Here is a 104,046-nt window from a genome sequence, read left to right as displayed (position 1 = left end):
TTGAAACAATGTTGCAGATGTTACACTGTTAAAGGTACTTCTCCAAAATTTCTTAGATGTCCTTGTTAGACTTGATAGCAAGAGCAAATTTGTGTTCAAAGATTCTTTTAAATTATTATTCAATTATAATAAAAAACTAAAAACAAAAGAACACGCTGTACCTCAAACTCACAAGCGCAGCCTTCTGAATCCATTTTTATCCTGAGCTAATTGAATTATTGCTTAACCAGTCCCATGCCTGGTTTACTATGTTGATGCTGAGAACGGGGAACAGATATTTGTAAAAGGCTGACGTGTTAGATTCACTATTCACTATCTGTTTTTCTCACATTATAAAAGCGTCTGGAACATCCGTATGGAAACAACATCCCCGTAGATCAGATCAGTTTTTGACCAGGAAGGTGAAGGCGGGATTTGAACCCTTCAGCTTAAAACTTTCCTTTTTGCTAAAGCATATCGTTAGGGCTGATCAGGTGACCCTGAACCCACCCTTAGTTATGCTGCAATAGGCCTAGGCTGCTGGAGGCTTCCCATGATCCACTGAGTGTATCTTCTTCATCACATCGGTATACCACTTTGCCTTTAATTATTAGTTATTAATCTCTTGCTCTCCTTCACAGTGTGCCTTCTGTTATGTCTCTACTATTGTAGGATCGTTGCCTTAGAATATAAAGTGGCTTGAGGTGACTGTTATACATAAAACTGAACTGAATTCATCAGGATCTGTGCAGCAATGTGACTGAAAATGTCTTTGGATCTTTACTCTACCACTTTCCCTTGTTTGAAGGCTGAGGTATGGTTTAATGCTGACAAAGAGACAAACCGCTGTGCATGCAACAATTCCAGAGAGCAACAACCAGTCATTGAGTTTTGCCAGGAAACTTTCTGTAGTTGTGTTTGAGTAAAGCAAGATGTGTGTTTCCGCTGTCTCCATCTGGGTTACATAAACATGTCTGTATTTTCATTTCCTTTTCATCCTGAAGATATTTTAACCCAAATTAAATATCCAGCCTTTCATGGATATTGAGTCTTCTTTTTCTGGTGTCCAGTCCTGACAGATATTGGAACGCTTGCTCCTGAGGACGTGGACGCAGCAGCCTGAAGCCTGTTTTTCATTCTTTCAATACTTGTGTAGAATAAATACTGTAATGTTACCTCAGTGGAGATAATGCTGATATTCCTGTAGATTCATGCACTGTGGGACTGAATTCCTTACAAACGGATCACCTGGCGTTCCTTTTCTTTGTTTCTACAGCTTATGTGTGCTGTTTATCTGCTGCTATAGTTTTGTAACAGTTTTGAGCCATACAACTTTAGGCTTTACAAATCTAATATTAAAATAATTTAATATAATTTAAGGGAAATGCATCTTTCTTAAACCATAGGTTCCAGTGACAAAAACATTAGCGTCCGCTGTTCACTCACTGCGTGGGAACAAAACTTCTTTTTACAGCGAAAAAAACCCCTAAACACAAGCACCGAGTACGCTGCCACGGAATGGGAAATTCACAGAGAAACTTGCGGATTCTTCCACTGACCGCTGCGGCACACCTGCACCTGCATCAGTAATTAGTTACTGATTACTTTTTTCACTTAACTTGACCAACACTGCATGTGGAACATTTATTCTCCCTAACATTGATCAGGAGGAAGCTGGCATCATCTTTCCAGATTACTGGGTTTTCCACTCATTAGTGTCTCACAGGTGAGCTGCAGCTTAGCCAGTCTGACTGCCTTGCACGTCAGTCCCAATTTCCTTGTTGCTTGTCATTTTTATAAAGGTATGAAAATACACTCAACCCTCATTCATAAGTCAGCATATCTGAGATGTTGGAACACATCCAGGACAAATTTTAGTACACTGAACTGTGATTGGTGAAAGCCTGTGGATTGACTGAATGCCACTGGAGGTCTTTTAAAAAATGATTGTTTTCCCTTTTTTGTGAGCTCATGTAGTCACACAGAAATACGCACACAGGTATCGAGATACAATAACAGCCCCGTACCTTCTGAGCAGCTCCTGCATCCGCAGGAAGACACTGATGTTTGCAGAGAGGTAGCTGTTTGAGATGAAGGTGACATTTGCCCTGGAGGTAGTCAGTAATGACTACTTTTTGAAACTATGCTGATTATGCTTGTATACTTATAGTTAAGGAGGGTGAATGCTAGACTCTTACTTGTAATAGAGTATTATCTTGGTGCATTAAAAATAATTTTACTTTTTAAGAAAGGAATTACGAACACAGAAAATCAGAAAAATCACAAAATTAGAAAAAGTCAGATTTTGATCCACCATGCAACACCAACAGTAAAGCATCTGAATGGCAGCAGTTTCACTATCATTAAGCATTAAATGAATATGAAGTCGTTTATTTGTGCTTGTGTAAAATATTCAAGTAGCAGGTTGCTCTTTATTTAAACTTTACCGTCCTGTGTCCTATGTAACTGTAGGTACTTGAGTGAGTGAGTAATTTCAAACTGAATTTCTGCTATTACTGCAGCTCACACACAGAGACTTCGACACCCTGGCCTTCACTTTGGGGTAGAAAAGTAATTTTCAAAGAAAAATTAGATGTAGGAGAGAAATAGATCTGTTGCCTTTTTTGAATTAAACTGTGAGAAATAAATGTAAATATAAATGAATAAAATCCAGATTATCCTATAATTATAAAACTGAAAGCTTTTTGGTAATTGAAGGATATTTTATTTATCAATTTAATTTTTGGTTTTACTATGGACCCACAATATTTTTTTTTTTTGGTTTTTTTGTTTTGTTTTGTTTGTTTGTTTGTTTGTTTGTTTGTTTGTTTGTTTTGGGTGGTGTAAAATAAATTCAGAGTATTGGAAAAACAGGAACTTTTCTGTCCTTCAGTTGTTTATCTATCACTAAAATACTTTGGTGCAGGATGAATGGCCAGGGGAGAGATCCTTGTTAGTAGAAAAAGATGCAAAACGTATTAATATACAGTTAAAAGTCCATCATTTATGTCCTCCTTTACATTGTCCAAAGCAGTTCAGCAGTCCGGATTGGAGTCGTTGTCGGCCGATTTTGGATCCCGGACCTTACTTTGACAGCTCTGATTCGTTCATGTTGACAACGTAATCCCGCTCTGACTCGGCTTACTTCAAGTTTGACCTTAACGTCTTCCCGTAGTCACGTATACTTTGCACTCTGGGATGCAGAATTTAACTAGCCGTAAATTGAGCAGAAATTCTACACGCAGTCCAGAGCACAGCGCTCCCGCCCCTGACACCCAACCGGCCAATAAGCGGAGTGGACGTTCTCACTTGTTTTGTAGTGACGCACGGTTCGCGGACTTCGTTCGGAAGTTTCTGTGTGTGAAAGCAAAACATCCATGCGTCCGTCTGTTTTCTTCCGGGTCTCGGTTGTGCTGGATCCTGTACCAGTGGTCAGAAGTCGAGAGGCTGTGTAAACCCTGAGGTGTTAGGAAAGCAGACATATTTTAATAATGCTGCACAGGTAGAGCTAGACTGAAAAGATCACATGACTCCCTTACTTTTCAAGTTCCAAACACGACATCCTCTAGTCCTGTAGTAATAATAATATTAATAATAATAATAATAAAGTTTCACTTTCCTTTTCAATTTGCACTGATGGTCGTGTAGGTGGAGTTACGTGAAGCGATCTTAAATTACGGTGGCCCCTAGAGACAAAGCACGTACAAACTCCAAAACACTTGCAAACTCCAAAACACTTGCAAAATCCAAAACACTTGCAAACCCCAAAACACTTGCAAAATCCAAAACACTTGCAAACTCCAAAACACTTGCAAACTCCAAAACACTTGCAAAATCCAAAACACTTGCAAAATCCAAAACACTTGCAAACTCCAAAACACTTGCAAAATCCAAAACACTTGCAAACCCCAAAACACTTGCAAAATCCAAAACACTTGCAAACTCCAAAACACTTGCAAAATCCAAAACACTTGCAAACTCCAAAACACTTGCAAAATCCAAAACACTTGCAAAATCCAAAACACTTGCAAACTCCAAAACACTTGCAAACCCCAAAACACTTGCAAAATCCAAAACACTTGCAAACTCCAAAACACTTGCAAAATCCAAAACACTTGCAAACTCCAAAACACTTGCAAACTCCAAAACACTTGCAAACTCCAAAACACTTGCAAACCCCAAAACACTTGCAAAATCCAAAACACTTGCAAACTCCAAAACACTTGCAAAATCCAAAACACTTGCAAACTCCAAAACACTTGCAAACTCCAAAACACTTGCAAAATCCAAAACACTTGCAAACTCCAAAACACTTGCAAAATCCAAAACACTTGCAAACTCCAAAACACTTGCAAAATCCAAAACACTTGCAAACTCCAAAACACTTGCAAACTCCAAAACACTTGCAAACTCCAAAACACTTGCAAAATCCAAAACACTTGCAAAATCCAAAACACTTGCAAACTCCAAAACACTTGCAAACCCCAAAACACTTGCAAAATCCAAAACACTTGCAAACTCCAAAACACTTGCAAAATCCAAAACACTTGCAAACTCCAAAACACTTGCAAACTCCAACACACTTGCAAACTCCAAAACACTTGCAAACTCCAAAACACTTGCAAACCCCAAAACACTTGCAAAATCCAAAACACTTGCAAACTCCAAAACACTTGCAAAATCCAAAACACTTGCAAACTCCAAAACACTTGCAAACTCCAAAACACTTGCAAAATCCAAAACACTTGCAAACTCCAAAACACTTGCAAAATCCAAAACACTTGCAAACTCCAAAACACTTGCAAAATCCAAAACACTTGCAAACTCCAAAACACTTGCAAACTCCAAAACACTTGCAAACTCCAAAACACTTGCAAACTCCAAAACACTTGCAAAATCCAAAACACTTGCAAACCCCAAAACACTTGCAAAATCCAAAACACTTGCAAACTCCAAAACACTTGCAAACTCCAAAACACTTGCAAACTCCAAAACACTTGCAAACTCCAAAACACTTGCAAAATCCAAAACACTTGCAAACTCCAAAACACTTGCAAACTCCAAAACACTTGCAAAATCCAAAACACTTGCAAACTCCAAAACACTTGCAAAATCCAAAACACTTGCAAACTCCAAAACACTTGCAAAATCCAAAACACTTGCAAACTCCAAAACACTTGCAAACTCCAAAACACTTGCAAAATCCAAAACACTTGCAAACCCCAAAACACTTGCAAAATCCAAAACACTTGCAAACTCCAAAACACTTGCAAAATCCAAAACACTTGCAAACTCCAAAACACTTGCAAACTCCAAAACACTTGCAAAATCCAAAACACTTGCAAACTCCAAAACACTTGCAAAATCCAAAACACTTGCAAACTCCAAAACACTTGCAAAATCCAAAACACTTGCAAAATCCAAAACACTTGCAAACTCCAAAACACTTGCAAAATCCAAAACACTTGCAAACTCCAAAACACTTGCAAAATCCAAAACACTTGCAAACTCCAAAACACTTGCAAACCCCAAAACACAACGGAAGTGCTCCAGGACGCTAGGGGCAGTGTTGAGCTCGATTTGCAAAATAAACGGCAAGTTTGTCTGTATGGGACGGTCTAGTCTCCGTCGCGCTTCCCAGGTTGCCTAGCAACCATGATACTAACCGCTGGAAACGTGTCATACAACTTTGTTTGACAGAAATGAAGGAGAACATATTTTGTTCATTTGTTTGTTTGTTTCTACAAGAGCTTTGTGTGATTTGATAAGTATCTGAGGCTGAGACCACAGGACAGTAAAACATGATTTTTGGGCTTCTGTACTGAATAGTCATTTAAGTTAGTAAATAACAATTAGCTAATGTTGTTCATGAGACTAAAGTCATATCACTTTGGTAATGTAAATATAATATGGCCAATATTATAGTTATTATATTAATCATTATTAGCTATTACAGCAGTGAACATGAACTCTGTGTCAAATACCTTTGACAGTGCATATATAGGTGTATCATATATAAGAGACAAATGTTGTTCCTTCAGTATGTTGGCATTACTAAATTTGGCTCATTGCTTACATATATTTATAAAAAGAAAACATACAAGCTGTGATAACTGTTTCTGATAAAATGAAGAGTAGACTGATATATTGAATATTCCTTTATTGGGTGAGAAAATCAGACCATGTCATAACTGCTTTAAGTCATACAGAATAGATATCAGAGCCTTAAACAGGCTGACTTCTGCTAAATGGGTCAAACTGGGCAGAAAGTATACAAACACATAACATCCTTAAAGAATATGATGTAACACTATAGATCAACTTACCTCAGAATATATAAAGCATATAAACAATTACAGTAATATGATGCAACAAACACAGCAGTACTACTAATCCAAAATACTCAAAGCTTCATAGAACTGAAACAAACATTTATTTTTAGCTCCATTCTGCTGCTGATACATACTTTAGGTTTCTGAATATTAAACTTGTTGCTGCCTTTCATAGTGTGTAACTTGAAGGCCTTCAAAATTATTTGAACATTACCTAATAAGACTGATTCAGGACAGACAATTAGTTATGTTAAACTTTCCTAGCAGTCCTTCAAAAACAGGGAACAGTCTGTCTATTCTCTCCATCTGTCAGCTGCTGCTGGCTCTTCCTCCTCCTCTTCCTCACACACTGCTGAGTTTGTCCTGGTGGATCATCAGGGGTGCAAAGCCTCACAGATGATGTGCAGCAGTGGGTCCCTCAGTCTGTCCTCACTCTGGACACTTGCAGTTGTCACACATGGAAATCAAATGTGTGATAAGCTGCAGGATTCAAACACAAGTGTAACTTATAAATGAATGTTCATACTTTTATTCCACAATCAGAGAGAAAGAAAAAGAGAGAGAGTGCAGGACGGACAGACAGGTGACAGTCTCAGGTGTATACACTGCTACAAAACAGCACAAGAGAAGGAGGATTGTGTTTTTGTGTTACAAAACAAGAAGAGTTCCCAGATGGTACAGTGGACACATGTGTACCATCTGTACCACCGGGCGATCGTGTACGACGGGCGATCGTGGCTCAAGAGTTGGGCGTTCACCTTGTAATCGGAAGGTTGCCGGTTCGAGCCCCGGCTTGGACAGTCTTGGTCGTTGTGTCCTTGGGCAAGACACTTCACCCGTTGCCTACTGGTGGTGGTCAGAGGGCCCGGTGGCGCCAGTGTCCGGCAGCCTCGCCTCTGTCAGTGCGCCCCAGGGTGGCTGTGGCTACAATGTAGCTTGCCATCACGTGTGTGTGAATGGGTGGATGACTGGATATGTAAAGCGCTTTGGGGTCCTTAGGGACTAGTAAAGCGCTATATAAATACAGGCCATTTACCATTTACCATGTGTGATTCCTGTGATTAAAGCATCTTTCTTTCAGCTTAACGAGTGAACCGTCAGCTCTTTCAAACACACGTTAAAGTCCGTTTGGCTCGACACCACCGAACAAAGGCAGCAATATAACATAGATAACATTAACAGTGCAGTGAATCCTGCTTGTGCCGTGATATTCAGGACTGCAAACCGAGCAGCATCACTGACTTTCAGCTTGTTGTGTTTGTGGATATATGACTGACTTTAATTATCCATAAAATCATCACATTCTCTGTAAGATTAAAGTCAACTATTGAACGGCGTATATTTTAAAGTAAAGGCTTTAAAACCAAGTTAGTACAAACATCGCTAATGTCACATAACTTTCCCGACATGTGGCCAACAGTAATGTTTTAATGTTCTTCATTATAAAAACATTTGCGCATAAATAAGTGACATAATATTCAGTACTTACTTCTGAAAGTTTACTCTTCGGCGGCTCCACTTCCGCCGTTTTTTTTGGCAAAATTATCCACACCACCCACGCGGTATGAAATCTGGGATATGTTGGGCCATGAAGGCTACACCGACCCATCCTTAAAATTCTGGGAAATTAAGGACGCATTTGAGGGCCGCATTTCGAGCAGCCTTTGAATTGGGACAGCCTTCGTCGTGTCGCTGTGACGTAATCGGCCTTAAAATGCGGCCTTTAAGGCTGCAGACATTGACCCTGGGATACAGCCCAAAATCCGGTCATTGGTACTTCCTGGCTTGTGTAGTTACTAGGTAACAAAAGCTCAACACTGCCCCTAGCGTCCTGGAGCACTTCCGTTGTGTTTTGGAATTTGCATGTGTTTTGGGGTTTGCAAGTGTTTTGGAGTTTGCAAGTGTTTTGGAGTTTGCATGTGTTTTGGAGTTTGCATGTGTTTTGGAGTTTGCAAGTGTTTTGGAGTTTGCATGTGTTTTGGAGTTTGCAAGTGTTTTGGAGTTTGCATGTGTTTTGGAGTTTGCAAGTGTTTTGGAGTTTGCAAGTGTTTTGGAGTTTGCATGTGTTTTGGAGTTTGCAAGTGTTTTGGAGTTTGCATGTGTTTTGGAGTTTGTACGTGCTTTGTCTCTAGGGGCCACCGTATTAAATAACTTAAACGGCTAAATTCCAGCCTGAACAGTTATTGGTTGAGCTTTACATAACTTCCACTTACTACACGGACCGAATGAAGTGGAGCGTACAGCGTGCAGAGATGCGCCCGGCTGAGCTATCCCCAGTATGACCATGGAGGTGACAAGCACGGGCGGCAGGCACAACCCGCTGGCAACTGCCAGCTTTTTTTCAAGAGTTTTTTTGTGGTAAGTGTGATTTCACGGCGTGATCTAACTCTGACCGAGCGGTGAGGTAATCAGTTAAGAACAACAAACTGCTGATTTCATGCATACATGTTTGTATATCGTTTTAATTGTGGTTTTTCTGAGTTAACTAGAACTATGAACCCGTTTACAAGGGGATTTAATCTGTGCCAGGATGCATTTTTAATTGAAAAAAATAGTTTCTCATAACTTGATCACGCATTGAAAAATCAATAGGATTAGCCCATCCCAGCAATGCTGTGCCCCACGGACCACATGAGGCAAGCAAGAAATACTTCAGAATTTATTCAAAAGCCGGTGTTTACATGCTTCAGACCATAATAGTGGAAACTGAGACTGATTACTTTAATTCAAAGTGGGTAGAATCACTTCCATACACTGAAAAAACAAAACAAAACAAAAAACTCCTGGGTTATTTTATTAGGTCATAAAAAATACTAAATCCACAGAAAGTATGTGCAGCTTTTCGCTGTGTGTATTATTTCTGTGCATTTATTTGTGGAATAGATTTTGAACAGCAGAGTTGAGTCAGGTAGCTCTGGACTTGTTTGAGTTTTTCAACCATAACTCATGAATGGGAAAAGCAATTGTAGGCTTTAATGTAGCCCTCATGGTTTAAACTGGCTTAATACATAGTATGAGTACCACACAAACAAATACTACATAGATATGTGGTTGGTCTTTTGATGTCTATATTGAAAGCATTGAGTAACTGAGTAATAACTCACCTTCAGAATGTTCAAAGTGCACTTCTTTCTAGATACCAAGGGAGGCTTCACTACACATGACCAGAGAATTATTAAACTGGGAGAAGCAGAAAACTTTGCTATGTTGTTTCTGATACGTCTGCTTTTCCCCTCTGCTAACCTGACATACACTGAATGTCATACACTGAGACACCAGGCTATGCAAACAGGTGCTTATTAACAGGTGCTTTTACTGCCAGAAAAACACAGAGTTAAATTAAGATGAACTGTCCCATTATACTGTTTTTTTATTCTCTTAAAGTTAAAGTTGGGTGTTTTTTTATTGTTAGTATTTTTTTGAAAAACGTGGTGGATATGGGATGGTGTGTGTGTGAGTGTGTGTGTCCAGGGAAGGCGGACTTTGACGGGCATGCTAATGTGTGTGATTTAAGCCAAGTTGATCTGTAAAGCTAATTTTTTAAAACCCAGACATCAGTAAAATATCATAAGTACAAAAAGCCGAGCAAACTTTTTTTGCTTTTTATCGTGGGGTATCGTGTGTAGAATTCTGAGGTGGAAAATGAATCGAATCCTTCTTTTGGAATAAGGCCGAAATATGGAAAAATGAGGGACAGGTGAAGCGCCATGAATACTTTCTGTCTTTCTATTTCAGCTGGTTAACCCCTTTGCTGCAGCTTGGCCAAAAGCGAAGACTTGAGGAAAATGATATGTATAGCATCCTTAAAGAGGATCAGTCTGAAGCCCTGGGAGAGGAGCTACAGAGGTACTACACTGCTGTGTTGCATTATTGGATCACTAACAAAAGTCAAATCTGAGAGACTGAGAAGATGATGGCTCAGACATAGGTCCTTACAATTTTCTATGACCAGTTTGAGAAGAGATTTATTTTTGAGTCAATGAGTAATGTGGTTATGCATACTACCCAAATAACCCATTTCACAACATGTGATTTAGTCAAATATTGCCTTGAATAACATTAAAAAATTCTTCTACCCAGGAAAGTTATGGGTTAAGACCCTATGGTTTTGTTGTCACTTCCTTTACATGTAGCTGGATGGTTGGCCTAGCACCAGAGGTTTTTGAGCTCTTGATCACTTTTAGTACTATTTATGAACTGGTCTTTTAAGCAGTCCAGAAGAAGAAGCGTTGTTATCTATTTATGATGCAAAAAAAGTCATTTCTGGCCAGTCTACCACAGTAGAATAATACCCCAAAATATTTTTCTGGAGTCTGCCATCTATTGATGATATTTCTGTTTGTATTCACCTCTTCAGGGGTTCATTTCCCCTGGTGAATTGTACAAATATGATCTGTAGACAAGCAGGTAGCTGTTGGTGCTTTGCCAGGAGAGACTGCATGCTTGTTCAGTAGCTGTGTGTTTCTTTGAATTGCCAGGGAGTGCTGCCGTAGTGTGAGTCACACCTGATGTGTTATTCTGACAGGTCAATCTACTTATTCCTGTTTGATGTATTAACTCCTTTCACAACAGGCCAAACCCAACCTTAGGCCTCCCTGAAACATGCCGATGCTCCCAACAGGCATCCTGTCACTAAAAATAACACTAAAAGTTCAACAGAAAGAGCTGTAATAAAGCTCATTACTTTTAAATAATTCAGTTCCATTTTATCACAACAACAGCCAACTTAAAGCACCTTGTATTGTAAGGTAAGACCCCATAATACTACAGAGAAAACCTTAACAAGTCAGTGACCCCCTTTGAGCAAGCAGTTGGTGATGGTAGGAAGTCCACACTTAAATTTTGCTTTTATTTTTAACTTAGTTTTAATAGTTTTTAATAGTAATTGTTATAAAATTGTTAAAGAAGTAGCTTCTTTTTTGCCACACGTGTAAATGTTCCCAGCTCTCTCAGTCAGAAATGCTAACCAGCTCTCTGTGCCATTCATTTGATGAAGATGTAAGTGGCAGTGTCACTGGTGGATCATTGAATTGCTGTTTGCCATTCCATTAACCTGATACTTCTTGTAACAAATGAGTATGTTGCCACTGTGCGGCCGTATGGTTCTCATTTGGAAGGTTTATTTGCTAATGATTTTTTTAAAATGTTGGTGTGACTATATCCTAAATAGTTACATTGCCATTTGTTGTTCTAGATTGGTCTAAAGATCAATGTTGTGTCTAGATTGACATAAAATGTTGTTTGCTTAACTTCAACTTATAGTGTGTACTTCTGTTTGTACCAGAGAAGTTGTACCTTTCACAGTTACCTCATAGGTTAGCCTAATCTAATAATCTCCATGTTTATCTTGCAGATTTTGGGACCGTGAAGTTAGACATGCTACAAAGGAACTCCTGAAGCCAAAACTCACCAGAGTCCTTATAAAGTGCTATGGAAGGTCCTATGCAATGGCTGGGATATTTGTTTTTTTCCTGGTATGTCGACTGGTCATGTGGAGGTGTCAGATGAGTTATTTGTAATGAAATAATAAGCATGCTAATGTACTCAGAGACCTTTCTTGTAACAAAAATTGGCTCAAATATCTAGCAGCCATTTGAACCCACTTCCTAAAGTCTGGGAAAGGATGAATGTAAGCTTGCATTCATTGTCTTTGTCATAAAGGAGACAATCAAAGTGATCCAGCCACTTCTTCTGGGGAAGATAATCCTTTTCTTTGAGAATGGTGACCCCGATGATCAGAGAAGTCTTGGCATGGCGTATGTTTACGCTGCTGCGATGTCCATCTCCACGCTTGGACTGACTATCCTCCAACATCTCTACTTCTATCATGTCCTAAGAACAGGCATGAGGATTAGAGTGGCTATGTGTCACATGATCTACAGGAAGGTCAGTGAAAAATCTGTACAAATGAAGAGTTGTCAGCTTATCTCTGTCAGAAATATGTTCCGATGGATCCATCTATACTTGTCGGTGTTGTGAAAATTGTTTTTTGAGCAGTTAAGTAAAATTCCTCTCATCAGGCTCTCAGACTCAGTGCTAAATCCATGGGACAAACAACCACTGGGCAAATAGTGAACCTCCTTTCAAATGATGTTAATCGTTTCGATGAGGTAAGAGAATCATGTACTCAAACACATGATGAGATTATTTAATTGTATTTGATGACATTTTTAAACCAAGTTGTGCCCTTAACATCAAGATCTTCACACAGATTTGTAAAAAATTGTAAGGTTTGGACAAGTTGTCCAGCATGTTTTCTGCACGTCAACAATCATGCTCTCTATAGATTACACTTAATCTGCACTACCTGTGGGTGGGACCTCTCCAAGCAGTGGTGATCATTGTTTTCCTTTGGTATGAGATCGGTGCCTCGTGCCTGGCAGGTGTAGCAGCCATCGCACTCATGATGCCGATACAAACCTGGTTTGGAAAACTCTTTGGCATCTTCAGGTATGGACGAAGAATACAGAAGCTGGACATTATTGTTTCTGACGATAACGTTCTTTTATTATGCGCATTGTCTGCCTGTTTTTATACAATTTTGATTAGATGTTTTTTTTAGCCTCTAATGGACACAGTGTAAATGGTGCTTATATTTGCAGGAGCAAAACAGCAGTCCTTACTGACAACAGAATCCGTATCATGAACGAAGTGGTGTCTGGTATCAGGATAATCAAGATGTATGCCTGGGAGAAACCGTTCTCAGCTCTGGTGACTGAAGTCAGAAGGTAAGAACTACAGGTTTTATGAAGAATCAGCTAAGTTTTTTAGAGGAATTTCTTCTTCTTATAATGTGCTCCCATAATAATTATGAGTATAAACAGTGAATCAAAAACTGTCAAAATAAATATTTTAATAAACTGACTCGTCATCCTGCAGTTTTATGATTTGGAACGACCAATATGATTAATGCTTCGACACATGTGGAAATGAAATGAACTGAAAATATCAGACATGTCTTTAGCTGTCTTTTAAAATAGTGAACAGGACCGATAAACTTCAGGGGCATAAAGAAAGATCATACCACAGATCAGGCTTGCTCCATCAGCCCAGGAACTTTTCTCATTTGCCAAACGAATGAGAAATGTAGGGTTCACATAATGTGTGGTTTGTCTGGAGGCGGAGATCCATGTTGAACCACTGTGCTCTTCTGGAACAGCGGAGAACTGGTCCTATACATGTAAAAATCAAAGGAACACTTTTTGATGAGATTATAGCATCAAGTCAGTTAAACTTATGGGAATAATACAAACTGCTAAGTACCATTTTGAGCTGCTGCAGTGATATTTCAACAAAATATATATTTTTCAGCTCTATAGGTTGATAATTTTCATTTCGATGAAACAATCTGACATCCTTTCATTCCTTACACAATACACAGTCCATAGTGTAGTCAGCATTGATATCCAGCATGATTTTTCCTATATTTTTTTAGTTAGAGTATACAGTTGAAAACATCCTTTGGTGTGCCTAATGTTTTATGTGTGCTTATGAGTCTCCTCATCAACAAGAACAAAGAGCTTGAGCATATAAAGTTAGGCATGTCTGGGAAAATGTAAAGAGATTTCATTAATAGCATGATCTGTATTGGATTTTCTTATCTCTGCAGAGCTCATCAATTTCTTTAAATCACTGCAATCACAGTTTTTTCTGGTAACCTCTTAGGGCCCATGGGAGTTCATATGGATTAGCTACAAGAAGAATTAATCAGAATTAACAACAAGGAGAATTCCTTATTGCTTTGATGTACTGCTCTTAAAGAACAGCTTAGATTTGTATTAATTCATTAATCCTCAACTTTCTCAGCATTGATGTCTGGTTAATGATAATCCTTTATGTTTGCTCTGCACTTTATATGTTAACTGTCACTTATTGTTCCCATCAACACCTTCTGAGATTCTTTGAAAGAAACCCACTCAAAATCAGTCCTTGTGACATCAAGCAGTAATCCATTGTAGCCTTCAAAACTTTCCATCCATCTTCAGCTTAAATGTACTTAGAATAACCACAGAGGAAATTTGTCACTACTAGTGACCAGCATTGAATGGGAGGCTCTGCCTTCTTCATTCTGATTTTAAATACTTACCACGTGTAAGTCAGAAGTCTCTATTGGGGTGATATGGTATAAAGAGGTTTGCTTTACAGAAGCCAGTATTTTAATATTGGCCATGTACAGACAGAGAGTGAGGAAGTCGGTGAAGCTTGAACTTTTGGTGTGGATTATACAACAGCTCAACATTATTTTTCTGTGTGAAAACTTGGGTTGCATTGTAGTCATGATTAATTCAGGGTTACAGTTTCAGGAAGAAAAATGTTTTACAGTCAACCTTCAAGTCTCAATGAGTCTTTGATAATAAAGACTTCTTAAGATATCCACAGTTACAAAACTACTAAATATGTAGTAAATATGAAGTAATGTGTACATTTGGATTCTAACACAGGGTTGATTTATGGTGAAATGGTTTGTCTATTTTTATATTTTAAATGGATTTTAAGTTGTTTTTTTTTTTTAATGATTTGTAGAGAAGAGACAAAACCCTTCATCTTGATCAAAACACAAAACAAAGAACGTTACGTTCTTTCCGTCAAGCGCAAGGCCTCAGGCTTCGGGGCCTCTGCAGATGCTGAATCATTACATTCTTGTGAGAGGCCCCGCACTGAATGTCCTTAGAGGCCGTACCAAAGCTTTCGACAAACAATTTTTTTTAAAGCTGTTTTGCTAATGTTCTAAAGTAAGGTCAAATCTATAATTAACTGTCATTTTCTGCTGAGTCAAGCTAAATGTATTCCCAGTATTAGCATTCCATCATTACCAAACGATATGTTGACGCTATGCTGGACTGAGCCTTTGGTCAAGCAAACTAACACATGATCTTGGTGTTGCATGAGATACATGCAACACCAAGATATATTGCCAAAAGTTCTTGCTCGTTTGCCTTCACACGCATATGAAATTGAGTGACATCCCATTGTTAATCCATAAGGTTTATTATGATTTAGGAGTATATTTATGGGAATTTTTAACCATTTTTCCAGAAGTGAGGTCAGACACTGATATTGGATGAGAAAGTCTGGCTCACAGCCTCCGCTCTAATTATTCCCAAAGATGTTCTGTCAGGTTTAAGTCAGGACTCTGTGCAAGCCAGTCAAGTTATTTCACATTAGACTCATTGATACATGTTTATTTGGATGTTGTTTTCTGCACTGTTGCACAATGATGTTGGAACAGGAAGAGGCCGTCCTCAAACTGTTCCCACAAGGTTGGGAGCATGAAATTGTCCAAAATGTCTTGTTATGCATCAAGAGTTAGTTTCACTGGAACTAAGATGAGCCCAACTCCTGAAAAACAACTCCAGATCTCACCGCTCCACCAAATTTTACACTTGGCACAATGTAGTCAGGCAAGTACTGACAGACTCGATACACGTACACTACCGGTCAAAGGTTTTAGAACACCCCAATTTTTCCATTTTATAATTGAAAGTTATGCAGTTTAATGTTGCATTGCACTCTGAAGTGAAAGCATAGTACAAATAAGCAATTCAAGTAAAACAATTATCATGGAATCAATTTATAGACCAAAATGTATTCTATAATTCCACCTTTGGCAGCTGAACACACCCGTGGCATTCTTTCTACAACAGAGATCAAATATTCTTCAGAAAGTTCTTCCCATATCGGTTGCAGAGGTTCCCATAAATGTGTGGCACTTTTAGGTTGCTCTGCTTTCACTCTTCTGTCCAGTTCATCCCAAACCAGCTCGATGGGGTTTAAGTCTGGAGACTGGAGACCACTCCATGTTTTCCAGCTTACCATCTTGTTCTTTGTTCCTGAGGTAGTTCTGGCATAGCTCGGACTTTTGTTTTGGGTCATTATGTTGCAATAGGATGAAACCCTGACCAACTAGAGGGTATTGCATGGCGCTGCAGAATGCTGTGTTAGCCATTTTGGTTCAGGGTGCCTCTCACTCTGTACAAGTCACCGAGCTGGAATCCAGCAAAACAGCCCCAGACCATCACACTTCCTCCTCCATGTTTGACAGTTGATGCCACACACTGTAGAGCCATCCTTTCGTGTACGAAGATCCTGCGTGATGAACCGGTGATTTCAAATTTTGATTCATTGCTCTATAATACCTTCTTCCAGTCTTCAGTAGTGCAGTGGCGATGTTTCATGACCCAGGCAAGCCTCTTTGTCTTATTCTGACGTCTTAGCGATGGCTTTCTTCCTGCAGCTTGTCCTGTCAAACCTGCAGCTCGAAGTCTTCTCTTCACAGTTGAAACTGAGACTTACTATGACCATTATTAAGCTGTGTTTAAAGCTGTTGCCCTGTTAGCCACCGATCACGGAAGCTGTTAACTCTCAGAAACCTTTTTCTCACCACAAACTACTTTTTGCAGTACAGTGCTGTTCAGCTGATGCTCACGAGGGCATGGTACCACAGTGTGTTCCAACACTGCTTTCATGCAGGCAGAGGGGGTTGTAAGTAATCCAGAAAAGCTGGAACACCTGTAAGAATTAGTAGCACCAGCTTTCAAGACCTGATCAACCTCCATTGCTGCACAACAGCTTTAAATTGTTAACCCATTTTGTGTTCCCTGAAAAATACCTTTTTGTATAATTTTGAAATGTACATTATTTTTCATTTTTTTCGAGAGTAAAAAAGGGTTATATAAGAATCAGTCCATTTACCATCCAGTGACCCTGTTCGGTGATTTTACGTTGCCTACTGTACCACTTCCTGGCAAAAAAGCAGAAAACTCAGAACCACTGTACTGCCAGATAAAAAAAAGTTTAATGCAATTTGTAGAAGCACAGCGAGGATAAACTTGACCTACGTGTATCGACTAGAGAAACTTCACGAGGGTCTAACATTCAAACTGGGAAGCTTAAATACAAACTTAAAAAGACAATAACAACCACCTGTGTGAGAGGAAATAAAAAAAACAAAACAAGAAGCATCACTGTAAATATATCAAGAATCACATATTATACGTGATAAACCTTGTTAACTCAATCTTTGTAGGCTAATAAATATAAGACCACAAAATACAAAAAATGCACAGAAAATATGTGATAAAGACATGAAAACTGTGGGAAGGAAAAACACAGGAAGGAAGCTCTGGGAGAACCAGGTTCAGGGAGGGGCAGCCATCTGGTGCAATTGGTTGGGGGTTAGGGGAGGAAGACAGGATAAAGACATGGTGTGGAAGAGAACCAGAGATTAATAATAACTAATGATTAACTCTAGAGTGGTGTATAAACAGAGGGTGAAAAGAGGTTAGTGAAGAAGAAACACAAGCATAAATTAGGTAGGTTTCAGGGCCAGGGTCACCTGATCCAGCCATAACTATGAACTTTATCAAAAAGCAAAACTTTAATGCTAATCTTGAAATCCAAACTGGGGGCTGGTTCAACAGAAAAGGGCCCTGAAAGCTGAAGTCGCTCTATCTACTACAATAACCAAGGAACCACAAGTAAGCCTGCAGTCTGAGAGCAAAGTGCTCTATTGGGGTGATATTTAAGATAAGATGAGGCCTGATAGTTCAAGGTCTTGTATGTTAGTATGTCTTTGCACTCTTCATGGTCTGATGAAGAAAATAATTATTTAGACGTAAGTATTTCAGTTGTAGTCATTTGAGCATTCTTTTTTTTGACAGTGGTGTGACACTCTAAATAAAGTCTTCTGATTTTACATATTAAGCCTCCCTATGTTCTTCTTTACTCCTAGGAAAGAAATTCATCAGATATTAAAAAGCTCCTACCTGCGAGGACTCAACATGGCTTCATTCTTTGCCAGCAGCAAGATGACAGTGTTTGTCACCTTCACTGTCTACGCCCTCCTGGGCAACACCATCACTGCCAGCAGTGTGTTTGTCACTGCATCCCTGTATGGTACAATTAAGCTCACAGTGACCCTGTTCTTTCCTCTGGCCATTGAGAAATTGTCAGAGACTGTTGTGAGCATTCGCAGGATTAAGGTAATTCTGTTCTTTCATAAATTGGAATACAAGTAACAAAACCGTAGCTGATATCTGTCATTAGTACCATAATGACCGATTTACTACTTTTCTATTGTCTAAAAAGTTCAGAGAACTTTACATAACAAAAATCGTGTTGACTTAATGTTACGGTCTTCCCTGAGCCTGGTTCTGATGGAGGTTTCTTCCTGTTAAAATGGATTTTTTCCTTCCCACTCTCACCATGTGCTTGCTCATCTGAGTAATCTGATTGTTGGGACTTTCTCTGCATTGTTGTATTGTCTCTTTAGGTTACAATATAAAGCATGTTGAGGCAACTGTTGTTGTGATGCTTGTTTGGTGCTGTTGAACTAAAATAGAATTGAAATTCATGATGTTTTCCATCATGGAGAATCCATCTGTCAAATAGATCCTAAAGTGATGTCCAGATTGATTGCAGATATTGTAACTGTCCTGCAAAAAAATGGATAAAAGATTGGTGGTGACATCAGAACTCTTTTTAATCTTAAATGTAGTTGTTTCTAAATTTGTGGATAGGTAAAGCAAGAGAACTGTGCTAATTTAGTTTATGTTTCAAAGCACGTGTGTCCATTAAATATCTTTCAAGAATTTTCTCGTCCTGGAAGAGCTTGAAAGAAAAAATCTCGCACTGCCTTTGGAGGGAAAAATGGAGAACGCTATTGAAATTGAGGCACTGACCTGCTACTGGGATAAGGTAAATGTTAAAGTTTAAAACTCATATTGATAATGAGTCATCTTGCATAATTTTAAATTCAAAATTTGTGCATTAATTAATACATTCTTCTTCTTTTTTTTAGAGTTTGGATGCACCATCTCTGCACAATGTTTCCATCACAGCAGAGTCACACCAGCTTTTCACTGTGATCGGACCAGTGGGGGCCGGAAAGGTCCGCAACTGACTTATCATTTAGCCTTTAGGTCAGAACATTCAAAATTGTGTTTTCAGGGTCACATGTTCATAACATCTGTGTTTTCTTCAGTCATCTCTGCTCAGTGCCATCCTGGGAGAGCTGCCTTATGACACAGGCACATTAAAGGTCATAGGTCAAATAAGCTATGCAGCCCAGCAACCCTGGGTGTTCCCTGGAACCATCCGCAGCAACATCCTGTTCGGGAAACAACTGAATCCTAAAAAGTATGAGAGGGTCCTCAGAGCCTGTGCTCTGAAGAAGGTGAGATATAATGCTGCAAGTTAACCAGTTCATGTTAGGCCAGCAGCTCAAGGCGAACCGCTCTTTACCCTCTGGTGTAAAATCTTACAAGGTGGGTTCCTACCTATAGAAAATGCTGATTAGCTCCAACAATATGATCAGATGACCTTGATAAAAGCCAGCAGCCTTCAAAAGTCAATTATAATCATATTGATTAATTGCATTGTTTGCTATAGTTTAGGAGCAAATTCTGAAATTTGACTTTGGGACGTCACATCTTTTCTTGAAAGTAAAGCAGTATTAGTTGTGCTTTTCTTTTATGTCTCATTTGAAGTACAGCTGTGGTCAGAAGTTTGCATGCACTCATCCCAGGCATGAATGTCATGGTTATTTAACTGTTCTTTTTCTATAGTGGAATGATTGTACAGCACACATCTTCAATAACTTTAAAACAAGTTTAAGCTTTTATTTGGGATTTTTTCTAATCTATGGATCAAAAATATACAAACAACCTCAAATATATACTCACCAATTTATTGGTGTTCATTTAGCTGTATTTAGTTCAATATCACTTTGCAAGTTGCTCTTCAAACAGACACTTTTGGAGGCCATCAATGATCTTCTGGTGGATTCTGTCTAGATATTTTGACCACTCTTCTTGGCAGTTTGTTTAAATTGGTTAGTTTCCTGGTATGGAGCTGGCCATCCTGGGAGAGCTGCCTTTGAAAGCCTCACCTTTGTTCCTCTAAATATATTGTGGTCTAACATCTCAGTCTTTCTCTTGTCTGACCATAAAACATTTTATCAGAAGCTATTTGTTTGTCCATGTGGGGGAACGGCAAATTTCAATCAAGCTTGAAGGTGTCGACTTTGGAGCAGGGCCTTTTTTCTGTACAATCGTTTCATTCTGGAAAAAGAACAATTCAAATAAATCATTAAAAACTCAAAATTATCATGACATTCATGCCCTTGATGATTGTAGGCAAGTTACGCCTCCATTGTTTCAAATTCAGGACCTGCAGCTGTTCCCAGATGGAGATCTGACACTGATCGGGGACAGAGGGGCCACACTCAGTGGGGGACAGAAAGCTCGTGTCAACCTGGCAAGGTACATGGACATCATGTAGTAAGAACGCTACCTAGAAGAAAACTTACACGTATTGTATCACCGTGACGCATTCAAATGTTAGTCTGAGTTTCTAAGGAACCTAAACTAGAGGCAACAAGTAGCTAGATGTTGGGGTGCATGTATTTTTACCCTGCATGCACACACTTGTGCTGTTACATTTGCTATAGTTTATGTGAAAGTTCAGTCTTTTTCCTGACAAATAAGATTCCCCCACTGTGTGTCCTTGTTTTCAGGGCTGTATATCAGGATGCAGACATCTACCTCCTGGATGACCCTTTAAGTGCTGTGGATGCAGAAGTTGGAAAACATCTTTTTGAGCAGTGAGTAATAAAGAGTTCGGTGCTAATTATCTGTATACCCTGATTAATAATGGTGTCGAGAATCGTGCTCATGCTCGACAGTACACACTGCATGATTGAAGTTCATGTGAACTGTTTTAATTCCATTCAGTTCAGTTTTATTTATATGGAACTATTTCAAAGCAACAGTCACAAACGTGCAGAAACCCCCTCTTATTTATCAAAATCAGGTGTATCTGTGGCCTGCTGAAGAACAAGTGTCGTATCCTCATCACACACCAGCTCCAGCATCTGAGGACGGCTGACCAGATCCTGGTCCTCAAGGAGGTTTGTCCCCCTTTATGCTGGTTTAAGTAGGCAGGGGATAAACATGTTTGCATTCACCAGTTATAGTTTGTTACTCTGAGGTGTGTAATCTCTGAGAGTGAGCTCCAGCACACGTTGATCTCCAGTCGTCAGGTGAGATTTCCGTTTCCAAATTGTTATTAATTTTTTAACTTACAACACAAAGTCTCTGGACCAGATGTGTTAATACAAAACTACTCAGTTACAGAAGTTAAGGAAACATATTCATTCAGATGAAAAATCTAATTCAGTTTGTCAAAAAACGCTTCAGCTGGATGAAAGAGATCCAGCATTATGTAGAGTGATGTTGGGAGGTTTAGGTTTAGGTTAGCTTAGGTGACGAGCTGAAAAGTGTCAGGGATAAACAGGCAATGCGGCTTTGTGTACAGTTCCAATTAAATCTCCTTGATCCCCTTTGTAATGTGTTCCCCTTTACTCACAGGTTCTGCATTTTGTAGAAGGAGCTTCACAACTGATTTTTAATGGTGGTTTTCCAATTTTCCAAATTCATAGAAATGATTTTCTCCGAAGGAAGGCGTTCCTTCAGATGAGCCTTTTTGACTTTTTTGTTATTAAGTACTGAAAAACACATTGTTGCTCATTTTCATTATTTGTTTCTCCAGGGTCATGTCATGGTCCAGGGAACCTACAGTGAGCTGCAGACCTCTGGCCTGGATATTGTGTCCCTGCTGAGAAGTGATGTGGAGGCACATTCAGTTGGGTCATGTTCGGTTGACCCAGACAAATTGTCTTTACGCAGCCAGTGGACGATTTGCTCACATGGGTCACACTGTTCTTCCAGCAGCCTCCTGCTACCAGACAGCAGCTGCACTGATCAGCTTCATGTAGGTATATTTCCAAAAGATTAGATTAAGAGTCCCCACATAAATGGCAGCATTTTGTAGTCACCTAATTACAAGGATGGACAGAGGTAGAAATGAATAGTTTGGGTTAAAATAGACCTGCAAGTCTATTATCACTAAACTTATTTTATTGTTTTGCAGGTTGAAGTTGCTCAAACTATTACAGAAGAAACTCGAGCTGAAGGAAATGTTAGCGGCCATGTTTACCTTAAGTACTTCACAGCAGGCTGTAACACTTTGGTGTTAATGGTCATAATACTGCTCAGCATAATAGCTGAGGTAAGCCCCGACCCTTCAACACCCTTCCTGCACTCTTTCTGTCTCCAGGTGTTACCTGTCTGTATTAACTGTTATCAGTATTAAATCCCTCACTGTACAATCATGTGGAAATGTCACAGTGACTCTAACCCAGGGGTGGGCAATCTCAGTCCACGAGGGTCGGTGTCCCTGCAGGTTTTAGATCTCACCTTGGGTAATCACCTGAATCACATGATTATTTCGTTACCAGGCCTCTGGAGAACTTCAGGACATGTTGAGAAGCTAATTTAGCCATTTAAATCAGCTGTGTTGGTTTGAGGACACATCTCAAACCTGCAGGGACACCGGCCCTCGTGGACTGAGATTGCCTACCCCTGCTCTAACCTGACTTAACCTTCCCACCCTCCCACACATTTCATGCAACTTGGTTTCCTCATGCTGTGTTTCAAAAATTGATCTAAAGAGAGGTCCGTTTCAACAGGTTGCATATATCCTGCAGGACTGGTGGCTGGTATATTGGTAAGAACTTTACCAATGTGGATATTTTTAATGGCAAATACAGTATGCAATAGCTTAACTTTATACTGTTCATTTGACAGTTTTTTTTAAATGAAATTAGATCAGTTATCATTTCGTGTGTACCTGATTGAATTGTCTTGTCATCTGACAGGGCAGGGGAGGAGTTTTCTAACAGCACAGCCACTGCTGTTAGCGTGGACAGTGGAATGGATGTTACTAGCTCATTTCGAAAGTTTGATCTCACTTTTTACCTCGGTATTTATTCAGGTAAGCCTATAGTTATAGTAATACCTATAGTTCTTGTTAGAGTCTTCAGGTCTAATATCTAATATAGTCCTGCTGTGTTTACTTTTAGGTTTGACAGCAGCAGCTGTGGTCTTTGGTTTTGCCAGGAGTTTGGTGATATTTCACGGGCTGGTGAGATCAGCTCAGACTCTGCACAACAGCATGTTTAGTGCTGTTCTCCACACCCCGGTTACCTTCTTTGATGTCAACCCCATAGGTGAGGCCTACACAGAATTTATTTTAAATTTAAGAAAAAGCGTTGAATTACATCAGGGTATATCCTGCCTTATGCCTTTGACCGATTGGGAGTTTTGCCTATAGTTTTACAAATAACCCAGTCTATTTCTACCAGGAAGAGAACTGGAGTCAAAACACATCCCTGACATATTCCAGTGTTGTCTGAGTTCTCCAAGATGACATTGGCCTTAAACCTCTAAAAAAAGGTCTATTAAGTTCAGTTCAATCCAGTTTTATTCATACTTGGCACTCCAAGTTAGAACAGCCACATAAAGGTGCTTTGGGAGGGAAAAACTCTCTTTTAACAGGAAGAGATTCCTGGTAAAACCAGGCTCAGGGAGGAATGGGGATTTTCCTCCCCACTTTCACCGAGGTGCTTGTCATGAGGCAACGTTTCAATGAATGGTGAAAGCATTGATTTGTATGGTGTAAAGCTTCATGTTCAGAACATAGACAGCATAAAGATGGACGTAGTGATATCACCCACTGATTTTGGATTGTCCAGGTAGCTTCAATGTTAGCGTCTTGCTAGCATTAGCCCACTAGAGCATACAGTACACACTAAGAAAAAGGACAAAAATTACACTTGCCTACATCCTTAACATGATAATGGTGCTGGGTGCAGGGCTGACATATCTTTGCTTTTACTGACTGAATGATTTATAGTCTTCTCTTTATATAATGTTTCTGTTCCTTTTCCCTTGTTTCAGGTCGAATACTCAACAGATTTTCCAAAGATGTCAGCCAAATGGACTCCATGCTACCTATCACTTTTGTGGACTTCTATCAAGTGAAGACTACTATATGTGCTATATACACACAAGACTCACTTAAAAGGATCCTTCAGTAATTTGAGTATTTCTGATTATGCGATGTTGTTTTAGTTGTTTTTACAGAATGCTGGCGTTATCGCGGTGGCAGCCTCAGTCATCCCTCTCATCCTCATCCCTGTTGTTCCTCTCCTAATAATCTTTCTGTACTTGAGAAGCTTTTACCTCCGTACCTCACGTGATGTCAAACGTCTCGAGTCAACAAGTGCGCTTATTTTTATTACGATCCTATCATAAACTCATCATTTTAAACTGTAGGTTCAATGACGCTGGCTGTTTAACAGTTTCTCACAGCTAATCTTTTCCTACAGCGCGGAGTCCAGTCTTCTCCCACCTGTCCTTGTCTCTTCAGGGTCTTTCCACCATCAGAGCCCTCAAGGCTGAGGAGAGGTTAAAGAAGGCATTTGATGCCCATCAGGACCTGCATTCAGGTTTACTCTTTATGAACTCTTTATGGATGGTTAAAACTGAGATTTTCTAGCTGATTTTAAAGGAATTTCAAGCGATAAAGAAAACTACTCATACTTCCAAGTAGAACTGGAATTCTGGATAATTTGCTCTCAGTCTGTCAATGAATACCTTCTGGGAGCATATTTGTAAAGGCATTTTCCCTCTTAAGAAAGGTTATCACAGGTCAATTCAAAGTTGATCATTTGCTCAACTATCTCTCCTAAGAGGCCTTGGGAAGATAAGCTATGCGTCTCCAGCTGAAAAATAGTTAAAAATGTTGTAAATCAGTAATGATAGTGGAATAATGATAGCGAAGAAGCCTGGAAGACTTTAATTCAGTTTTATTTATATGACAACAGTCACCTCAAGGTGCTTTATATTGTACAAATCGCTTTATAATAAATTACATGTGTGAGATATTTGGGTCTCATGAAATGTCTTGTAAAGTGAACCTGCTCAAAAGATTAACCTGGTCATCTTCTTTATAATGAAATGCATTTTTTCGTCTCGTTGCAGAGGCGTGGTTTTTGTTCCTGATGACCTCCCGCTGGTTTGCACTACGCCTTGACAGCATTTGCTCCATATTCATCACTCTCACAGCATTTGGCTGCGTCTTACTCAGACATGGTGAGGAACTAAAGCACCATGCAGACAAACTGTCTCACAACAGGTGCCTTATATTGTAAGGTAAAGAGTCTGTAACGATACAAAGAAAACCCCAACCATCAGAGGACCCTCTTAGAGCAAGCACTTGGCGACAGTGGGAAGGAAAAAATCCTTGATTTATTTTATTACAGCGATTATGTATGCTGTAGGTATTAAAGGTACTGTACAATGTTTTGAATATCAATCTATCAGACTCTAATTTGTACATGTAAATGGAGAGTCCTCTTCACACACTAAGGTTAGTTATGGAGTTCCACAGGGTTCGGTGCTAGGACCAATTCTGTTTATATTATACATGCTTCCCTTAGGCAGTATCATCAGAAGACATAGCATACATTTTCACTTCTATGCAGATGACACCCAGCTTTATATATCTATTAAGCCAGATAACACACACCAATTTGTTAAAATACAGAAATGTCTTAAAGACAAAGACTTGGATAACGTCTACTTTTCTGCTTCTAAATTCAGATAAAACTGGGGTTATTGTACTCACCTATAAAAATCTAACCCTCCAGTAACACTGAGGAATTTTGGAGTCATTTTTGACCAGGATATATCATTCAGTGCATATATGGTAAACAAACGTGTTGGACTTCCATTTGCGGAATCTGGTTCAAATTAAAAACATTCCGTTTAAGTGATGCTGAAAAACTTACTTCTAGGCTGGACTACAATTCCTTATTATCAGGATCTCCTAAAAACGTCCTAAAAAGCCTTGAGATGGTCCGCAATGCTGCAGCAAAGATACTGACAGGGACCAGACCAAGAGAGCACATTTCACCGACACTGGTTTTTCCTCATTGCATCCCTGTTAAATCCGGAATCGAATTTAACATACAAGGTCTGGAATAATCAGGCCCCATCTCATCTTAAAGACCTAATAGTACCCTATCAACCCATTAGAGCACTTCGCTCTCAGACTGCAAGCTTGTTTGTGGTTCCTAGAGTATTTAAAAGTAGAATGGGGGGCCGAGCCTTCAGTATTCAGGCCCCTCTTTTGTGGAGTTTGTATTCAGGACAGGGCTCTAGACTAACTTTTTGCCATGGGCGTACTCCTAACTTTAAAAAGTTAGGCGTACCGGCACAAAAGTTGGGCGCACACAAATTTTATAATAATTTATATAATATAATATAATGTGTTTTTCTGGATACACTGTGCTTTTTCAGCATTCAAAGATTGATGACACCGTGTCAGAGCACTGGCTATGAATTTCAGAAGGATCAGGCCTTAACTTAACAGGAAAAGTTAGCAATAGTTCTTTTCCTATTACAGCTACATCCACGTCTGTCGTGCCTAGGCTGCTCACTAGGGCTGGGTATCATCACTGATTTCTATAATCCATTCGATTCCGGTTTTCAAAGTCCCGATTCGATTCAACTTTTAGCCTCAGACAGTCAGAAATATTATAATTCTGATCATTTATCAGTACTGACTTCATCAGAATTGTGAACATCACAGCAGAGGCCTTTGTGTGAAAGTAACTGAGAATAAAACACAGATTTTCCTGGTCTGGCTTTTTATAGCAGATAACCTTAAAAATATTCTACAATGTTCTGCATATAAAGTTTAAATTTCATCAGTATTGAACAACAGAAAAAATAGGCTTTCTTGTCTGAGGTCATTTAAGTGAAAAAAAGAAAAGAAAAAGACAGCAGCCACAGCGCTGTAAACAACGGTAGACTGGTGGGTAATAAGTGAATGAATAATACAGAAAACAGAGATTGGAGACGGGAAACTGTTCTTGAAGTACAGAGAGAGATAGAGAGAGAGAGCTAGCTGTGCATGAAGTGTGATTTTTTTTTTTTTTTTTTTTTTTTTTTTTTTTTTTAATAGTCGTGGAAGCAAAACAGCAAAATTCATGACGACATTGATCAAATGTGAAGCGCAGTTTGCTGCTTCTTTTGCTGCTTGCTCGGTGAATTTTGGTTGGAGAGAGACAAAACCTGCAGCTCAGAATCAGCGCAAAAAGACGTAAACACAGTGCGGACCGGACGCATCAGAACCGCTAAGCTCCGACAGAGTGTCCGTCTACGGGCCGTCGGGTGAGAAAGCCGAGAAAGACAAAGTTGATTCTGATGCGTCGGTCCTCTGTGTTTACGTCTTTGTGTGGAATCCCTGTACCTGCTCTCATTTGCTGTTTGGTTGTTGTTGAAATGGTTTTGTGAGCTTTAATCTGAGAATCTGGCGTTTCTGGCAAAACACAGTTATATTTAAAAGTCGATTCAGGATTTAATGAATTGATATCGCTTTATTCAAGCTACTCACCTCCCACTTCCACCTGCACTTTCAACTGGACCACGGCCAATCAGAGAGGTCCCGCCCCTTACTATCTCTGATTGGTTTAGTCCACGTGTAATGGGCTAAGTTTCCATTCAGCTTAAACACTCCCAAGAAAATCTCCAGGACTCAGACGATTGGATTCCAGAAGTTTTTACTGGGCACTTTTTGTGAAACTGTAAACACAATACAATGAAATATACTGTAAACACAATACAATGAAATATACTGTAAACACAATACAATGAAATATATGAAATGTATTATAGATGCAATAAGCTCAAAGCATCTGGCTAATTATCACAGCTTGACAGCCTAGCCGCATAGCTTACATGAGACACAATAAAGTTAACCGAATAACAGACAACGGTTCAAAACGCTTCACCGCTTAATTGTACAAAATGAATTATACTCACAGACTATGCCTTAGCGAAGAGAAAAGGATTAATCCTGTAACGGCGGTTGAATGAGCCCACACGCTAATATCCCGAGTCACACAGTAGATTCACTTTCTGACTCTCAGCGTAAACTGCTCTCGTGTTGTCATGGTTACGAAAATACACACACCGCTCTAAGCTACGATAGCGAGATAAAGAGAACATAAAGAACACATTTCTGGGGGCATAACACTCCCCGCTTGGGGTCTTTAAGAGCCCACATCAATTGGCAGAGTCAGACTTTGGAGAAAGAAGCAGAACTACTTCTGTAATGGGACGAGAGAATCCTCTTCTATTTCCATCTTTAACGACCTCCACTTCGACTCTCCGGACCAGACCGTCCTTCCCTGGAAAGGCTTTCGTGATGATGCCCATGGGCCACTCATTTCTCTCTGCCCGATCATCCTTTAAGAGAACTACGTCCCCTTCTTGAAGATTCGGCTGTTTCCCTTGCCACTTGTGTCGAAGTTGCAGTGTTTTGAGGTATTCACGCCTCCATCTGTTCCAAAACATGTCTGCCAGGCCCTGAACTTGTTTCCACTCCTCCCTGAAGAGATCTGCTTCCTCGAACTTGCCTGACGGCAAAGGAGGCGCGGAGCCTGTTTTGAGAGTCAGGAGCATGGCTGGTGTGAGGATGCAGGGCGACTCGGGGTCGGATGACACTGGAATGATCGGCCTTGCGTTCATAATTGCTGCTACCTCGGCCATAAGCGTGGTCAGAACCTCGTGCGTCAGGCGAGACTTTCTCTGTTCAAGCAGCATGCAGTCCAAGATACGGCGGGCAATGCCGATCATCCTCTCCCATGCGCCACCCATATGGGATGCATGGGGTGGGTTAAACACCCAGGTGCAGCTCTGTTTACTGAGGTACTTCTCCACCCTGTCGAACCCTGAGTTTTCCTTGTCCATCCCCAGCTCACGGGAAGCGCCGACGAAGTTAGTTCCACAGTCCGAGCGTATCTGCTTCGCGGGGCCCCTGACCGCAAATAATCTCCTCAAGGCGTTAATAAAGCTGCTGGCACTCATGGCTTCGATCACCTCAATGTGCACTGCCCTGGAACACATACACGAGAACATCACCGCCCATCGCTTGGAGTTCGAAACTCCTCCTCTTGTGCGGCGTGAAACGATGCCCCACGGTCCAAAGACATCGACACCTATGTAGGTGAAGGGAGGTGCTACTTGTAACCGTTCTGCCGGCAGGGCTGCCATCCGTTGATGTTCGGCCTTCCCTCGCAGCTTCTTACAAGTGATGCATCCGTAGAGCAGACTGCTGATACAGCGTTTGGCTCCCACGAGCCAAAAACCTGCGGCCCGAACGGCACCTTCAGTAAGATGTCTCCCCTGGTGTTTTACTGCTTCGTGATAGTGGGACACAAGCAGAGTTGCGAGGTGATGCCGGCCAGGAATGATGATGGGATGAGTCTCGTTCATGCCTAAGCCTGACTGCTCGATCCGACCTCCTACCCTGAGTAGTGGATCCTGGTCCATAATGGGATGCAATCTCCACAAGCTGCTGGAAGATGGTATGTCGACTCCAGAACCGATACACTTGAGCTCTTCCGCGTAGCACTCACCCTGGACACTCTTTACGATGCACACTTTGGCTTTCAGCAGCTCCTCTTCTGTAGGACGACAGATGTGCCAGCCTCGACATTCGCCCTGCGTCGAGCGAGCGAAGGAGCTAGCTACGTGGATCAAATGTGCGATGGCTGCATGGAGTGTGCTGAACTTGGAGAAGCGTTCAAAGCGTTGAGGGCGTACCACGCCTTTAGCAACATGGGTGAGTTTCGTTGTCACCTGTGGACGCACTTCGGCATCGATGTCGGGGTCGACAAGATTGTACGTCTCTTGAAGCTCGGATGGATGCCCTGATGCATCGCAAAGAAAGGCTGGTCCTTTGAGCCATGGTGTACTGCTGAGCAGGGCTGATGCTACGGCTCTTGACCCAACGTCAGCTGGGTTAAGATGCGTTGGAACGTACTTCCACTGGCCGGGACAGGGTGACTGAAGGATACGTTGGACCCTATTGTGTACGTAGACATAAAATCTCCTTGACTGGTTATGGATGTATCCCAGTACGACCTTACTGTCTGTGTAGTAGGTGATGTTGTCATACGTTGTGTCCATCTCTGCGACTATCATCTCGGCGATCTCGACGGCGAGCACAGCAGCACAAAGTTCAAGTCTAGGGACAGTTAGGCTAGGTTGGGGAGCCAACTTCGATTTCCCAAAGACAAACCCAATCTCAGTTTGTCCCTGCTTGCCAGTTACCCTGATGTAGGCTACGGCCGCTATTGCTCTGACGGATGCGTCGGCAAAGACGCAGAGTTCTCTCCTTAGGGCTCCTGTGGTGGAGAGGGACGTATAAGGCCGTGGTATTTGGAGCCCCTCCAGGTCTTGAAGAGACTGTTTCCATCTAGTCCACTCGGTCTCCATGTCTTTGGGAAGGGGTGCGTCCCAATCTTCCGCTTGCAAGGTGAGTTCTCTTAGGATCCGTCTTCCATCAACTGTGATGGGTGCTAGAAACCCTAGGGGGTCGTATAGACTGTTCACGGTCGAGAGTACCCCTCTGCGGGTGAACGGCTTCTGATCGATCTCGATCTGGAACGTGAAAGTGTCCGTGCGCATGTTCCAGAACAGTCCCAGGCTACGCTGGATAGGCAGATCATCGATGGAGAGATCCAGGCCATTGAAATCCTGAGAGCGATCCTGGGAGGGGAATGCTCTGATGACCGCGGAACAATTTGATGCAACCTTGTGCAGCCTGAGGTTGGAAGCCGCGAGCATCTTCTGCGCTCGCTGGAGAACTGCGATGCCTTCTTCCTCTGTACTGAAAGACTTTAAGGCATCGTCGACGTAGAAATCGCGGTCGACGAATCTCCTAGCATCGCTGCCGTAGTCGGCCTCTGCTGCCTTAGCCGCCCGCCGCAGGCAATACACTGCGACGGCAGGCGAGGGGCTGTTACCAAAGAGATGCACCCGCATCCTGTAATCCACGACGTCAGAGGTAGGGTCATTGTCTCTATACCACAGGAAGCGGAGAAAATCCCGGTGGTCTTCTTTCACGATGAAGCAGTGGAACATGTGCTCGATGTCGGCGGTGATCGCAACCTGTTCCTTCCTAAACCTCATAAGAACACCTAGTAGGCTGTTATTAAGATCGGGACCACTGAGTAAGACATCGTTGAGCGATACTCCCTCATAGGATGCACTGCTGTCGAAGACCACGCGGATCTTGTCCGGCTTCCGGGGGTGGTACACGCCGAACAGGGGCAAGTACCAACGCTCCTGACCGGGTTGCAAGGGAGGGGCAGCTTCTGCGTGCGCCTTCTTGAGCGTCTTCTCCATAAACTCTAGGAAGTCGGCTTTCATCCGTGGTCGTTTTTCCAGTGAGCGCCGAAGTGAGACGAGGCGTTCGAGAGCCTGTTTCCTGTTGTTAGGGAGTCGCTGCCTCGGTGACCTAAACGGCAAAGGTGCGACCCAACTGTTGGAGCTGTCTTGGCAACACTCGGCTTCCATTATCCTTAGAAACTCCAAATCTTCCCTGGATGGAGCAAGTTTGTGGTCGTTGGGAGTGCGAGCGAAGACGGTTTGCCCCAAATTGTCTCCGATTAGCGTCGTCGGGGTTCGCGCTGGATGTTGTTGATAGTCACGTGCTTGTTCAAACACCTCTGTTACTTTCATCTGGTTGTTACATGGCTGGAGATGGCTTGTACGACCGTTCCCTAGAACGGCTGTTTTGTAGCTTCTCACCTCCGAGGCACACGTCTCCGACGATGACCCATCCCAGGTCAAGCCTTTGGGCGAAGGGAGCATCTCCTGGGCCGCTTATTTGCTCTCGGACCTTGTGGACCCGTAAGATATCTCTGCCCAGTAAGAGAAGAATGCTGGCGTCTGGGTCCGGAGGTGGTATCTTGTCAGCGATGCGTTTTAGGTGGGTATGATGATAGGCCACACCGGGGGTGGGAATCTCCGCGCGGATGTTGGGAATTTGGTTACACTCGAGGAGTGTAGGCAGAGAGATACTCAGTTTCTCGTCCAACGGCTCTACGGTGTAGCCGCTGGCTCTCCTTCCTGATGTCTCCGTACGTCCCGCGCAGGTCTTTAGTGTGTATGAGTACGAGCGCCCGGAGATCTTGAAGGCTTCGAAGAACTCTGACCGCGCGAGGGAGCGATTACTCTGCTCATCCAATATAGCGTACATTCTCTTGGCTTCCTCTCTTCGTCCGTTTGGGAACACCCTGACGAGACAGATCTTAGCACACGCTCTAGCACTCAGACCTTCCCCACATACCTGTGTGCACGTTGCGTTGACCTCCTGGTTATCAGCTTTGTCCTCCTCCCCGCTATCCTCTGAGATGGAGGGGAACGATTTAGATTTCCAGGTAGGTGGGTGAGGGTGGAGGGCTGTCACGTGGGCAGCGCTACCACACTCGGTGCATGTTATCTTGGCTGTGCAGTTCTTTGCAAAGTGTTCTGTTGACGAGCAACAGCGAAAGCAGACGTAGTGTTCTTTCAGAAGCTGTTTGCGATCATCTAAGCTCTTCTCGCGGAAACCTCTGCATTTCCTCAGAGGATGGGGTTTTTTGTGCAGGGGGCAATGTTTATTCGGGTCAATACGTTCCCTGCTTTCCTTAGACTCGAACTTGGCAGTGCCTGAGACTTGTGTTTTGTGGGTGTGAACGGACGTCTTCGTGGGCCTCTCCCATTTATTCATTCTCTCGTTTGGGGGGCTTGGCGTGAAGAGGTTGAAACTTGGGTCCGTACGTGCTTTCGCCTCGGTGCGGATGAAGTTCACCAACACGGAGAAAGGTGGGAAGCTGACGAAATGTTCTTGTTTGTATCTCGTCCCGTGGTATAGCCACTTTTCTTGTATGCTGTATGGAAGTTTCTCGATGATGGGCTTAATTCCTCTGGAGGTATCCAAGTACGACATGCCCGCGAGGTAGCCATCTTCTTTAGCGGCTTGTAGCTCTGACAACAGGTCGGCTAGATCCCGGAGTCTCCGTGGATCTTTTGTCGTGAGCTTTGGGAAGCTTTCTAGTTTGCTGAACAGAGCTTGTTCGACGGCTTCTGGGGAGCCATATAGTTCGTCGAGGCGCCCCCATGCTGAGCACAGTCCAATAGTTGGATTCCTGATGTTGACCGTTTTTATTCTTCTTACCTGCTCTGTTGACTCCTTTCCCAGGTGTCTGGTTAGGAGGTCGAGTTCTTCTGCAGCAGACAGGTCTAGATTGGCAATGGCGTTCTGGAATGATGTTTTCCAGGCCCAATAGTTTATTGGCTGGTCGTCATATGCGGTGAGACCTGAAGTCACCAAGTGGTTACGAGCGAGATATTTGATGAGGTCAGTGGTTGTAGAATGGTCGTAATCACCTCCGTAGAGTGTCCCGTGGATGGGCTGATGCGTGGGAAACGTAGAATCTCGTTTGGGGTTCTGCTGTAGGAGTGGAGTTGGAGGGGGGTAGAAGGGTGACTTGGAGCTCTGTCGTGTTGGTGCGTCGCTTCTCCAGGGGCCCTGAAGAGCTTGGTGTGGCGTAATAGCAGCAGGAGCGGCAGCTTGGGTCTGAGCCGCGTTATGCGGGTGAGTGACTGGCTGAGAAGGGGGAAGGTTATTTTCTGTAGCCGATAGACCCTTGGCGCTCAGGCTGGCCTGTTCGGAGACAAAGGCGGCTACGCGCTGGTCTTTGACAGACTGGTGGACCAGGCTGTTAACTTCGCTGCGTACTTCGAGACCCATATCCTGCAGACCAGCTACTAGGGAGTTCGCCTCAGCAACGGCGGCATCCCTTTCTTTTTCATCGATTAGTGCGTCGAGGCTGGCTTGAATACGTGCTTGCTCCACTTTAAGCTCGATTTCTCTTTTTGAATGTGCCGCTCTAGCTTGCGCGGCTTCAGCCTTTGCTTTTGCCATGGCAATGGCTATGCTGATTTTTGAGCCAGACGATGTACCAGATGAGCGACTGCTCCTTGAGCGCACACACTCTGACTGGTTGTCTCCATTTCCTTTGTCAGCATTGCTACGTTGTGACATTGCGTGTCGTTGGGTCTCCAGTATCGGGAGATGTCGGCTGCGGCGAAGTTTTCCGAGGCTATATTGGAGGCTGCTTATCTCTCGATAATGGGTAGCTCCGTACAGCGGCGATCCTCGTATCCCTATTAGCTGCGTTGCAGTCTTTTCACTGTAATGGGCTAAGTTTCCATTCAGCTTAAACACTCCCAAGAAAATCTCCAGGACTCAGACGATTGGATTCCAGAAGTTTTTACTGGGCACTTTTTGTGAAACTGTAAACACAATACAATGAAATATACTGTAAACACAATACAATGAAATATACTGTAAACACAATACAATGAAATATATGAAATGTATTATAGATGCAATAAGCTCAAAGCATCTGGCTAATTATCACAGCTTGACAGCCTAGCCGCATAGCTTATATGAGACACAATAAAGTTAACCGAATAACAGACAACGGTTCAAAACGCTTCACCGCTTAATTGTACAAAATGAATTATACTCACAGACTATGCCTTAGCGAAGAGAAAAGGATTAATCCTGTAACGGCGGTTGAATGAGCCCACACGCTAATATCCCGAGTCACACAGTAGATTCACTTTCTGACTCTCAGCGTAAACTGCTCTCGTGTTGTCATGGTTACGAAAATACACACACCGCTCTAAGCTACGATAGCGAGATAAAGAGAACACAAAGAACACATTTCTGGGGGCATAACACCACGATAGGGCAAAATGTGTGTCTGTTGTTGACCACAGGGAAGGTTGCAGATTTTTTTTTTTTTTTTTTTTTGCTACCCGAACAGTTCGTCGCACAGGTGCAACCAATTTTTCTTTTTTTTTTTTTTTTTTAGTGGCACCACTGAAAATTTTGGTCGCATTTGCGACCAAATTGGTCGCACTCTAGAGCCCTGATTCAGGAGACAGACAAACTCTACTTTTAAGACTTTTTTTTTTATAAAGCATATATTTAGGGATGGATGAGTTGACCCTGAATTTTCCCTTAGTCATGTTGCAATAGCTCTAGGCTGCTGGGGGCTTCCCATGATGAGTCTTTTTCTTCACTCTTTATGTGCGTATACACCACTCAGCATTTATTCATTAGTTATTGTTCATCTCTGGCTCTGTTCCAGGGTGTGTCTTTGTCCCGTCTTATTCCCTGCACCCACAGTCAGTCATGGCAGATGGCTGCCTCTTCCTGACCTGGTTTTGCCAGAGGTTTCTTCCTATAAAAACGGAGTTTTTCCTTCTCACTGTCGCCAAAGGATTTGCTCGTGGGGGGTCACATGATTGTTGGGGTTTTCCTCTGTATTATTGTAGGGTCTTTACCTTACAATATAAAGTGCTTTGAGGCAATTGTTGCTGTGATTTGGTGCTATATAAATCAAATTGATGTGAATTGAATTGAATCTGTGCAACAGGTCAAGAATATATAATGTAGATTAATAAGATTTGCCATAAATGGACGTTTATTAAAACCTTTACTTAAACTATTAAAAATAAAGGAAAGAAAAACCAAACAGTTCCACAACTTTTAAACCAACCAGCCCCTTAATGGGCTTGGGGTATTTAGCAAACTAAACACAATTAAATGTTTAATTTAACTGCATTTAGTTTGCTAAATACCCTAACCACACACAGTGAGTTAATGCAGAAGAAAGTCCTGAACTAGCCTCTGATTTCTGATGTTCTCATGTTTTGGATCCATTAGGCCTGGAGGCTGGAGAGGTGGGCCTTGTGCTGACCTATGCTGTAACACTGATAGGAAATTTCCAGTGGACAGTGAGACAAAGTGCAGAGGTGGAGAACATGGTAAGAACTGAGTGATGACATTTTGTATTTCCAGTTTTTTTTGAATGAATGATGTTGATGAAAATGATGTTGGTGGGTGAAGATAAATGTACTTAATGGACAGTTACATGGAGCAAAGTTTCCATTTCCCTTAATCCTCTCAAATTTTGATCATACCTCATTTGTACAAAAACTTTGGACACTTGACTTCTGCACTTACAGTAAAGTATGCTGTACAAATTATAAAGCCCTTTGTAGGAAAGTTGGAATTTTCGGTTTTGGGGTTTAAAAAATATAAAAACATCCTGATGCCTATGAATGAACGTTAACATAGGCTACAAAAAGCATAATTGAAAAAGACCTCTTGGCTTTTCAGATGACATCAGTGGAGAGGGTGGTGGAGTACACTGAGCTAAAGAGTGAAGCACCCTTAGAAACTCAGAAGCGTCCTCCCCCTGATTGGCCGAGCCAAGGAATGATAACCTTTGATCGAGTGAACTTCTTTTATAGCAAGGATGGACCACCGGTCCTCAAAGACATCAACGCCACGTTTCAACCCAAAGAGAAGGTGACACATCGGTTTGTGGAGAACAGCTGGTTGGGGTCTGAGTGATGATCAGCTGTTGATGTTTTGTGTCCTGTGGGTCAGGTTGGTATTGTGGGTAGAACAGGAGCGGGGAAAAGCTCTCTGGTCTCGGCTCTGTTTCGCCTGGCAGAGCCCCAGGGAAAGATCTACATCGACGGTATTGTGACCTCTGAGATTGGCCTACATGACCTGCGCCAGAAGATGTCCATCATTCCTCAGGTACAACATCAGATGACACTTCAACTGCCTGAAGAAATACGTAGTTACAATCTCACTGTTACAATAATGCTATCCATTTCTGTTATTCTTCTATTAATTGAAACTGCTATATCATTTATTTTCAGTAAATTAAACTCAAAACACAGATTTTCAAAGTCATACGATACTGCGTGTCGTTTCCAAATCCATATCCGGTACATAGAATTAATGACGTAGCAGAGTCTACTGATTTTTCTCCCTGACTTCTCTCCCCTCTGCTCCCCAGGACCCAGTTCTCTTTACTGACAGTGTGAGGAAGAACTTGGACCCTTTCAACCAGCACACTGATGAAGACCTGTGGAAAGCTCTGGAAGAGGCTAGTATTTAATTAGCACACCCAGATTTGTCGTTACTGCCCACAGACCAGCTACAGGTTTCTCCTCTCCATGTTCACTGCAGGTACAGATGAAGTCTGTGGTGGAGGAGCTGCCTGGGAAGCTGGAGACTGTCCTGGCTGAGTCAGGCTCCAACTTCAGCATGGGCCAGAGGCAGCTGCTGTGCCTGGCCAGAGCAGTCCTGAGGAAGAATCGCATTCTCATCATCGACGAAGCCACGGCCAACGTTGACCCAAGGTCCTCCAGATACATTACCAGTACAGAGAGCTCCTAGACATCCAGGAGCTTTCTCAACACACTTTTCCCACATGATTCTCAAAGTGTTTTTCTTGTTGTTACTGCAGGACAGATGAGCTGATCCAGAAAACCATTCGGGAAAAGTTCAGAGACTGCACTGTGCTCACCATCGCTCATCGCCTCAACACCATCATAGACAGCGACCGTATACTGGTGACTCAGCTATTCCGACTGTAGCTTTTTAATAAATTCATACTGTTAGAGTACACAGATATGCAAAAAATGTTCCTGTGTTAACTGTTACACCACCGTATGTTTTCTCTTGGCCTAAGGTGCTGGACAGTGGCACCATCCAGGAGCTGGACTGTCCTTTCACTCTACTGCAAAACAAGGAGGGTGCTCTCTACAAGATGGTGCAAGAGATGGGCCAGGCTGAGGCAGCGGCTCTGCTGGAGTCAGCAGGAAGGTGAGGTGAAAAAGAGTCCCCTTAAACATGGCTGAAAAATCTGCATCCACACAGTTTCCATGCTTTCCAGCTTATGACAGCAGCCTGAGCAAAATAATTTAGACTTTTCTGTGGCTGCTACAACCAGGTGAGGTCTACTTCCAACAAGTCTCTCTCACACCCAAACAGAGAAGTTAAACTGTGACGTGGAGTGAAACACTGGAATCAGCTGAACTCTTGCAGCAACCTCTGAGCACCGCGAGCTCCTCCTGCCTCCAACTGTGTGCAACGACTGGGGCGTTTGATGTTTTTTATGCTTTGATCTTATTTGATCTGTGTCTGTTTTTAAGTTATGTTGAAATCATAAATTATGGTTACATTGTCACATGTGAACAAGCTACTCTGTAAGATCTGTAAGCTTCAGAATTTGACCTTGAATTCCCCACCGTTATACTTTTTGTACACGAATTTTCATAAAGTTCATGTAATTTGTAACAGTCCTTGTCTTCTTGACTTGACCAAAGATTTGATTTCAGTATTATATCTTAGTAGCAATATTTGCCAAAAAGCAAAAACTACACAATACACCAAGACAAATGTTACCATGTGAGATGTGTGGGCCTTTTATGTAATATTTGACAAAACAAGCGTACAAAGTTGAAATAACTTAAACATTCAGCAGACAGCTCACACTGCTATTTCACTTTCCTCCCTGGAAATGCTTCAGTCAGCATTTAAACAACACAAGGAACAAAATATTTAACACTGAAATCTTGTGACGCTTTTTTTCCAAGTCTTTAAAACATGTAGTTAAAGAGATAAATGTGAAAAAAATACAGAGAGATCTCTGCAGAGTAAGAATTTGGTCGTTACTAATCCTGAACAATAATATCACTTTGATCTACAAGTGATTTACTTCCATCAGTAAATTAAAGCACTTGGGATTTTAAGGATTATGTAGCCATTTAAAAGCTATTTGTGCAAGGCACCAGAATGCTGAGCAGCAATTTAACACGTGAGAGATAAATAGGTAGTGCTCTACATCAACAGTTCTCATAGCCCTGATTTCTGGGCAGTCAGTCTGAGGAAACAGCTGCACTGTGTGGCCACATCAGGCCCAGCAAATCAATGCTGTGCAGGTCACGTCCACCCCGTCTTACGCCACCAGCAGCGGATCAGCGCTTTCACCAGAGACTGGAGGGGCTTTACAGCCCAGGGATCTTCTGGAGGAGCAGCAGCAATTCAGTGCCTCCCTGAGCTTACAGAGCGGTCTCAAAGATAACCAAGTTCCCGTCTGCTGTTACTGCGTGTCCGTTTGACAGGCTGGGGCGGCTCCTGCTGTCGTAAGCCTGGAACGCATAGTTTACAAATGTCAGTTTACAAAAAGAGATTGACTCAAGTTCTTCACACTTAACGAAAACAAACTGACCTTTTTAGCTGCCTCTAGAAGAGCTGCTGCCTCCTGTTTGCCCGTCTGCTGCACCATTTTATAAAAAATGTTAGTGGGATCCTGCAGCAGGGTGTACGGCTCATCATACGCATGGATCTTCCCCGCATCTAGAACCTGGAAACAAATAGTTCTGATTATTGCACAAAAGTAAGAGCAAAGTATGAGTTTCAAAGTAAAACTAATAGCCTCTTGACTTGAATCTGGCATTTTTCAGGCTATGAAAGAAAAGCTGCTAAACCCAGAAAGCCCGACACTCCATCCACATACAGGGAAAGCAGAAGCTGCTCCAAAGGTGACAGTCACACTTGTGTTACAGTTTGTATGTTTGGACACCACCAATCTTGTCAAATACAGAATGCATTAAGCATTAATGCATTTCTAAGGCCTGGCATTGACAGATTATTTGGATCCAGCTCTCAGCAAAAAGCCATTCTACTTTTTACCTTTGCATTAGTTGTTTAACTACTACCTAATTAGAGGTTTTACCTAATTAAGTGGCATCAGTGTCAACGATTCAGGACTCACCAGTATACGGTCGCTGTCTACGATGGTGTTGAGGCGATGAGCGATGGTGAGCACAGTGCATTCCCTGAATTTATCTCGTATGGTTTTCTGGATCAGCTCATCGGTCCTGCAGCCGCAGAAATAAACGCTTCTGTTAGTGTGACCTTTAGATAAAATTTACTATCAGCAAACAACCACCGATGTGTCAAAGTAAGTGTTATCAGCTGAGTAGTTTCTGTATCCCATCATGCTGCAGTACACAAGATATTCTTCTGTCTAACAAGATGTTGTTCATACACAGTAGGCAAACGTCATCTTGCAGTACCTCGGGTCCACATTGGCTGTGGCCTCATCAATGATGAGGATGCGGTTCTTCCTCAGGACAGCTCGTGCCAGACACACCAGTTGCCTCTGGCCCACACTGAAGTTGGAGCCCGACTCAGCCAGGGCAGTCTCCAACTTTCCAGGGAGCTCTTCCACCACAGACTTTAGCTGCACCTGCAGGAATAAAAAAAAATAAAGCAGCTTTAACTACACTGTGTGTGTCCTCTATAAATAATTCCTGCTCTGTCGTCTTTTTACAGTTAGTTCCACAGGGTTCTGTACTGGGACCAATCATACATGCTTCCCTTAGACATTATTAGAAGCACTGCTATGATATGATACGCAGATGACACCCAGCTTTATTTATCAATCAAGACAAATGATTCAAAAACAAATAGTGTGTCTAACCTGACACTGACTCAACCTCCAATAACACAAGGACTCATGTTTGATCAGGGTATGTTCCTTAGCATCTACATTAAGGACTGCCTTTCTTTTCTTTCTATTAATTTGTGCAGTACCTGTAAAATTAGAAGCAACCTGTCTCAAAGTAAAGCTGGAAAGCTAGTTGGTGTATTTATTTATTCTAGGCTGCATTGCTGTAAAAGCCTAAAAGCCTTCAGTTGATCCAGAATGCTGCAATCAGTATAAAAGAGAGACTCCATTCTTCACATATTAGCTTCTCTGCATTAAATTTGAAGTTCTTCTTCTTACATATAAAAATCATGAATAAGACCTGTTAGTATCTAAATATCCTAACAAAGATTAATATAAACTATAACATAATATAATTACTGCATAGTCATCTGTTTTGACTACAATGTTACCCACAGAGATGTCCCGTGATGCTAAGAGCACAGCTTTAGCACATTTGTGCCATTCACTGCCTTCCCATCATAGGCCATAAGGGCTACTCTGGGTAACATCACCCTCAGAGGTATTTGTGCAATAAGAGCTGCTGGGTTCCTCTGCAGGTGGAGAACTGTGATAGACAGTGCGGTGTTATTGTTACACTGTGACAGCAGCAGATGTAGAGATTAGGGGTGCAACGATATTCGTATCGATATTGAACCGTTCGATACAGTGCTTTCGGTTCGGTACGCATATGTATCGAACAATACAACATTTGTAATTTATTTTATCAACTTTCCTTCTGACGATGCTGTCTGTGTGGAGCGCTCAGTGAATCTGCGTTCGACTACTCCGCCTAGGCTGCACTGTCGACCCTAGGCGGAGCAGTCGAACGCAGATTCACTGAGCGCTCAACACAGACAGCATAGTCAGAAGGAAGAGCGCAGGGCAAGCTAGCGAGACAGAAGTTAAGCTCTACTTGCAACATGGACGTTCCCCACTTTCATTCAGATCTGGCGTTTGGAATTATTTTGGTTTTCATGTGACGTATGACCCTGAAGGTAAGCGAGTCATGGACTAAAGTAAAACAGTATGTTGGATGTGCCATGCAATGCTCAATTACATGGGTGGGAGCTAGTGTGTTAGCGCAGTTAGCTCGTTAACGTGTTGGCCGTCTAGCCCCATGCACGGGGCGATCGGCGGTAGCTCGTTAACGGAGATTTGCCGTGTTGTGGCGTTAAGGTCATTTCAACGAGATTAACCTGAAAGCACTAGTGGGAACACAACGAATATGACTGCACATTTACATCATCTTAGTGCAAAGACAAAAACAACAAGCATGCTACTAACTTTAGCCGAGTCATTTAGACAGCTGTTAGCACATGATTCTCCTTATGCTGCTGAGAATATAGCCCAGAAGAAGCGGATAGTATAGCTTTTATTTTGGAAAGAGGCATTTCTCTGTAATAAACTCTCTTTTCCAAAGATGAGTGATTCCTCAATCAGATACAGGGCTTGCAATATCGCTAGCCCGACGTCCTGGGGCTAGCGATTTTTTTCAGACGGGCTACCCTGCCCGTCGGGCTATTGTAGGAAGGAAAAATATATGTCAATGCTTTTGCATTCTTTCAGAAATGTAGCTGGGTAATTATGTCATTGGCATCGGTGAGCCACTGTCAATATGTGATATATTGAAATCGCGTTTGAATTTGCGCTTGTTTTTTTGCTTTCACTTTGCAATCGTGCGAACTGTGTATAGAGAGCGACAGCACTGATCTGTGAGTGATGATAATTTGTGCACCAATTCCTCTGACATCGTCTTATTAATCGTTAGCTTACTATGCAAACATGACAAGTGAAATCTCCCACAGCAAGCTTAAACATGTGAGAGGTTGATCGCGCAGAGAATCGCTGAGCTTATGTGAGTGCGTGTGTAAAAGCAGCAGGATATATATTTTAGTTCTGCTGAGCCAAATAAGACAGGTCAGGGTGAAGAAGTGACAGCCAAAGAAAAGCTTACCACAAAACGGAGAAGTTATGACAAATCAGACTATAAGGCAAAAAGAAAGTGCAGCTTTATGGTTTCATGGACAAAATAATTTCTGTGGCTGCGATATGACGAGCTAAATAACCAGGGGTGCACATAAGTGGTCCGCAGGTGCGCATTCGCTGTCAAAATAAAAAACGCGCACAAGGGTTAGAGTTAAATTTAAAAACTGTACTTTTGAGTTAAAATATATATTTATAATTTTAATAAATGACAAATTAAAAAGGCATGAACAGTTTTTTTGTATTGAAAAAATATCGAACCGTGACACCAAAGTATCGAACCGAACCGAACCGTGAATTTTGTGTATCGTTGCACCCCTAGTAGAGATGTGACCCAAAGCTGACAATCCCTCATTATAAGCGGTTGTAAATGCACCACAGGAATTAAAGAGTGCAAGGATGCAGAGAGTTGGAACTGCACAGTTTTTCTCAGCTGAAAGAGGGAGAGACAATGTGTGAAGGATGCTGATGATCCTCTGCTCTGAAAGTGACACAATTAGGAATAGGATCTATATAGAGCCCCAGACAGTCCATACATGGTGCAGGTTCCTGGCAGCTCTTTTCAAGGCTGATTTTGAGGTCAAAATCCTTGAGGTCATTCACCACCACACTGGGATCTCTGATTGTCCGCTCCTGGCTCCAGGACATAATTACATAATTGCCTATGTAAGAGAATATCCTCATGCAATAGAGACAGCAGCTCCTCCACCCTCAGTCATCCTGAATGGGACAGTTTGATGCTAGTACGCTACGCTCTGATGAGCCAACCTGACATATTTCACAATATTTCTGTTGTATGGTAAGATAATAAAATAGTTTGGCAAGTATTCTGCTTCATCATACAAGAATTAAAACTCACACACTACTGATTCTGCCGATTGTGAGAGTTACTGACCTCTTCCAGAGCACTCCACAGTTCTTCATCTGTGTGTTGGTTAAATGGATCCAGGTTCTTTCTCATGGAACCCGTAAACAGTACCGGGTCCTAAAGGGGTGGGGGAGAGTTGGAGAACCCAGAGGACACCAAAATGATTAGATTTTGTGGACTATTTGTAAACAGAACAGCACAGTGACTTATTTCGACATATCTGAGTGAATGTCCTGCTGTGGCAGGTAAAAGTTTAAAAAACCTAAATGGCACACATGGCAAACTGTAACCAGCTGCCCTCTTTTGGTTTTGAATGCATCCTACAGTTTGCAAAAGTTCTGACTGATCACAGCAAAGAGCTTTGTGGGAATTGAAATGCTGAGAGCGTTGAGGAGAAAATGTTTGCTGGACAGCTGATTTTAACTCATTACTGGTAAGCTGGTGAAAACAAACAAACAAACAACAAAAAAACCAAAAGATGCAGTGTTAAAACTACACTCGTATAATTGTTTGAGCAAATAATTCAATTTTATTTATAAGCACCAAATCAAAGCAGTTGCAACAAAGTGCTTGTGCACTTTGTTGCAACACTTGTGCTTTTCTCACAGAGCAAACAGAAGTGACTCTAGAGTGTCAGAGCAGACTGGGGCTGCTGATCCTTTCTTAGCTTTAAGGATGTGCCCAACTAGTAATAATTAATGTCACTTATTAGCCAAATATTTCTCATGTCAAAGTAACAAAGTCATAGTAGACGAGCTACGAAACAAGGCAACAAGAGTAGCCAGATGCTAGTGTTGTGTTCTGCTAAGAGGTCAGCTATGATGTTGTACCTGAGGAATGATGGACATCTTCTGCCGCAGGTCATGGAGGCCGATCTCAGAGGTCACAATACCGTCGATGTAGATCTTCCCCTGGGGCTCTGCCAGGCGGAACAGAGCCGAGACCAGAGAGCTTTTCCCGGCTCCTGTTCTACCCACAATACCAACCTGACCCACAGGACACAGAACATAAGCTTTGGTTTGACAGCGTATCACACAAATGGCTTCAGGTTCTTAGAAACAAAACAAATAAACCTTGATGTCTGACCTTCTCTTGGGGTCTAAACATGGCTTTCAGGTTGTGCAGCACCTGAGGTCCGTCAGCACTGTAGGAGAAGTTGACCTGGTCAAAAGTCACCAGGCCTTTACTTGGCCAATCAGGAGGAGGACGTTTCTGGGTTTCCCAGGGTGCTTCACTCTCCAGTTTAGTGTACTCTACTACTCTTTCCACTGATGTCATCTGAGGACAGAAACGCAGGAATGCACATTAAATCAGGATCAGTCTGTGTGGTGTAGTCAAGAACACAACATGTAATAAAACTATTTGCATACAAGTTCAATTTAAGAAATAAACAATCAGGTAAATCTGAAAGAATGGATTAATATCTAGAATTACACCAAAAATTTAAGAAGATACTGCCCACCACATCCTCCACATCCAATCAGCAAGTCTGCAACTCACAACTCAGTGTTCAGGATGCTTCAGTCTGCCACTGTTTCTGCAGGATTATTTTCCTAAGCTACTTTTTCTCCATGAGCTGCTTTTCTCAATGAAGGAGAACTGCCACGTGAATCAGACGGATGTTATAGAATCATTTAGTGTGTCTACTTGGTATCAAGGAGAATGCAGGTATTATTTATTATGGACAGATGCCAGAGAAACACCAGTACAACTAGTGGTCTATTCATGCTATTCGTGTGAAAGAGCAGAATCCCAAAGCTTAACCCTTTGGACTCTTGCAAAATAATAATGTCCATTCGTCCTCTTCTGCTTATCAAATTCAGGGTCACGGGGGGACTGGAGCCTATCCCAGCTACCACAGGTCGGGAGGCAGGGTACACCCCGGACAGGTCGCCAGGTCGCCAGATAACCATTCGCACTCACATTCACACCTACGGGCATTTTAAATTCACAACTAACTTCATGTCTGTGGACTTTCGGAGGAAACTGGAGTACCCGGAGAGAAACCACACAAACATGGGGAGAACATACAAACTCCTCACAGAAAGACCCCGGCCTGATGGTGGAGTTAAACTCAGGACCTTCTTCTTGCTGGGAGACAACAGTTCTAACCACTGCATCACCCAAATAAATAATTTACTTCAGACTCCTAAAAATTTTTGATCATTTAAGTCTGCTGACAACACAAGTTTAAGATGCGTAGCACACCAGGCAGAAATCATACAACATCAGGAAAGTGGTCTCAGATTCACCTCCATGTCAACAAGCCCAACAACCATAAATATAAAACAAAATGGCAAAGAAGACTTTTGATGTTCAAATGACAGAATAAATACAATCTTTGGACTATTTCTGGAAATTAGTGAGATTTATATGGGAATAGCAAAAGCTCAGTATGGAAAGAAATGATACAAGCTCTGGAAATAAAAGAGACAGTGAGTATCTTACCATGTTCTCCACCTCTGCACTCTGTCTGACACCCCACTGGAACATGCCCATTAGTGTGACAGAGTAGCTCAGAGCCAAACCAACAGCACCCGCATCAAGCTCTGACAGGAGCAGGAAAACAACCATTTTACTAACACTTTTAAAAGTTAAACGGCAGCAATCACTCAGCATCTGCTGGACTGCATATACACTGTATTGCCAAAAGTATTCACTTAACTGCCTTCGCAAGCATATGAACTTGAGTGACATCCCATCCATTTAATTTAGAGGGTTTAAAATTATGCAGCTTCAACTCTTCCACAAGGTTTAGCAGTGCGTTTTTGGGATTTTTGATCATTCTTCCAGAAGTGCATTTGTGAGGTCAGACACTTATGTTGGATGAGAAGGCCTAGCTCGTCATCTCCACTCGAATTCATCCCAAACTCACTCACACATGTCTTCATGGACTTCATGGACGTTGCTTTGTGTACTGTACACAGTCATGCTAGAACAGGGGGCCATCGCCTTGATGGCCCCTTCCTGAATGAAATTGTCCAAAATGTCTTGGTATGCTGCACTAAGAGTTTCTTTCCCTGGAAACAGTCAGATAAGTACCGTTCTCAGACTGGACCATCGGCTTGCCAGATGGAGAAGCTTGATCGTTCATCAATTTGGATGGGTAAGCCTATACTTTTGGCAATATAGTGGATAACCGGCACACAGCTGCCCCCTGCTGGTAAGCGATCGCAAACAGCAAGACTAAATCAACAGTAAAATTAGTTCTCTCACTGTCTCTGAGCAGCAGACAGCCAAAAGTAGTGATGGTAACAAAGATGGAGCAGATGCCATCAAGGCGGACAGCAAACCAGCGAGAGGTGGTCAGGAACAGGAACCAGGCCTCTGCACAGGGAAACAATCCATCACAGACAGTTCAAAAACATACAATTTTTAAGTTCTCTGATCATAATATGAGCTTCTATGTGCCAAGCATGAAGAGCACCTGAGTGCAGGTCCTGATGGGCATCAAAGACTTTCTGGAAGCGCTTCTCTTCCCCAAATGCTCGGATTGTCCAAAGGCCCTGAAGAGATGAGGACAAGTGGGAGAAGACTGGACTCCGAGCTGAGGACACAGATGAGTCAGAAGTTACCAATAGGTTAAAGAGCTTCAAGTTTTAAAGATATTACATATGCAGGTTTTAAAATGAAAAAGAAACAACAGTAGCAGCACGTGTATCTCCTTCTTCACACACTGTTGTACTGTAGGACACTCACTGGTGGACTCCAGCCGTTTAACATTTCTGGAGGTCCGCAGAAAGTAGCGACGCAAATAAAGAAAGATGAGAAGGAGGGGGACAACGGGGATAAGGATCCAGGGAATCACTGACGCTGCAACAGCAATGACCCCAAGTATCTGGAGGAAGATCTGCTCACAACAGAAAAACACATCAACATTAAAGTGGTTTGTTCTTGTGCCTTTTTCTTTTTGAGTGTCTTTAGAAAAGAAAAATGAATGTTTTACAGAATGAGAAAGTATTTTCATTAACTTGTGCATTGTACTTCAGCCTTTCACTTTAGTAACAGCACTGTCAGTTTTACTCATTTTATTCTTCAAAGAGATCTTTGACCCTCTGTTACAAATAAGAGCGTTATCTCAGATGGGCATCAGTAGGTAAATGTTACCAACCTCAGCAAAGGGCAGTGCCACAGCGCTTACACTTTCGCTTTACTCACCAGTGGCAGCACTGAGTACTGAGTGACTGAGGCAAGCTCAAGGAACATGTGACAACAAAGAAATTCGTAATATTTTGTCCAGCAGCGTGTAATCAGTGTAATGATTAGCTTCAAAGTTAAGAGCTAAGGGCTAATGAGTTATAAAGCCTGGACCTGAGTGAAGTATTTCAGGTACTGCATTGATTTCATAGTGATGGGACAGCTGCTGTGAGTCTGCAGCAAAGTTTAAATTGCCTAGTTATGGCATTTTCTTCATAGAATTTAGCTTTCACTTTGGAAAACTACCCAGCAACAGATGAGCACATGGTAAGATCGCTTTTCTTCTTAGGTTGTTGAACTGTTGATTTGATTCTATTAAGACTTGTTACCGTTTTTTTTTATTGGACTTTAAATGACTTTTATTGGCTTGAAAGTTTTATTATCATTACAGTAGTGAGTGCTGCTGTTACTTCAGGGAAATACTTCCCTACCTTTGCTCTGGACCTGCTGTGTTTATCGAAAAGAGCGTGGAGGCTACAGCTCCACCATAAACTGTCACTTGTTATGATCTTCATTGCAGCTTTGTCAGTGGTTTAGAAAAGAAAAATGCTGCTGTGTCTTTGCTGAGAAATCTACCCTCACCTGAACGAAATCTGCAAACGTCACTGGCATGTTGGAGTCCAGCAGCCCAATGTCCTTTGAAAATCTGTTCAATACTCTTCCTGAGGTCAGACAAGAGATAATTATCACCACACTTTGAAACCAGCTAGAGTAAGATTAATGTTTAGTTTAACTTTCCTTGCCTGTATATAGGGGGTCATATGATTGTTGGGTTTTTCTCTGTATCTATGAAGCGCCTTGAGGCGACTTTTGTTGTGATTTGGCGCTATATAAATAAAATTGAATTGAATTGTATACTGTGCCCCCACAAAGATGGCAAATGGAGTAAAAGTAACCACAAAATTCATCCATCCATCTTTACCCCCTTTATCTGGGTTATTTGGGTCACACCAAGGTATGACTGAGTTCCTGACCCTATGTGTAAGGAAGAGGAACCTCACCAAACCTCATCTAACCCTGGGGCCTGGCCAGCTTTTTTGTTTGTTTGTTTTTTTACTTCAGTGGCCTCAGCCACAGTGATGGATGGGTTAGCTCCAGACTCTGCTTCCACTACAAAAAGTGTATCAGCAGGATTGAGGACATCATTTAAGCAGATCAAGCATCCTACCCAGGGACTTGAAGAGGGTTGGGTATTGTGCTGACGTGTCAAATGTGATTTTACACATAAGCATAAAATGACAGTCAGGACCTGTTTCTTGACTCAAATGCACAGGGAAACAACCAGACTCATCCATCCCAAAGCACAGTTGCCAAATTGGGGATACCTGTATACCCAACCTGCCTGTCACCTCTCACTGAGGGCAACCCAGGACTGGTACAATGTCCAGCCCTCTCTAGACACCAGAGCAAAAGCTATGAGTTCATGTGACCGTGACTACACCTAGTTCATATTTCTCAACCTTAAGCATTAGCTCAGGCTCCTTCCCCAACAGAAAGGTGCCATTCCAAGTTCCTAAAGCCAGATTTCTCAGCCTGCCCCTGACCATCTCCCCTCCGGTGAGTGGTTGGCCCACACGAGCACTACAGAATTCCATTTAGAAGTTTTTGAACTACAAAATTCTACAATTTACCGACTCTGGCTTTAGAACGTACAACACTAAAAATTTGCAAAGTTTTGCTTACCAATCGGATTGATGTCAAAGAAGCGCACGGGTGTTTGGAGTATAGCGCTAAACATGCGGTTGTGCAGAGACTGTGAACACCTCACTAGCACATTGAACAGCACCAAATTCCTGCCAAAGCCAAAGATTATGGTGACTGCAGTCAAACCTGGAAAAATAACACACCATAAAACACCAGTGGAGTAAAATCAGAAGAAATGCAGCGCAGTGTAAATAAGAGAACGCCTTTACCTCCATAAATTCCCAGGTAAAAATCCGTGTCCAGCTCTTTGGTGACATTTAGTCCATTTGTTGTGATGTTAGTCATGTTACTGCTGGCCATTAGTTTTTCTTGCTCATCAGCCCTAAACAGTCAGACATGAGTATAAACAGACATGTAAAAGCTGCAGTCTATGAGGAAAACGGCAGATTGAAGATACTTACCAGTAAGCTAGCCACCAGTCTTGCATGATGTATGCTACCTAGAAGATATAAAAGCCAAAAAAATAATTTTTACTGCTTTATATTACACATGTGAAATGCATTCAACACTTATTCTCACTGAGCTAACATGTGGAAGGCGAATTACAAGTGCAGGTGAGTCTTTGTGTACCTGAGCCATGATGTTAAGCAGCACGACAGCCAGCAGAACCACAATGTTGGCCCCAGCTGCCAGATACTTGGCATAGATGCGTATTCCAATAGTTCCCTGAGCTCGAGTCTCCTCTGCAAATGTCTGAACTTTCTCCGCCTGCGAGGAAGTCATCAGCATGCAGACAAGTATCATGATCACTGGCCGTCAAGTTCCCTGTGTTTAACTTGTCAAAATGAAAACGGACTAAAGCAAACTAAGCTCAAGTTGTGTCAGTTCAGCACGCTCTGTATGTTAAAGACCATTGGGGAAGGGGAAAAGAAAGAAAAGCAAACATGATATTAAACTAGGGATGGGCAGAAACGACCCATTTCCTATAAACAACCCTGATTTTTTAAAAACTAGGCTGTTTTTACTGATAATTATCCACTAACCGGTAACTGGTCTTCATCTTTGATGGACTGGACAGAGGAAGTCTGGGACAGCACTGAATTTTGAGACAGAGTTCGAGTTCTGGTGGGGGTGTCATGATGAGGCTGCTGTTGCTCCTCTTCCTCCTTCTTGAGAAGGGAGGTGAAGTCCAATCCAGACTGCTGAAGCTCCGTGTAAGTTCCCTTTGCCACCATGTGACCCTGACAAACACACACACATATCACCAAGTGTTAGGAAATTGTACAGCTGTGTTTTACAGACCTATGGCAGCACCACCTCCTCATGTGAAACACACACTTTGTAGTGTTTGGAAATGTACTGCGGTTTACATCTTCAAAGTCCTGCGAGTCACCCAGATAGTCTGTTGACAGTCAGCTTGCTTTGGCAGCACTCAGTCTTGTTTGTGCTTTTCTACAAATGGTAGTAGTGTGGCTGAATTTCAGAAAACATCTCCTGAAGAGACAAAGATAAATCCCTGCAGCCCCTTTCAGTCTATGATCTAATACAGGGGTGTCAAACGTACGGCCCGCGGGCCGGATCAGGCCCGCAAACGGGTTTAATCCAGCCCGCGAGATGATTTTGTAAAGTATAAAAATGAGCAGCAATTTTTCAATAAAGAAACTGTTGTTCCAATTGTGTCCATTGGATGGCGCAATAGCAATTGTGAGCTACTTTGTTTTGCCCGCGAAATTTAAACCTGATCTGTTTTGGCACCCTCATTGCCCCAATATGTCTCTGTCAAAAAAGAGAAAAGTGGATGCAGAGTGTTCCAAGATAAATGGTCATCCTCCTCACGGAAGTGAATGGGAAAGCTGTATGTTTGGTGTGTTCCCAGCATGTTGCAGTGCTGAAAAGAATATAACCTCCGTCGCCACTATGTGAGTCTTCATGCCGACAAATATGACAACTTTCAAGGACAGCGGAGAAGAGAGAAGGTGAATGAACTGTTGGCGGGTCTGAAGAAACAGCAGTCTGTGTTTACTCACAGCCGAGACATCAGTGATGCTGCAGTGAAAGCTAGCTACCTCATTGCTAATGAAATTCCACTAGCTTCAAAACCATTTAGTGACGGTGAATTTGTAAAAACATGTATGATGAACAAAGCGCCAGGCCTTTGCAAATATCAGCCTGACAACAAACACAGTTGCTGACAGGATTTCTGATCTTTCAGCGGATTTGGACAGCCAGTTGAAGCAAAAAGTAAAGTCATTTATTGTGTTTTCAGTTGCAATTGATGAAGGCACGGACATTACAGATGTTGCACAACTGGCAATTTTCATCCGCGGAGTTGATGACACATTGACCGTCACCGAGGAGTTCGTGGAGTTGGTACCGATGACAGATACAACGACCACAGCTAGGGTTGCCAACTCGCTGAAAAATAAATAAGGGACACCTCGTGGCCAGGGCCGGGCAACCCAGTTGTCTTCACCCTTCCCAGTGTGGTAGCTATTTTTTTTGTGTGTGAAATTATTTTTTAACCATTTGACTTGAATTTGATTTAAGCAGATGCATATTCTTTGTGATATGACCATATGGGAAACAAATGATCATTTAGCCATTTATTTTTAGCTCAAAATGACAACATTAACACAGTAAAACAGGTCTCTTTCTTAAACAGAAGCCTGTCATGCTTAACTTTTGAGAATATAAGTAAATCTTTCTTTAAAAGAACTCTGTCCTGCTTAACTTAAAATTATATAAATTAATAGAAAGCAATAGAACAAAAAATATTCCTGTAACTGTGCACATATAGTGCATATAGTACAATTGGCTTCAGTTGAGGTATTATTTCAGCTTTTCTAATGCTAATCAGCTGCTCCTGTTTGTAAACCCACTTGTTCCCATGATTACGCATCTTAACTCATCATCATTATTCATCTATGTATTACTTTTATGTATTAGTCATCTATTTGTTGTAATCATCTATCCTTGCAGTTGTTTATTACACAAAATAAATTATATTATCACACTTCTGGCCACATAGCGCTGATATTCACTGCACATGCCCATAATAACCTTAACCAGAGGGTTTAAAAAAACAAACCAATGTTTACATACCATATCTGCTTCTGCCGTGGCCTGGTGGACAAAAAAATGGTTAAGGGTTCCCTGAGCTTTCACACCCCACTATGGAACTCCAAAGTGTTCAAAATTAAATAAATAAATAGGTCAAGATGAAATAAATAACTATGTGAATAAATAAGACACAGATATGTAATGTGAGAATGATATTGTGAAATAATGGAACACATTTTGAAAAAAATGCTCATTATTGTGAAATATATTGCATTCTGCTATATAAATTTACTTATTATTGTGAAATATTATTTCATGGTCATTATTTTTCACAATAACAGAGATTATTCCTGAGGCATTTTATTTATTTCCAGCCGTTTTTAGTCCAAAATGACCTTTTTTCAAAGTCAGTCTTTATTTCAAAATCCCGTTTTTCCCGATGGTCTATTTATTTCATAATGCGACTTTTCAGCAGAATGACTTTGTCTGTCAATCAATGTAAGTGGGCTGGACCTTTGCACCTATTGGCTTATCGTTTACCATCGACTAGTTTTCCTGGATACCGGCTCCGCGGACGGCTGCTACAGCTAGCAACAGCGTGCTAGGTCAAAAGTCACGGAGGATGGCGGACTGGTGTGAACTTCAGCCAGTTCTGCTCATTTAAGCAAATCAGATAGAGAGGGATCATTTACCTGTAGATACTGTTTTGAGTCGTTTAGATGTTTCTGAAATGCTTGGGATGATAATTGCTCTTCAAGATGTTCGCATCGATGACAGCATTGTCAAAGGTTTAAGATCAATTCAGCACCGTGTTCGTTTGGAATACGCCGAGGAAGAACAGTCTTCAAATGTTGGCCGTCCACGTCTAGAAATCCCGGTGCAGCACTCAGGACTTTAGTGCTGTCCGGGATAACCGTCGGGGTAATTGCCGATACATTTTCTGTGTCTCCGAGCACAATTAGGAGGAAAATGACGGAGGATGGTCTAAGGTAAGTTTATGCTGTAATTGAGCACCTGTGTGATTCTGTACACAGCATTGTTTAGGTGTTGACCTTAATTATGACGTTTGACAATGAATTATTATCGCTTACTTTTTTTTGTTACTGTCTAAACTAAGTGGGGCAGCTACGGCTAAAGCTATCGGCGCCATCTCGGCGTTGAGACACGTTTAGCAGTGTTAGCTGTTAGTGTGTTAACTCGGAGACTGGGGTCAGTGGAGCCTGTAGGAACCTTTTACACAGAGTAGACCCACCAGCTTTCCACAGTCTACTTACTTATCACATCTTGTTAGACAACAGGGTCATTGGTGCTTTAAATAGTACATAGTTGAACGTTTCATTGCTGTTTGCAGTTGATTGTTCTCTGATAACGCATAACAAGGTTGATGTTAAATAGCGAGTTTATTGAAATGGTTTTGTCTATTTCAGCAGCATTATAGATATACTTTCTCTCGTGTCTTCGGTAAAGCTAAAACAAGAATACATTTACATCCTTGGTTCTTTCAGCATTAATTGGAAAACTTTGAGATTTGCTGTGCGCCTCCCAAGCCATTCTCTTTTATCCCACCTGTCAGGTATAGATGGCAATACTTTAAACAAAGTTAAATTTGTTATACCTGAAGAGAACCAATCCTGACCTAGAATGGGTGAATGAATAATTAGTTGGTAGCCAATGCCTAAGCAACTCACATAGGCTCTGGCAGACTCAATAAGTCCATCTAGGAACAGCTGCAGGAAACACCTCTTCAGTTTAGATTTAAAACATGTGCATGCTCTTTCAGGTTGATGAGGATTATGGTGTGGACTGGACAGGACAACATAATCGCTGCCCATCAAATGAGATCACCATTCCTGAGATTCAGCTCCCAGATGCACTGAATGAACAAGACCCTGCTGTGCTACCAATACTTCAAAATCACTTGTAGAAAGACATTATTACATTTAATCAGTTTCTATGTCAGGAGGATTTTTTTTTTTTTAATTTCTACAGCTTTGTAGCTAATACTGACTCAAAACAGCATAACCAATTTCATTTTCAACAAAACAGTGAGTGGCTATAAAACAGGATTTGTTTTATACAGCTGTCACTTTAATGATATTCATTTCTTGGTTGGATATACAGTACATGTCAACTCTGAGCAGATTTAATACAATGAACACAGTACAGTAGTGTAACATCTTAATTCAAATAATTTTTTCTAGAAATTTTTTTGTATCAGTAGCGAGTATAAACAAAACATATTGTGTAATTTATAATGTACAGTGAACAACTGATTTTGATATCTGAACTCTTCATCAGTTTATATTAAAAAAGCCATAAATGCACACCTGTACTCTGTATTTTTCACTGTCAAGTGTATTAAAAAGAACTAGAACTCACTAGATTGTCCGTTTCTTTGAACACCGAGTACAGTAATGTGATGCAAGAAAGAAGAAATGGTCTAATTTTACCATGTGGTTATGGAATCAATCGTAAACCAGACCAAAACCTGAGTCAGTAGAGTTGAGACACACCTGAATGTCCATTAGAAATGACTCATAGGTACAGTAGTGTGCAGGAAGACGTAGTACTTCAAAACCGGTGGAAGACTTTGGAAGATTGCTGTTGACCACTTCCACAGTCATTTCTCGGCAAGACTTCCCATCCTGTCCAAAACTTGATGAGGGCTTTTTGTTGTGCACAAGATGCTGCAACAGAAGATTGTTTTAAACTATAATGACATCCTATATTCATTATTTTGAATCTTTTATGGAGAAATACCATAAAAGATGACCACTTACATACAGGGCACCAGACATTTTTGCCCCACTCAAATTGCTGTTGTAGCTTTTATAGATATTTTTATGTTAACAAAGCTAAAAGTAGTCTACATACAATTCTAGTGCAACTGATAATGCCACCACTTATGTATTGCATGGAGCAAATAACAAAACAAAATTATACTATAGCGTAGAGCTGGGCGATAGAACGATAACGATATGTATTGCGAAATAACCTTTTCTCAATAGAAAAATTAAACTATTGCGATAGACCTCACCGCTCTTGTCCTTTTTATAAAAAAATAAATAAAAATAAATATCGTGATATGAAAAAATCTCATATCGCCCAGCTCTACTATAGTGTACTTTGTTAATGACCCAAGATCACTGGACTGTATGTAATTTACCAAAGTATAATCAGAGAAAACCAATGGCAAAATACCTATCGCAGCAGACTTACCATTTTCAATGAAGGACCGAAGGTAACCTGCCACTCTGCATTTATCCTCGAGAGCATTCCTCTTCTTCCTCATCTTCATCTTCTGTGGCAGGCCACAGTCATTTTATAGCTTTACTTATCTTGTAGTCTTAAGAGCATCAGCAACATTAGGTGTATTTTTATTAAATGTAACCCAGCTGTTCAACTAACCCACGCATACAAAACAGTATATTGGTGTTTTGTGTCAACAATTAATGTTCATCCTTCATAAATTAACCAAATAGCTTTACTATTCAGATGTTAAAAGATGTGACCTGACCTTACCTCACAACAGGGAGCAGTCTCTGATTCCCTTGGTAAGAAAGGAGGAATGATGTCTGATCTTTCTGTCAGAAGCGGCCATACCATGGTTTCCTTAAGCCCTTTCCTCAGCTGCTTGACTTGACGACTTGTTTGTGTTATGACCTACAACGGTGAGACCAAACCAAAACTGAAGTTGGAGTCTGTAAAGTGACACACACTTTAAATGTGTGACTGAGGTGAAGACGTTCAATCTAAGCGGTTAGCAAGTTCTCTGAGTAACTCAGAAACGGACTTGTTTCCTGCAGCCATGCCCTTCACAAGAATTGATACACCTGTAACGTTATTCGCGCCCAGTGTTTTGCATTTGTCGGTGCCTTAAGTTTATTTTGAGCTGCATACTGCCGCCAGCTGCATAGGAGATGCATTGCACCATTAAACCTAAATCGACAATTCATGTGCTATTACTTATGTCTGAGTAAAGGAGCAACCAATCACACAACTGGCTCCGCCCTGTCTTTCTTGATTGACAGACAAAGTCATTCTGCTGAAAAGTCGCATTATGAAATAAATAGACCATCGGGAAAAACGGGATTTTGAAATAAAGACTGACTTTGAAAAAAGGTCATTTTGGACTAAAAACGGCTGGAAATAAATAAAATGCCTCAGGAATAATCTCTGTTATTGTGAAAAATAATGACCATGAAATAATATTTCACAATAATAAGAAAATTTATATAGCAGAATGTAATATGTTTCACAATAATGAGCATTGTTTTCAAAATGTGTTCCATTATTTCACAATATCATTCTCACATTACATATCTGTGTCTTATTTATTCACATAGTTATTTATTTCATCTTGACCTATTTATTTATTTAATTTTGAACACTTTGGAGTTCCATACCCCTCATGTTCTTCTTGTGCCCACCACTAGAAGCATGCCTATGGAAAAAGTGCGCCGGCACACAGTGCAGTGCGCTTTAAAGGTGTTATCGTGCACTTTTCCAGCCAGGTGTTTTCCTTTTCCCATTCCTCTCTGTACTTTTGCAGCCTTTTTTTCTTTCTCTGAGCGAACAAACATTGCTGCTCCAATGCTGGGCTTACACTGTGCGATTTTTGGCCCATTTTGAGCCGATTTTTGAGTCGTGCGACCGATTTGGTGATCGGCCCGATTTTGGCCTTCATCGTGCATCGTGTAGTATACGTGGGGTAACGAGAAGCGATTAACACCTCACGACCAGGGGCCCGTTCTTCGTACGTCGCTTACTACATCCAAGATCAAATGACACATCCAAGATCAAATCATCGCGCTAACCGTGAGCTCGCTAATCCGGTTCCCCGAACACACCTGCTGTTGACGATTACTACAGCTGGACGCAGGAATGTGACATCACTGGGTGTTGTAAAAGGGGCTACGCATCGATAGTAGAAACATTGATCGGCAACCCGCTGATTGGTCGGCGAAAATGTCGAAGGGGCGTGCTCGGTATTTTCCGGCAGCAGAGCAAGAACTCATGAGTGAGGGATTACAGGAGTTTCAGAGTTTAATTAAAACGCAAGAGAACACTGCAAAGGCTGCAAAAGCAAGGAGAGAGGGCTGGCAGAAAGTTGCTGACAAATCAAACTCGTAGGTAATTTAATAATAATAATAATAATGGATTGGATTTATATAGCGCTTTCCAAGGCACCCAAAGCGCTTTACGATACCACTATTCATTCACTCCCACATTCACACACTGGTGGAGGCAGCTACGGTTGTAGCCAGGCTGCCATATCGCGCCATCGGCCCCTCTGGCCAACACCAGTAGGCGGTAGGGTAGATCTATCATATGACACTATATTGTCCAATATCATATGGCATTATATTATATTATAATATGTTATATTATATCCCCTTTCACATTAGAGCCACAACAGGACCCACAAGAACATGGGAACAAGTAAAAGTGGAATACAGGAGTATTCTACAGAATGGTAATATTTATCTCTTAGATTGCTTTGCGTCTCTTGGCAAGGTAATACTGACCTGTAATACTCTGTTAGTTTGTTCATAACAGCAACCAAGAAAAGGGCAGAGCAAAAAAAGACAGGTGGTGGTCCTGCACCCCCTCGTCAACAAGTTGGTTAAGTAAATAATACCCTCACGGGAATATCGATATCTCTCTATGAGCACACTGTCGCGCTGAGCTAAAGGATCCTGTCTATCCCGCAATATACGCTGAATTCTGAGGACTCTCCTTATCAATCTTGCACCTTCCGCAATGGGTTGGTCGCGTATACGGACAGGACATGGCTGCGACAGGCTTCCCAAATCCACCTTCGCTTTTATAGCCGTGGTCTCTCATCTTGATTACACGAAGTAATTTACAATTACTACTCTGAAATATGAATTACATCTGTAATAATCACATACATGTAATAGAATGTTAATAGTTCATTTCCCTTTTTTAGAAAATGACCTGTATGTATCTGTGTGACATCAATAAAAGGATCAAGTGCTGCATTATCTTTAGTTACATTGATAATATTTATTTATGGTGAAACAGTGGAAAAATATCGCTGTTGCTTTCGTATAAATGAAGCGGACATACCTGCGTGGCCGCGATCTAATCCTGTTTACATAAAGTAAGCCTGCTCCCGAGCAGGTTTACGCTTACGGCTCTGTTGCTATGACAGCAAGTCCCGGATGAGCTTCGGGGAACCGACTGATCCAGGATCACGCGAAATCGTCAACAATCTAATCCGGCTAACCTACTTAGCGAGGTACGAAGAACGGGCCCCAGCTCCCGATCATCAATCGGTCGTGAGGGTGTCAACACAGCCGCTCACGCGCTAACACGTAAACGTCGGTGAAAAAGATGGAGCAGCACGGCTGTGCGGCGTGTGATCTGGACCCAAGCGATGGAGGCACAACTTGTAGAACTTTGGAAAGCTCATCCGAGCCTTTTCGATGTGGCATCACAAAATTATCACGACCACAACAACCGTGAAAATAGTTTGATTTACATCGCTGCTTAATCACAGCTGCCTGATCAATGTTTTTCAATTTAGCAAAGTTGATGGTGGTGGGGTGTCTGTGTGAGTGAAAGACAGAGAGGGAGAGCGAGCGACAGAATTTCTGTTATAACCTTCATTTTATGGAGGCACAGTGTGAGCACTCAGGTCTCATCAGAGCATCGGGCGGTATAGTGTGAGACTCTGCATCGTGACCTACCAACTTCTAACCCCTGTGAGTCAATCGTGCAGTTTGAGCAGGAGCTGAATAACGTGAATGAAAAAAAATCGCACAGTGTCTGCCCAGCTTTAGGTGTACTGTCGTCCGAGACTTGCACCGCAGTGTCAGCGTTTGTTTCCCTGTTGGCCATGCTTGTTGTTGTGGTCATCTGTTGTCTTCCGGTATTTTCTCCGCAAGCGAACTTTCCTCGACCAATGAGATAAGCGGTAATCTGAATTGTCATACTCGAATTGTCATAAGTGTGCTGTCAGCTCATTGGTCACAAAGCAGGAGAGGGGCTGGGAATTATGTTTTCAAACAAAGCGTTAATTCCATTAACATTTATAGACTACTTTTTATTCTCACTGTATTACGGGACAAAGTGCGTCCCTTATTAGCTCAATACGGGACGTGTACTTTTGTTTCTAAATACGGGACGATTCCGTTTTTTAAGGGACGGTTGGCAACCCTATCCCTGAGTGAACACGGTGTACAGATGGGTACAGACAGCAGCCTCAGAGCACCCATCTAATATGGAGACTACAAAGGCAGACAGCAGGCGCAATCCTTTGGCCACTGCCAGCTTTTTTTCAAGGGTCTTTTTGTGGTAAGTGCATTAATGAAGATATTGGATTCCTCAGCATGTTGTTAGTATATCAGTCAAAAGAAAGAAGAAAGTTTCTGCAAATTATTCCGCACTGAGTGACAGCACTTAGGCAAGGCAAGGCAAGGCAAGTTTATTTGTATAGCACAATTCAACAACAAGGTGATTCAAAGTGCTTTACAGAGACATTAGAAACAAGAACAAATAAAAAGCATGATTTAAAATTGATTAAAACAAGCAAATAAACTAACTAATTAACAAACAAACAAACAAACAAACAAAACAGTATATAAAATCAAAACAGATAAAATCAGAACAGTAGATAAAATCAGTAGTTAAATGTAAGTTTTGAAATTTAAGCTTAAAGTGTGGATTTGGTGCTTTATTCAAATGCAGCTGAGAACAGGTGAGTCTTCAACCTGGATTTAAATAAACTGAGTGTTTCAGCTGATCTGAGGCTTTCTGGGAGTTTGTTCCAGATATAAGGAGCATAAAAGCTGAATGCAGCTTCTCCGTGTCTGGTTCTGACTCTGGGAACTGATAAAAGACCGGATCCAGATGACCTGAGGGATCTGGATGGTTCATACTGGGTCAGGAGGTCATTGATGTATTTTGGTCCTAAACCATTCAGAGCTTTATAGGCCAGCATCAGAACTTTAAAGTCTATCCTCTGACGGACAGGCAGCCAGTGTAAGGACCTCAGAGCTGGACTGATGTGGTCCACTTTTTTGGTCTTAGTGAGGACTCGAGCAGCAGAGTTCTGAATGAGCTGTAGTTGTCTGACTGATTTTTTTAGGTAGACCTGTAAAGATGCTGTTACAGTAATCAAGCCTACTAAAGATGAATGCATGGACTAGTTTTTCCAGGTCCTGTTGAGACATCAGATCTTTTATCCTTGATATATTCTTGAGGTGATAGTAAGCTGACTTTGTTATTGTCTTAATGTGTTTTTCTAAGTTTAGGTCTGCATCCATCACTACACCCAAATTTCTCGCCTGGTTTGTGGTTTTTAGATGTATAGATTGAAGTTCTCTGGTGACCTGTAATCGTTTTTCTTTGGCGCCAAAGACTATTACCTCAGTTTTGTTTTTGTTTAGCTGGAGAAAATTGTGGCACAACCAGTCATTGATTTCCTCAATGCATTTACCAAGAGCCTGTACAGGGCCTCGGTCTCCTGGTGACATTGTGATATATATTTGTGTGTCATCTGCATAGCTGTGATAGTTTATTTTGTTGTTGTTTATAATCTGTGCCAGTGGGAGCATGTAGATGTTAAACAGAAGGGGTCCCAAGATGGAACCTTGGGGAACTCCACATGTGATACTTGTCTGCTCAGATGTGAAGTTACCTATTGATACAAAGTATTTCCTGTTTTCTACGTATGTTTTGAACCAGTTTAGTACAGTTCCTGAAAGACCTGTCCAGTTCTCCAGTCGTTTGAGTAATATGTTGTGGTCAACTGTATCAAATGCTGCACTGAGATCCAGTAAAACTAGGACTGACATTTTTCCACTGTCTGTATTCAGACATATGTCATTAAACACTTTGGTCAGAGCGGTTTCAGTGCTGTGGTTCTGTCTAAAACCTGACTGGAAGGCATCGTAGCAATTATTCTGTTTTAAGAAGTAACTGAGCTGTTGAGAAACTGCTTTTTCAATGATCTTACTTAAAAACGGGAGATTTGAGATCAGCCTGTAGTTGTTCATTTGTGTCTTGTCAAGATTGTCCTTTTTCAGTATAGGTTTGATTACAGCAGTTTTTAGTGATTCTGGAAACACACCTGATAATAAAGAAAAGTTGACGATCTGTAACAGGTCTGACTCTAAAGTCTTTGAGACCTTTTTGAAAAAACTTGTTGGCAGGACATCTAAACAGCAGGAGGAGGAGTTCAGTTTACCTAAGATGTCCTCCAGGTCTTTGCTGTTAATAGGTTGAAACTGTTTCATGGTGTTTAAACAGTTTTTTGGTGGACACAGTACATATCCTGGATCTGCTGTTGATGTACCAATTGCTTGTCTAATTTTTTGGATTTTTTCAGTGACGAATTTGGCAAAGTCATTGCAGGCCATGGTCGAATGAAGTTCAGCTGCCACTGACACAGGAGGGTTTGTTAGCCTGTCAACTGTAGAAAATAAGACCCGAGCATTATGGCTGTTTTTAGTGATGATGTCAGAGAAGTAGGACCTCCTTGCATTCCTCAGTTGTAAATTATAATTGTGAAGTTTCTCTTTATAAATGTCATAATGAACCTGGAGGTTTGTTTTTCTCCATCTGCGCTCAGCTTTCCTACACTCTCTTTTTTCTTTTTTCACCAGTGTGGAGTTTCTCCATGGAGACTTTTTCCTTCCAGAGATAACCTTCACCTTAATGGGAGCAATAGTGTCCATTACATTTAACATGTTAGCATTGAAGCTATTGACGAGCTCATTGACTGACCCTCTGGGCAGGTCAGGTGTTAATGGGAAGACCTGGTTAAAAATTGCACTACTGTGTTCAGTTATACACCGTTTTGTGATCACTGTTGTTGATATATTTGTGTGGGCTGAGATTTTACTTTCAAAGAAAACACAATAATGATCAGACAGGCCCACATCAGACACAGTAACCTTTGAAATGCTCAGGCCTTTGGAGATCAGTAGGTCAAGAGTGTGTCCTCTATTATGTGTGGCCTCTGTTACATGCTGAGTCAGCCCAAAGTTGCCCAGAGTGTTATTCAGGTCTTTAGTCCCTTTGTCCTGAGGGTTGTCCACATGAATGTTAAAATCCCCAGCAATAATTACACAGTCAAAATCAACACAGATCACAGACAGCAGTTCACTGAGGTCATTAAAAAAGTCTGTGCAGTATTTGGGAGGCCTGTAAACATTAAGAAACACAACTTTGGATGGGGCCTTCAGCTGTAAAGCCACATATTCAAAAGACTGAAAACTTCCAGGAGATAGCTGCTTACATTGAAATGATTCATTAAATAAGACAGCAACCCCTCCTCCTCTCCTGCTCGCCCTGACCTCACTGATAAAACTGTAGTTAGGAGGGGTCGTCTCGATGAGAACAGCTCCACTGTTACTTTGGTCCAACCAAGTTTCAGTTAAAAACATAAAATCAAGGCTGTGCTCAGTGATTAAATCATTAATTAAACATTAGATCTCTAGCTGGGAAAACATTTTTAATAAAGCCAACTTAAGTGTTTTAGAGGTATTACTTGTCCCCTCGTGTTTGGGAGCAGTCTGTGGCACACAAGGTATGTTTACTATGTTTAAAGATCTTTTAGAGTGCAGCTCTCTGTGTTTTGACCAGGCCACATGTCTCCTGTCACCTAAAAGTACAGAAATTTTAAAACCTTCTAGTAAACAGGGTCCCAGCTTCTCCTGGGAAAAGTCATCACTGCCATAATCCTCACAGCCCGGACCCTTCACACATCACGCATCAGACTGCGGAGACAGGGCATGAAGAGGAACTAAGGGGGGCGAGGCTGGGCAATGTGACTTCGATTGCTCTGTTGAGGGTGGGGCTCGATGGCGAACCTTTGGCCGCTCTGGTGGGGGGTTTATGGGGGACAAAAAGGGATTGGGACGGGGGGTAGATCTGAGCCCAGCATTGACCCGCTCCATCATCTCCTCAGTGAATTTCAGGTGTGAGGAGGAGGGAGAAAGGGAGGGGGAGGAGGGTGATGGCCTGTCAGGGGTTTGGGGGACTGGGGAAGGTCGTGGTCCCTTGTCCTGGTCGTTGGTGTTGTTGAGAGAGTTGGAGGCAAATAGGGACCCCTCTTCTTGCCTTAGATGTCTCTCCTTTCTGAGGCTCTTCCTCAGATGCCATGGATGTCTCTCCTTTCTGAGGCTCTTCCCGGGTGGGGGCAAATGGAGCTCCTCCTCAAGGTTTCTGCTGGGCTTTGTCTGTTCTTGGAGTACTGTTTGTTCCTCTTTATGAGATAACTCCTCGTTTATCTCAGCCTTGGCACCAAGCACGGATGGATGACGTATGGAATAAAACAAGTTGGAGGTGAACAGTTTCACCCCCGACTTGTTAAAATTAAATCCATTTGCTTTGAACAGATGCCTGCGTTCCCAAAAAATATTAAAGCGTTCCGTCTGAAATGGGAATAAAGTATATCATAGAGATGAATCGGAATCTAGGAGCGAAGAGGGAATTTTTATTTTTATTTTTGTGTACTCAGTAACGACTAGAAGACTCGGGTAACAAGTAACTGAGAAATCAAATAGGTTAGAACTTAAAGGGCTTGCGGATCTTTTGATCTTTTTAAAGTGGGCTTTTAAAAAAGGCCCGTTATATCTACAGGGAGAGTGTAAGTCAATCGTTCTATAAATGTCAAATGTAAACTGTCCATATTCCATAGGTGACTGAATATAGGCTTCCCCTTCGCATAGGGGCTTGTACATATTGTACATAACAAATATGTGTCAGTTACTTAAAGAACATCACGTGATATATCCCCTACGGGCATTCCGATGTACGTCTTGGTCTAGTCCCAATGTGCAAACTGATGCTCTCACAAAGTCTGAGGCTCTCAAGTATTTTTGAAAAGCTTTCATGCAAATAGAAGTTAAAACACGTTCTTTATTGCACATCTAGTTTAATCAGCCGTTTCTTTTTATTGGAGAAAACTGATGAGACTATTGCAATGAGCTCACTAAGTGACTTCAGTGAACTCTGTAAGGCTTTACAGAGAAACAAACCAGGGCCCTCTCTCGTTTCACAGACGACATTTAACATGTTTAGCAGTCACAGCAAGTATTCCTATTTGCTCGGAAGATGAAGGCGAGGCCAGAGCAGCTGTTTGCTATCTGCAACTTCACCACTAGCTGCCCTAAGTCGTACACACTGCTTTTTTAAAGGTTTATATATAGACTATATAGAAGTGGGTGTAGTCATTCGTTTCTCTGGACTGCAGTGTGAAGTCAGCGTATGCAGATTGATTCATTCCCACAGCCAGCCTCAAAGAGCTGTCTTTTTCTTTCAGCACCAGTTGCTTTCCTGTGCTTATTAGTTATTCATACACTGATCATCATCACTTGCTTGTTAATTCAAGAAGCTGGATACCTGTGAATTTACATTGTAATTTTAAATGTTCTTCCGGGACTGTGGCCGATATTTGATGTGTGAACAGCATTAGCTTTAAGAGATCCTCCAAGTCCATCACTAGAAACACTGTTTCTCCAAATAACTCATTAAGCACAAATAGTTCAGACATTCACAGTCAGCTTAGATATGTCTTTTCTAAACCACAGTGATTTGTATTTTTCTCTGCCAGATGGAAATGGTTTGTTTTTTTCTGTTTCAGTTGGTTAAACCCCCTGTTACAGCTTGGCCAAAAACACAGGCTCGAGAAAGGTGACATGTACAGTGTCCTTCCGGAGGATCGGTCTGAAACCCTGGGAGAGGAGCTGCAGAGGTACTTCAGCAAAAGGCTAATGTGACAAAACCAGAAGTGGTGCTGGTTAAGAAACATGTCTGTTTGTTTCAAGTTAATGTTTTATTTTTTTATAGTGTGGATTGCCATTCTGTCAACCTGCCACTGCTTGTAATATCAAGTGCTTTCGAGGGTCTGATAATTGTGTTACTGACCTGCTGCTAATTAACCTAATTAGCCTCAAAGTCCTCCAGTTGTTTCTTTTTAGTGCCACTTACCTTTGCAGCCTTCTCTTGCCCTGTCCCAACTTTGTGAGATATGTTGCTGCCATCAAATTTCAATGCAAATAATTTTCATAAAATAGTAAAGCACCTCTGTTGGAAATGTGTTTATAAATCCTGGGCTCAACTAATAAATTCATTTGATTTGCAGATGTTGGAACGAGGAAGTAAAAAAGGCTTCAAAGGAACTATGGAAGCCGCAGCTCTCCAGGGTTCTTATAAAGTGCTATGGAAAGTCCTATGCATTAGCCGGCCTGTTTGAATTTTTTCTGGTATGTTGTGAATATTTACAATTGGCACCAGTGTTAAAACAATCATTCATGCACAGGTCGTATTTGAGATTTTGTGCGGTTTTCTGGCCATATTATTTCAGATGAGCTAAAATAAAAAGGAATACTGTAGTTTTACTGTATTATTGTATTACTAGCAGATATTTGAACCAATTTACCACATCCAGTACTAGTAATGGATAGAGTGAAGCTTGTTTGCATATTCCATTATGTATTTATTGTCTTTGTCGTAAAGGAGGCAATCAAAGTGATCCAGCCACTTCTTCTGGGAAAAATAATCCTTTTCTTTGAGAATTATCACCCAGATGATCAGAGGAGTCTTTGCATGGCGTATGTTTACGCTGCTGCGATGTCCATCTCCACGTTTGGACTGACTATCCTCCAACATCTCTACTACTATCATGTCCAAAGAACAGGCATGAGGATTAGAGTGGCTATGTGTCACATGATCTACAGGAAGGTCAGTGAAGATTCAGAAAATTTGCACAAGAGATGCAAATTTTTGAGCTCACAACTCTCAGAATAATTTTGTAAATTTTTCAAGCTGTTAAGTAAAAATGTTCTCATCAGGCTCTTGGTCTCAGCACTGAATCCATCGGACGAACAACCACCGGTCAAATAGTGAACCTACTTTCAAATGATGTTAATCATTTTGATGAGGTAAGGCAACAGATGACCTAAATTTGTAAGGGTCAAGAACCAACTCGAAACTACATTTGGAGAATTGTAACCGAGACAACAGAAGGACAGAGGGTTAACCTGGATGTACCCTTTGAAACCTTTTTTCATTAGGTATTTGAGTAGATGGGTATTTGTGGTAAATACAGGGTTTTTTTTAGATATTATTTAAAAGTTACTACACTAACTTGCCACAGGAGAATGATAAAGATGAAAAATCTGAACTCTTGACCCTCTGCTTGATGTTATACACTCAACAAAAATATAAACGCAACACCTTTGTTACTGCTCCCATTCCCCATGGGATGGACGTAGAGACCTAAAATTCATTCCAGATACACAATATAACCATCCCTCCCAAACAGTGGTCACAAATCAGTCCAAATGTGTGGTAGTGGGCACATCTGCTATATTGAGATAATCCATCCCACCTCACAGGTGTGCCACATCAGGATGCTGATCTGACATCATGATTAGTGCACAGGTGTACCTCAGACTGTCCACAACAAAAGGCCACCCTGGAATGTGCAGTTTTTTGCGCTATTGGAGGTCTGGGGACCCAGAACCGGTCAGTATCTGGTGTGACCACCATTTGCCTCATGCAGTGCAACACATCGTCGCATGGAGTCTATCAGATTGTCAATTGTGGCCTGTGAAATGTTGGGCCACTCCACTTCAATGGCTGTGCGAGGTTGTTGGATATTCGTGGGAACAGGTACACGCTGTCGTATACGCCGGTCAAGCACATCCCGAACATGCTCAATGGGTGACATGTCCGGTGAGTATGCTGGCCATGCAAGAACTGGGACATTCTCAGCTGCCGTCTGCCCTGAACAATGTGAACCATGATTCATCCGTGAAGCGCACACCTCTCCAACGTGCCAGACGCCATCGAATGTGAGCATTTGCCCACACAAGTCTGTTACGGCGACGAGCTGGAGTCAGGTCAAGACCCCGATGAGGACGACGGGCATGCAGTCAAGCGTCCCTGAGACGGTTTCTGACAGTTTGTGCAGAAATTGTTTGGTTGTGCAAACCAATTGTTCCAGCAGCTGTCTGGGTGGCTGGTCTCAGACGATCTTGGAGGTGAACCTGCTGGATGTGGAGGTCCTGGGCTGGTGTGGTTACACGAGGTCTGCGGTTGTGAGGCCGGTTGGATGTTCTGCCATATTCTCTGAAACGCCTGTGGAGACTGCTTATGGTTGAGAAATGAACATTCAATGCACGGGCGACAGATCTGGTTGACATTCCTGCTGTCAGCATGCCAATTGCACGCTCCCTCATTGCTTGTGGCATCTGTGGCATTTTGCTGTGAGACAAAACTGCACATTCCAGGGTGGCCTTTTGTTGTGGGCAGTCTGAGGTACACCTGTGCACTACTCATGATGTCAGATCAGCATCCTGATGTGGCACACCTGTGAGGTGGGATGGATTATCTCAATATGGCAGATGTGCCCACTACCACACATTTGGACTGATTTGTGACCACTGTTTGGGAGGGATGGTTATATTGTGTATCTGGAATGAATTTTAGGTCTCTACGTCCATCCCATGGGGAATGGGAGCAGTAACAAAGGTGTTGCGTTTATATTTTTGTTGAGTGTATATAGGGCAGGGAAGAGGTCTGGAAGTGTCAATATAAAGCAAATCAATACAAAGTTGTCCAGAGAGATCACATTTATTGTATGACGAAACATTTCTGTCCACTTCCAGGATTACAGCACACCATCTATAGAGCAAAAGGTCTGGCGAGTCCCTGTTCAGACGGTGGCATCACAAGATGACTGATTTTGAGCTAATACAAGACCTCACAATAACTTCTAATCAATGAGATTGACTGAGAGCAAACCTTCAACTGATAGCTAGCTATGTCATAAGGATGTATATAGGCAATTTTTGTATGGGTAGGACAATTAAGTTTACTTTTGTCTAATTCACAGGAAGTTGTTTTCAAAAATATTAGGCAGGCATCTGAATAAAACATCTGTACTTCCACAAATGAAACATGCTCATCCACCCTGGTTAACTGCAGTCAGGCATTAAAAGCAAGTCTCTGCGGCTATTTTGTTAATGCCACAAAGGAATCATTTTTGGGATAGCTTAAAGCCTGACACGACTGATTAACATGTGAGGGTGATTGCAGTCACACGAGAATCACAAGCATCTTAAAGCTGTTCTATCGGCATGTAGTTACCCAACACTTTATTGAGTATTCCTAAAATTTGTTGACCATTAGCACATTTCTCCAAATCTTGGGCATCTATGTTTGCTTACATTACAGGCTCCTTATGGTGACTGACAGTTTTATCCAAGTTGTGACCGCCACTTCCAAATGTCACACACTTTTCAAAATGTCATTTATAATGACCTCTACAGATTACACTCAGACTGCACTACTTGTGGGCGGGACCTCTGCAAGCAATGGTGATCATCGTTTTCCTTTGGTATGAGATCGGCCCCTCGTGCCTGGCAGGTGTGGCAACAATTGCAGTTATGATGCCGATACAGACCTGGTTTGGAAAACTCTTCGGCATCTTCAGGTAAAGGATAACTGGAGAAGTACATGGATCTTTCAATCTATAGACCTCTCAACGTCCAGCAAGAAACAAGACCCGACTGCAGGACTCATAGGCAAATTGGGCAAATGTAAAACACACCTTTTTATTAAAGTAGAAGCCCGATGTTCACAAGCTCCAAAATATCCACACACAAAAAAGACTAATCCAGGAAATTCCAAAACCCGAACTGAGACATACAAAGGTGGTTAAACAGGCAGACTGCCAGACTTCTTCTTGGATTTTAGACACAAAGGTGCATTGCTGCCCTCCTCTGGTACTTCGTAAACCAAGGAGGTCAAACTCATTTTACCTTGAGGGCCACATACAACTTACTTTGATCTTAAGCAGGCTGGACGAGTGGCGCTGTGATTTTTCTTTTCTAAAGAAATGTTGCTGTAGTAAATGAAAGACATGTTCGCACAAATTCAATTGTAAGAAATGTTTGAAATTACACAAAATGTTCTGGTAGCTCATTGCCCAGACTCTCCTGTAATTATAAAGCAGGAAGTGTTTGTTAATACACAGAAAACCTTCTGTTTCTCTTGTTTTCTTACTGTGGGCACATTATTTTACCGAACTTCTGCAGAGTTCTTCCCAACTCGGTTTCAATTATAGAAAGATTGGCACAGTCAAAAAAAGTCCTCCACTGACATCTCAACTCTCAACAAATTTCCCAAAATACTCTCTGTGTAACTTTTTTTTTTTTTTGGCTTTTAGCCTTTTGTGCTGTATCCATTTTGAGTTTTTAACCTCAGCATGCTAAGTGCACAGCTGATCATCACACCACTGTGACAAAAACTACTTTTTTTTGAGTTGTTGCATTTCATGAAGAATGTAGATTTATATGATCTCTCTAAAGAGTATGAGCTCTATTACCTGATCGAAGTGTGTTTAAGGTTCTGTATAATCAGTCTGTATCAGTAATGACCTTCATCGTAGCCTTAAGGATTGTCCTATGTTAATTTTTTTCTTTGGGTCAGATGAGTAAGTGATGGATGGAGGGAATTTTACTGCAGTCATAGAAATCCTAAACCTTGTTGCTTTGGCATTAGACACATTTGATGCATACAAACCCACATATAAACTCCTCTGTAGGACTCCCATTTTTAACTTTAGTGTATTTTATGTCCACCTAGATAACTAGGGAATGTTAAAGCTGATACTGAAGCCATGCAAATATTTTGCAAGACCGGAGCTAATGTAGAAATCAGACAGGAAACACCAGGGAAACAAGACACAGCTGAAACTAATCAGATGATTACAAAAGAAAGTAAAACTAAATACAAGACCCAAGAAACAAATGACAACCAAAATAAAACAGGGAATGAATAACCGAAACACTCAATATGACAAACTAAAAACAAGGAGAGGAAATAAGGGAACAAGAGCCAACAAGAATGAATCAAAGAAAATCAAACGATGAAGAACAACCCAACCAACAGAAATAGAAACTTGAACTAAAAAGATTCGAACTAAGAACTAAATGTTCCCTATGAATCTAAAAACATTTTAAAACAAGTTCCAAACTCTGAAACCCGAGTCCAAACCCAGGACCATGACAGGGCCTGTTTAACAATGTTCAATGACTGTGTCTATTTTCTCATGCACTAATATGTTATTTATAATGTATCATTAGGAAAACTAGCGGCCTCAATGACATGTTGTGGAGTTTTTTGTTGTTGTTTTTTGGCAGGAGCAAAACAGCAGTCCTTACTGACAGCAGAATCCGTATCATGAATGAAGTGGTGTCTGGCATAAGGATAATCAAGATGTATGTCTGGGAGAAATGGTTCTCAGCCCTGGTGACTGAAGTTAGAAAGTAAGGATGAGAATCACAGACAAACTGGTAATGTTTTGACACGAATCATTTTCTGAACCAGCAGAATACTACTGCATATATTATCCTTTTTTGGTACCCCTCTCCATCATCAACTGATTTAGCCCTCAGCTCTGACAGGCTCACGGGGTATTGTCGTCAAAACACAGGGAGGACGACAATACCAAGTTTGTGAATGAACTCCAGAATGAGGCGACATAGGATTTTCAAATTCAGACCAATGATGCACCTACTAGAAATCTCAGATAAGTTCAAATCCCGCTGACCTTAACCCCAAGGTCAGAGGTTAACTTTTCTGAAAATCACTTAGGATTTCCATGTTTTTCACATAGGTGCAAATGCTACAACTCTTACATAAATCCTCCTTTTGCAACATGTTTACATTTTATGTTTGCTTGTCTTTTCTTCAATTTGTGAAAAAGTTTATATTACTACTTTTTTTTCTGGGGTGTTCTTAATTGGTACTGTTGTCCTCCTGCTGAAACTCATATCGAGAGTGATCCCTAAACTCAGTGGGAAGTTTGGATCCTGCTGTATTGGATAACCAAGAGTACTTAGACAGAACTTATCTACAGGGAGAACATGGGAATTCACAAAAAGCTACACTCTGACTTTTCTTTCCTTTTTCCTTCATAACTTAAAAATTAAATATATAATTACTGTCATAGACATATCAAAGTGAAACCGATGTTGCTCAACATCCTGCCAAATTTAAACTTAAAACTTTGCTTCAACTATGTAATCCATCTACATATGTTCTCTTATGTTTGTAGGAAAGAAATCAGTCGGATATTAAAGAGCTCCTACCTACGAGGACTCAACATGGCTTCCTTCTTTGCCAGCAGCAAGCTCATAATCTTTGTTACCTTCACGGTCTACACTCTTTTGGGGAACACCATGACTGCCAGCCAGGTGTTTGTCACCATGTCCCTGTATGGTACAATTAAGGTCACCCTGACCCTGTTCTTTCCTCTGGCCATTGAGAAGTTGTCAGAGACTGTAGTGAGCATTCGCAGGATTAAGGTAATTAATTTCTGTCATAAACTGTAGGAAAAGTTGGCAATCCAGTAGTCATGTCCAAGATAGTCAAACAATTTCCAAAGCTGGTGTAAAACCATGTTTATCATTTTCCCAGAATTTTCTGCTACTGGAAGAGATTGAGAGAAAAAACATTATGTTGCCTTTGGCGGAAAAGGGGGGAAACTCTATTGAGATCGAGAAACTGACCTGCTACTGGGATAAGGTAAATAGTGTAATATATTTCGTAGCGGTGTAACATATTGTTGTAGAACAATGACTGTTCCTGCAAACTTTATAGTTTGATGTAGTACTTACTGCCATTTTTGTCTTTGTTTAGAGTTTGGATGCACCATCTCTTCAGAATGTTTCCATCACAGCAAAGTCACATCAACTTCTGACTGTAATCGGACCAGTGGGGGCCGGAAAGGTCAGTAAACTTGTGTAATCTATTTTAGCATCCACCCTAAGATTATAGGAGTCTTTAACCTAACGGTTTATTACCGGATTCTTATACGCTGCTCAAAAAATAACCACTTTAATAACATATCAGATCTCAATGGGGAAAAAAATCATCATTACTGATGTGCACTGAGTAATATGTTAGGTGGTGCAACCTGGCAACATTGGATGAACTGAAACATAATGTCCCACAGGTGTTCTATTGATTTAGGTCAGGTGAGTGTGGGGGCCAGTCAGTGGTATTAGTTCCTTCATCCTTCAAGAACTGCCTGCATACTCTCACCACATGAGGTTGGACATTGCTATGCACCAGGAAGAATCCAGGACCCACAAGCATATGGTCTGATAAAGTTCAAGGACTTTATTACAATATCTATTGAAAGTCAGGGTGCCGTTGCCTAGCCTGTAGAGGTTTGTGCATCCCTCTATCAATATGCCAGTGACTCACCACCAACCCAGTCATGCTGAATGATGTTACACAACATACGTTTTTCCACGACTTCTCCAGACCCTTTCAGTTCTGTCACATGTGCATGGGTTAAGCTTGCTTTCATCTTTGAAAAGCACAGGGCGCAAGTGGAGGACCTACCAATTCTGGTATTCTATGGCAAAGGTTAGTTGGGTTCCATGGTGCTGGGTGGTGAGCACAGGGCTTACCAGAGGGCACTGGGCTCTCTGGCGCCATTATTGTCATTTTTATAGGGTTTTGGCAGTGATCATCCAGTTTCCTTTTGTAAAACGGAGCAGATCCCAGTCCTGATGATGGGTTAAGGGCCTTCAACAGCCTTGTCCAGGTCTCCTAGAACATTTTCTTGTCTCCTGGAATTTCATTTACCGTTTTACCATGTGGGAGATGGACTACCTGTGCAATCTCTGTAGGGTCCAGGTATCGACTAACAACCCCCTCTGCTATTTGACTGATCACATCAATATCCCAAAAGTTTAACTGACTAGTTGACAGACTAGTTACACAATATGGGATCAACAAGAAACGAATTTTGGAATATCAACAAATTAAATCCATAGTAAAAAAGAAATTTAATCCCAGTGAAGCTGAATTACAAACACCACCAACTGTGGTACAATTTTTTAGTCTAAAACCCCCCAAATCATTGTCTAAAATATACAGAACACTTTCTAAAATAGATGAATCAATATCCCTTCCTATTGCAAAATGGGAACCAGATTTATCAATCAACTTAGACCCAAACCTTTGGTCTCAGATATCCTTAAAAACCTTTCAATGGATCAGAAATCCCAGTTTGCAATTAATACAATACAAAATATTACACAGAGTGCACTATACTGGTCATAGGATGTTCAAGATGGGCTATACGCCTTCCAACAACTGCTCACACTGCACAGCAAATACAACGGACAATTACATCCACGCTCTTTGGTTCTGTCCACCAGTTCAGAAATTTTGGCGTGAGATATGTGTAGACTTATCAAAGTGTCTGAAATGTAACATTCCAGCCTCCCCTTTAATATGCTTGCTGGGCAACTTGGATGAGGTCACTGCAGAAATAAACACAGCCCACGTTGTTTTTACGGCCCTATGCATTGCCAAGAAAATGGTCCTCATTAACTGGAAAAATAAAAATAATCTTAATTCTAACCAATATAAAAACCATCTAATAGATCACATTAGTCTTGATACAACCTCTGCCATCACATTTGATCAATCCCTTTGGGCTCCTTTGATCGGCTTCATCACCTAGTGGGGGTGGGGGGTCATGGTTTGGTCCTGCCTTCGCTATTGTAGTTGATATGGGGGTAGGGACGGCCTTAGGGTGTCTGGGGAGTCCCTAGGGATGTTTCCCTGGAGGGCCTAACCTGGGGGATGTGACCATGACCTGGTTAGGAGCTCTGGGGCTCTTGGATGGTGTTTTCCTTGTGGCTGCGTACAGCGGAGATGGGAGAGGGTCTGTGCTGGTGGACGTTGGTTACTGGCCTGGTAGCCTGGCTGCCCCTGGGAGGGTCCGGGACGGGCGTGGAGGCTTGGGGGTCTGGGGGTGCTCCGCCCCCCGGTCTGGCTGTTGTGTCGCCGGAGCAGTGGGTGGGTGGGTGCAGGGGGGCTCGGCCCCAGTGCAGGGGACCTCTGGTGCATCGGCCCAACTAGGGGGCTCTTTAACTGGTGGGGAGGTTGTTATATCTTTGCAGGTGGTCTCCTCACTACAGGAGCTCACTCTGCAGGTGGGGGGGGGGAGAGATTTAGGAGAGGTGGAGAATGAACTCAACCTGGGTATCTATTGTCTTGTGTAGTTTGGGAGATGATTGGATGATGGGGTGGGTGCAGTTTTCTCTGGGGTGGAGTCAGGAGGGCTGCCCCAGACTCTGTGGGGCTGGGCGGTGCTGCTGCTGCGGGCCCCGGTCCGGATGGGCCTGGGCCCCCTTGCCCTGGTGGGTTCCAGAGTGTGGGGGTGCCTACTGGGGTCAGCGGGGGAGCTGGCCCCAGGGAGGGGCCACTTTCCCCTCCCTTTCTTCCCTCCCCATCCTCAGCTGCCTCCCTATTCCCGCTCTACCACACCCACCCACACACGCAGGGCTTGGGGTGCAGGTATGTCACCAGGGTGCAGGGGAGGCACTCCCTCTCTGTCCCCTTCTGGCCGCCTGTGCCTCAATTTTATTCTGCAACCTAGACATCCACATTACTCACACTCTCACATAACACATACATATAGGGCCTTGGGGGTGGGCACGTTTTACAGCATCCAGAGGATGGTTGGTGTATTCCAACCCACCTCGGGCGCTGATGCCCTACCCTCAATTTTAAATGTATTTAGACACTAAGGGTTTTCGGGAGGAGCCATGCTGCTCTCTGAGAGGAAGCTAGTACCATGCTCTCCTGAGTTTTAAATGCACTTTAGAACAGCACACAGCAACACTACATATGAGCGGGCGTAGGGAGGTTTGAGGTCTTCACTCACCCCGGTTCTGTTGGCCGTCAGGGCTGGGGGGCTGGGAGGAGGTGCTGGCCGTCAGACTGGGGTCTGGGATGCGGGGCCTCCCTGCTACTGCAGATAAGGAGGTGGTCCGCTTGCCTCCACCCCAGAGAGAAGGGTTACATCTCCTGGGTCTAGGTGTGGCTTGCCCCTCTGAGGGCGGGGGTACCTGGACCTGGGATATGGAGTATGTTTGGGGAGTGCGACTGTCTGTGTAGTGTCTATTTGTGTCTGTCTGCACGTTAGGTAAGTGCCGAGTATTTGGTTGTGCATATGGGGTGGGAATGCACGTTTGTGTCCGCGTGCGCCTGTTCGTCTGTGTCTATATGTCAGGTTGGGTCTTAGACTCAACCTCTCTGGGTAGATCTCAGGCCCTCTAAAGTACGGAGGCCTATCTCCCCTCACCACACTCCCTGCCGGTGGCTGATGCCCTCAGACCTTGGTGTGTTGGTGGTCCTTGTCGTCTGGGGCTGGGCACTCATGTATGTACCGGCTCACTCCTGGTGGCCGATTGGTGGGACCTGGCGCCTGTGGCCCGGCTGGGCCCCTTCCGGGGGGTGGGATGCCCTCTGGCCTCTGGGCCTGAAGCTCGGTCCTCTCTGGCACAGCTGGCTGCCGGCAGAGCCCGCGGGCACGCTACTGCAACCCCCTCTGGCCTCTGCTCCGTAGCTGCTGGATGACCTCTCGTTTGGGGCTCTACTCAGCTCTTCCCAGGAGGGTGGCACGGTTCCCCCCCTTTTGGTGGTTCTCCTCGGGTCCTTGTACTCTGGGGCCTCTGGATATCTGGGGCCTGGATCTCCTCCATACCTGCTTCATACCCTGGTGGACGGGGCTATGGCTCCCCACACTCCCTAGCAGATCGTTACAAGGAGAAACCTTTGGAATACAAGCATGCTGATCCACACAGGTATGCACACAGGTGTACACACGGGTATTCACAGACACGGACTACACCTTTCTTGGCTGCTGCCTCAAAGCACATTGTGTGCTGTCTATCTTGCGTGCTGCACAATATCATTTAATATTTAGTATCTACTGTTATCTACAGCTAGCTAGTTTATTGTGATGGTGCTGTTTTTATTATGTTGCTCTTTTTTTGTTTGCTTTCTCTTCTGTTTTTTTTTTCTTCATACAGGTGATCCAGGTGTTTTGTTTGTTTTTCTTTCTTTCTTCCCCCCTTTCTCACCGTCTCTTCTCCCCTTTGGTTTTCTTTCTCTCCCTCTCTTTCTTTCATTCTTTCTCCCTGTCCTATCCCCCAGTCATGTCTGTCCCGTTTATAGCAACCGAAAATAAAATAAATTCATATTTATAATAAAGGTCAATCAAATGGACCAATATGGCAAGGCCATGATGATCCACTTGGTAAAATAAATCCGCTTGGCATCTTTCTTGGCCTTAAAACAACAATTCTGATGGCTAAAGATCCAAACGGGACACGAAAAAAAAAAAGTTTAACTGACTCGACTTTATTTAAAAAACATCCTTTAATTCTTTCTTTTAACAGTGTGCTTGATTTCATTTGTAAAAGAGTGGAGGTTTTTTCCTTTTTTTTCTGTTTTGTTTTTTTCTGTTACTGCATAGAGTCCTATGAAATATGTGGCCCATGATTCAGTACCTTGTACATTCACATTTAGCAAAAGTAGCTAAAGATCAGCTAAATCTGATCTGTATGACTTTATCAGTCATTATTCAGTTTATTCAGGTTTAGAGGCATATGTTTATACACAGCTCTTTTATGGTTCTGCCAAGGTGTTTGAGTTGTGTTGAGGTCCAGAATTTGTCTGGGCCATTGCACCATAGCAACTTGGAAACAAAGTGCTAAACCATTGCAGTATTTGTCACTGACAAAAAAAAAAAAAAATGCAATTTACCCAGCTTACATGCATGACATCCATGTTTTCCATGGGGCGATCGTGGCTCAAGAGTTGGGAGTTCGCCTTGTAATCGGAAGGTTGCCGGTTCGAGCCCCGGCTTGGATAGTCTCGGTCGTTGTGTCCTTGGGCAAGACACTTCACCCGTTCCCTACTGGTGGTGGTCAGAGGGCCCGGTGGCGCCAGTGTCCGGCAGCCTCGCCTCTGTCAGTGCGCCCCAGGGTGGCTGTGGCTACAATGTAGCTTGCCATCACCAGTGTGTGAATGGGTGGATGACTGGATATGTAAAGCGCTTTGGGGTCCTTAGGGACTAGTAAAGCGCTATATAAATACAGGCCATTTACCATTTACCATTTTCCTCAGTCATCCCTGCTAAGTGCAATCCTGGGAGAGCTTCCTCGTGATACAGGCACACTGAAGGTCAAAGGTCAGCTAACCTACGCATCCCAGCAACCGTGGGTGTTCCCTGGAACCATTCGCAGCAACATCCTTTTTGGGAGAGAACTTAACCCAAAGAAATATGAGCAGGTCCTTAGAGCCTGTGCTCTGAAGAAGGTGAGCTAATGTGTTCTATCAAAACGGAATATTGTGTTCATGACAATGTAGAAATACTACTTGAAAAACTATGACTGAAAAGCTTCTAAAGCCTGAACTACTACTGTGGATTTCATGGACCCGGACTTTACAGAGAAGCAGATGCATGTCCACAACTCAGGCTTCTTCTAGTCATGATTCTGGGTTTTGTACCCAGCGTTTTTCAGCTTTGGAATCTCAGTCTTCAGTTTGATATTTTCTGTATGACCTTGTTGTAACCTATGTTGTAATTTTCTGTTGAATATTATGTTTGCTTGGGTTGTGTTTTCATTCTGATTTTATGTTTTGTATTCATAGTTTCTTTGTTAGTTATTCTCAGGTTTTTCCTTTCCTCTTATGTTTTTAATGCCTAGTCTGCGTTTCGATCATTAATACTTGTCCTGGAATCTCTATCTGTGCTTATAGTACAGGATAGCCTATTTTGCTAATATTCTGAAGAACAAAACCAAACTGCCAATATTTATCAAATGACTAAAATGTTCCCCTATTTTTGGCATTCACATTTATTTTTGTTACACGTACATTTTGTGCAGGACCTGGAGATGTTCCCAGATGGAGACCTAACACTGATTGGAGACAGAGGAGCCACACTCAGTGGTGGACAGAAAGCTCGTGTAAACCTGGCGAGGTACGACAACAGTCACAGCAGTTATGTCATTGTTATGCACAGGAGAGAAATCCATTTTTAGTATAATCCTCAACAGATTTGAATTCCTTCTCTGAGTTATTAGGCAGCCTAAAATAGAGGCAGCAATAACCTATATGTTCGGGCAATTTTTTTAAACCTCCAGGTATGCACACTACTGTTGCTATAGTTGTTCTACTTCACATGCCATAATCAAAGCCCTTTTTTTTTACAGGGCTGTGTATGAGGATGCAGACATCTACCTCCTGGATGACCCTTTAAGTGCTGTGGATGCAGAAGTTGGAAAACATCTTTTCGACAAGTAATGACTGCTCACAATTATCTGTGTCCCAAAGAGATACCCATATGTATTCATACACATGAAGTATAGTATATTCTACATGCTACATATCTCTGTTTTATAGAAACGAAGGGAATTATTAATTGTAAGGTTAGATTTGAGTTTTCAATTCAACACCGGTCATTTCATGGCACTTTATACTGTAAAGTAAAGACCCAACAATACTATCACTGATAAACTTAGAAGTGGGATTATTATGCTCACATCGAGCCATGATTTTTATTTTAGTTGCACTGCATGATTGGCAGTTCCAAATAAGCATTATTTAACTGTTACCAGTCCTTTTAAAGCCTCTCAGTTGACACAGAGATAAGGAGAAAAAGCCATAAAGATTTCTTTAAGTACATACTGCTGAGGTAATGCACACAGATCCTTTTCTGCTCTATCACAGCCACAGACTTTTTGCTTTTTTCCCCCTGTAGAAATATATTTTCTGCCACACATCCTGTTTGACCTTTTAAATGTTCTCTTACTCAAATTTTACACAAGTCAGCTATAAATGTGTCATAGTTCCAATATTGTAATCACTTTAAACAAACGCAAACAATGAATCTGGATCTTGAGGACTGAGCTCGCATTACACAGCTGCGTTGTGTCGTGCAGTATGGACCTATGAGATTTTTAAAAGGAGAAAAGTTCCACTTCTTATTTATGAAATGTGTACACCTGTCTGTGCTTATGATCAGGTGTATCTGTGGCTTGCTGAAGAACAAGTGTCGTATCCTGGTCACACATCAGCTGCAACATCTGAGGGAAGTTGACCAGATCCTGGTCCTGAAGGAGGTTTGTACTCCTGCAAAAGAAAATTGCTTGAAGGAAGCCTGCCTCCTGCTTCTTAACCATGCCATTGCAATAAATAAAGCATTCCCACAGCAGAATCCTGCCTAGTCGGTCAGACTTGGCCTGACATGGTGACAATAACCTGATCAGCTGCGACATTAAAACCACAAAAAAGGTTCTCACCCATTCAGTAATGAACCTGGGCTGTTTATGTCACAGTATGGCTGCCGACGGACAGCCGACTGTGAGGAGTGAGGACGTGGAAGTGCAGACATGCAAAGAGACAAAACTTGAGCATAACAAAAATGAGCTGTTTATTAAGGCTGGCAAAATGGTACAAAACAAAAGGCAAAGACGAAAGTAAACAATAACCTAAACTGGGTGAACTAAGATTAAAACATGACCTCACAAACCTTGAACATTTAGACCTGGCATGGATTCCTAGAAAAACCTGGAAACATGACATGAACATAGCAGACGACCACCCACTGGAGGTGATCAGGGGAAGTGGAAACACATAGGGACACAGCTGACACAAATTAACATGTCACAGGGGAAGAGCAAAACTAAACACGAAGAACATGGGACACCAGACCTCTTCAAAATAAAATGGGAAACATAACGAGACACAGACGTGACAACACAAGCTTGACAACATAAGAAACGCAGATATGAAACACATGAGGGGTGAGGGAGACTTAAAAACAGGGGTGAAGACGCAAGGGGAATCTAATAAACAGTGAACTGTAACGGCAACCTATGCACAATAGAATTGAACTTAGAGAACCTAATAAACTTAAACATAAACATACTCAAAACATTGGGCCAGAAGACCCAGAATCATGACAGTTTAGTGGTTTCATGCACCTGGACATTATCGGTCCTGTGGGTTGCCTGCTGGGGCTTTGGCTTTTTAAAAGAATGTTTGGGGCTGGTTTAGCTGTAAACTGGGGAGCTCTTGTCCATTAGATGTATTTGCACTTGTTGAGAACCTGTTGTTTAGATGGTGATATGTGTATATAGGACCACGAATGTCAGGATCCAAGGTTTCTCAGAAGAGCTGTCTTACACTGTAAGGACATAACTGCTACTCATCTGTCTGTGGTTTTATTAATGCTGTCGCTTGTGTCAGTGTTAGTCATAATCCTATATATGTATATATGTATAAATGGTGACATTTCAACCATTTCTAAAATCGAAACAAATACGAAGCATTTTGACCACAGGTAAAAGTATTTTACAAATCTGTGCATCCACACCTAAATGCATTGTGATCACTTATGCACAACTTTTTAAGTTCAATTTAAGAAATCTGATCATCTTCTCTTTCAAAAATCTTTCTGTGCATACACATAACATCACTTTAATTTTCACTCACAACACCATGGTTGTACAGGACTGTGGACCATCCTCTGAAGTGGGTATATGCTAATCCATTTAATGTGAAATAAAACTTTGATGTTAATCTTACTATTCTCTGAAAACAGCAACATTATTGTTAGCTTAATTGCTAATCCTGGACATTTCTGCTCTCAGCTGACATCAAGTCAGACAAACCTTGGCAATGGAACAGTGGACAGTGGAAGCACAGATGTCCCAGTTTTCTGCTGGGACTTGAACACAGCTTAGATTTGTGGATCTGTGTGAAACTACCTGGGTCTCAAAACCCTATGTGGACATGCGATGTGACCTGTATGTAATGAATGATTCGTGCATGTGCACTTAAGGTTTTGTAAGTGAGGCAAAGGGTTATGTGTATTTTTAGATATTTGTGTGCACAGGAAGATTTTTTGAAAGAACATAATAAAATTTCTGAACTTGAAGTTGTGCGTAAACAAGCAGCATTTATTTAGGTTTGGATGTACAGATTTATAAAATGGTTTTCCGTGTGGTTAAGATGTTTTGTATTTGTGTTTGGAGCACACATTTGGAGTTCCAAAGTTTCATTGACCATACAGACCCACCCTTAAGATTGACCTCAGTACTCATTCTTCTCGGGTTTTATGAGTTTGATTTCTTTGTTTGGAGAAGTTTCAGTAAACACTTTCCTACATTGAAGCCTTTGACGCCTTTGACTTCTACCTGTTCCCGTGTTTCAAAGGGAGATGAGGATTGTATGCACTGGGTTTTAGGGGGTTATAGAGTCCCAGATTCCAGATTCACTTGGTTAAGTGCAAAGGTTTGTCTTGGGGTACCCCTGTAGGGTAGAGCCTACAGGGGTTACAAACAGTGAACAACCCCCTTTCCCCCCATTGGACTATCCATATACCAAAAGAACAGCAGCCTAGATGTCCAGTAACTGATTTCCTTTGTTGCATCTTTAGGGTCAAATCATGGTCCAGGGAAGCTACAGTGAGCTGCAGTCCTCTGACCTCGATATGGTGTCCCTGCTGAGACGTGATGAGGAGCAGGAGCAATTGTCTCCATTTGCTGACCCAGAAAAACTGTCTTTACAAAGTCGGTGGACAAATGATTCTCACAGTTCACACTGTTTCCTCAACTGCCCCCTTCCACCAGAAAGCACCTACACTGAGCATCTTCCTGTATGTATATTTACTAAAGAGATTGAACATTGCTATTTTTACAAAATAGTGTTGTTTTACCTTCAGTTTTTTAAAAATGTAATTAATTTTCATAGACCCCCATGCATTGTCCTTTCTCTTTTTCTTTAAAGTTTCTATATGGTACCATGGTATATAAACAAGTCCATTTATTACTTCTTCTAATATGTGACATTTGTAGATATTATCTGATAGCCATTTGGCTAGAAAAGATATGCTAACTTCAGGTAGCTATTGGAGAAGTTCACTTACTCTAAGTCAGGGGTGCCAAATCCCAGTCCTCGAGAGTTACTGTCCTGCAGCTTTTAGATGCATCCCTACTCTAACACAGCTGAATCAAACGGTTTGATTACCTCTTCAGCATGCCATCAAGTTTGGCAAAGGCCTGATAACAAGCCATTCATTTGATTCATTTGATTTGAACAAGGATGCATCTAAAAGCTACAGGACGGTAGCTCTCGAGGACTGGGATTGGGCACCCCTGCTCTAAGTAATTAGTTAATGTGTTAATAAATGGTAAATGGCCTGTATTTGCATAGTGCTTTACTTAGTCCCTAAGGACCCAAAAAGTGCTTTACACGACATTCAGTCATTCACCATTCACACACACATTCATACACAGATTCACACACTGCTGATGGCAAGCTACATTGTAGCCACAGCTGCCATGGAGCGCACTGACAGAGGCGAGGCTGCCGGACACTGGCGCCACCGGGCCCTCTGACCACCACCAGTAGGCAACGGGTGAAGTGAAGGGGTGAAGTAATAAAATCATGAAAATGTATGAAAATTAAAACAACACAGAAAATTTAACCCCAAATCAACTATCTCAAATCCTCAACCTCTTAAAAAGTAAAAAAAGATGAGTGAAGAAGAAACACTTAGCGCATCATGGCACCCTAGACCTATTGCAGTGTAACTAAAAGAGGCTTGAGGGTCACCTGATCCAGCTCTTACTAATGCTTTATAAAAAGTCTAATCTTAAAAGTAGTGATGGTGTCTGTCTCCTGAATCCATACTAGAAGCTGGCTGTACAGAGAGGGGCCTGAAAGCTGAAGGCTCTGCCTTCCAAATATTGTAGCAACAACAAGTAAGCCTGCAGTCCGAGAGTGAAGTGCTTTATTGAGCTGATATGGTGCTGTGTGGTGTTCATTCATGGTACATGATATGGTAATGGATGGTACATATACACTGCACTTATACACTTAACACTGAATTACTGCATCCATGTAATGTGGTGTGTAGGTAATCAGCATGCAGGCACTGTAAAGTTGTTACTGAAGCTAAGATTGCTTTGATGGCAGCTTTCAGCTCATCTTTATGTGTCCATTTCTGCTCCATGTGAGGTCTCCCAATTTCTTAAATCAGCTATTCTTGACAATCCTTTCAACAGCTTTGAAAGAATTCTCACCTTTTCCTACTCTACGGTTCCTTTCAGTCAAATTTCACGTTACATGTAATAAATATATAAGAAAAAACTATACTGTCAAAAGTATTTGCTCATTTGACCATTCATCCAGAAACACATTTATCAGGTCAGACAAGAAGGACTAGCTCACGGTCCTTGCTCTAATTCATCCTAAAGGTGTTCTGTTGAGTTGAGGTCAGGTTTTCATGATATATATATTTCTCACTAATATTATTTTAGATGCACTATCATGAAGTGTCAGCTTTGTTCTGAGATTACAAACAGTAAAACTATGTTCAAGTATAAAGATGTGCCTGGATCATTTCTTGTTTTGCAGGTTGAAGCTATTCAAACTATTGCAGAGGAGACACGAGCTGAAGGAAATGTCAGCAGTCACATTTATTTTACATACTTCACGGCAGGCTGTAGCCTTCTGGTTTTAATGGTTATAGTATTTCTCAGTATTCTAGCTGAGGTAAGTCACAGACCTCTTATGGTACCATTAGCAAGTGAATGGAGATTTTTAATGCAATGTTTTTATTCATTGTGAACATAAGAAACAAAACCAAGTTGAACCTTTTTTTTTATTGTTTGTTTCTTTTCAATAGGTGGCATATATCCTTCAGGACTGGTGGTTGGTATACTGGTGAGAACTCAACACACTTTTAGTACTGTGTAACACTGTGCAAGTCTTGAGATACACCTCATTTCTTTATAATTTGCTTCTAAGGAGCTAAAACGTTTTTAGATATATTGTAATGTAAAGGCCCTACAAAGAGATTTGATAAAACAGCAAGCGCTTTGGGGACAGTGGGAAGGCAAAAAAATAATAAATCTATTTTTTCCTTCTGTTCTGCATTTCTATGTATGTTTTCAATAACTCACTACACGTGTGTCCCATTTTGCAAGCAAAGTATAAAGAAATTAGTGGTAGATCAGGACTTTAGTCCAGTTCTGTACACTGAAAAAAATATGTTGTTGGATTTACTTAATTCAATGGTGGACATTTGTTGCACACAGATGTTTTGCTTTGGCAGCAACTTAAACAATTGAGTTAAATTAACACAATTTATTCATGTTCAATAAACCTGTGCAATTTGTGTTGATAAAATGTGACTTAAACATGTTTTGATGAAGTAATTTGAGCTCTTGGAATATTTTAATCCTTCACAATTTTTTCACTTTATCCCAACACCATTCAATAACTTTTACCCAATACTACTTGGTCACTTAAATACTACATGTTATCTTCAAATTACATTTTGCTATTATATTCTAGTATCAAATACACAATTTTCAAATGGAGGCCTTATAACAGATTGTATTGTTCTCTTCCAAGATGGTTGCTGGCATCCACCAGTAACCTTTAAAAACAAAATGTCTAATTTCACTGCATTGACAGTAGGTAAAGAATTAAACTGACATTACTCCTCCACTGAATCTATATAAATCAACAGTTAAATAATGTCAGTTCTTCCGTGTTCTCTGGAATCAATCACAGCAAAGAAATTAGACTGTTTCTTTTGAAAAATGTTACAGGACAATACAAAACATTCTATTTAAGGCCTCTGACGTCAAGATTCAGTTAAACAACAATTATAACTAAACAATTTGAGGAAATGTTAGTTTCCATTAACATTAAATTAGGTTACTGAATTGGCAAACACCTTCCTATTAACATTACCCATTTTACCCCAATAACTAAAGAAATTAGCACTTGCAGGTCAAAAACTTTATTCAAGAGACGCAAAAATAACATTGATACAGTGACTGTCAAAAATTACAGCACTGATCATACTGTGACATCTTGGTTCAAAACAGCATACTTAGAAATATTCAACGTTCTTTACTTCAACTGAATGAAACTGAAAATACCATTTCACACGACCCATATGGGATATTTAGACTGTATAACTGTTCACGCTACATCTCTTCACTAGTAAAAGAAAGAAAAAATACAAAGAGAAATTGAAAAATGCTGCCAAACAGACAAACAGAACTTGTACAGAGCAAAAGGAAAAACAAACAACAACAACAAAAACAGCTTGTCCTCATGGCAGTTGCAGAGTATATAAAAATGAACCCTGCGATCTGCTCCTGGAATTGAGCTTCAAAAATGTAGCAGAACAAGTGTGAGATTTAAATGTCCTCTCACCTAGAGCTGATCACCTTGCATGCATAACAGTGAGCTTTCCTTGCAGGAGCAGTTTTGTCTTAGTTGTGAGCTTTTCTTGAGAGCTGAGTTGCATCCAACTCCATTACCACCCATTGAATCACCTCAAAAGTGTAGCAGAGCTGTGATGGGTAACTCATATTGAAGGAATAAAAAAGGTCCAAACAGCATGGCTACTGCAAAGGTCACGTTATCCAGATCTTGAAGAACTACTATACCCTCGATGATGATGCCAACATCAGAAAAGTCATTGCCTGGCGCATCTCTGGAGACAGATGTTCATTGTGGTTTTCTCAATCTGTGCAGTGGCCTCAGTCAAGTCCTGGTTAAACACAAAACATTTTTTTAAGATTCCCTTTTAAACTCATCTCTTTTGAATCTACCAGTTCTAATGTTAGAGTAATTTAAACCATAGTAAATAGCTATAGCCAAAGAGTTGCCTGCCATGCTGCCATTCATGGTCTAACAGAGTTTCTAAGAGAGAGTGAAAAACATAATAATTTCAAATGCTTTACATTAGTTTTTGTTAGAAAGACACCGGCCCATCAGAAATCCAGGTTATGTCACTCAGAAGATGTTAGAATTTAGACTTTCAGCCCCACAATTTGGTTAGCTGTTGGTCAGTTGGTCTTTTTTTTTTTTTTTTTTCAAACAAAAGCTAATGTAAATATTGGGGGGATTTTTCTTTGTTCACTAGAATGACAAATTTAAAGTTTTTTCACACTGATGTGACCCCTAATACAGGGGTAGGGGTGGGGCCTCAAGGGCCGGCGGCCGAGTTCACTACTAGGCCTCATGTGAACTTCAAATTATTAAAGAGGACTACTGGTCCTAACCAGTCCAATGAGGATCAAGTGGATAACTAAATGCATTTTTAAATGTTGCAAAGCCACAATCTACTCATAAAACACTCACCATGAACTCCTGCACCAAGATGTTGCAATTGTCTTTCACACAGATGCGGAGCACTTTGATGAGACTCCCTTTGAGCATTAATGTCATCCTTGAGTATTATAACAAAGAAAACAGAGATTTGTGAACTTTTCAGTAGCACAGAAGAAAATGATCCCAGACAAAAACTTGACTTTTTAAACCAGTCAACATGCAACACCAGCATCTACAAAGCAATATCAAAAATTCCTGTTTGACATCAACTTTATGGATATATAGTTTCCAGAACATATATTTTTAAAAAAAGATCAATTTTTCTCAGTGGGCCAGTAAATGCATGACAAAAAAGAATGGCATCCTTTCAGTGGAATCAGTACTCACAGGTAATAGTTGACTGTTTCAATGGATGCAGCATAAAAATCTTTTACTGACCTAATGCAATACATATACACTTTGTAGTTAAAGAATTTTAAAGTTCTTACTGTCATCATGGCAGCTACATCCTTTAGCTTTGTGCACTGTTCCCCCGATCACTTTGCAAACACTTTCAGCAGACTGTCAGAGAGAAACTCAGCTCCGTCAGAAACCTTGACTGTAAAGGCATGGTTGGGATGCACTGGAATGCTGCATTTTATCTGAAATAACATTTTGAAATTTTGAAATAACAGCAGGCACTGTGCTTGGTTAATCAGTAATGTTTTGTTGAATAAAAACTGTGTTTCCAGATCTTATGGGATTAAAAAAATCCAAAGATGTTTGTTTCTGATTTGCAACCCAAGAACCCACAAGTTACAACCTCATTTTAGTTCAAGTGTGCATTAATGTGAGTCCAGTAATCACCTTTCTGGCAATACATACAGGTATAAGTTAAACCTATGGCAGATTTTGGATTTCTCAGTTGTTTTAATAGGGTGGTCTATTTGTGTATGCATGCACCTAATAATTATACAAAACCTATTATAATTAAGTTACAGAAACCTTAAGCGAAAATAGAATATACTTTCTTACCATAACACCTTGAACCCACAATCCATCAGCTGACTCCTGGTGAAATGCAGAATAGATGTGGTCTCTCAATGTGCAGCAAAAAAAACAAAAAGAAAAGGACAGCAGGTGAGGGCAGGAGGGGTAGGGATGTAAGCTAGCATAATGCCGCTAATGATATTAGCTAAAGCTGTTCAATGTCCAAAATCTCACTAACACCACGGTGCAGTAAATACACAATGTAACTGAAGAGTCAGTTGGCAAATCTATTCACACAGAAAACCAAATTATGTTATGAGTGCCTCATAATTAGGTTTAATGTGATATTACGGCTCTTGTGCCAAAGACAAATTCAAATGAAAAAGCGCCAATTCTTTGACAACAGATAAAACAGCAAATCAGCTAATGGCTCTTTTTTAGCATGTTACATGGCGACACTCTAGACGTTTAACTACATTTGGCTGAAATATGGTAAATATTAATTCAAAAAATCAAGACATACCAAAAACGTAGAGTTGGCTGCTCGACTTGACTGAGATGGATGCCTTTTTTGAACCACGATCCAAAGCCCGCGAGATGAAATCACGCGTGGTTTCACGAGATTTAACGTTGCTATCTTATTGACTTACTTCACCTGAACATGATATGAACAATTTAATATACCCTTTCTGCATATCATGTAGTTTTTACACTATATAGTTACATTTATCTTTAAAACATGAGGTAATTGTGTTAAATACATGCAAGATGCTTACATAAATCCAAGAGATGCCAGTCCCTTTTTTTCAGTGTAGAGCCAGTAGCTTACTTTTCTATTCATTTAATTACAGAACATTTTATTAGACTGTTTAAGTGATGTTCTTATGTTTCACACTTTGTTTAATTGTCTTCTCACCTGACAGGGCAAGAGATGATTTTACAAACGGCACAAACAGCAGAGTCACTGCTGTTAGCCTTAAAAGTGGAATGAATGTTACTAGTTCATACCAAGAGTTTAATCTCTCTTTTTACCTCAGCATTTATTCAGGTAAGCCTTTCAGTCCTGTAGTTCTTACTGAAATCTTCACATACTATTGTTGACTACCATGTGTTTAGTGTCCATTATGTTATATTACTTGGTAGAATATCCTGCTGTAAATCAAATACCAAACTATTTTTTTAATATAGTCCTGCTGTGTTTACTTTTAGGTTTGACAGCAGCAGCTGTGGTCTTTGGTTTTGCCAGGAGTTTGGTGATATTTCATGGGCTGGTGAGATCAGCTCAGACTCTTCACAACAGCATGTTTAGTGCTGTGCTCCACACTCCTGTTAGCTTCTTTGATGTCAACCCCATAGGTGAGGCCTACACAGGATTTATTTTTATTTTTAAGAGGAAACAGTCACATATTTATCTGCCTAGTGTTTGTTAATAATGGATTGCATTTATATAGCGCTTTTCTAGAGCCTCCGAGCGCTTACAATTCTACTATTCATTCACTCTCACATTCACACACTGGTGGAGGCAAGCTACAGTTGTAGCCACAGCTGCCCTGGGGCAGACTGACAGAAGCGAGGCTGCCATATCGCGCCATCAGCCCCTCTGGCCATCACCAGGTGAAGTGTCTTACCCAAGGACACAACGACCAAGACAAACAGAGCTTCGGATCGAACCGGCAACCTTCCGGTTACAAGATGAGCTTCCCAACCCCCTGAACCATGGTCCATTGTTTAAAGGTGTAAAATGTAAGACTCTTGTAGGAGCCAGGAGTTTTAATCCGCCTGGAGCATCACATCATGGTGGAACTTGGGAACGGATAATTCGTATGATCAGAAGAATTCTGAAATCCGTTCTTCAGCAACAACAGTTGGACGACGATGGATTAAATACGGTTCTATGTGAAATTGAAGCAATTTTAAATGACAGACCCATCACAAAGCTTTCTGATGATCCAAAAGACCTAGAGCCACTTACACCAAATCACATCCTCCTGATGAAAGGAAAACCATCTTTACCACCCGGACTATTTGACCCTCAGGATATGTATCTGAAGAGAAGATGGAAACAGGCTCAGTACATCTCAGATCTTTTTTGGAAACGATGGATACGCGAATACCTGCCTTTGTTACAGGAGAGACAAAAATGGAACCAAAAGAAGAAGAATCTAAAACCTGGAGATATAGTCATTATAATGGATTCTTCTGCACCGCGTGGTTCCTGGCCACTTGGAAGAGTTCTGGAAGCCATTCGTGACAAAAAAGGACTTGTGCGATCTGCACGTTTAAAAACAAAGACTAATATTCTGGAAAGACCTGTAACTAAACTTTGCTTGTTACATGAGACTGTAATCTAAAAGTGTGTTACTTATGTTTATTTATGTGAATGTATAGGTCTAAAGTAGACTGTATTAGTGGCTCCTTATTTTCTTTGTGATTAGAATTGCCATGTCTGATAGCCATTTCAATTAGGGGCCGGGGTGTAGGAGCCATTCTTGGGTTAATACCTTATGTGGTCACTAGAGGTCACCTTTTTCTGTTTTGATTATGTAATGTAAAGGTATTTAAGGTAGACGCACGTAATCGGCGTCAGGTGTGTCATTGAGAAGGCAAACAGTTTGTGATCGTTGCGCTGTTATGCTAAGGCGATACAGAATAAAGACCAAAAAGGACAAGATACATACTGCTGGATTTATTGGACTGTGAACTTAATTCATGCATACCAGTGACATCGCGTCACCCCCGTTAACGACCACCTCAGTGGCTTCAAGCGTAGGCTTAGCCTCTACAACTCTAATTCAAAAATAAATCAAAACTGTCACCAATTGGGGCAGTGTTTCACTGGAAAATTCGTAGGTATCAATCCCCAATGTTTAAAAGACAAACCGCAGAATTAAATCTTGCTAACTATCCAATAACACCGGAGACACTGAAAGCTTTTAAGGCTGGTATTAACATGTTAGCCTGCTTACTTTAGTTGAGATCTCTGTATAGATTGCATAAACATCTAGGACATAACTTTAAAGCTGTTATTTTCTCACATTCTGCTCACAGATTTGGTTTAATTTCATTTTTAATTTCATTTTTAAACCATTTTCAATAAGCAATCACACACATTAGCCAGAAACTCCTAAAGTCTGAACTGCAGGCCTCACATCCACTTATAACACAGAATATTTTCAAGTTGACATTCTGCCCTTTAACAACATAGTCCTGTTAATTAAAACTGTGTCTGCATTGTAGGAAGAATACTCAACAGGTTTTCCAAAGATGTCAGCCAAATGGACTCCGTGCTACCTATCACCTTTGTGGACTTCTATCAAGTAAAGACTACCATAAATTATATACATATGTAGACAAAAATACTGTGCCACCTACACCATGTTACATTTACAGGAGCTGCTTGTCCACAGAAACCCATGCTATGAACCTTCAAGCATACATGCTCAATCATCCATGTAAGGAAATCCCAAAAAATTGATTCTGTTCATCTTGACATAGCATTTTGTGGGAGAAACGTTTCATCACTCATCCAAGTGACTTCTTCAGTCTGGACTGACTGCAGGTTTCCCCAAGTTTATGAGGATTACACATCCTGGATAGGGAGGAACGCTGGTTTGAGCGTGGAGTCAAGGAGGCCATTTACGTGAAAAGGGAAAGACCATCTCTGAATCGAGGAGGGGGCCTAAGGGTACATCTTTCACCAACTTACAATGCTGTGATTGCAGCCATACCCCAACTCTCTGTGAATTTTACCCATGCCCTTGATCAATGGGCTTTGATCAGTAATTGTTGATCAATGGTCATGGCAATTTGCATATTAACAATCAAGGAACTGACCCCACAGCCCATTGTTCATTCATTGGGCTGGTTTCAGTCATTGTACAAATGTGCTGTTTATAAGGTTGGGGAGGTATCTCTGGCTCTCTTCCACAGCATGTCTTTTATCCTGTTTTCCTTCTCCCACCCCAACCGGTCACGGGAGATGGCCCCGCCCCTCCCTGAGCCTGGTTCTGCCGGAGGTTTCTCCCACTGAAAACACTACGTCCAGATGAACATAATCACGTTTTTGGGACTTCCAGCATAGAGTTTTTGTATGCTTTTTGAGCACTGGTAGTTTTTTAAACGCGCTATGTGCCTCAGCAGAGTGACCCCACTCTGTAACTCTGCAACTTCATGCTGTGGTTGCTAAATGGCTCCACTTAAAGCTGAATGTGGAATATCTAGGAGGGAAGAAATTTCATGAACTGACAGTTGCCACTATTACTTAAATGATTAGAAGGTGTAGCACTCATTACCTTGGTCCATGTTTTCTTTATTTTGACTTAACAAGATCTTTCAGTGTTTTCATTATTTTTCATTATATGATGTTTTTTTTAAGTTATTTTTACAGAATGTTGGCGTTATCGCGGTGGCAGCCTCAGTTATTCCTCTCATCCTCATCCCTGTTGTGCCTCTCCTGTTAATCTTTCTGTATTTGAGGAGCTTGTACCTTCGTACCTCACGTGATATCAAACGCCTTGAGTCAACAAGTATGTTGATTTATTATTTATATAATTTGTTTTGGGGGAAAAAATAATCTGAAAGGGCCAGCAAAAGTAGTTCTTGTCTTTTCATTTTGCCCTTTCTACAGCTCGGAGTCCAGTTCTCTCACACCTGTCCTCTTCCCTTAATGGTCTTTCTACAATCAGAGCTTCCAGATCAGAAGAGAAGTTAAAGAAAGACTTTGATGCCCATCAGGACCTTCACTCAGGTTTACTCTTTGAGAATAAACATTTACACTTTCCAGGCTGACTGGAATTTGTAAAGTGACTGATTAATTTTCAGTGTTAAGTCCAAAAATTCTGTGAGACAACTTTACTATGGTGCATTTTTGAAAGACATGCAGCAAAATGGTGAAGACTTGAACCCAGGCCACTGCAGTCAGGGTTTCAATGTATGATGTATCTGCTTAACGAAGCAAAAAGAAGACAAATAAGAAATTGAACGACAAACCAAGTCTATTACTTGCCCTGTAGTAATCCAGATACAAAAAATAAGTCTGCCTTTGCAGTTTTGTACCCCTGAGCTGTAAAATGCTGATGGAGTATTGTTGACTCAAGTTCAAATCTCAGTAACTCAGTCTCAGGTTTTTTTCTGCTCTTTTGTTTCAGAGGCCTGGTTTTTGTTCCTGATGACCTCCCGCTGGTTTGCACTACGCCTCGACAGCATTTGCTCCATATTTATTACCCTCACAGCATTTGGCTTGATATTACTCAGAGATGGTAAAGAATTAACAACGTCCATCCATCCATCCATCCATCTTCATCCGCTTTGTCCGGGGCCGGGTCGCGGGGGCAGCAGCCTAAGCAAAGAGGCCCAGACCTCCCTCTCCCCAGCCACCTCCTCCAGCTTATCCGGGGGAATACCAAGGCGTTCCCAGGCCAGCCGAGAGATATAATCTCTCCAGCGTGTCCTGGGTCTGCCCCGGGGCCTCCTCCCGGTGGGACATGCCTGGAACACCTCACCCAGGAGGCGCCCAGGGGGCATCCTTGTCAGATGCCCGAACCACCTCAGCTGGCTCCTTTCGATGTGGAGCAGCAGCTGCTCTACTCTGAGGGAGAGGCCAGCCACCCTTCGGAGGAAGCTCATTTCTGCTGCTTGTATCCGCGATCTCGTTCTTTCGGTCACTACCCACAGCTCGTGGCCATAGGTGAGGGTAGGGACGTAGATCGACCGGTAAATTGAGAGCTTCGCTTTTACACTCAGCTCCCTCTTCACCACGACGGACCGGTGCAGCGTCTGCATTACTGCAGCTGCAGCCCCAATCCGTCTGTCGATCTCCGGCTCCCTTCTCCCATCACTCGCGAACAAGACCCCGAGATACTTGAACTCCTCCACTTGGGGCAGGAACTCATCCCCGACCCGGAGTGGACACTCCACCCTTTTCCGGCTGAGAACCATGGCCTCAGATTTGGAGGTGCTGATCCTCATTCCCACTGCTTCACACTCGGCTGCGAACCGTTCCAGTGCGAGCTGGAGGCCCTCACCCGATGAAGCCAACAGAACCACATCATCTGCAAAAATCATCTGCAACAGTCCATTCATTTAACTCTCCTTCAATAATCTCAAATACTGATTAATTCTGTTCCTATCTTGATTCAGAGCAATTGTGTGGCATCGCATGATTTTTACCAAGGTCTCAGTCCTGTCTTATTTACGGTGTTACGTTACTGGCTTTGCTTTTTTTTTTTTTTTTAATTAATTAGTTAATTAAAGCTCCTGATTAGGGTCGGGCTAGGCTTAACAGTGGGTTCACACAAAACCTTGGTTGATTGTGACCCACACCTGTTTTCACACCTTGGCTCGTGTGATTAGGTAGAGGATCAATAGGGGGTCCATGTCCCTCTTGGGGGAACACTCAGATAGGGCTTAAAATCTGGGACTCTCCACCAATTACTCTTAGAACTGAAGAAGCTTCTTGGATGAGAGGTGAAACATCTTCAAGGAAATTTAAAGAAGTCCAGACGCTTTTCTTTCCAAGCTCCTTAGACTCCTGATGATTGGAGACCTTGCAAATGAGGCATGTAATTTGAGATCTGTTATCTGCATGCAGTTTTAGTTTCTCTTTTGTGGTTTAAATAAAACAGAGAAAAATGATCCACTGGGTAAAAGGGTTTTTCTTTACTCGTCTTGCTATAAAGCTCAAGTAACATTCAGGATCACTCCCAATATTATGAAGGTAGAACCATCTCAGTGAATATATGTCTTTTGCTTTCATGTCTCTTACTAGTGTCACTTTCTTTGCACAATGATCTTGTACTTTTGCAGTTACAAAACGATTTGACTAAAAATTATGTAAAGATGGCAATGTGTTACTGACTGCAATACCAGAGTCCAAGCTAAAGCTACAAAAGCTAAACTGGCAGCACACTGGCCAATTCAACACTTTGTTAAATAGGTTTAGAAGAACAAACTCACGTGGTCTGTTTTTTTTCCTTCTTAAATTTATTAGGGCTGGTGGCTGGAGAGGTAGGCCTGGTTCTTACCTATGCTGTGACACTGATGGGAAACTTCCAGTGGACAGTGAGACAAAGTGCCGAGGTGGAGAACATGGTAAAAACAGAGTGACATTTAAATTTAAGGCTTTTTTCTTCTGTTATCAGATATTCACATGACATGCTGTTATGACCTGCTGAAGGTAGCTCGTGATTTTTTCAGATGACATCAGTGGAGAGGGTGGTGGAGTACACTGAGCTAAAGAGTGAAGCACCCTTAGAAACTCAGAAGCGTCCTCCCCCTGATTGGCCGAGCCAAGGAATGATAACCTTTGATCGAGTGAACTTCTTTTATAGCAAGGATGGACCACCGGTCCTCAAAGACATCAACGCCACGTTTCAACCCAAAGAGAAGGTGACACATCGGTTTGTGGAGAACAGCTGGTTGGGGTCTGAGTGATGATCAGCTGTTGATGTTTTGTGTCCTGTGGGTCAGGTTGGTATTGTGGGTAGAACAGGAGCGGGGAAAAGCTCTCTGGTCTCGGCTCTGTTTCGCCTGGCAGAGCCCCAGGGAAAGATCTACATCGACGGTATTGTGACCTCTGAGATTGGCCTACATGACCTGCGCCAGAAGATGTCCATCATTCCTCAGGTACAACATCAGATGACACTTCAACTGCCTGAAGAAATACGTAGTTACAATCTCACTGTTACAATAATGCTATCCATTTCTGTTATTCTTCTATTAATTGAAACTGCTATATCATTTATTTTCAGTAAATTAAACTCAAAACACAGATTTTCAAAGTCATACGATACTGCGTGTCGTTTCCAAATCCATATCCGGTACATAGAATTAATGACGTAGCAGAGTCTACTGATTTTTCTCCCTGACTTCTCTCCCCTCTGCTCCCCAGGACCCAGTTCTCTTTACTGACAGTGTGAGGAAGAACTTGGACCCTTTCAACCAGCACACTGATGAAGACCTGTGGAAAGCTCTGGAAGAGGCTAGTATTTAATTAGCACACCCAGATTTGTCGTTACTGCCCACAGACCAGCTACAGGTTTCTCCTCTCCATGTTCACTGCAGGTACAGATGAAGTCTGTGGTGGAGGAGCTGCCTGGGAAGCTGGAGACTGTCCTGGCTGAGTCAGGCTCCAACTTCAGCATGGGCCAGAGGCAGCTGCTGTGCCTGGCCAGAGCAGTCCTGAGGAAGAACCGCATCCTCATCATCGATGAAGCCACAGCTAACGTGGACCCGAGGTCCTCCAAACACATTGCCAGCACATATAAAGCATACACAGAAATGTCATTACACATCCACTAGTTTTCTCAGCACACCTCTCCCATATGTTTCTACTGTGTTTTGGTTGTTGCTGTGATTACAGGACAGACGAGCTGATCCAGAAAACCATACGAGACAAGTTCAAAGAATGCACAGTGATCACTATCGCGCATCGCCTCAACACCATTATAGACAGTGACCGCATACTTGTGAGTCATCTCTTCTGTCTCAGTGCAGTTTAATTTAATTTCAATCAACCATGTTTTATAATCATATTATCTCTCAGGAACACCTTGAGGATCTTTAAATTTTAACTTTAGCTGTCCATTTTCAGTCTGACAGTGTGTTAATCAGTTTTCATAGGGGTGGGAAATGCATTTTGTCAATCAGTACCCATGCCTAATGATCGTGAAAGCGATCATGCACTGGCCAGGTTCCTGTTTGGCTCATCCTTAGCAGGTTGTCAGTTTAAAAAAGGACTGCAGAGGACTGTTACATGTCTGGATAACAGACGAATCAGTCACAGTGAATGGATTTAAAGTTCTGGGCCCATGAAATAACTGATATTGGTAAAGATTACAATCAGGATCGTCCCAATTTATAGATATATTTTCCAAAGTAGTTTTTGAGATGTAGCACCATTTTCAAACTAATTTGAGTTCATTATTATTGCTGTGTAGCGTGTCAGTCTTTATATATTTTTCACATGCTAGCTTTTAAAGGACTGTAAGTTTACCGTTATTGGTGAAGAGGACATTTGTCTATTTTTAAGGTTCTGGAGAGTGGGACCATCCAGGAATTCGACCACCCCTTTACCCTGCTGCAAAACAAAGAAGGTGCTCTCTACAGGATGGTGCAACAGATGGGCCAGGCTGAGTCAGCATCTCTACTGGAGTCAGCTAGACAGGTGAGCTGAAAAAAGTGGATAGGGTGGAGAGAGAACTTTGGACTCTGTTTTTAAGTTAATTCGAATTAAAATAACGTTTTTCCCCTCCAGGCAGCACAGAGGTCCTGAAAGTCTGTGGCCAGTGAAGCGTGACTGTTGTGCCTAAGAACTGGAAGCCTTCTACCACTTTGCTAACTTGTACACTTGGATCCTAGAACAGTAGAACCACCGTGGGTTTAAATTGGACGCCCTTGGTATTTTTAAATAAATGTCTAACTACTAAAAGAAATCACTGCCGTCTCTGATCCATGGCTTACACCTAAATGAAAAAACACAACAATGATCATTACAAATGATAAGGATCATTTATACCACGAACCTTCCAGGGGTTATATTTACCCCTTTTTTTGAAATGCTGAGCTCTACAATTGTGCTACACTTGGTTGCCTTGCAGTGCTTATTGGTTACATATTTTAATAACCACTCTCCTATCCGATGACCCATAGCTAAGAGGATTAGCTGACAACACAAACAGATAGGAAGCTAGAGTTATATAGAAAGATTAATATTTATTGCAGAATTTAAAGGGGTTGGGATATTGAGGGAACAGGGAGCAGGTCAGAAAGGTTGACTGGGCAGGTTGCTGCCTATGCAAACCAGATAAAGCTGAATCTTAAATGTCCAGGAGTCCAGGGCTGAAAACTGGGGCTGGAGCAGACTGTGTGGTGGATCATCCAGAGCTTATGTCTTTTTAGTAGTCTTAACTATAGGATGGGATGATGGTGGGGCTCTACTCCAACTGACTCTTTATTGTGCTTAGTTGACAGTGTTGTCTTCTGCTACTCTATAGTTCAAGGTTCACTATCTTGGTGTCAGGTTTCCATTTAGCAGCAGTAATAATGTAGTAGCCACAATGGCCCTGCTGTGGTGAAAGAGTTTAGGTATACTTACAACAGTCTATGTAAATTCTGGAAGTAAATACCTAAATTTATATCTAGCTACTGGCTCTAACACGAATTCTCTCCTTTGAAGTAACCAGTGAATTTTCCTCCATTAATGCTGTTCATAATTCTAACAGCAAACCTCTTGTGACTCTTCATTAACTAAGGAGCTGAAGCTAGATGGTAGTTTGTGTAGCATAAAGACTGGAGATGGGTAAATGGACTGGTTCTCATATAGTGCTTTTTTACTTGATTACTCAAAGTACTTTAAACACCATTCACACACACATTCATACAAGCACTTTTTCAAGGATTGAACCGCCTGTCTAGTGATGTCATGCTCTAACTCCTGAGCCACCTGCCTGAGTAGGTGTTGTTTCATAATAAACCAAATCCATGAACAAATGATGTGTGAAAATGATCAGTGGTTGCCAATTTGTTTGCCAGGAACATTGATGATTTTTGCAATTTCAGTGTTTCTTTTTCAGCTTTGGAGTCTTCAGTTAGTATAGAGAAGGTACAAAGCAGTTTTAAACCACACAAGTTCAGTTTAACTGGACTCCGTTGTTCTGTTAGATGTATTCCTAATAGAGAGAGCTTCCGTTCTATAGTGTGCTGAGCTTTCCTAAAGTAACTAGCTACATTATCATTGGAATAAAATACATTCCTGTTAACAATTATACATGAAATGAACCCAAATAAGTCATACATGAAAACTCCTATCCATTATTCAGTGAGAAAAACAGATGTAACATATCCATACACAGTGTTTGGTTACCTTGGCACTAGGGATGGGTACCGGTGATCATGGCACCGGTTCTGACATAAACGGTAGTAACCAGACCGAAAAGCAGCGCACATTTCGGTGCTTTATTTCGGTGCTTTTTTTTCCTGAGCTGTGATACACTGCTAGCCAATCATTTTACGTTTCCGAGGATAGTAGGCGGGGCCAGGTACGTACGTTCAGTTAGAGCAGAGCTACAGATTAAAAATGTCCAAGGCGAAGCAGTCAAAAGTCTGCCTGTACTTCACAGCAAAAGATGCAAACTCAGCAGCCTGCAACAAGTGCTTTAAGCTGATACTGTGATACTGTCAAAGGAGGTAACACCAAGAATCCGATGAAACAGCTGGCGACGCATAGCGTTTTTTTTAAAAGCCGAGAAATGCGCCGTATTTGATAGCTTGCTGCGAGACCTCACACCGTGCACGTCGGGTGGGTTGCCAGTTATCGGACCCGGAGCAACATCCCCCAAAAACCCGAAGAATAGAGTCCTGGCCCCTAGCCCTGCCAGTGTAGCAGAAATGATGAGGATGATGATGCAGCAGCAGCCGTTCTTCTCTGCATGAGTAGCTTCATGTTGTTCGTGTGTAATTTACGTTGAGTAGGCTAACCACGTTATTACATTAATGCATGTAAGGTGAACTAGCAAACATCATCATAGCTACATGCGGCTGTCTTCTTGTTTGATGGCAGATACTCGCTTCACCCTGGCCAAAAAGGCTAAAATGACCAAAGAAAAAGTGGGAAACAGTTAAACATGAGAGGTTTTTGGACAAAGTTTGTGTTTTTTCCATTGTTTAAGCACTGCTTCCAGCCAAGAGTGATGCCATATATGCCCCATAGCTGCAGAAAAGGCTAACATTGTTATCTTTTTACAAAAAACCCCAGCTGAACATGAGAGGTTTTTGGACAAAGTTTGTGTTCTCCATTCTTTAAGCACCGGTTCGAGCACCGTTTAAGCACCGGCACCGTTTCAAAAGTACCGATTTGGCACCGGTATCAGATAAAACCTAAACGATACCCATCCCTACTTGGCACATACCTGCAGTTTCCCAAACCTGATGGTTATTTTTTTCTTTAAAAAATGTTTTTGAACCCTGACTTTGTTTTGGACATTATCTTATCTTTAAGCCTAGATTTGATGTGATTAGATTTATTGCTGTTCATTGGTTGGATGCCCATGCATCCATAGCTATAATGAACGTTGTGCAATTTGGTTATGAACAATGTGATGGTGTAAGAAACAGTTTGCTTGAGTTCTGCAAATACTTGTAATCGTGGCTGTTCATTATTGTTTTTCTAGCAAAGCTTCTGGTGCACAAGTCACTGACTGTGCTGGGGTGAAAAATTCTCTGCATTTCTGTGTATCAACTACAGAACATTTAATTCTTGTTATGTACGCCTGCTAGCTATTTCTGTGGCCAAATATGTGTCTGGTTGCATCTCTGACCACAGCCAGCAGAGATGTCATAATGTAGTATTGATTTAGCTACAACTGTATACATCACTGTTATAAAAGTCTCCTCTGCTAAACCTTTATTGATTTTTTTTTTTTTTTTGGGGGGGGGGATATTATTCTTTTGCTTTGCTTGCCTTGTTTTACACTCTTTGTAAATTACTTTAACAGTGTGAGACTTGTGTCTCATTGATTCCTTACCTTAAATATTAAAAGACTGCTGTCTGGAAATGTGTGGCTCCAAATACTCCTGTATAGTGTTTTGAAAATTGAAATTTATGGGGTGGTTTTATATTGCTTCTATCAGTTTGTTTTTGGGTATGTTTTTCTTAACCAGTGCTTTTGTAAACTGTGAACCTAATGTTAGGTTTGAATGACAAAAGTTTGCTGAAGTCATTGTGTCAACCATTTTTTTCACAAAATTCAACTGACCCATTTTATTTATTTTTTTTGTTACTGTTAAAAAAATGTGAGGTGTAGAACATAGACTGTCTTTGGCTTTTGAATTAAAGTCAACAGTTTTCTGGGCATAACAAAATATCTATTAAAATAATCTGAAAATCATTAATTAAAGGTCACATGCACAGAATGACAAATGGTTTTCAGTAGACATTTGGTAGACAGTACTAAAGGGTCATAAGATTAAAAATCTTGGAACCACAGCTGTTGGAAGATAACATTGACCTCGGTATTCTGTAAATTCCTGACCACTGCTGTAAATCACTATGACTCTTAACTGTAAAGGGCTTGAACTGAGAGCAACACAAACGAACTCGTTTTGCACTGCAGTTTGCATTTAGCTTGGCACTGCTACACTGTCTACTTGAGCTGGCATGCACAGCTGCTGCTGTCTTTGTAAATACATATTTTCATTAGCGAGATGCTGTCAACTCGTTAGTCACTATAAGATAAGCAGAGCGGTAGAAGTTAATTAGCAGTCTTTAGGGTATTTGGGCTTCCTAAGAAAGTACATCCTTGGTTGTTCTTTTTCTACCTGGTGGGAAATGTTTGTGGACCAGGTAAGGTTGGCCAAGATGTGGACCCTGAGGAACTTAAAGCTTTCTACTCTTTCTACCTCCTTTCCATCAATGTAGAGGGTGGAGTACTCAGATCACTTTGTTCTCCTGAAGTCGATTACCATCTCCTTGGTCTTGGTTGTGTTCAGATGTAGGTTGTTGTTGTCACACAATCTCTTCAGATCCTGAACCTCCTCTCTGTAGGCCCAGTATGCACAGTCAGACCCATCCATTTTTTGTGTTTTGCAGCTAAGATAGTGACAGCAGAAACACTTGAGCCTGGAAATGTCGAAATCAATGTACATTAAATCAACACCTTATAAAACAGATGATGACATTTTGATGGTGAATAACCATCAGGTGTCTGCGTTTTGTTGATATATAGTCACAGTGAAAAATTGTTCTAAAATAAAAGTTGAAACAATGTTGCAGATGTTACACTGTTAAAGGTACTTCTCCAAAATTTCTTAGATGTCCTTGTTAGACTTGATAGCAAGAGCAAATTTGTGTTCAAGGATTCTTTTAAATTATTACTCAATTATAATAAAAAACTAAAAACAAAAGAACACGCTGTACCTCAAACTCACAAGCGCAGCCTTCTGAATCCATTTTTATCCTGAGCTAATTGAATTATTGCTTAACCAGTCCCATGCCTGGTTTACTATGTTGATGCTGAGAACGGGGAACAGATATTTGTAAAAGGCTGACGTGTTAGATTCACTATTCACTATCTGTTTTTCTCACATTATAAAAGCGTCTGGAACATCCGTATGGAAACAACATCCCCGTAGATCAGATCAGTTTTTGACCAGGAAGGTGAAGGCGGGATTTGAACCCTTCAGCTTAAAACTTTCCTTTTTGCTAAAGCATATAGTTAGGGCTGATCAGGTGACCCTGAACCCACCCTTAGTTATGCTGCAATAGGCCTAGGCTGCTGGAGGCTTCCCATGATCCACTGAGTGTATCTTCTTCATCACATCGGTATACCACTTTGCCTTTAATTATTAGTTATTAATCTCTTGCTCTCCTTCACAGTGTGCCTTCTGTTATGTCTCTACTATTGTAGGATCGTTGCCTTAGAATATAAAGTGGCTTGAGGTGACTGTTATACATAAAACTGAACTGAATTCATCAGGATCTGTGCAGCAATGTGACTGAAAATGTCTTTGGATCTTTACTCTACCACTTTCCCTTGTTTGAAGGCTGAGGTATGGTTTAATGCTGACAAAGAGACAAACCGCTGTGCATGCAACAATTCCAGAGAGCAACAACCAGTCATTGAGTTTTGCCAGGAAACTTTCTGTAGTTGTGTTTGAGTAAAGCAAGATGTGTGTTTCCGCTGTCTCCATCTGGGTTACATAAACATGTCTGTATTTTCATTTCCTTTTCATCCTGAAGATATTTTAACCCAAATTAAATATCCAGCCTTTCATGGATATTGAGTCTTCTTTTTCTGGTGTCCAGTCCTGACAGATATTGGAACGCTTGCTCCTGAGGACGTGGACGCAGCAGCCTGAAGCCTGTTTTTCATTCTTTCAATACTTGTGTAGAATAAATACTGTAATGTTACCTCAGTGGAGATAATGCTGATATTCCTGTAGATTCATGCACTGTGGGACTGAATTCCTTACAAACGGATCACCTGGCGTTCCTTTTCTTTGTTTCTACAGCTTATGTGTGCTGTTTATCTGCTGCTATAGTTTTGTAACAGTTTTGAGCCATACAACTTTAGGCTTTACAAATCTAATATTAAAATAATTTAATATAATTTAAGGGAAATGCATCTTTCTTAAACCATAGGTTCCAGTGACAAAAACATTAGCGTCCGCTGTTCACTCACTGCGTGGGAACAAAACTTCTTTTTACAGCGAAAAAAAACCCTAAACACAAGCACCGAGTACGCTGCCACGGAATGGGAAATTCACAGAGAAACTTGCGGATTCTTCCACTGACTGCTGCGGCACACCTGCACCTGCATCAGTAATTAGTTACTGATTACTTTTTTCACTTAACTTGACCAACACTGCATGTGGAACATTTATTCTCCCTAACATTGATCAGGAGGAAGCTGGCATCATCTTTCCAGATTACTGGGTTTTCCACTCATTAGTGTCTCACAGGTGAGCTGCAGCTTAGCCAGTCTGACTGCCTTGCACGTCAGTCCCAATTTCCTTGTTGCTTGTCATTTTTATAAAGGTATGAAAATACACTCAACCCTCATTCATAAGTCAGCATATCTGAGATGTTGGAACACATCCAGGACAAATTTTAGTACACTGAACTGTGATTGGTGAAAGCCTGTGGATTGACTGAATGCCACTGGAGGTCTTTTAAAAAATGATTGTTTTCCCTTTTTTGTGAGCTCATGTAGTCACACAGAAATACGCACACAGGTATCGAGATACACACAAATCTTTTTGCTACAATAACAGCCCCGTACCTTCTGAGCAGCTCCTGCATCCGCAGGAAGACACTGATGTTTGCAGAGAGGTAGCTGTTTGAGATGAAGGTGACATTTGCCCTGGAGGTAGTCAGTAATGACTACTTTTTGAAACTATGCTGATTATGCTTGTATACTTATAGTTAAGGAGGGTGAATGCTAGACTCTTACTTGTAATAGAGTATTATCTTGGTGCATTAAAAATAATTTTACTTTTTAAGAAAGGAATTACGAACACAGAAAATCAGAAAAATCACAAAATTAGAAAAAGTCAGATTTTGATCCACCATGCAACACCAACAGTAAAGCATCTGAATGGCAGCAGTTTCACTATCATTAAGCATTAAATGAATATGAAGTCGTTTATTTGTGCTTGTGTAAAATATTCAAGTAGCAGGTTGCTCTTTATTTAAACTTTACCGTCCTGTGTCCTATGTAACTGTAGGTACTTGAGTGAGTGAGTAATTTCAAACTGAATTTCTGCTATTACTGCAGCTCACACACAGAGACTTCGACACCCTGGCCTTCACTTTGGGGTAGAAAAGTAATTTTCAAAGAAAAATTAGATGTAGGAGAGAAATAGATCTGTTGCCTTTTTTGAATTAAACTGTGAGAAATAAATGTAAATATAAATGAATAAAATCCAGATTATCCTATAATTATAAAACTGAAAGCTTTTTGGTAATTGAAGGATATTTTATTTATCAATTTAATTTTTGGTTTTACTATGGACCCACAATATTTTTTTTTTTTGGTTTTTTTGTTTTGTTTTGTTTGTTTGTTTGTTTGTTTGTTTGTTTGTTTGTTTGTTTTGGGTGGTGTAAAATAAATTCAGAGTATTGGAAAAACAGGAACTTTTCTGTCCTTCAGTTGTTTATCTATCACTAAAATACTTTGGTGCAGGATGAATGGCCAGGGGAGAGATCCTTGTTAGTAGAAAAAGATGCAAAACGTATTAATATACAGTTAAAAGTCCATCATTTATGTCCTCCTTTACATTGTCCAAAGCAGTTCAGCAGTCCGGATTGGAGTCGTTGTCGGCCGATTTTGGATCCCGGACCTTACTTTGACAGCTCTGATTCGTTCATGTTGACAACGTAATCC

At 41.5% G+C, this 104,046-nt stretch overlaps 3 protein-coding genes and 2 long non-coding RNA genes across 6 annotated transcripts; 3 read left to right on the top strand and 2 right to left on the bottom strand.

Moving 5' to 3' along the window:
- The first annotated feature begins 12,717 nt into the window (after positions 1 to 12,717).
- On the top strand, positions 12,718 to 38,336 carry LOC146681540 (ATP-binding cassette sub-family C member 4-like). Its single transcript, XM_085448782.1, has 26 exons — positions 12,718 to 12,761; positions 12,914 to 13,039; positions 18,043 to 18,292; positions 18,900 to 19,007; positions 19,111 to 19,200; positions 19,294 to 19,485; positions 20,478 to 20,572; positions 20,827 to 20,913; positions 21,123 to 21,219; positions 21,861 to 22,082; positions 22,242 to 22,379; positions 22,840 to 22,877; positions 23,029 to 23,144; positions 23,233 to 23,379; positions 24,110 to 24,189; positions 24,284 to 24,434; positions 24,541 to 24,660; positions 25,196 to 25,306; positions 35,796 to 35,896; positions 36,252 to 36,443; positions 36,525 to 36,680; positions 36,946 to 37,035; positions 37,119 to 37,291; positions 37,399 to 37,504; positions 37,624 to 37,757; positions 37,926 to 38,336. Exons 1-26 carry the CDS (start codon positions 12,718 to 12,720, stop codon positions 37,939 to 37,941), a joined length of 3,180 nt encoding a protein of 1,059 aa, XP_085304908.1. The 3' UTR covers positions 37,942 to 38,336.
- On the bottom strand, positions 38,336 to 52,280 carry LOC146681539 (ATP-binding cassette sub-family C member 4-like). The gene is made up of 18 exons (XM_085449064.1): positions 52,226 to 52,280; positions 50,167 to 50,364; positions 49,754 to 49,891; positions 49,585 to 49,622; positions 49,393 to 49,505; positions 49,163 to 49,309; positions 48,062 to 48,141; positions 46,982 to 47,132; positions 46,710 to 46,829; positions 46,499 to 46,609; positions 45,731 to 45,831; positions 44,369 to 44,560; positions 44,113 to 44,268; positions 43,310 to 43,399; positions 40,016 to 40,188; positions 39,712 to 39,817; positions 39,166 to 39,300; positions 38,336 to 39,085 (listed from the first exon to the last, which is right to left on the bottom strand). Exons 1-18 carry the CDS (start codon positions 52,226 to 52,228, stop codon positions 38,996 to 38,998), a joined length of 2,142 nt encoding a protein of 713 aa, XP_085305190.1. The 5' UTR covers positions 52,229 to 52,280; the 3' UTR covers positions 38,336 to 38,995.
- A 19-nt stretch (positions 52,281 to 52,299) lies between these two features.
- Positions 52,300 to 54,561, top strand: LOC146681538 (uncharacterized). The gene is made up of 2 exons (XR_014918128.1): positions 52,300 to 53,172; positions 53,964 to 54,561. It is a non-coding gene; the product is annotated as an uncharacterized LOC146681538 (long non-coding RNA).
- Positions 54,562 to 59,277: 4,716 nt separating this feature from the next.
- LOC146681536 (ATP-binding cassette sub-family C member 4-like) lies at positions 59,278 to 97,051 on the top strand. Its single transcript, XM_085449066.1, has 31 exons — positions 59,278 to 59,506; positions 64,803 to 64,913; positions 65,304 to 65,424; positions 65,678 to 65,902; positions 66,013 to 66,102; positions 68,497 to 68,660; positions 70,372 to 70,497; positions 71,289 to 71,538; positions 71,651 to 71,758; positions 71,873 to 71,962; positions 77,174 to 77,365; positions 77,938 to 78,032; positions 78,265 to 78,351; positions 79,077 to 79,173; positions 81,495 to 81,713; positions 83,477 to 83,614; positions 83,748 to 83,785; positions 88,090 to 88,214; positions 88,376 to 88,522; positions 90,404 to 90,483; positions 91,542 to 91,692; positions 91,794 to 91,913; positions 92,314 to 92,424; positions 94,155 to 94,255; positions 94,361 to 94,552; positions 94,634 to 94,789; positions 95,055 to 95,144; positions 95,228 to 95,400; positions 95,526 to 95,631; positions 96,195 to 96,329; positions 96,420 to 97,051. Exons 1-31 carry the CDS (start codon positions 59,433 to 59,435, stop codon positions 96,435 to 96,437), a joined length of 3,930 nt encoding a protein of 1,309 aa, XP_085305192.1. The 5' UTR covers positions 59,278 to 59,432; the 3' UTR covers positions 96,438 to 97,051.
- On the bottom strand, positions 84,658 to 87,840 carry LOC146681537 (uncharacterized). 2 transcript variants are annotated; one of them, XR_014918127.1, is made up of 5 exons: positions 87,690 to 87,840; positions 87,212 to 87,247; positions 86,686 to 86,838; positions 86,228 to 86,315; positions 84,658 to 85,634 (listed from the first exon to the last, which is right to left on the bottom strand). It is a non-coding gene; the product is annotated as an uncharacterized LOC146681537 (long non-coding RNA). The 2 variants fall into 2 exon arrangements; XR_014918126.1 differs by having other exon boundaries at positions 87,212 to 87,840.
- Positions 97,052 to 104,046: the final 6,995 nt, after the last annotated feature.

Source organism: Copadichromis virginalis, linkage group LG23, assembly GCF_057382275.1.
Source record: "Copadichromis virginalis isolate Kocher_CV1m ecotype Utaka linkage group LG23, C_Virginalis_male_GT1.1, whole genome shotgun sequence".
In the NCBI taxonomy this organism is placed as follows: domain Eukaryota; kingdom Metazoa; phylum Chordata; class Actinopteri; order Cichliformes; family Cichlidae; genus Copadichromis; species Copadichromis virginalis.
The sequence above is the reverse complement of the archived record's forward strand: the minus strand, read 5'-3'. Positions and strand labels throughout refer to the sequence as shown.

Excerpts from the sequence above, each read along its gene's own strand:
- LOC146681540 (XM_085448782.1), top strand. The coding sequence starts at position 12,718 with ATGCCGATACAAACCTGGTTTGGAAAACTCTTTGGCATCTTCAG. Across the intron at positions 19,008-19,110 it reads TGACCTGCTACTGGGATAAG|AGTTTGGATGCACCATCTCT; the intron begins GTAAATGTTAAA and ends TCTTTTTTTTAG. Across the intron at positions 20,573-20,826 it reads GCTCGTGTCAACCTGGCAAG|GGCTGTATATCAGGATGCAG; the intron begins GTACATGGACAT and ends CCTTGTTTTCAG.
- LOC146681539 (XM_085449064.1), bottom strand. Across the intron at positions 49,892-50,166 it reads AAGATGAAGACCAGTTACCG|GCGGAGAAAGTTCAGACATT; the intron begins GTTAGTGGATAA and ends ACTTCCTCGCAG. Across the intron at positions 44,561-45,730 it reads GTGCAGAGGTGGAGAACATG|ATGACATCAGTGGAAAGAGT; the intron begins GTAAGATACTCA and ends TTCTGTCCTCAG.
- LOC146681536 (XM_085449066.1), top strand. The coding sequence starts at position 59,433 with ATGGAGACTACAAAGGCAGACAGCAGGCGCAATCCTTTGGCCACTGCC. Across the intron at positions 71,539-71,650 it reads TGAGCATTCGCAGGATTAAG|AATTTTCTGCTACTGGAAGA; the intron begins GTAATTAATTTC and ends TCATTTTCCCAG. Across the intron at positions 79,174-81,494 it reads AGATCCTGGTCCTGAAGGAG|GGTCAAATCATGGTCCAGGG; the intron begins GTTTGTACTCCT and ends TTGCATCTTTAG.